The sequence below is a fragment of the Amphibalanus amphitrite genome, unplaced genomic scaffold (genome assembly GCF_019059575.1).
Source record: "Amphibalanus amphitrite isolate SeventyFive unplaced genomic scaffold, NRLGWU_Aamphi_draft 001135F_arrow, whole genome shotgun sequence".
Classification (NCBI taxonomy): Eukaryota; Metazoa; Arthropoda; class Thecostraca; order Balanomorpha; family Balanidae; genus Amphibalanus; species Amphibalanus amphitrite.
The window spans coordinates 77,284-209,407 of NW_024882629.1; the positions used below are offsets into that span (position 1 = coordinate 77,284).

Consider the following 132,124-nt stretch of genomic DNA (forward strand, 5'->3'; position numbering starts at 1 on the left):
TCCACAACAATGGTGTGCCACAAAAGCTGGCACAACTACTGGAATCGTCGAGCGGCTGTCCCATTCCGGCCATATGGGACCAGGCGCACCTGATGAACCTGGCAGAGTCCGATGCACGCAAGTGCTTGAATTTCCAATTAATTATCGAGGAAAAGGTCATTTCAAATTCTAACTACAGATGATTGATATCGTCGCCTGCTAACAAGGAAGGGGAATGCTTTCCCTATCCGCTGAAGTACCAACATTCAACAACCTACACCTCACGCTCGGTCCCAGCGCAACAACTGAATATAAAAAATTGTTCACTTGTTCTGTTTTGTTGCTGTGTTTTCAGTTATTTGCCCTCATTTGGCCCTCATGAAGCGAAGTTAGAAGATGAAGCGGAGTTACAGACACTTTACTGATTCTGTGATCGAGGCAGCCAAGAACGATGTTTTGTCGGGGATGAGCCTTCGAGAGGCAGCAAGAAAGCACAATACCTATAAATGTGTCGTAACTCGTAATATTGCAGCAGTTTAGTGTAGTGACACTTCTGGCGCTAGTATTCTGATTGTGGTGGCCACGAGCACGAGCTTTGTGTCTGTTGATATTGGTTGATACAATAAAGAGTCGCGTGCTGAGACATCCAGGGAAACGGTGCGGCTGAGCGAGGCGTCCAGACGGCGAAGAGAATCATGGCTCAGCCAGACCCGTATCTCGCGCTTCTGACGTACCGGTCAACGCCACTCGACGTCACAGGATGCACGCCGTCCCAGCTGATCATGGGCCGCCAGCTTCGATCGCGACTACCGACGACTAAGGCCCATCTCGCGCCACGCTGGCCACACATGGCTCACATCGCTCGCCGGGCGGACGAAGCCAAGCGCAAGAGCGCTGCTGACTTCAACAGGATGCATGGAGTCAGGCCGCTGCCTGCTCTTCGGCCCGGTGATGTCGTCCTCACCCGCCTGCCAGGAGAGCGCTGCTGGACCGATCCCCAGCAGATCATCGGTCGAGCCGGTGAGCGGACGTATCATGTGCGTAACCGCCGACACCTGCAGCCAGTCGACGTTCCGTACGTGCCGGACACCCGCCGACCGCTCGCCCATAACGGAGATGGTCACATGACTCCAACTCCAGCGGCCACAGGGGGAACGGAAGACGAGCGGCCGCATGCCCCGCGGATCCAGAGGTCGCCCGAGCAGCCGTCGCCGCGGACCACAAAGCCAGCTCCGTTCCCGTCGCGTCAGCCCGCGCGCCCAATCCTGACACGATCGGGACGCGCCTCGGTGGCCCCCACGCGTTTGGATCTGTAGAGGGCCGCTGTGTCGTGCCGATGTTTAGTTAAGAGCCAGTGTCGTTTGCGTAGAAGGATGTGTTTCAGTAAAAAGGGGGAGATGTGTCGGAATATTGCAGCAGTTTAGTGTAGTGACACTTCTGGCGCTAGTATTCTGATTGTGGTGGCCACGAGCACGACGCTGTGTGTCTGTTGATATTGGCTGATACAATAAAGAGTCGCGTGCTGAGACAATAAACATAAAAAACACTCGCCAACAAGCTAACGAGAAGGCACGAACAAGCACCAGGCCATCCAATTGAGATATCCCAGGAAAATAAAGCTAAGTTGGCTGAACGCATCAAGCTGCTGGGAGAGTGGGGCTTCCCTGTCGTTGCTTCAGATGTTAAGCGGTTTGCTAAGCAGTACCTCGACAGGCTCGGTGTGGCAAGCAAGCGGTGGAATGACAATCTGCCAAGAGACAAATGGATCAAGGAATTCTACGAACGGAATGGGCTGACACAGCGGATGGTGACCAGCATCAGTCGGAAGCGAGCAGCTGTCGATCAGAATACAATTGAGGCCTACTTCACTGAGCTCGCTGACAGCCTCGCTGGGGTTCCTGCTGAGAATCTGATCAACTATGACGAAACGGGTCTCACTGATGATCCTGGCAGGCGAAAGTGCATCGTTCGTCGTGGAAGTCGCTACCCTGAAGCCGTGGCAAACCACAGCAAGGTGACAACAAGTGTGATGTTTGCAGGAACTGCCAGCGGCCATCTGCTCCCACCATTTGTGGTATAGAAGGCCAATAACATGTACATTGTACATGGAGTGGTTGACAGGACCTCCAGGCGCGCGCTACGCGTCCTCAAAAAGTGGGTGGATTGACGAAACGTCATTTGAAGATTGGTTCATGAACATCTGCCTGCCATATCTGCGTCGAAAGCAAGGGCCGCAAGCTATCATCGGAGACAACCTGCCAAGTCACATCAGTGAGAAGGTGATCAAAAAGTGCAACGAGCACAACATCAGATTCATATGTCTCCCACCAAACTCGACGCATCTAACACAGCCACTTGACGTCGCTTTCTTCTCGTCACTGAAGAGGAAATGGAGGCAGATCATCGCAAACTGGAAGATGACGCAGTCGGGGAAGAAGTACGATACCCTGCCGAAGCATATGTTCCCGGCGCGCCTGAAGGAGCTGATCTCCGCCCTGAACACAGACAATCTCGAGTCAGGATTCAAGACCTGTGGAATTCATCCTCTCGACAGAACACCGGTCCTGGAGAAGCTCCCGAAGAAGCACTCTGGTGACGGCGATGCTGCTGCTGCAGTCGATGCCGTTATCGTCGACCATCTCAAAGCTCTCCGTGACTCGAAGGACACAGCTGGGCCATCCCGTCGTCGCAGGACGAAACTGAACGTCCTGCCTGGCAGGTCCGTGCGCATCAGCCCATCTGACTCTGGTGGCTACCACGATGGCTAAAGTTAGACAAGATGTCCTATTCATTGCCCAATTCCAAAAGAATAGTGTGTGGCTAAAGATAGGAAGACTCGTCTGTAGTGTACGCGATCTTAACGGTTTTGAATTAGTAACACCGATCCTCCAGCCTTTGTAGCAATCGCGTCACTATTGTATCACAGCGTGCCGACGCCATGTTTTTAGTAAACAATAGACTCTCCTGCGGCTCCTCATCCGTTGTGTAGTTCTGAGATGCTCGCGCTTGAACGAACACTATACCGTCCTAACTTTAGCCAGCCACATTTTTTTTTTTTTAAGGGCCCCACGCCAAATCCTTGGGGAGGGGGCTGTTGGCAGTTCTCAAAACCCATATAGGTACCAGCAATGGTTTTAAGACCATTACCATCATTCTACGATGAACAATAGAAAAAAAATGTTTATGTTTGAAGCTGAAAAATGGCTAAAGTTAGGGCGTTTTACGGTAACTGTCCACGAAAGTGGCGCCATCCGATATGGTGTTGTAAAGAAAGGGGACACGACAAATTTACGTGAAAATTTATACTTTTTCGAGGTCTAAATGCTTCTAAGAAGCTGTTTGTTTGTTTATTGGGGCTTTAGGGCGCGTCGACTGCAAAGGTCATTTTGCGCCCATAACGTCGCGCTAGTAAAACAAGTGTTTCAAAAGAAGAAACTTTCTAGATATCAAGACTAGAAAGTAAAAGACTTTATAAAAAAAAGACGGGGTAAAATAAAACAACGCAAGAGCGTCGTAATAGACAACTGACTAGACAAGGAGACTAGAGAGGATTTGGGTCAGGTCGAGTAAATCGCTTGGAATTTGACTGCGCGGATAAAGGAAAAGATGTTGCCAGATAAAACCCAGGGTGACTCGTCACCCAGCAGGTGGCGGACAGTGGTACCCGGAGCGATGCGGCCGAGGTAGCGCGTCCGGTCTGGTTCTAAAAGTGGACAAGATAAGAGCACGTGAGCGACGGTAAGAGGCGCGGAACAACCGTTGCAAATGGCCTGCTCGTCTCCGCGGAGGAGGTGGCCATGCGTGGCATATGTATGGCCGATTCGGAGCCTGCACAAGATCACCTCGTTGGACCGGTTGTCTTGCAAGCAAGACCTCCATGGCTCCAAAGTCGGCTTCACCTCACGGAGCTTTCCGCCTCCACGTAGGCTCCACTCTGCCTGCCACTCAGAGAGAATGAAAGATCGCACAGCCGAATAAAGGTCACGCGCCGGCAATGGCAGACGTCGAGTGCAGGAGGCTGCGGCCGCGCGCCTCGCGGCCGCATCTGCCAGCTCGTTGCCGTGTATGCCGACGTGGCTGGGAATCCAGCAGAACTGAACAAATTTTCCCGATTGTTCCACTGACTGAAGTCGAGCTAAAATGTCTTGAACGATCGGGTCAACTGGATTAAAACTCCCTAACGCCAAAAGGCTACTTAGGGAGTCCGATAAAATCAAGTAAGAAAGGCCGTCCGACACCTCGATAAAACACAGAGCCTTCTCGATGGAGACTAGCTCAGATGAAAACACCGAGGCAAAAGAAGGTAGAGAGAATGAGCGGGTATCGCGACCTGCGATAAAAGCACATCCCACTCCCTCAGGTGTTTTTGATCCGTCTGTAAAAACGGTGTTAAAACCATCGTACGAGACGATGTGTTGCAAGGCCCTGACTCGCGCCTCACAAGGCAGCAAGTCATCCTTCTTAACTTCGGAGAGTGAGAGATCTACTTGAGGTTTTGCGTGTTTCCAAGGCGGAGAGGACGTACCCCAGCTACGTCGTACGACACGTAAACCTATGTTGGCTGCGGAGAAGAGACCTCTCATGCGCGCTCCAAAGCAGAGCGATTGTCGCGCTCTGTCAAGTCGAGTGTAGTAGGTGGAGAAGACGTACGGATACGTCGGATGCGTCGGGAACTGACGCAGTTTCAGCGCATAGCGCATCCCAAGCATCTGGCGGCGTAGGGATAGAGGCGGCTCGTGCGCCTCAGCAAGAAGGCTGCTGCTGGGCGAGGTGCGGAATGCTCCGGTGGCGACACGGATTGCAGCATGATGGACTGCGTCGAGGACCTTTTTGCTGGATTGGCTCGCTGAATCGTAGACAAAAGAAGCGTAATCCAGCTTCGACCGAACTATCGATCGGTACAGGAGAAGAAGGGTCCTGCGGTCCGCACCATAAGATGTGCGAGCAACACATTTTAAAACGTTCAGGGATTTAAAACACCGTTCCCGAAGCGTTCTAAAATGTTCCTTATACGTCAAGCGACTGTCAAAATAAATCCCAAGAAACTTCGCCACCGGCCGAGTGGGAATCACCTGTCCGTAGAGCTTGATTCCCAAAGCTAGGTCGTCACAACGTCGGCGGCAAAAGTGCACTGCCACGGTCTTCGCTGTGGAAAAACGAAGACCATTCTTACCGCTCCACCTCTCCAAACGTGTTACGGCGAGCTGCAGCTGTCTAGCCGCGTGTCGAGCGCTTGAAGCAGCAAACCAAATGGCAAAATCGTCGACAAAAAGCGATCTCCCGATGGAAACCGGGAGGTCGTCGACGATGTCATTGATTGCCACCGCGAACAACGCCACGCTGAGCACCCCACCCTGGGGAACTCCGTTCTCTTGAGTAAAACTGCTCGAAAGACTACTGCCAACTCGGACGTTGAACCGACGACCCGATAAAAAGTTCTTAATAAAGAGGCCCATCCGGCCGCGTATGCCGTACTTGTGTACTTTGGAAAGTATTCTGTGTCGTAACACTGTATCATAGGCCGCCTCAATATCAAAGAACAGTGCTCCAAGGTGCTTCTTTTCAGTAAAACAGGTGCGTATCTCGGTGTCGAGGGCTAAAATGTGGTCAACAGGGCTGCGGTGCTTTCTAAAACCGCACTGGGCGTTTGTAAAAACACCGTGATGTTCCAAAAACCAGCTAAGACGCACATTGACCATCTTCTCCATCAGCTTTGAAAGCGATGATGTGAGAGAGATGGGCCGATAGTGGAGAGGGTCATGTCCCGACTTGCCAGCCTTCAGGATAGGAATAATAGTGGCTTCCCGCCAGGTCTCAGGGAAAGTGCCAGTCTCCCAAAGCGAATTGAAGGTTGCTAGCAGCGCCTCGAGGGCAACCGCCGGGAGATGACGGAGCATGTCGTTGTGGACAGCATCCGGACCTTCTGAGACGCTGCGCAACGAGCTGATGGCAGACGTGAGCTCAGCCATAGAGAAAGGCTCATTGTACATCAAATTTTCAGCTGTGCTGAAGTCCACGGCGGCTGGTGCAGGTCGTGAGGACGGCTCTCCTCGGCAGCGCTGATAGAGTGCACGGCCTATCGTCTCTGCGACGTCTAAAGGGTGGGATATGTCCGTGTTGTTCACTCTTAAAACCGGAAGCGGAACAGAGCTGAACCGGCCTTCAATGCGCTTCATGCGTGCCCATATCTGGGTCGTAGGAGTAAAACGGTTTAAGGAACTCACGTACGTGCGCCATGAAACAGCCTTTGCCTCTTTTAAGACGCGACGGGCAAAAGCCCGCGCTTTCTTAACCCGCGCCCTGCTGGGGGGGGGGGGTGTTTGAACACCCCCCCTTGTGGTTTTTCGCGAATATCTCAAAAACGGCGGCGCGGAGCGCCGCCGTTTTTGGTATACCTTATCATACATCAATTCTACACATGTTGTGAAAATTTCAGATCAAGGTCATTCAAGGTCAGGTCACCAGGTCACTTGAAGTGACCTCACCTCATAAAAAGTTTCAATGTCTGTCATAGCTACACCGAGTGACCGATCGCTTTGAAACTTTCAGCGATTGATAAGAGTAGCAGTATCTATAAAATGTATATCTCGGAATTTTGATATCGGTGACCTAAGGTCAGGTCAATTTTGCGACCTCCCCATTATAAGTCAATGGGAGAAAATTGAAATGCGCCTCTTTTGGACGAAAGACATTATAAACACTCCCAAACACTGAATTACAAGTGGTTTAGACACACTGAACATGAAAATGGTGTCCGTGACCCCTGTTTATGCCCTGAGGTCATCTTAGGTCACGAATTGTATCTAATAGTTTTTCGCAAATAACTTTTGATAGAGGCATGCTAGAGCGATGAAAACGCCTTAGATGTGTTCAGCTCGACGATACGGATCGACTGATATGCAACATGACCCTTTCCGGTCAGGTCATGACCTTGACCTGAGGTCAAATTTTCAAGTTGACCTTTCAAGGTCAAGTTATAGTTCATTCGATGCGTCTTGACGAGAGGAACACGATGCCGGTGAAAGTAAGCTCGTACAAGGCTTGGGTCAAAAGTTATTGCCGAAAAACTGTTTCCGAAAAAATCGGCTATTTTTGCAGTTTTTGCCCCCTGCAGGCAAAACCGTTGACGTTAGGTCAAATCTGAGAGAATTACTCAGAAAGGGCGTTAATAGGGCTATCGAATGCGCTTTTCCGCGGCGCTGTAGCTCTATTGGTTCCCGAGTTATGCGTTGGCTTCTTGGAAATTTTCGATATTCGACCTGGAAATCGGCGAAATTTTGCCTTCAATGACCTCTGGTGACCTGACCTTTGACCTGACCAAAAAATTGACCGAAGTGATTTCGTCATTATTTTTGACGCTCTTTCGAACGCCGCCTTCCGCGTATCGCTACGTGGCCCAGGAGCCGAGTTACAAGGGGGGGGGGGTGTTCAAACACCCCCCCCCCAGCAGGGCGTGGAAATCCAGGACCCCCAGCCGGGCGCGGGTTAAAAGCGATGAGGTTCTCAGTAGTACTACTCCGGTCAAACTTTCTAAAAGCGCGCTTCCTGGCACGAATCGCATCTCCGCATTCCTTGGTCCACCACGGGACCGGAGGACGACGAGGCTGACTCGACGTCATGGGTATGCACCCATTTGCGGAGTCAATGAGTAAACATGTAAAATCATCTGTAGACATCACAGAGGCGTCGGCTCTGGATAAAACCGTGGCCTCTACGGCGGCCTGGAATTCGCCCCAGTCGGCCTTCCGAACATTCCACCTAGGTGGACGGTTGCCTGACACTGGGGACTCCTGGTGCTCCAGCCACACTGGGAAGTGGTCGCTCCCGAGTGGGTCGTCATGGACGGACCAGGTAAAAAGCTGAGCTAGCCGCGGACTGACTAAGCTCAGGTCCAGAGCCGATGTTTGACCGGAGGGTGTTGTAAAATGGGTGCGCTGTCCTGTATTTAAAATACACAGCGCCTCATCGCGGATAAAAGATTCTAAAAGTCGACCACGAGTGCCAGTCGTGTCGCATCCCCACGCCAGGCTATGGGCATTAAAATCGCCGACTACCAGGACTGGAGGTGGAAGCTCATCGACAAGTCGATGCAGCTCAACCACCGGGAGCGCTATACCTGGTGGTAGGTATAAAGAGCAAACTGTCAGTTCCCGGTGGTTGAAATCAACTCTGGCGGCCACCGCCTGCAGGGGAGTCTGCAGCGGCACCTGGCGAGCAGGTACGCTGTGGTGAACCGCCAGAAGCACACCTCCATGGGCAATGGTAGGGGTGTCCAGGTCTCTTCTAAAAACAGAGTAGCCCTTGATGGCAAAGGTAACGTTTGGCGCTAGCTTGGTCTCCTGGAGACCTAAAACAAGGGGTGTGCGCCAACGGATAAGAGACTGTAGGTCCTGGTAGTTGGCCCGGAGGCCTCTACAGTTCCACTGTAGAATAAAAGGCGTGGTTAAAAAGGCGTAAAAAGGGCGCGTATAACATGAGGCAAAGGCGCACACAGATACCTGACTGACCACAAAAAAGGTAAAAAGCACCGAGAGAAATGCACCTGGTAAAAAAGCGCAATAGCGCGAAAAAGATAAAAGGATAAAAGAGGAAATGACTAGACTGAAAGACTAGACTAGGTCCTCTAACTCCGAGGAGGCGCTCCCCCCGTAACGGATACGGGGATGCCCCGAGACCTCTCGGTGTAGCCTCCCTTCAGCAGAGGCAGATCGGGCGTGGCTCGAGCCCTGCTGGGGCTTTTTCGCCCGGGGGCGTCACCCTCCGAGGGTGACCAGCTCGGGGGCGTCTGCCGCTTGGCGAGGCGCCCTGGAGCCGCGGAGGTCTGTTGCCGCCCCGACGGGGATGTCGAGGCGGCGGCCTGTGTCCTCGACACAGGCGTCTCTGGCAGCGGCGGTGGTGGCCGCCGCTGCGGAGGTGGAGGAGGCGGCGGGGGACCCATGATGGGCCGAGTCCCCGCCTCGGGTGTCTCCGGGGTGTCAGCGGCAACAGCCGCTTTGGCACTCCCGGAGGCGGAGTCGGCAGACGAGGCTTCCTTAGCCTCGAGGGCCTTCTGGACGAGGCGAGCCCTCCTCGCCTCTCGTGCCCTCCTCTCCTCCTCCCCCCGCCGCAGCGCCTCCTGCACCGCCGTGGGCGGTCGGGGGCGGGGCGGGGTGGGTGGCGCCTTACCCTGCGCCGGGGGGCGCCGACCACCCTGTCGGCGCTGGACGACGGCCCAGCCGTCTCCATCACCGTTCGCGGCTGGAGCGGGACTGGGTGGACCCCACACTGACTCTTGAGCAGCCTGCTCTGTGTTGCTCGGCGGCGCATGAGGCGCCGTGGTGTCCGCTGAGTCACCAGTGGCTACGACGGTGAGGCCGAATCGTTTGAGAAGCTGCACGAGCTGTGCCACACTCATCTGGGAGGCATCGGTAGAGTTTGTGACTCTCACCTTCTGGGCATACGAGGTCTTCGGGTGACTCTGGTTGTACACCTCCCGGGCCTCTTTGAAAGACAAATTTCTGGTAGCCTTGATGGTCATGATCTCTTTCTCCTTGACGTATGCAGGGCAAGACCTATCATACGCGGAGTGCGGCGTCTGCCCCTCTCCGCAGTTGACGCATCGGGGGGTCTCCGAGTCACAGGTTTCGTCAGTGTGGTCCTGCGAAGCACATTTGGAGCACGTGGGTCTTCCTCGGCAGTTGTCCTTTGTGTGGCCGAAACGTTGGCAGCGGAAGCAGCGCATGGGCGCTGGGACGAAAGGCCGCACGCGAACCTTCACGTAGCCCACGCGAATCTCACTCGGCAAGTCAGTGGAGTCAAACGTCAGAATTATGTTGTTGGTCGAGACCGTGCCTCTCTTCGTCATGATGCGGCGAGCCGCTGTCACGCCGAAATCGGCGAGCCCGTCCGCAATGTCCTCGTCGCTCACTCCCCTCAGATCGAAACAGTTAATGACCCCTCGTGAGGAGTTCTTAGATCGGTGAGGTTCCACTGTAAGCGGGATGGAGACGAGCTTCCGGCCGGATGCCCGTCCCTCGGAGAACACGAAGCGAGTAGCGTCCAACGCTTTCGCCGCCTCCTCGCTTTTCCTGAACTCGACCTCCAGCGCGCCATCACGCATCCGGTCACAACGAACGATCGAACCAAACCGGTCACAGCCATCCTTCCGCTGGAAGGGCGACAGATAGCTCAGCTCCCTGTCTGCGCTCCGGAAGATAAGGATCTTAGGAGATCGTGGACCTTTGTCGAGCACCGTTCGCCTGTCGGCCGAGGCCAACGGGCGAGGATCGGCCGAGGCCGAGGGATTGGACTGGGGGGAAGGGGGATCGGTCAAGTTATCCATGTGAAAGAGTTGGTCTCCGCCAGCTCGGCCGCCGACGCTCCGCAACGGCGCCGCTACAAGGCCTGGGACGGCCGAGCTGACTGTACGGGACTTGGCGGCACCTTCCGAGGGGGAGAGAGAGGCTCACCACCCCCCACGGTCGGATACCGCCTCCTCCCTTGACGCCTCGCCGAGTCACCGCCAGGGGCAGCGACAGATCAGCCCCACCGACGGAGGACGAGCACAAGTGCCCGAACCCCGCCGGCGACACCTCTCCGACACCACCCCCGGCGGCATCACGACTGGGAATGGCTCCTCAAGTGCGGCGCCCCACTGAGTGTCCCGCCCTTACAGAACTCAGGGCCAAAGAGGCGTGTTGCCCAGCCACCGCGACTGGCTCCGCACGGTGGGGGGCTCAACCTCCAGGATCCCGTTGTCCTGGGGTACGGGTCGGCTCGCCTAGCCTAGTAAAACCGGCTGGTACCCGAGGGGACGCCACTCCCCTTACACTAGCCCAACTCGGCTGTGTTCCTGCGGGTGCAAAAACAACGAAAAGGGGAGAAAAGGAATCAGAAAGCTGTGATCGAAAGAAACACGGACATCCGGTGAGAAGCAAAGCAAAAGCAAACAAAGACCGCTCAAGAGAAACAAAACCACGGAAACCAAGAAAAGTCGGGCCGTACCATCTGTCCATCCGGCGATCAAAGCAAGTCGTAGGCAAGCATGGGTCAAGCTGGGGCCGAGGGGGCGCTACTCCCCTTGCTGGCCGAGGCCAGGGACGCCGCGGGGCGAGGGCCCAAGGAGCCCAGTCCAACAGCGACCCAGGCCACTGCCAACCCCCTGCGGGGCCAATCCTGCAGACAATCCATCCAGTAAGCAAGGCAAGTCCAGGTCAAACGCGAGTCAAGCTGGGGCCGAGGGGGCGCTACTCCCCTTACTGGCCGAAGTCACAGCCGCCGCACAGCCGGAGCCAGATGACCCCGGCTAAGCAGCAGCTCTGACCACGGTCAGCCCCCTGCGGGGCTTCTAAGAAGCTGTGAACGTTTTCATCATACAATTTTTCATTAGGTATGATGAGGTAAAAGATGACTTCAGAGTTCAGACTTCACTTTCATATGCTTGACATTAAAACCAGGGATGCGGAGCCGTGGAAATTTCAGGCGGCTTCGGCTCCGGCTCCGACTCCGGAGAAAAAAATCGGCTCCGGCTCCGGCTCCGGGCAAAATATGCCGGCTCCGGCGGCTCCGGCTCCGGCTCTGCACCCCTGATTAAAACATATGGTAGTCCACTGCTATCAGTGATTGATTGATTTCCATTTCATTGATTTGATTGGCATTTCATATGAATTTGAATGTATTCTCTTTCCATATATCCTGATAGGAAGTGCAAATACTCGGCCAATATGGTTCAATTGGTTTCACATTCATTTTCCAGTCATTTACATAATACAACATTTTATAATCAACAAAACTCAACTCCTTCGTTACTTCACAACACTGACAGCATGACAGGCTGACAGTCAACTATTAGGTGGGGGGATGCTGAAACAGGATAGCCACTTTGCTGACTGGTCCTCAGATCAGCAGATCATCTCAGATCCTCAGATCCTCAGATCTTGAGGATCTGAGTCTTCAACGGAAAAAGCAAGGCCACTTTCAAGGTCTACGCCGCCAGTCGGCAGTCACCACCAAATCCATTTTTTATAATAAATCTAGTCCGGACCTTTTGAATGGAAGGACTCACAAGGACAGAGCAACCGCTAAGCGAAGCTTGTTGCGTTGGCCCTGCCCTCTACCCTCCGATCGCGCAATTCCAGTTCAATGGCAGAATTTGGAATACAAAGTTTAACGTGCGCACATAGCCGCGCACGGCCGGTCTTCTCACTGACTTCGCCTGGCTAAGGCCTGCCACCAACGCAACCATACTTGTCAGGAGGCTCATAAACGTCAAGCGCCCGTCGCGCTTCGAAACCGGACTATTGTAACCGGGAACGCGTGCTCTCACCACGCGGAGTTCAACGCTCTACCGACTGAGCTACGGGACCGGCAAATCGATATTAAATAGGTATCAATAATCTATTAATTCATTGTTCACACTTTGAGACCATTAGGTCACTGGATCGACATCACATTTTCAGTTTCAATTTAGTTAAGGTTTTTATTTGTATGATGTGAAATATTTTCTTGAATTTAATTACACCTAAGTACCTGGTAGAGGTTTCGAATTTAATAGGTATTGCTCGTTATCGGTGTGCAGTCAGGATTTTTTTTTTTTTGACAGGTCCAGATAGGGAATCCTAAAGCAATTTTATAGCATGGTGGTCTGTTGATCCTTATAATCTCCACACATTTAATCAAAAGCATTTGCAGATAGTCAATGAAGGATTTTAACAATGTTGCACCCATTTCTTAGGTGACCTTGGCTGCATCTTTTTTTCAGTTTTTGTTGCATGACATATTAGGTATCCATTTTGTTTCACTGCATAAAAAAAATCGCTCGAAATCACTTAACAGTTTTTCTTTTTTTGACAGGAGGTCTGCACAACCAAGCGGTCGCTGGTGAGGACGTCGGCCGTCACTGTGGGTAAGGTCATCTGCTCAGCCTTTGTGGAGACCAGTGAGACGTCACCATAGATGAAGACTTCGCCGGAGCAGAAGCCGCTGACCCGTGTCCGATCGGGCAGGTCATGCTCGACGGCACGAGCCACAACTTGAACGACTTGGTGACATCAACAGCATGGTGGAGCAGGTGGATGAGTTTGGCGACGTGTGTCGTGTGGTGCGACTGCAAGAAGGGTTGGATGCGTTACTGGCCGGCGGAGCTGCGCGGTCTGTGCGCTGACGGCGAGCAGCTGGCAGTGGCGATCGCGCTCGCCCACATGCGTCGACAAGCTGTGCGGCTTCGACGGCTGGGCACGCTGGCCCGTGGCTGCCTGATGCCGCCCACTACGCGACGCCGGACGCACACTGTCCGCACGGCCACATGGAGGTGTGCCCGCGCCTTCTCCACACGCCGCTACCTCCCAGCTGGTCTGCAACCACGCCGTCGCCATGAGTAGTAAAGGAATCTTGGTCGCCATCTGTGGCCCGATAACAAAACAGCTGTCTGATAATGCCGCGTGTTCTTTGTGATGTGATATGGTTGTTACTGCTAGTAAGTATCTCATGTTTCCGCACTCAAAACTTTTTTACCACCTCCTGGAGGATTCATTTTTACCGAACCCGCAAGACAAGAGTATATTTAAAGGGTACCTCGCTGCTACCATTATGTGCATGGTAACGGTACGTGGGTAAATTGAAGTTATTCGCCAGCAAAGAGTATTATTACCATGTAAATATCAATATTACTCTCGCAATCCTGAACAGGACGAAAACTCTTTCCTCCTAGGTATTGTGACTCGTGTGCAGGTGGTCGTTCCATGCGTGGATCTTGTTTACCCTCGTGAATATAATATTTGAAAGAGTATCAATCAGCCAATCAAAAACGAGATCGGCCGTTTGAAGGTTGAAGGCCGCGCGCATCTGTCAGTTTTCCGCCGTTAGTCTCCGAGAGAGGGTGTGCGCAGCGTCGGTGTGGCGCGAGGTGGCCGTTGGTGATTGTGCTTGTGTGCTGTTCATCGCCTATAGAGCCTCTGCGGACATTTTATTGTAAGTACCGATGTGATGGAGCATTACGTGCTGTTGAGTGGTGCTAGTTTGATCTGGCTTACAGATCCCGCGCACGGCCACGTGGCAGAGTGTTGTAAGTAGGTACATAAACTTTGTTGTGATGCATTTTGTTGGTGACTTAGAAAAAGATATATACTGTAGTGATGCAGTTTTATTACCCCACGTAGACGGGCGACCACCCAGGAACGTTGCCGTTCACTTCAAATGTTGTGGGCTGTGCCTTATCCAATTTGAGGGAGCTGAATTCTTATTCATATTCAAGCATTCATTTTGAGTATTCGTATTCAAGTTGCATTCAAGTTGTATCGTGATGTTTGTTTACCGCGTGTGCATCGCTGAACGCGTATGAATAAGTGGAGTCTCACAATGTTCATGGCTGCAGTGAACCCCTCGTATTGTTTGTACGGAATGCCAAATATGATTGTTGCTCTTGAAGCATGTTTTTTAGTTGATGAGCTCCGGTTAACAGAAGCTTCGCGAAGCTTCTGAAGAGCGTCTGTGGGTCCGTTACCATCCTCTGGGGGGTTTACACTAAAGGAAAGCGTAAACATTACCATGTCACTAAGGGTAAGCCAGAAGAATATGCTCTCTGTAAGGTGGTAAATCACAGAGTAGATGGCATGCTACTCTTTAGAGGAGGGTCACGTTAAAAAGTTACCCTTCCACAGCGTGTAACTTCGAAAAAAATGTTGCCCTCTAGACGAGAGTAAATCAAAAGAGTTTACCATACAGAAGATGGTAAAAACGTCTCTGTGTCACGTTACCCCTCCCTGACGAGTTTACTCTCCATGAAAGAGTAAAATTTACCATCTGGAGGGTGGTAAAAAAACGTCTGTGTGTCAAGCTATCCGTCGAGACCGTTGTGACGCATACCGTACTTTTGACGTTTAAAGTTTTATAGTGTTTCGAGCTAGCCTGAGCTAGGCTGAGTTGTCTCACCTTTCAAGTGATCGGCTGTGATGTATCACATTAGTGTTGCAGTGTACTTGCGTTGTTGTTTCGACAATACAGAGCATACTTATGAAGACAGTGAATGTTGGTTGGTTGTATTATAGGACTGCGTAGAGAATAGGTGTTAGTGTCTGGTATCCGTGTCATTGATGTGTAATGTTGCGCTCACCTTATATTTTTCATTGATAATTTAAAAAATTAGTGGGGATACAAATCCACTTTTCCGCCTAATTTTTAAATTTTCATGTCAAATAAGGTGCCTCCACGGAGAACACGATACGAGTTTACTCTGTATGGTAGGGTAAACCATTACCCTTGCAATGACTCCTTGCAAGAGTGTAAAATTTACTCCGATGTGAAGGGTCAGTTGGATTTTTTACTATTCTCGTCGGGGTAAACACCCAAGGAGTACAATTATTTTACCCTACTGACGATATTTTAGGGGACGTGTTATTCTCGGGACGAGAGTAAATTGAAGAAGTTACCACCTGGGAAGGAGTAAATACAAAGTTTTTACCCTCTCGAGAGTGGTAAAAAACGTCTGTGGACGTCTTACTCTTTCCTGGAGGGTAAACTCCCCAGGAATGAGTATATTTACTCCATGGTGGTGAGTAAAATCAAAGTGTTACCCCTCAGCCAAGAGTAAAACAACGGATTTACCACCTGGGAAGGAGTAAATACAAAGTTTTTACCCTCTGGAGAGTGGTAAAAAACGTCTGTGGACACCTTACTCTTTCCTGGGGGTAAACTCCCCGGGAAGGAATATATTTACTCCGTGGTGGTGGGTAATACCAAAGTGTTACCCTTAAGTCAAGAGTAATGTACGGTAATTGGGCGTGGTCCATGCGACGACGCGCGTGCGCGGGGCCGCGCGATGGCTGCGCGTGCGCAGGGCGTGGTGTGCGTGCGCCTGTCTGTTAGACTGTACCGCGGTGTCATCGTCTGCGCGGGTCAGCCGGCACGCGCGGCATTCTGAAAAAAAGTGGCAGACTGAACAGCTGTGTTCCTCTACAACTGGCGACGAGGAAAACGGACAGCCAAAGGACGGGTGCTGGACAAGGCGTGGTCCCGGTCGCCGCGGACGGCTCTGGTATTGAACCCGTTGGGCACCGAGACTTCTGCTGCAGCAAAATGGGTGAGATCGAACCATTTAATCCCGCTACGGATTCATGGTGTGAGTGGGAGGAACGTTTTGTCTTCCTCTTGGAAAGTAAGCAAATCACTGATGGTACCGTCAAGAGAGCTCGTTTATTGACTGCTTGTGGGAAGAAGGCGTATACATTGTTTCGCAGTTAAGTATCGCCGGCTGCACTGCATGATAAATCGTTTGAAGAGCTGTTAGAAGTGATGAGAGCTCACAAAGACCCCAAGCCATCGAAAATATTGAGCAGATTTCGATTTAGCCAGTGCCATCGTGATCCGTCTCAACCTGTTGCAGACTTTATCGCCGAGCTCCGCAAGGCAGCAGAGCACTGCGAGTTTGGAGGCACACTGGCGCTCAACATTCAAAGCCTTAAGCCGAAGCTGCTCGAACTGACCGATGTGGTCACTGGTCAGCAGTCAAGACCTCGACGTTCTCCTACTCTCCGAGACCTGGCTGCGACCCAGCACGCCCAGTCGGCTGGTTGTGCTACCCGGGTACTCACTCAGCCGTGCGGATCGTCCCGACGGCAGTGGCTACGGTGGAGTCGCCATTGCTACCAAAAACTCTATCACCTCTGTAGCGCTAAAACTTACAGTTCCGCCGTGCCGTGAGAGTCAGCTTGAATCCCAGTGGATCCTCCTAAAACTGGAGAAAGATCGTCAGCTAATTGTCTGCTCGCTCTACCGACCGCCCCGCTACTCGGACACTGCCCTACGCGCTGATTTCAACGATCTCGAGTCGCAGCTGCAACGGATCCTGATCGACCACCCCAAGGTTCCGTTTGTCATCTGCGGCGACCTAAACTGCGATTTGCTGAAACACCGGAGTTTCCGCGCGCGTATTCACCTAAGTGACTTTTTATCGGACTACTCTCTCGATCAACTTGTAACTGCACCCACGTACAGCTCCGGCTCACTCCTTGACGTATGTATTGTCAAAACCCGTGAGCTCGTGCTCGACTGTCATGTAAAACACTGTCACTTTAGCCCACACAAGTTGGTAAACGTGCTAGTTAACGTACCTAAACAGCGTAAAACTGCAACTGTCATCACAACCCGCTCAATCAACCGTGTCGATGTCGCGTCCCTAAATCATGACTTGATGTCCATCGTGTGGGACGACGTGTTCACTGCAATGACTGTGCATGACAAATGGCAAGCTTTTCTGACCCATTTCCTACCCGTCCTAGATGACCATGCCCCTTTAAAGAACCTGACCATCAGAAACCCCACCGCTCCCCCCGTCTCAGCCTCCACCCGAGATATCATGGCCCAACGGCGCGCCGCACTACGACTGCAATCCACAGTTTATAAAGACCTGAATCGTTCAGTTCGTTCTGCCGTTCGCCGTGACCGGCGCAACGTGATTCAGCGGGAAATTAGTGAACGCGGCCCCAACAAGGTGTGGCAGGGAATCAAATCAGTCATAGCTGGTAAAAAAGAAAATAAAACAGTTCAACCCGATGTAACCGCTGACGAACTAAACTCATTTTTCGTGTCCGTCGGCCCCCGTATTGCTACCGAGATCCGAAACCAAAACACAGGTACCTATACTTACGCACGGCTCCCACGCGTCGGCGCATGCGGTTTCCAGCCCAGGCCTATCTCACTCGGTGAGCTCGAATGCACGGTTTTCAGTATGCGGAACTCAGCCGCCTGCGGAGCGGACGGTGTGTGCATCCGCATGCTAAAAACCAGTTTCTTGGCTATTGGCAGCGTTATACAGCACATCATAAACACCTGCATCTCGAAATCTGACATCCCCGAGCAATGGAAGCATTCCATAGTCCATCCCATTTTCAAATCCGGAAACCCATCTGACCCCAGCAACTTTCGACCCATTTCTCTAGTACCAGTTATCATGAAAGTTGTTGAACGTGTCATCCAGCAGCAGCTACAACACTATCTCTCTCAAAATCACCTTTTGGCACCTAGTCAGCATGGCTTCCGACCCCAACACTCAACTGAAACAGCACTTTTGTCCGTCACCGACCGCATCCTAGCTGCCACGGACAGGGGAGATATATCTTTCCTATGCCTTATCGATCTAAGCAAATGTTTCGATGTCATAGATCATAAACTCCTTCTCGACAAACTCGCACTGTACGGCATCGAAACTCCTTGGTTTAAAGCATATCTAAAAGGTCACACACAAAGCGTTTCAATGACCGATGGACTCCAGCGCAGGGTACTGTCACGACCACTCCCTAACACTATGGGCGTGTTTCAAGGCTCGGCCCTGGGTCCTCTTTTATTCACGATTTTCTCAAACGATTTGGCGCTTCACGCCGATGACGCATGCGTTTTCCAATATGCAGATGATACACAGCTTCTAGTGAGTGGCCCAAAAAACAATGTAAGTGCCCTTATCTCGCGCATGGAGGCCTCACTAGAAGCACTGAACAAATGGTTCCACTCAAACGCCCTGAAGGTCAACGCGAGCAAAACGCAACTCATGATTTTCGGCAGCCGTCAAAATCTAAAACACTTGCCCCCAGTCGTCGTATCGTTTCGTGACACGGAGCTGGAACCATGTGCGCAGGCAGGAAACCTCGGCGTGGTGTTTGACAGCTGTCTGACCTGGGAAGCCCATGTATCCGAGCTCAGCAGGAGGTGTATGGGCCTGCTCATTGGCCTTTCCCATGTGCGGCACTGTCTTCCCGATGGGGTCATCAAAACCATTGTCACATCTCTAGTCATCTCCCGAGTAAATTACTGCCTCTCAGTTTACGGAAATGGTACAAAAAAGAACCTGAATCGACTCCAAAAGATCTTGAACTTCGCTACTCGAGTTATTTTTGGCCGCCGCAAATTCGACCACGTCACTGACCTGCGCGAGAAACTCAACTGGATGCCGCCCGAATTTATGTACAAACTTCAAACCATGGCCACTGCACGTAAGGCGATACACTACGGCGAACCGGTAGCACTTGCCTCTATGTTTGCCAAAAACCGGGACTCCTCAACCAGAAATAGAAATACACGTCAGGATAACCTTCTCCAGCTCCAGCGTCCCAGACTAGAAACCGGTAAGCGGCGTTTCAGTTACCGTGCGGCCGAGCGCCTAAACGACCTACCTCCCGACCTCTCACAGCTGCCACCCTCTAAATTCGCACGCGCTGTCAAGTCTCTGTGGAAAAATGATAGACCTTCGTGATGGCCTGAATTAGGCACTCGTCTTGTATATAAGTACACGGTATGTTGGAAATCGTAGCATATAGTGTCTTCCTGTGTGTGCGTGTGTGTGTGTTGTTGTTCGACTGGTCTCTGTTCCTGCATGCTTATACCCGACTCAGACTCTGGGCAGTAATCGCCACGCCATGTGTGGATCGCCCATGATCGTAAATACAATACAATACAATACAAGCCTAGGCTGAAAGAGTGTAGGGTTCAGCTGCGAGCATATACACATCAGCCCATTCCTGTGCTCGGGGAATTTTGCACGTCTGTCGAGCACAATGGTATGACATACCCTGGTATGAAGGTGACGATGTGCCAAAATCATTTACCGGCAGGAAACTGGAGCTGTCAGTCACCGCAGGCGTCCTCATGTGGGGACACCGTGTCATCATTCCAGAGAGGGCACAAGGCGAGGTACTGACCGAGCTACATGCTGCCCACCCCGGGATGAGGCGCATGAAGGCGCTGGCACGAGGCTACGTCTGGTGGCCGGGCATCGATGCCGCCATCGAAGAAGTCGTGCGGAGCTGCCAGCCATGCCAGGAGAGCCGCCCAGCACCGGACCGCGCACCGCTGAGTATGTGGCCCTGGCCGGCCCGCCCGTGGTCCAGGATTCACATTGATTACGCTGAGCCGGTAAGAGGACGATACGTATTGGTTGTGGTGGACGCTCACTCAAAATGGGTAGAGGCTGAACTGTGTCACAGTATTGGCTCGAGGACCACCATTGTTCAATTGAGAAAAATGTTTTCACGCTGGGGTCTTCCTGATGTACTCGTGTCAGACAATGCAACAACATTTACTTCTGAGGAGTTCCAAGAGTTTTTGCGTGGGAACGGCGTAGAGCACAAAACGATAGAACCAGGACACAGTCAGGGGAACGGTTTGGCAGAGAGGATGGTGAGAGAAGTGAAGCTGGCGCTGCAGCGCTCTGGCGGGGGACAATGGGATCTGTGTCTCGCAAACTGGCTGCTTCACCAACACATTGTCCCTCAGTCAACAACTGGTGTTCCGCCCGCAGAGCTGATGCTTGGCAGGAGGCTGCGGAGTAAGCTGGACCTTCTACGGCCGAGCATCCGGGCGACGGTGGTCAAAGGTCAAGTGAGCCAAAAACAAAACCATGACGGTAAGCGTAGGGGAGAGTGGGGTAATTTGGCCGGTGGTGTAAATTGGCCGCCCCCACCTGTACGATGTCTAATAAAAGTGAGTGAAATAACTCTAGTCTCAATTCATTTGTCATGGGTATAAGTAACTGGAGGACAAATGTCAAAACTTTGCCCCTCGTAGTTTTATTCAAAATTAATAAAACGTTAATTTTATTAGAAAATGGTAACTTTTACTTCTGTTTATAAAGTTGTATAACATGTAGTATTTGGGCTAAAAACGAATTCAGACATTATAGCGCCGTTCTTGGGGGTGTTCAGCGGTTCCAAGAGCAATTTCATCTAATTCCGTAAAGCCGCGATGACTTTATAGACAAAAATTTTCAGAATGGCAATATGGGGTAATTTGGCCGGGACTAGCGGGGCAACTTGGCCGGTGCGCTGATGGTCACTATGCTGGGACGGCCGAGTTTTCATGGTCAATTGTACCATAAATGACATGATTCATGACCAACTTTGACTACTTTGATTCTTACTTCCGATTGGTCAACTGTAAGAGCATGTGACGTCATCAAAGGTTACCAAAAGTTTTTTGCTAATAAATCCTTACATAAAAATGGTACAGCCGCACAAATGGTCTCATTCGGTTCAGCTCGCCAAGGCGCATCGAATGATATGCATGATGACCTTGAAATCACGTGACCTTGAGGTCAAGCGACCGGATGCAACGTGACCTGAGGTCAACCTTTGACCTTGACTTCTCAAGGTCAACACATATATCTTTCGATGCGGACTGACGAGAGAATTACGATGGTACTCGAAGTTTTGGCATAGCTTGATTACTTCAAAAGTTATTCGTAAAAAACTGTGATCGCATCTAGAGCCGCTAATTTGGCTATTTTGACCCCTGTGACCCCTGAGCCAACCTCCAAAATGCGGCAAATGCGTCATAGGACACACGTCATTGCTGAAAGTGAAGCTGAATCGCAATATAACAGAAAATCCCGACCGCAAACTAACACCGGCCAAATTGCCCCACACCCCCGGCCAAATAACCCTGCTAGTGGGGCAATTTGGCCGCCTTGCAGACCTTTGTAATACGTCACAATTTCAATATAAGTAACTACTCTTATCATTTCAAGTTCACTGTCCAGTAAAGTAAAATGAATGCGACACCTGCCAGCGTTGAGAAAATGCAGAAATGTGTCGTCAATTTTAAGTTATATCGTTTTCTAAAAAAAGCGGCCAAATTACCCCACTCTCCCCTACGCTTCGCACTTTTGACATAGATGACGAGGTTTATGCAAGAAATTTCTCAGTGGGTCGTCCTTGGGTACCCGGCTTTATCTGTGCGATCGATGGACCGGTGTCGTATGTGGTACGATTAGAAGACGGGAGATGCTGGAGACGTCACATCGATCAACTTCGTGAAAGAGGACGAGAGCCAAAAGAGATCGATCTCCAGGTCGATGAACTGAGACGCCGACCCCTGTCCGCAGGATATCGTCAGCTACCTGACCTGAGCCGGAGCGGAGAGGTGACACCTGGCGGCGGCGCTGAGGGAGCTCACTCTGGCTGGCTACCGGCTGCCGCCGACGCTGTTCAACGGCCGCCCGCCGCCGGCACCTGGTGCTGCCGTTGGGTCGTCTGCCGAGCCGCCTGCTGGGTCGTCTGGCGAGCTGGCTGGTGTTGCTGCTGGGTCGTCAGCTGGGCCGACTCAGCGCGAGGTCTCGGGCGCTGCCGTTCCGTCATCGCCGCTATCTGGCCGGGTGCCGCTGTCGCAATCTCAGCGGACGGCGCCGGCGCCATTGTCGCGGCCCGATGACGCGTCTGTTTCTACTGGCAATCGCAGTGAGCTCGCGCGTCGCTATCCGGCTCGTGTGCGGAATAAACCAAACTTTTACGTGGGAAAGTAATGTACGGTAGTTAATTGGGCGTGGTCCATGCGACGACTGCGCGTGCGCGGGGCCGCGCGGTGGCTGCGCGTGCGCAGGGCGTGGTGTGCGTGCGCCTGTCTGTTAGACTGTACCGCGGTGTCATCGTCTGCGCGGGTCAGCCGGCCCGCGCGGCATTCTGAAATAGAGTGGCAGACTGAACAGCTGTGTTCCTCTACAAGTAAAATAACGGATTTATCCTCTGGAAGAGAATAAATTAGAAGAGTTTACCCCGCGGTACGTGGTAAAAAACGTCTGCGTGCCTCGTACTCCCTCCCAGCGGATTTACTCCCCAGGGGAGAGTAAAAAAGCTTTCAGTGCGATTCGTTCTTTACATGTTTGGGATTTGATAACGATTAGCTTAGCTCGAGCTTAGGTCGTTTATATCATTTGTTATGTAGCATGTTTTGGATCAAAGTATTACGACACTGCCTGCTTTTGTGATGTATGCTGGCAAGACGCAGGTTCTGGTCGCAGGTCACCCGGTCCCAATGTGATCGGGCTGGCATGCGGTGGTGTGATGTCGTTTCGCTCGTCTCTGTGATCCACGCCGACGCTTGATGATGTTTCTGAATTTAACCCACATTGCATAGTATTGTTGTTTGTTTGCGGCCGATGGCCTTGTAAGTTGTACCCGACCGTGGCCTGGCAATGCAAGTACTTTCCTGCTATACTTAATTCTCCAATATTCAACCGTGGGTGGACATCTTTGAGTATTCACTGCACTAGAGTATTCACTGCACTAGCCAACATAGCGTACCCAAAGCTGTTGCGAGGAAATCACCCACGACATAACGACATAGCTATATGGTGTGACCCACATAGTACCCATTCGGGCCCCATGTGGTAGCCATCTCGGGCCCATTATGTTGCTATGTGGTATGAACCATATGGTTACCGTATAGGCCCTATTTGGGTGCTGCATGCCGCATGGTAAGGCCCACGTGGTACCCACTCGGGCCACTTGTGGTTACCGTATGGTTTGGCCCATATGGAAACCACTTTCAAACACATATGGGCCTAAGTGGTCTACCCAACCGAGACCCATGTGGGGCAAATGGGGTGGCCCACCTGGGGCCCACGTGGTAGCCATATGAGCCGGATCTGGCTGCCTCCCCTGATGGCCTCTGTGACGATAGGGTGGTGGAGATCAAGTGTCCCTACAAGAGGGAGGTTCGTGAAAGTGACTGCCTCCAGAAATCTGGATACCCAGCGCTCTGTGAAGATGAGAATCGGGTGATGCCAGTCTGCGCACTAACCATCCATATACAGGGTGTCTCAAACGTTCGTTACCACGTACCAGCCTTGCTTTTTCGTCAATAATTATGAATCATCAAGGAATTCAACGTCAAAATGTTGCATGAGCATCGGTAACACCTGAACTCAAGCAATGTAATTGTTTTCAAATGTATTCGACCCTTCAAGAGCTCACAAAAAGGGTTCACCTCTGACCACGGGTCAGGCATGAAACCGGATGTCGCAAAATCGGGTAGGTTGTGAAACTCTCCGTTTTAGGAGTAATTACAATGATAATGTCGAAACTGAAACACGGCAAATTGTCGACAAAGAAGTGTCGTTAAGCCTAACTCGGACGCAGAAACTGCAGGAGATTCCCCTGCAAGAGCTCAAAACAGGAGACCTTTTATCAGCCTCCGGCAGCTGTTGGAGCGACGCTAATCGGTATGGGCACGTATCTTTGGAGCTACAGCGCAGGATTTGTTATCAAGCATTCCTAATTAGTTGTCAAAGCATGCATCTTTGTCAAGTTTACACATAGACATCAAAACTGTTGTGGCGTGAATTTAGTTCCTACGCTGTTCTTATCAGCTGCGTCAGAAGTGTGCGAGCTTGTTTTGTTATTTTTAGTGATAACCCGAGTCGCGTCAGCTGATAACTAGATATTGAACCAGCGCCAATGCTACTTATAGGGGGTTTTCAGTGACGTCACGGCTCGCCGCCCAAATATGGTCGGCCGCCATCTTGGGGGACAAGATCAAGGCGTCGTATACACGGTATACGACGCCTGTATACTATACAGTGGAGTGCGTTGAAGTGGCGAAGTTAGGTGGGTTTATTGAGGAGTTTTGTATTATCTGTGGCGTTTTTGTGAATCAGAAGTGTTTGACGAAGTCATGCTTGGGACGAAGAAAAAGAGGGTTGAAGATGAAGGTGGTATGTTATCAGGCTATTTTGAGTCTATCGCAGACGCCACTGCTCGGAAGAGGTACAAAGAAAAGCTGGATATATATCTTGGCGGAGTAGATCCGTATGAAATACCAGTAAGGAACTGGGAAGATAATGTAGATCTTTGGCCATCTGTGAGCTACATACATGTGGGGATGTACCTTCTTTGTTCAAGTAGTCCGTACACACAAGATCAACTGATGGACTACAAGAATCTCGATTGTTATCAAAAGTTTGTCAGTGGTTGGGTGAGGGAAGTGTTGGTAAGGAAAGCTCCAGGTGGAAAAGTGTTGCTGATAGCTAAGGCGAACCATTCTCAGAAGGTGTCAGAGAAGCCTCTTGTTCCGTGGGTTGTGTGCGAGGAGTCAGGTCGTGTGCACACTGCTCACTGCAACTGCATGGCAGGTTTGGGTGAAAGCTGTAGCCACATGGCATCTTTGCTGTGGGCAGCTGAAGCAGGAGTCAAGAAGAGGGACTCCCTAACAGTCACAGATTAAAAGGCATATTGGGTGATGCCAAGTGCTGTCAGTAAGGTGCAGCCAAAGCCATTGCGCTACATCCAGTTCACACCAGCTATAAGCAAACCAAAGGCAAAGCATCACATGCCTCTGGATGGCCCAAACCAGGATGAACGATAGCCTGTTTAAGGCTCTATCACAGAGTGGCTCAAAGCCAGCAGTGCTATCTCTGATCAAGCCATATGCTGAGGCCTATGTCCCTGAAAGTCTGCACAGTGATCTGCCACAGCTTGTGGGAGTTGTGCTTGACAAGGACAACATAGAACTGAGCTATGATCAGTTAGTGGATTTGGGACTAGAGCAGATGAAGATCTATGACACTACTGAAAAGGAAAGAAAAACTGTGGAGAAAAAGACAAGGAAACAAGCAAAATCAAGTGTTTGGTTAGTTTTCCAGCAGAACAGGGAGAGTGACGGTATCACAATTCAAAGCTGTGTGTACAACAAAGACGAGGACCCCTGCCATGAGCCTACTCATGAGGATATGCTATCCAGAGCTGTCAAAGTTCAAGTCACAACCAACACAGTGGGGGTGCAAGCATGAACAGAAAGGACCGTCTGCCTACAATGTCCTATACAAGAAGGGAAGCACAGAGACTGCCACTGGGAGCTGCAAGCCTGTGGGCTGTTCATCGACAAGAGCACGGCTTTCTGGCAGCCACACCAGAAAACTAACAAAGGATACTTTAAAAGAGTCCAAACAGTGTTTGAAATTTGTCGTGTCGAAGATCAAGGGACGGTGGCGCCTCCCTGCCATCAACAGGACGGCCACGACGGGCTCCGTCCTCACGCGCCGCATGGTCGAGCGCAGGTCGGACAGCATTTTCATGCAGGATGGCGCTCCAGCTCATCGGTCTGCCAGAGCGCAGAAGTGGTGCCGGGAGCACCTCCCCAACTTCTGGGCTAAGGACACGTGGCCAGGGAACAGCCCTGACCTGAATCCAATTGAAGAGCTCTGGGGGATAATGCAGCAAGAGCTGGACAAGAAAAAAACTCCCAGCAACCTTGGACAGCTCGAGAAGGCGCTCAAGAGGACGTGGGCGAACATCAGCCCACAGACTCTGAAGAACCTGGTGGCCAGCATGCCCGCACGTCTCTCACTCTGTGTCCAGTTTCGTGGAGAATACATTGACCGCTGAAATGAAACTGTTGTTTTAATTTTACGGGAGGGAGGGAATGAATGGTAAGGTATCAAAACTTTTGCCGCACCCTGTATTGGTCCCTGTTGATGGTTCAACTGAAATATATCACCTGAAAGACCTAAAAGGTCATCCGAGGTCACCTGAGGTCACCAACGGTTTTTGTGCAATAACTTGTGATTGAATTGAGATAGAGACTCCGTTCGACGTTCATTGTGTTTGTCTCGTCGATGCGCATCAAATGAGATACAACATGACCTATTTCGGTGAGGTCATGACCTTGACCTGAGGTCAAGTCTTCAACTTGACCTTTCGAGGTCATATTATATATCATTCGATGCGCCTTGACGAGCTGAGAACGATGGCGTTCGAATCGATCCGCTATCTTTTCGGGAAGATCAGTTATTGCCGAAAAACTACCGCGAAATTCCCGTTCTGAAAATCGTAACATTTTGTCTTCGGTGACCTCTGGTGACCTCGTTTTTTTTTTACCTGAGACAAAAATGACCTTAGTATTTCCTCTAGATCTTGTCCCACCCTATCCAACGCCGTTCGCCGCTTGTCGCTACGTTGCGTAGTTTTCGAGATCTCTGGGGGGCACATATGTGCCCCCCCCCCCTCCCCCGGCAGTGCGAAGGTGGCTCAGACCCCCGGTAGTGCGAGGGTTAACAAATTTTATCTTTCATTGCAGATGTCAGCAGTGGATGCAGAACTGCAGGCGACAGGATCTTCTTGACAAATCAGCAGAGTACCTGCACAAGAACATCACACTCTGTATCGATCACTTTGAGCCATCTCAGTACAACTCTGGTAGCAGGAGGCTGAAAGGAGATGCTGTGCCGACATTGTTCTCTGTGCCGAATCCACCAAAGATGAAACTTCTGAAGAGAAAGGCTCCTTGTAAGGGGGAAGAAGCCACAAAACCGAAGAGAACTGCAGGAGAAGACAAAGAAAACATCCCAGTGACTCCAGAAAATGTGACTCAAGCTGCCAGTGCCGCGAACATGTCAGCTGCCAGTGCTACCACTGTGTCAGCTGGAGATGGCAATCTCCCATCCAAGGCAGTGACTGCTGCACTGAGCAGGGAAGAAAAGAAGAGACTGCACAACAAGTTCTACTGCAGGCTTTACCGAGCACGCAAGAAGCTGCAAAAACAAGCCAAGAAAAAACCAACTGTTAAACCAGAACAGAGTCTGAGAGCAGCAGACCTCCCGGGACCGATGCGGACGTTCTTGCTCCAGCAAGTGAAAATGGCAGGTGTGAGTGGCAGGAGAAAGAATGGCAGAAGGTATACGAAGGAGGAAACAGTAATGGCTCTCAGCTCTGTACTACCAAAGTCCTAAGGCATACAGACACCTCCAGAAAGCCCTCATCCTGCCCAGTCCTCGTTTGCTGCGCAGCAAGGTCGAGAAGGTCTCGCTCAATACCGGCTTTCATGCCGCGATCATTGCCGCTCTGCGGGATAAGTTTGGAAACGGGGCCAGTCACCTCGACAAAATGGTCTTGTTTGTTGATTGGGGCTTTAGGGCGCGCCGACTGCCAAGGTCATCTTGCGCCCATAACGTCGTACTAATAAAACAAGTGTGCATTTTGTCATTTGACGAAATCACCATCAAGCCCCGACTGGTATACAACCGCCCTCAGGATATCATTGAGGGCTTCGAAGATATGGGAGGTCTGGGCCGGACCGGACGTGTTGCCACACAGGCTCTCGTCTTCATGGCGAGAGGCCTCACCAACCGGTGGAAATTGCCGATTGGCTACACTCTCCACTCCGGACCTGCTTCAGCACGGGTGATGGAGCCACTGCTGATGTCAGCTGTGCGTCAGCTGCGCAACGCCGGGCTGACTGTGGTCTCCACGGTCTGTGATATGGGGAAGCCCAACCAGGAACTGTACCGACTGCTGGGGGTGACGGAGACAAGTCCCCAGTTCGATGTTGACGGGACGCCGGTGATGGCTCTCCACGATGTTCCGCACATCTTCAAATGCGTCAGGAACGGGCTCCTCAAGCATGATGTGGAAGTTGATGGCGAGACATTGTCATGGTCACACATCAAAGCGTTCTACAACGCAGACAAAGACCGACCCATCAGAACCGCTCCAAAGCTGGGACCAGAGTATGTGCAACCAGATGCCTTCAAGAAGATGTCCGTGAGGCTGGCCGCACAGATCATGAGCGCATCAACTTCCGCTGGAATGCGCATCTACCAGTCCTTTGGTAAGTTGGTGAATCTGTTCTCGAAATAAGTGTGGTCGGCAGCGATGAACAAAGTATCGTCACGATTGTTTTTAAAGGGTACACACAATTGCTTTGTTTATTTTGTCTTACGTTGTGAGAATGATGGCAAGTAATGTCGGTCAAATAATGTCAACAACAATAATTTTTGCTATATAAACCACAGTTATTTTGAGTTAATTCGTTGTAACGGTAATGTTCTTCTTTTATTATCACAGTGACGGCCAATTATCGTTGGTACCGAGCGCAGTTTTTTTCTATTGCGATACTTTAATTAAATTTGATAAAGCGTCCTTGTTCTTCTCAGGTCATTGTATGATAGAAATATTGGTTTTCTTGCAGCTCTGAGGTAAAAGTTGCTTTACCAAAATCGGTTTTATTGATTACCCTGGGTTGATTACCCTTTTTGCATACCTGTTCTCCCATCTTGCGCACATTGTGTGAAAATTTTGACCCAATGTGACCTAAGGTCAGGTCACCAGGTCAGATTGAGTGACCCAACCTCACAAAAAGTTTGAACTTGCACCAAAGCTACAACTGTTGAGCGATCAATATGAAACTGTTCGGATAGTCTTAATGGTTATTTCCTCGCGTTGTGTTACGCTTAGCTTTTTAACTTAATGCTTTATTTATCTTAACTTCGCTTAACTTTCTTAAAACAACTTAATGGCCTCGTTCTCCTTTTTCTCTATATTTTCTTGACCCTCGTTCTCTCGTCTTGCCCGACCTCATGGATGATATAACACTGGATTGGTGTCTCGTGGAAATTAACATTGGGATCCGCGACATTGGGATCAGGCCTGCCATCTAGCGAGAGAATTATCGTAAGTTAGGAGCAAGCCGAGTGAACGCCATCTCTCAGCATTATGACACACGTGGGTGTGGTGTGTTAGTTGGCTTGAAGTGCATTTTCCCACGAGTTGGAGGTAATCTTACTGGACCTGAGACGACAAAAAATGTCTTAAATGCTTGTAAGCCAAAAACGTCAAGCAGCCTTTAGGTAATAACGAAAATAAAATGCGTAAGACGGTGTGTAATGAAGCGCCCAGTCCCATCGGCTTGTACGACCTTTTATATTGTCATTTACTCACAATGGTACAGCAGTTTGACAATATGTCACTTACATATTTGGTAGGCTTATTCCTTCTTCTCCGAATTTCGCCCTATTTTCTTCATCTAAGTTAATGTTACGGCACGTGCCACGTGCCAACTTAGGGGTGTCGAAATTGTTCCACATAAAGTAACTCCGCAATGGCTGGGCCAATTACAGTAAAACTTCGTCAATAGTTAGGCATCCAGTGGCCAATGCATTTCCATGTGTCACTATGGGGGTGCTACTGCACGTGCGGCCCGGCGCACGTGGGGGGGGGGGGGGGGTGCCGCTTCCATATCTCAAGAACGACTGGGCGGATAACACTCAAACTTGGTACACAAATGTCACATCGATGCTCGCACTGCATTGATCAGTGCTTACATTGGTGCAGAGTCGTAAGGAAAACGATGAAATGAGATTCGTGGTGTTAATGCCTTTCTGTTCCAGCAGCTGATTGATTCGCAACAGGAGATCCTTGTTTGTGAACGCTTTGTCTCCCTTTTCCACCCCTTGTTTAAAATAACATTAACAATGTACATACGAAGAAGATCACACATCAAAGTTGTTTTAGGCGGCTATCTTGGGCCAGGGCTGCGAAGTTGTAGTCAGAGCCAGCGGTTCTGTTCCGACTCGAAGTCGGTTAATTTTTAAAAGCTGTAGTCGGAGATGAGTCGAACGTCACCGAAAAGTCATCGACTCCACAGATTCACCAGGGCTGCAGAGTCGGAGTCAGAGTCGGAGTCTGTGTGAATCGACAGTTCTGCCCGGAGGAGTCGGAGTCGATATTTGGATACCGGAATCGGAGTTGGAGCCAAAGTCACTGAAATTTCATCGACTACGCAGCACTGGTTGGGTCCTTTTCATATAGCGTCTTGAATGACATATTGAACGGCAATGACGTTAGCAATTCCGTTTAAGTTTTTCATTAGACTTATAGATAGTTACTTACGTTCGCTTTGTTCTTTGATCGGACAATGTGTTTGATTTAGGCCAAGTAAAGACTCATGTGAAAAATAGCGAAAACGACACGTGCTGGCGAAGTCTCCAATAACTCCCTGTTTCACGATTTAATGAGGAAATAACATGGAACTGCTTATCTTATTACTGACCCTGCACATAAATCTATTAATTTCTTCGCTGTTACTGACATATAAAGACATAACCTTTTGAAAAATTGCACAACAAGCCTGCTACTACACCACACTCCCGTGTGTCACAATGCTAATCAGCGGCGTTCACTCGGCTTGCTCCTAACTTACGATAATTCTCCCGCTAGATGGCAGGCCTGAGCTCAATGTCGCCAAAAACTGCGAAGACACCAATCCATTATTATCTCATCCATGCCGACCTCAATACGATAATCATCACAAAACATATGTGCACGCGACATGTGTGATAAAAGAACCTCTGTAACACCCCCCTCGACTTTGAATTGACACGAATTCAACCAATTCTACATAGAGGTATCACTTTCACATTTCCACTACTTTGACTACTGGCTACTACTTCACTGGAGCACATCGATGTGAATCAGCTTCACGACTGGTCTCGTCACGACCTTATTGTGCAGTTTCACTGTAGCCACACGCACGTGGCCATCTTTCCCCGGTAACACTTCCTCGATTCGCCCCAGTGGCCACTGACTCCTCGGGGTATTTGCGTCGATCACCAGGACCAAATCGCCTGATTTCAAGTCGGTCTGAGGCTTCAACCACTTTGACTTCGCCTGGAGAGCTGGTACATATTCTCGAAGCCAACGCTTCCAAAACTCTATGGATAGTTGCTGGAGCCGTTTCCAGCGCTGCCGAAGAGTTGTAGCGTCATCCTGTGATGCCGGTGAGGTCTCGATGCTAGCCGTCCCCAAGATGAAGTCTGCTGGCGTCAGTGGCTTCTCATCGTTGGCGTCAGCTGAGACGACTGTGATTGGTCTGGTGTTCAGCAGTGCCTCGGCTCGGCAGAAGGCAGTTTGAAGCTCCTCATCGGTAAGATCGGCCCTCTCGAGTGTTCTTTTCAGAGCCCGCTTGGCGCACTTGATCATTGCCTCGCACGCGCCGTTGAAGTGGGGAGCTCCTGGTGGGGTGAATTGCCACCTGATACAATGCTTTGACAGCTCTTCCTGCACTTTGCTTGAGTCAATGCTTCTTACCAAGCACTTCAGTTCCTTCGTGGCTCCGACAAAGTTCCTGCCGTTATCGGATGTGATCTCAGACGGTTTGCCTCTTCTGGATACAAATCTCATGAGAGCTCTGATGAAGCTGTCCGTGTCTAGCCCATAGGCCATCTCGAGATGAACAGCTCTTGTTTGTAGACAGCTGAACAGGCACAAGTATCGTTTCTGTCGTGTCTTGCCTCTTCCTTGTCTGGTTTCGAATGGACCTGCATAGTCTACTGCGCATTTGTCAAACGCTCGAAACGATGGACAAACTTGACTGCCGATCTTAGGAGCCATCAGCTGTGCTTCCGGTTTCTTGCGGCCCTTTTGACAGACGATGCAGTTTCTCACCACTGACTTGATGAGTTGACGGGCTCCTAGTATCCAGATGTGACGTCTGACTTCGGACAGAGTGTGCTCCGTCCCCATTGCATGGTCTGCGTCCTCATGGTGCTGTCGAATGATCAGCTTGCTGATGTGATGTCTCCTTGGTAAGATAGCCGGATGCTTTGAATCAAACGCCAACTCAGACTTCTGAAGCCGGCCTCCGACTCGCAAAATTCCATCTTCATCCAGGAAAGGGGTAAGTTGTTTGATCGAGCTCTGCTTACGTGACTTCTTGCTTGAGATTCCCCCTGTTACTTCGCTCTCTCTTCGTAGTTCTTTGATTTCAGAACCGTACGCCTCCTCTTGTACTTGACGTATCCAGAACTTCTCGGCTCTCAGCAGTTCGTCTGGGTCTAGCTCTACTCTCTGAGCTTCTTGGACTTCATGTTCTTCACTTGCTGGTTCTACTCTACACCTCACCGCCTGGATGAATCGCCACACCCAAGCGGTTACACGCACTAGTCTGCGCCATGTAGAGAAGTTCTCTGGTCGAAGACGGAATTCGTCTGGCATGTCTGGAACAGAAATTGCCAGCACTGTTTTCTGAGGTGCTTGTTTCTTGAACTCCGTTTGATCATGCTCTTCTTTGTTGAACTCTTTCTTCAGAGGCCACTGATCTTTTCCTTTCAACAGGTAGGCCGGCCCATGCCACCAAAGTTCATTGACGCGCAGCTGCTCTATCGTCAGACCTCTCGTTGGCAGGTCGGCTGGGTTTTCGACACCAGGTACGTGTTGCCACTGGTCAGGCTTGGTCATCTCTCTGATCTCAGAGATACGATGGGCCACGAATGCTTGGAAGCGGCGAACTTCATTTCGGAGCCAACACAAGACGTCCATGGAGTCGGACCAGAAGTGAACGTCATCAACTGGTATCTTGAGGACTTCACAAACTTTCTTCACAAGACGTACTCCGAGAAGTGCCCCCATCAGTTCCAAGCGTGGAATGGTGTGCTGCTTTGCCCGTGGTGTGACTCTAGCACGTGAAAGAACTAGATGTGAGGAGCGCTCGCCACCATACTCAGACACTACGTAAATTGCTGCTGCGTAAGCCTGTTCTGATGCGTCGCAAAAGACGTGTATTTCTTGCTTTGGTGTTCCTTCATATGGATGCAGGCATCTTGGGACTGAAAGACTGCCGAGGTCACCGAGCTCAGAGAGCCACTCTTTCCACTTGCCTTCTAGGTCTTCTGTTAGTGGATCATCCCAGTCCACGCCTGCGGCCCATGTGTCTTGGAACAGCATCTTCGATCGTACTACAAATGGTGAGAACAAGCAGAGCGGGTCGAAGACTGCTGCCATCTCCTTCAAGCAGCTTCTCTTGGTGAGAATCTCAGTCGAGCGTTGTCTTGAAGAATCGACGGACAAGCGGTCTTCTTTTGTCGACCAGACAACGCCCAGCGTTTTGGTGGAGGCTGAACTCCTTTCTTCAATGATATGTTCAGCTTCATTCGCACGGTCTTCTTCAGGAATGGTGCTCATCACCTCTTCACGGTTTGACATCCACTTTCTTATCTTCATTCCAGCTTCTTGCAGTACCCTAGCTACTTGTCTTCTTGCCTCCGCGGCTACTGTGCTGGATTCATAGGAGGCAATGCAGTCATCCATGTAGAACATGCTGGTGAGGGCCTCAGCTCCAAGTGGATATTCGTCCGCCCGTCTTAGAGCGTGCTCCCTTAACACGTACTGAGCAACAAAAGGAGCGGCAGCATTTCCGAATATCCAGCGATTTGCTTCATATATTGTTGGGTTTTCATCTGTTCTCATGTTTCTCCAGAGTATTCTGTGATATCGTCTGTCTTCCGGCGCCAGCTCCACCTGGAGAAACATTTCAGATACGTCTCCGATCAAGGCGACTGGATGTCGACGAAATCCGACGAGTGTCTCCGTCAGGTCACTGTAGAGAGATGGACCGGGGAGCAGTTGTGAGTTCAGGCTGATGTCTCCACACTTGGCAGCTGCGTCGTAAACGACTCTGACCTTCGTCGTCGATCTGTCGTTTCTAACGACTGGGAAGTGTGGTAGATACCACACTTTACTTTCGAGTTGTCCGTGCTCCTCGTCTGTGATTGCTGTTAGATATCCTTTGTGGACGTACTGTTCAATTACATCATTGTACTTCTTTGGAAGATCTTCGTCGTACCGCCTTAAAAGAGATCGTTCTGTATTCACGAGTCGACTCATCGCCATGCCGTAGTTGTTCTCGAGTGACGGTTCTTCATTGCGCCATGGCACTGCTGCTTCGTACCGACTACCCGTGTACTTCAGAGACTTCTTAACCTTCTCAACTGCAGTCTGTTCTTCACGTGAGAGAAGATGCTCTTCGCTTGACTTCACCTGCATCAGTTCCAAGTCAGTCATTGACTGCATGATCTGGACCTCATCTTCAAACACTCTTTTCTTCACATGTGTTCGCAGGGTTTTTGCAAAGTTTGACATGTTTTTCAGGCATGACACATCTTCACTGGTGTTTTCAGCTGCTCTTTCGATACAGCCGAACGCTGTCCAACCGAGCGGTGTGAGCACTGCCACTGGCTCTCCGGTCGTGCCAAGAACAGTATCCAGTGGCACGAAGAGGGGCATCGTATCGGCGCTGATTCCTATCAGCAGATCGACCCCACGACTTCTTGACATCTCCGGGAATTGGATGTGTCGCAGATGCGCCCACTTCTTCTTAGCGTCGTTCCAGTTTATGCCCACAGATGCTCCGTCTAAACTGGGTATGACGAACACGTTCAGAGCGGCTTCATAACTGCTGTGCAGGCTGGATAACTTCACAGAACCTGCTTTCATAGTGACGTCTTGTGTGCCGGTCACCGTTCCCAGCTCAAACTTTTGGCTCGTTCCATTGAATTCGATCTCGGATGCAGCTGCTTTACTGATGAATGATGCGTCAGAACATGGGTCCAGTAGCGCGTTGAGGGTAACCGAACGGCCGTTGTGGTGCACGCGCACTGGAACTGTCTGGAATGCGGTCGCTCCTTTTCCTGGTGGTGATCTGGAGGCTGCCGTATTGTAGCTTATTCCGGAGCTTTGTGTGTTCCCGCTACTGCTACTGCTGGTGGTGTTTGGCGTGTTGCGCGATGGCTGACATCCACTGCTGTGAGCTCCTTCTTGGCGGTATTGTGACCAGCTCAACTGTCCGCTCTGTTCTAGTTGACCTTGCTGAGGTAGATGGCTCGTAGTCTGACGGTTCTGACTTGTGTTCTCCGTCTGTCGGTGCTGCTCTTTCAGCCGTCCTCTCTGTTCCAGTTGCTTATCTTGTCGCAGACTGGCATGCAGTAAGGTGTGGTGGCTTCCTCCACACCCCTCTAACTGACATCCAGGAAACCGGTGGCATCTTATTCCACGATGTTGTCCGGCGAGACATCTAAAACAGATTCTTGTCTGCTTACAGAACTCGTATCTTTTGCCCACTGTCCAGCTCTGAAAAACAGCACAGCTCTCCAAGGCGTGATCAGCTTGACAAACCATGCAGTTTGTATCTGACGGCGGACTGAAGGACTGCCGCACTGCTGGCTGATGTTGATTCTGGGTCTTCACTCGGAATGTCTTCCTTTGCTGATGTCGAGTGTTTGGCATGCTGCTCGTGGTTTGTGTCATTTGCTTTGCTCTTTTCTCGAATAGCGCTTCATCTGTCAGCCACTCGGCGAATGACTCGAAGTTGTCTTCTCTGTGCTCAGTGCTTAGCCATCTGTTGTAGTTCTTCACGTAGAAATGATGGAGCTTCTCTACAACAAGTAAGTAGTATGCAGACGTGTTTGTGAGATCTGACACGCATCCACCTTCCTTTAAGTTTGTCACTAAACTTGTCACTCTGTCAGAGAATTCTTCTAGCCGCTTGGTTTCATCCACTTGAATCGGCCGCGTGCGTCTTATTGAATCAAGCTCGTTTCGGATTTTGAACATTTTTCCACCGTATTTCTTGTCTAACTCTTCTTTCGCCTTTGCATATCCCGTTTCTGTGGGTCTGTACCTTTCTACAATTCTCAGAGGCTCTCCCGCGATATAGTTTTTCATGTAAATCATCTTGAACTTAGCCGGTATTTTCTCGCTGTCGACGAATGCATTAAACATCTCCGACCAGTCACTAAACTGCATCTGATCCCCACTGAAGACTGGCAGCTCAGGCTTTTTCAAACCAGGAATCGTGCACGCTTCTACTTTCTCAACTTCTTTCACTGAGCCACTGGAGCTGTGCGAATCTGAACGATCTGTGTTCTGATATCTTTTGGCGAATGTATTTATTTGCTAGCGAGACCGAATCAGCGATGTCATTCTCTAGAGCTTCATAATTCTTCCACAGAGGTCCTGATCGCACAGATGAGCCGTCTTCTGAGTTATCTTCATCTTGCATAGTTTCTACTATGTCCAACAACTGTGTCGTTAGCTCTCCCAGCTTGGCAATCAGTGCTTGTATGACTGAGATTGATGCGCTTCCCTCTATGAGCATAGCATGTAATTCACACTCGTCGTTACGTATCTGCGTCACTAACTTTTGCTTTCGCCTATACAAACTATGAGGCACACTGGCTTCCATCATTGATTCCTCAGGGTTTACAGAAGTGTTGCTGGTATTGTTCATTTCTTCACCTCCGGTCTTCTTACTTCTCTGTCTTTTTCCCGGCATTGCTTCATCCGTGTTCACTGGCACCAAATGTTCGGATAGTCTTAATGGTTATTTCCTCGCGTTGTGTTACGCTTAGCTTTTTAACTTAATGCTTTATTTATCTTAACTTCGCTTAACTTTCTTAAAACCAGTATAACGCCTTATGGGCGACTAACGGAGCGAGCGAGAGGGTGAGCCTTGCACGTGCGAAATTTCGAGGGGGTACCTCCAGCTGACTTGTGCACGGCACCCTACTAACCGGTCTCTAGCGATGTGCTAAATTTGAGCACAATCGGCCCAGCCGTTCTCGAGATCTGAAATCGGCACCCTGCACGTGCGCACGTGCAAAATGGGTCCCAACTAACTTTTGCACGGCACCCTACTAACCGGCCCCTAACCATGTGCCAAATTTGAACGCCATCGGTCCAGCCGTTCTCGAGATTTGGAATCGACCCCTGCACGTGCGCACGTGCAGCAGCACCCCAACTTTGGCACATGGATATGTATTGCCTAGTGGGTGCCTACCTACATGCCAACTTTCAGCGCAATCGGCCAAGTAGTTACCGAGATATTGCAACAATTACAAAAGTGACACCTCTTCGTTTTGCACGTGGCACGTGCATAAGGGGTCACCCACATGCATCGGCAATAGTCCAATACTTGGTAGAAGGAATGAAGCTACCCTACAAAAATTACCGCGTGTAAATCGGTCAAGTGGTTGCTGAGATATAAGCCTCGCAAAAGCGTGACCACGGCCGGCCGGCCGGCCGGCCGCTCATACTCAGAAATTTCCGTTAATTACGGAGCGAGCGAAGCGAGCGTAGTCTTTCCTTAGATTAACGGAAATTTCTGAGTATGAGCGGCCGGCCGGCCGGCCGGCCGGCCGTGGTCACGCTTTTGGGAGGCTTATATCTCAGCAACCACTTGACCGATTTACACGCGGTAATTTTTGTAGGGTAGCTTCATTCCTTCTACCAAGTATTGGACTATTCCTGATGCATGTGGGTGACCCCTTATGCACGTGCCACGTGCAAAACGAAGAGGTGTCCGTTTTGTAATTGTTGCAATATCTCGGTAACTACTTGGCCGATTGCGCTGAAAGTTGGCATGTAGGTAGGCACCCACTAGGCACTGCATATCCATGTGCCACAGTTGGGGTGCTGCTGCACGTGCGCACGTGCAGGGGTCGTTTCCAGATCTCGAGAACGGCTCGACCGATTGCGCTCAAATTTGGTACACAGTTAAGGACCAGTTAGTAGGGTGCCGTGCACAAGTCAGTTGGGACCCATTTTGCACGTGCGCACGTGCAGGGTGCCGCTTCCAGATCTCGAGAACGGCTGGGCCAATTGTGCCCAAATTTGGCACATCGCTAGAGACCGGTTAGTAGGGTGCCGTGCACAAATCAGTTGGAGGTGTTGCGTCGTCGCGTCACTCACACACACAGCGAAGACGGCACTGCGTTCGGAGCTGTATTGACGGTCCGCTCTGTGACACGTCCGGGGAGCGACTACCCCGTCCTCCCCGCCCGGCCGGCTGGCCCCGGCACGCCGACCGGTCACCGCCGGAGGCGCCGAGCGGCACCGGTACGATACCTGACAAGGGCGGCAGAGACTGTACACTACATCCCTCCCCAACTTATCTTTAAGTACATCACAAAGGAAATGACAATTAAACGAATAGTTCATGCTCCTCGTTCAGTGGCTTACAACGTTCCCGAACCACTGGGGTTTCACACTGAGTCGACCACTGCGCGTGCGGAGTCCTACACATTGGTCAGCCGCCTCGTCAGGAGGTCGGTCTGCCCGGGCGCTCGGCGTAGCGGCGCACGCCGGACCCTCGCGGCGTGGAAGAGAGAACGGCTCAACGAAATCACGCGGTTCAACATACTGTTTAACATAACTGCTGTTTCGCTTAAACAACTTTCCATCAGGCCTTCTCACCGTCACCTGAGAGCCGCTCACCGACACGACTCTATACGGCTCTGAGAAGAAAGCTCCTGACAGTTTAGTGAGTCTGTTCGGAATTTTCACCAGCACTCTGTCACCGACACTGATGTTGGCTGGCATTGTGTGTCGTTGTCGATCAGCGTAGCGTTTCCCCGCCTCACGGTAGCGCGCGTTCCTCTGCTGTACGACCGGCCGGTCGGGTGCCGGTGCGGGACCAGAGGCGGCCGGCATCTTGGTGCGCAGCCGCCGACCGCAAAGCAGCTCGGCGGGACTGACCCCCGTGGCGGGGTGAGGCGTGGTGCGGTACGCCAGCAGGAACGTCGGCAGGCTGGACGGCCAGCTCCGCCCCTCCGCCACGGCGGTCCGGATGGCCTTCAGCAGCGTCCGGTTCTGACGCTCGACAGAACCATTAGCCTGTGGCCAGAGAGGTGTCACCGTCAGATGTCGGATCCCACGCACCTTACAGAAGTCATCAAACTCGGCCGAGGTGAGGTTGCGAGCGTTATCGGTTGTTAACGTCAGCGGAAAACCATGGCTAGCAAACATCTTATCGAGACGAATAATGATTTCCTGGGTTGTGGTTTGAAACACTGTTTCGACTTCCACCCACTTCGAGTACTTGTCGATTACCACAAGAAGGCTCTCACCACCAGGAAACGGTCCACACAGATCAAGGTTTAAGTCTTCCCAGGGCCCTGATGGAAGTTCTGTGGTGCATATAGGCTCAGGCGGGTTCCCTGCAGACACGACCTGGCACGCATGGCACGACCTTACCAGTCTCTCAACGTCTACGTCCACTCCTGGCCACCATACGCAGCTTCTGAGCCTCTGCTTTGTACGGACGACACCCTGGTGCCCCTCATGTGCCAGGTTTAGGACCTTCCCGCGAAGTCGATCTGGAATAACGAGGCGATTTCCCCGTAACAACATGTTGTCGCATACAGATAGCTCCTGCCACAACATTCGGTACGGCCTTGGGCAGTCCTGCTTCTTACCGGTTGGCAGACTTCGCATCACCAGCTGTAACTGGTCGTCTCGGGCCGTCTCCTTTTGAATGTCACTCTTCTGTAGCGCGGACGGGACGGCGTGACTGGTCACAAAACGTGCGTAGTGGTCGCCGCCGTTGCCGCCAGCAGGAGCCGGTGTCTGTGTCAGTCGGCTGAAACAGTCAGCGATGTTAAGCCGTCCCGAGACATGCTTCACACGGTAGCGATACGGTTGCAGACGCAGCACCCACCGTTCAATCCTGGCTGGTGGCTTAGAGCCAGGTGAGAAAATCGCCAGGAGTGCTTTGTGGTCAGTGAGGAGGTCAAAATCAATGCCGTACAGGTACAAATGGAACCGCTCACAGCCCCAAACCACCGCCAGAGCCTCCCGCTCTGTCTGGGAATACCGCCTCTCGACATCACTCAAACTTCGGCTGGCATACTCAACTGGCTTGAGCACACCTGAGCGCTGTCTCTGAAGCAGGACTGCGCCGAGGCCCACCGGGGAAGCGTCCACGACAAGTTGGGTCTCTGCTGTCAGGGAGAAATAAGCGAGAACGTTCCTGTTGGCCAGCCTCCGCTTCAACTCGTTGAAGGCGTCGTTCTCCGGCTTCTCCCATTTCCACGCCACCCCAGACCTCGTCAGGTCACGGAGAGGTGCCGAAACTGTTGACAGATCGGGGATAAAACGACCCAGAAATGTCACAAGACCCAGGAAAGACCGCACTTCGGAAGCATCCTGCGGTTCTCTGGCGTTCAAGACAGCCGCCACCTTCTCGCCGGTCGCAGTGACTCCGGCTTTCCCCAGACGGTGCCCCATGAACGTCAGCTCAGTCATGCCAAACTGACACTTCTCACCGTTCAGTTTCAGGCCGGCATCCTGTAAACGGCGGAGGACTACGTCCAGACGACGATCATGCTGCGCGACTGTCGCGGCATACACGATGATGTCGTCGGCAATGTTGCGGACGCCGTCACACCCCTCCAGCACCTGCTGAATCACCCGCTGGTGCATCTCTGGGGCACACGAGATACCGAACATCAAACGTTTGTACCTATATAAGCCCTTGTGTGTGACGAAAGTGGTAATGCTCCGTGATGACTCATCCAGCTCGATCTGGTGGAATGATTGTGCCAAATCTAGTTTGGAAAACACCGTAGACCCTGTCATTTCATGCAACACATCATCCAGTGTGGGCATTGGATGCCTCTCTCGAATCACAGCTGCATTAGCCCGGCTCATATCCACACACAGTCTGATATCCCCGTTCTTCTTCGGCGCACATACAATGGGTGACACCCACGGGGTCGGGCCACTAACCTGTTCAATAATATCCTGGTCCAGCAGCTCCTTCAGCTTCTGCTCCACGGGACCATGCAGAGAGAACGGAATTCTCCTGACCTTCTGCGCCACCGGGGTGACGCCTGGATCGATCGGCACCGTCAGCTGGAAGTCCTTCAGCTTGCCAAGTCCTCTGAAGAGAGCAGGGTATTTGTGAGCGGGATGACTGCTCTCGGAGACGCATCTGACCTGGGGTCCCACACGGAGCAGGCCCAGCCTCTCAGACGTCGCCCTCCCCAGCAGAGACTGATGTGACCCAGGGATGACATGAAACACTGTTTGGGCTGTGCGACCCTGAAATGTGACACTGGTCTTGAACTGGCCCATGACTCTCATTGGTTTTCCAGATCCATACGCGTACAGTCTGTCACTATTTGGTAGCAACTGTTTACTCCCAAACTTTTCCTTGAACAAAGCCTCACACATGACGTTGCACGTAGCACCCGAATCAACAAGAAGGTCACAAGACTGGCCACTTACTTGGACAGGGTACGTCACGTCGCGGCCGTCATCGGCGAGCCGGAAGACGTGATCTTCGTGCTCCGTCGTCACCAGACGAACCTGTCTCCGGCCCGGTCGAGACTGGCCACCCCCACGACACATTCTCTGGTAATGACCACCTCGACCACAGCTATGACACTTTTTGTTTTTAGCGAAACAGTCCTCGGGGTCGTGAGTACCCTTGCCACAGCGAAAACATTTCGTCCTACCGTCTGTCTGATCCGAAGCTCCTCCAGGCATCCTCCGATCAGGGCGGCGCGTGTGCACAGCGCGTGCAGCGAGCTCCTCTGCTGCGCGGTCCTCCATCAGCTCAGCTTGTCTGTCGGCATCTTCCATAGACCTCGCAATCGTCAGCGCCGACTGCAGCGTCAGGCATTGTTCCCTGAGCAGATGGCATCGTAAGCGATGGCTCAGGCACTTGTCAACAATCTGATCTCTGACCATTTCATCCTGAAGGGATCCATACTCGCAAGTCCGTACAAGGCCCCGCAGCCTGGTTGCAAAAACATCGATCGTCTCCCCTGGCCTTTGAGCTTCCTTACGGAACACATGTCTCTCGTAAATTACGTTTCGCTTCGGCAAAAACTGTTGATCAAAAACTTCATAAAGCTGCTGCAGAGTCTCAACCTTGACACTCGCGTCAACAACAGAATGGAACACTTCTTGGAGATCTACTCCTCCGACATGTAACAAAAGCGCTATTTTCCGAGACTCTGAGGTGATGCCCGATGCCTGAATGTAATATTCAAAAGAGCGCTTCCAACTGTCCCACTTACTTGGCTCCGCGCAACTGAACGGCGCGAGCGGCGCCAGCTCCCGCTCCATGACCACGTACCGTGTGGGCCGACGACTATACCTCGCTGACACGCACCGGGGCAGCAGATCTCATCCTCGTCGCCAATGTTGCGTCGTCGCGTCACTCACACACACAGCGAAGACGGCACTGCGTTCGGAGCTGTATTGACGGTCCGCTCTGTGACACGTCCGGGGAGCGACTACCCCGTCCTCCCCGCCCGGCCGGCTGGCCCCGGCACGCCGACCGGTCACCGCCGGAGGCGCCGAGCGGCACCGGTACGATACCTGACAAGGGCGGCAGAGACTGTACACTACAGGAGGTACCCCCTCGCAATTTCGCACGTGCAAGGCCCACCCTCTCGCTCGCTCCGTTAATCGCCCCAAAAGGCGTTATACTGGTCTAAGGAAAGACTACGCTCGCTTCGCTCGCTCCGTAACAACTTAATGGCCTCGTTCTCCTTTTTCTCTATATTTTCTTGACCCTCGTTCTCTCGTCTTGCCCGACTTCAATACGATAATCATCACAAAACATATGTGCACGCGACATGTGTGATAAAAGAACCTCTGTAACAGAAACTTTCAGTAGTTAGTGAGGCACGGTTCGTCGGAAGGTCATCTCAGGCTCAAAAGAAACGGTATATACCATTCGAAAGCCGACGGTGAGCTGAATCCAAAAATGTAATTTTTATCAAAATCGATCGATGGCCTTTTTTGAAAATTGCGTTTTTGTAAAAACTTATTAATCTTTTATGTAACGGGCTGTCCCGGACATTCTTGAAAACATAGGTAAACATGTATTTTTGAGTTCCAGTGAAAGCTAAACGCCAAAAGAACAATATTTAGCGAAGCAATGTTTCCAAACATTAATATGCGCCTCCCACAGCCGACAATAAGGCGCAATCACACAGCTCAGTGTCACGATGGACCAAAGTCAGCCACACAGAAGCGTGAAATGACCCTTATCGACTCGCAGACCGGGCGCTCTCGGCCCGCCTGACCAGCCACGGAAAGAACGCTCGGCTCTCGTTCTACTAAACAAATGTCATAGTTGTCAGTTTAACTGTCCACATCGCTATTAAAGTTATTCAGGATACATGTGAAGAAAATTCATTGTTCTGCTTGATTTACAACATGCTTTAATTTACATTTTTCTTATACATGTTTTGCTCCATCCAGCTGCGATCAGTGCCCGCGCAGGGGAAGTGAGCGGGGTTTCACTGTCAGAGGCTGTACTGGTGACAGCTGCTCGGCCGTGCGACCGGTCAAAGGTCTCGTCTTCATTATCCAATCTGTCATGGGTAATCAATATTGTGATGAACAGTAATTGAACAGTAGCCCACGGCAAGAATAGTTGTATTGTATTGTGATGTACATTCAAGATGCTTTCAACATTCTCAAATTGCGTGGCAATTACTGCTCAGCCTTTTAATTGTAATCTACATCAATCTCGGGAGTAATTTAAGTTTATTTTGTTTCAGTGGAGACCGTCTGCCAGATGGGGAGGCTGATGGGGCGGACCCAGTGCTGGCAGACGGATATAATGGGGGGCCCCGACTCACGCCAAGCGGAGACATCGAAGTAGATGGCAAACTCCTAGTGAAGCCGAAGGGCTACATAGAGGCAATCTTGTGCCTCGTGGCTTCGTACTCGGTGCTGAACATCAGCTTCCCTCGGAAGTCGAGCGCCTTCCTCACTTATGTTCAGCTGTATTGGCTGGGAGTGGATGATGGATGTCGCGTGCCCGCCAAGACGATGGCGTTTAGGCAGCAGATTGCTGCCATGCTGCAGGACTAATCGTCTGCGAGGACAGACGAAAGAAGGCAAAGTTTCCTCGCGCCCAAGCAGTGTAGCGCCCTCCCCCCCCCGCCCCTGACGCCGCCGTTCGGCGCACCTGTACACAGAGAACCACGTAGTTTGCCGTTTTTAAGTACTTTTTTCGCTTTCGTCGCTTGCATTATTGACCTTTGTAAGTGCGTGCGTTTGTACCTTTTGTAAGTGCCCGCCGAAAACGGCCTTGTCGGCGAGTCGCCGGTTGTTACTTGGCGACTCGCCAACAAGGCAGTTTTCGACAGGCACAGTTATCTTGAAGATGATGTTAAAGTTGCCACCCGGCGGGCCCGCGGCCTCACGGCGCCATCCCGGTGCACCGTCCGCTGCCGCCCGGCCAGCCGACCATGGGCGTGCCGGCGCACGGCACGGCACCATGCGGGTGCCAGCCGAACGGCGAGCGCAAAGTGTCGACTCTTACGCAACTAAGTTGATTCTTAGGTGTTGTTTTTATCCGCTGGGACTGAGAGCGTGAGATGATGTTTTTCGTACTCCAGCGTAAATGGGTAGCCATACGGCTTCCACGGTTGACAGTGATGACATCAGTCATCTTTTGCAAACTCGTTAAAGATTTGGGCTGTACGGGGACTCGAACCCCGGGCCTTTGGATTAGCGCTCCAATGCTCTACCTCTGAGCTATACAGACCAAGTACTTTTACGAGCTTTCTGCCAAGTTTTATGCGGATCATTCTTAGGTGTTGTTTTTATGGTCTGTATAGCTCAGAGGTAGAGCATTGGAGCGCTAATCCAAAGGCCCGGGGTTCGAGTCCCCGTACAGCCCAAATCTTTAACGAGTTTGCAAAAGATGACTGATGTCATCACTGTCAACCGTGGAAGCCGTATGGCTACCCATTTACGCTGGAGTACGAAAAACATCATCTCACGCTCTCAGTCCCAGCGGATAAAAACAACACCTAAGAATGATCCGCATAAAACTTGGCAGAAAGCTCGTAAAAGTACTTGGTCTGTATAGCTCAGAGGTAGAGCATTGGGGCGCTAATCCAAAGGCCCGGGGTTCGAGTCCCCGTACAGCCCAAATCTTTAACGAGTTTGCAAAAGATGACTGATGTCATCACTGTCAACCGTGGAAGCCGTATGGCTACCCATTTACGCTGGAGTACGAAAAACATCATCTCAACTAAGTTGAGTTGTACTGTTCGTATCGTTTAACGCGTCGGTAAACGGTTTCTAATAAAAACACGAAAATCTAGTTTTGCGTTTTATGTCCATGTATTCACTCATTTGATATCATTCTGAATAAATCAGACGAGTGACTATTGATTACACTGGCTCCTGCGTGTGCGAACCACTGCAGCTGTGAAAGGCGGCAATATTGTAGCCATGGAGTGCTGGCAGACGGATATAATTTTGCACCCCTTACTATTGTACAAAGCTGTCTCTTTTTCAATAGTCTTGTGATTGTCCTGTCGTGCGCTTTTCCCTCGACTGTCTTTAAGGATTTCCAGCCTTTTCAGATCTCGTTTAACCAATTGCTGTCCTTGCCCGGCTTCCGCCAGCTGCAGCCCTATAACTGCGGCTACCGCAGCCGCCGCATCTCCAAATGGCTACGGCTGCCACCCCGCCCGCCCGCGGGTCAGGCGATCTATCTGCTAAAGGGGTGCTATTGCATGGTTTTATTGTGGTGCTATTTCCCTGCTATTCGTGTGCTATTTGGGTACTACCAAAGAATAGCACCCGAATAGTAGCAGGTTTAGTACTGTTAAGGTGCTGGTTTTTGGCACCGACCCATAGGGGAGTAGCGTGGATACTAAGTAGTACCCATAAGGTGCTTAACATTAGAACCTTATTAGCATGCTGGTAGCATCTGTACCCTGCTAACTGAATACTAGCTTTAAGTAGCTTTAGGGTGCTAGGTTGCTAGTAGTCGTTTAGCACCCGTTTAGCACCTCAAATTAGCAGCTTGTAGGTGCTTGTTTTTGGCACGGGATTTAGCACCTCAGGCATGCTATTTTTTTTTTTTTTTTACAGTGTACAAGCAGGCCGGAACGTCGACTCCTACCGAGGACAGTCAGGTACTGTTTACCTCCCTCGTACTGCTGCAGCTGACGGAAGGCAATAGCATCATCTGGCATAACCGCACTCCATCTTCTAGTCGGTTCGCGCGGCCGCTGAAGCTAGAGTATTGCCGGGAGACGGCACAGCGAAGCAGGGCAGAGGCGGCCTATTGGGGTGGCACAAGGTCAGACTGGGAAACCTGACGGTCAACGTGACGTTCCGACTTCTGCTCACCATGATTGACGGCAAGGTGCAAGCAGCCATAACAGAAACCAGCTCAACAGCAGTATGTACAGTGTGCCAAGCCAAGCCAAGTCAATTCAATCAGCTGAGGCAGGTAAGACAGAGGCCCGTCTCACAGTCGGCCTTGATGCTCGCACTGAGCACCATGCACGCCTGGATCAGGTTTTTTGAGTTCGTTGTACATCTTTCGTACAAAGCGGATGAAGGTGTGAAACAGTGGACCATACCATGACCATACCCAGTGCGGAACAGAAGAAAATCGTGGACGCAAAGAAGGAGAGAGTGAAGAGCATGTTTTGGGAAAGGATGGGACTGCATGTGGATCAGGCAAGACCGGGGGAGCGGGTCGTCAAATGACGGTAACACTGCCCGAGGAGCGTTCAGAGATGAGCGAACCTACTCTGCCCATATACTACTTGTACCTACTCTAGATGGCCAGCTTTGCGCGATAACGCATTGCGATATTCCGAGTAACGCAATACGCATATATCCGTGAGGATCGGTATATTGAACTGAGACTAAGAATGACCTGTTGGATATTGCAATATTTCTCTTGCCATATACATGGTTTGAAATACCTAAGTCTTCATTGACCTGGGTTTTATGAGCAAAGTTGGTAAATGCATATTTCAAACTGAGTACAGTGGTGAGCGAGTAGGAAAATCCTTTCCTGATGCATAGTTACTTGCTAATGTGGCCCAGGTAATTGACTCAAGAAAATGATCAAATAATGTATCTATCTTTCAGGTTCAGTTATATGCGCAACTCACAAGTGCTCAAAAAGGCTGCAAGATGCCTAGCTAGCAACTGCTGCAACCAGTTTGAAGGAAGAAAGGGTGTATTTCTCCACAGGTAAATGGAGGATATCTTTTTTCAGTTAAGTCTGAGAGGATGTTTTAGAAATGGATATAAATTGCAGTTAGTATTGTTCTTATTATGTGTTTTGTGAGATAGTCTCTGTTCATGTTGTAATGTGGATACATCACAATCCATAACAACAGTTGGCCATAAGGACAATTTATTAAACAATGGTCTGTGAAAAGCTGAGTAGCATCAAGATGCAGTGAATATAAATGTATAGTTACAAAGGATATTTCATTTGAACAAGCCCCTTGTTACCAGTTATTCAACACATTAACCCGCGACCTGGTGGGGGGGGGGGGCTATTTTTTGCCCCCCCCCCCAGACTTTTCGATATATCTCCAGAACCGCTGCGCCGATCGTCACCAAACTTTCAGTACCCTCCCGGACATCAATTTTACACATTATGACCAAAATTTTTTCCAAAGGCTATGATAGTTTGGCCGGAAATGACGTCAGAGTGACGTCATGTTCTGCCGTTTTCGACCCAAAAAAGGGTTTTGCGGGAAGAGCTGTCAGGCCTATAGCTTTGCAAATACAGAAAAATGATAAAAACATAAAAGCTGGAGATTGGACAGGGCTACAAAACTGCTATCTCGGATTTTTAAAATTTTTGGATTTTGACCCCCAAAAATCAAAAAATAGATTTTTTGGGTACAATAATCGAAAAATCCAGAAAGTTTTTTGAATTTCGCAAAAACCGGAATATATGTGATAGTCCTTACCGCCTTCCATCTACATCCCAAATTTGAGATTGATACCTCTTTTTTTTGGCGAAGTTATAGCGAAAAAACTGTTCAAAAAATTGATGACGTCAAATTTTCAAACTCAATTTTTAGCAATTCTAGACCCCGTAGCGCAAAACAAAGACCACCATTAGACTTCCCGTGACGAGCTGCATCGAATCAATACCCATTTTATGCAAAACTATCAACTTTAAAATTTGACCTTTTTTGGCCTGACCTTGACCTGACCTTGACCTGAACTTCACCAGAAAGTGACCTAAGCCGTACCTGATAGTCTTATAACCAACACCATTGAGTTGGAAATGAAAAATTGGCCATAAAACATGTATCACACACAACCTTAGTAAAGTTGGGCTCATGTGACCTGACCTGTGACCCTTGGTGACCTGACCTGTGACCTGACCTGGTATTGCCAGTGACCTCTAATAGCAACATATCTACTAGGCAACTGACGCCCTACCGCTGATTCTCGACAAAATGCGTTTTCCTCGGTGTTATAGCGCATTCCCTAGAAGACCCGTAAACGGTGAAGCATTTCATCTTTGACCTGACCTGTGACGTCATCGGTGACCCCGAGGTCAATGAAATTTGGTTTCCTTCGGCAAATTTGACAGGCCTTTCGAACGCCGTTTGAATTTTGCGGATCCGTCCAGTAGTTTCGGAGATACGAGGGGGGGGGGGGGGGGCAAAAAATAGCCCCCCTCCCCCCACCAGGTCGCGTTATAAACAGACCCCACCAGGGCGCGGGTTAACAGATGCCTGTCATTTTTTTCACTTTCTAGGTTTCCTCAAGACCCAGATGTGTACAGCGAAAGGACTGGCGCATTCAGGTGAAGATGGACTGGTGGCAACATGTGTCAGAAGGGGGCAAGCTTGGTCATGCGGCACACTTCATGATGAGGGCTCCTTCGATTGCACAGACCAGTTTGGCTGTGCTACGGTGCAGTCCCATCAGGCCTTTCTTCCCTGCTCACCTGCAGGTGAGTGGCATGTAGTTGTGCAAGGTGAGCAGAGTCCACTGCTGTGTCATTGCTAACATGTGAAAGCAGCCTATGGTCTGTTTATACTATTACAACATACCATACCAACTTTGAGCACAATCATTCCAGATGTTTGTGAGAAATAGATACATGCTCTGCACATGTACAATTGTGCACATATACAATAGTATGCCTCAAGTGATTGCTTAAACTTCCAGACTGGCATGAGGATCCAGAGGATCCAGACGGACTCGCCCTCAGCTATCCTGGCAGGGTGCCCCGTCGCAGAAACGAAGCCGAACGCGGAGTCAGATCCGCAGCCCTGCACGCCGTCTTCACCTGACGCTGTGAGTGCTCCGGAGGTTCCGGAGGAGGACTGCACGGGAGGAGGCTCACCCCGAGGGGATCCTGTAGAGTTTCAGCGAAACATCCGCAAGGAAGACGGCGGCATTGTTCCCTGACGTTCGGGCCGTACTCGTCACGCTCCGATTAAGTTGGACCTGTGAATAGGGAAAGTAGACATTCTAGCGGGGGAGTGTGATGACGTCAGGCTACCAACTGTACTTGAGTGCTACCAAATTGAACCTCTGGGATGTGTCCTTGAAATAAACAGTTCTCGGATCGGTGCTGAATGCCACGTGTGTATCCGGAAAAGTACAGCGTAGAGAAACGTTGTTACACTTTCAGACGTGGGATGGATTAGAAAGTCCCTTCACTCCAGAAGAGTGCACTGAAAGGGCATACGGAAGTACGTCGTGGCTGCACAGAAACCGGAACCGAGAGCGAATCACAGTGCTGCGACAGACCCGACGTGGGCCGATCAGCTGAACCGCCACTTGGCGTCCGTGGGACCGCACACGGCGGCGGACTGGACGCGGCGGCCGCTGAAGGAGAGACTGCCATCCCGCCCCCTCGCGTGTGTGCAGGTTCTTTCAGAGTGCACCCTGTGACACTACCTGAACTGTCAGCAGCGTTGAAACAGATGGGTGCATCCAAATCCAGCGGTGTGGACGGTATCACAGTGAATGTGCTTAAAATAGCTTTCCTTGTAGTTGGTCCCCACCTCCTACATATCTGGGAAGCACCATAAGCCTGCGAAAGGTTGTCATGCTCTTTGAACTTGGAAGAACCACAGCACTGGCATTTATCAATTAAGTCACATCAGCCCTGGTGACCATGCACCAGCAGTAAGTACATCTATCAAGATGTCAGAGACAGACAGACAAGATGATGTCAGTGCAGGCTTTGAGGCCCCTCGTCGATTGAAAGGTGTGGTTGGCTCACTGAATGGTTGCCACTTGCCATATCCCTATGAACAAGCGTGTTAATACCCAATATCCGGAAGCATACATCAACAGAAAGCGGTTCCATTCCATCAGCTTACTTGCTATGTGATGCATGTGCCAAGTTCTTGGAAGCATGTGTTGGGTGGCCAGGATCTGTACATGATTCAAGGATTTTCAGAAATAAAAGTATGCGTAGAAGGCTGACGGGCAAGAACTCCATCCAACCAGGGAAGTATATCATTGGTGATACTGCTTTACAGCTGAAGTCATGGCTGATGACCTCCTTTCGCGAAAACAAACATTATCAAGAGCTCAGTCCAGCTGATAATGAAAGGAAGAAAAGTCTGTACCACAGTGTCCTGTGACCTGTCAAGCACAAGAGTGAAGGTTGCGCACACCTTTGGAATCCTGAAAGCAGTGTTCCGACGCCTGACCTTTGTGGAGTTGAAGTCAGTTGAGTAGGGTATGCAGGTCGTAGTGGCATGGTGTGTTCTTGATACCATTAGTATGCAGAGGTGATGAAGGGAAAGATACAGAAGCTGACGGTCCTACAGGTGCACAGGCACTTCAAGATGGCACCGGTATGCCGACAGGTGAGGCAGGATGCGCCACCTGAGGCAGCGCTCGAGCCCCTCAGCCGACAGAGCGGAGCGGACAAACGGAAGACCCTTACCGGAGATCGAAGGTCGCCTCGCCTTCGACGCTGTCCACAAATAAATGACAGGAAGTCAGCATACAATTGGACAAAACAAAAGTACGTAAAACGTCAGGCACGTCCATTCGCCAACCGTCAGCCGAGCAAAAAAATACATAGCCGGGCACCAAACGGCCCACACCAGGTCGACGCTATACCAGTGTACATATTCGTGTTGACATGATAAATGTGTTGAGCGTGGAATCTTTGCGTTGGTGCATTTTTTCCATCACACTGTGCTGTGTTTCAGACACATCAGCGCCCTGCCCGGAGCAACCCCAGCCAAGGGCGAGGGGATCAGCAGACAAAGGCCGAGCAGGAACGGCTAAAGGGCATTGTTGGGGGCCCGGCACCGGCCCTGCCGGGCTTCACCAGCGCCACCTATCACCGCTGCGACGGTGACAGCTTGTATATGCTCCGCGAGGTGGCGCCAGATTTAACGTTGATCAGTTTTCAGTATCGTGAACTAGAAAATAATTATTTTAACCGTATATCACATACATTGCTGCTCACTTCACAATTATTCACAGTAAGTGATTTCATATGTAAATTATCAACATAACCGACAATCTGTTCTCAAACCGTACAGGGTGCGTACAAAGTTTTGGCCCTTTTACGGTAAGCTTTCTTACGTGCGCTGTGGCTGGTTGCCAGGCGGGAAATAGCCGTAGGCGTGACCTTGGTGACCCGGTCACGCAATGGGGGTAGCAACAGGGCCGTCCAATGCCTCTCAGTCATGTATAAACAAGCGAAGCGTCACCATGTCGCTGGATGCCTGCGCGCCGCGGCCGAAACCGGTATGACTGACAGGCAGGTTTCTGAACAATGTGATGTCCCACTGCGAACTGTGAAGAGGATCAAGGCCAGGATACGAGCAGGGGTGTCTCTGGAAGATGCCCCCAGGTCAGGCCGACCGCGATCTGTCAGGACTCCACAGAATGTGACTGCTGTGTCTCTGGAAGTTGAGAACAACCCACGACAGTCCATCAGGAAACTCGCCAAGAAGTTCGGATGCCACGAGTCGTCCATGCGGAAGCTGGTCCATGAAGACCTGAAGATGACGTCGCGGTCAATCCACGACCGACCACGTCTGACCGAAACCATCCGTCTGCGGCGATTGGAGAGATGCCAGCACCTTCTCAACTTCATGAAGAGCCGCAGGACCGGCAACTTCATCAGAATCTTCTCCGATGAGAAGCTGTTTCATGTGGACGCGCAACTCAACAGGAGGAACTCACGATACCTCTCCGACAAGCCTGTCGAAGAAGTTGATCCGAAGATCAAGTTTAACCCAGTCAACAAGCACCCACAGAAAGTGATGGTTCTCGGCGTGGTCGGTTCCGATGGACAACGGTGTCCAATCATCTTCGTTGACGCGAATGAAAAGATAAGCAAGGCGGTGTACGAGCGTCTGCTGGACAGGCACGTCATCCCCTGGATCCTGCGGACCTATCCTGATGGGCAATTCGTGTTCCAGCAGGACGGCGCGCCCGCGCACACTGCGGGTTCTATCCAGCGGAAGTTGACGGAGGAACTCGGCGGAGCGCCGCATTTCTGGCGCAAAGAGATGTGGCCTCCCCAGTCGCCGGACCTCAATCCGCTCGACTATAGCATCTGGAGCGTTCTGCAGGACAAGGTTCAGGGATCATCCCATCCCAATCTGGAAGCCCTGAAGGCGCACATCACGGAGGTATGGGAGGCGATGGAGCCTTCCTACATCGTCAAGACATGCCAGTCTTTCCGCCGCCGTGTGGAGGGCGTCATCAGGGCTAACGGTGGCTACATCGAGTGAGAGACGTGTGAAAGTGTGTAGCTAGTCGTAGCCACCTACCGCTTGATGTTGATGTTGAATACATTCGCTCCAATTGTATTTGTTTGTGAAAATGCTTAAAAGGGCCACAACTTTGTACGCACCCTGTATTTACCTATTGACATATTTTCTGTAGCCCCAACTCGCGACGCGACTCGCTCTTCCGCTTCTGTTTATGTCCCACGACGCGCGTGTTTATCGAATCTCAAATACATCAACATTGCTATCACCATTCCGAACGCGTATCATATGAAGTAGCGGCCAAGGACAATATTAACACGCTACATTGGTGACCCCAAAGTGATTTTTAGTGCGTGATTAGTGACTGAAAGTGTTTAAGTGCGCCGCCACCGTCTCAAACATGTCTACCAACGGCGAGACCGGCGGTGCTGGAGCGCCCCCCTCGGCGCCTACAGTTAGCGCCGCCCCTCCGGGTGCTACTACAATGACCCCGCCCCTAGCCTCGTAACCCCGCCTGTCGCCTTCCTGCGGCTGCCCCCGTTCTCCACGGAGGAGACTGAACTGGAGCTGTCGCAGGTAGAGTGCGCGCTGGGGGTGGCTGACATCACCGACGACCTCACCCGCTACCAGGTGCTGGTGGTCAACCTGCCCACGGAGGTCGCCGTCCAAGTTTGGGACGTGATAAGTAGCCCAGCGCCGTCTTACGCCTCCCTGACCGCAGCCCTTCGAGAAAGACTGGCTCAGTCTCGTGCCTGGAGGCTCTACTGCGGCACCAGCAGCTTGGCGACCAGAGGCCCTCTGAACTCCTGCGCCGCATGCAGGGGGAGCTGGCCATGGCGGGCGTCCTGCCGGCAGACAATGGCCTGCTGAGGACGCTGTACAAGCAGTGTCTCCCCCAATCTGCCAGAGCCGCCCTCTCCCTGCTGCCAGAGGACATCCCACTGCCAGAGCTAGCTGCAGCAGCCGATCGCTTCATGGAGGCCAACACTCAAGCACTGTCCGTCAGTGCAGTACACCAAGCGCCACAGCCGCCCCACCAGTCTGCACTGGACCAGCTGACCGCCTCCGTCGCTGCCCTCACGGCTGCCATCGGCCAGATGCAGGCCGACCTGACCAGCCTGCGCCAGGGCAACTACGGCCGGCAGGACCAGCAGCGCCGCTACAGAGGTCGATCAAACAGCCGCCACTCCAGGGCCCCCGCTCACCATCCCAGGGGCGGGGGCAGCAGCAGCAGCAGCAGCTCTGTTTTTACCATCACAAGTTCGGAGCAGCTGCTCGAAAGTGCTCGGAGCCTTGCTCCTGGACCCCGTCCCCGCAGGGAAACGGCCAGGCCTGCTGGGACCAGCACCTGATCCCTCGGGCCTGCAGTAACTGGGGCGCCTACTTCATGTGGGCGACGGGTCGCTCGCCCTGATGGTGGTAACAGGAGACTTTCCACCCTAATCTTCACCTGCGAAGACTTTGGACGCAGAGAAGCGAACGAGGACATAGAGAAGAATATTGTGCGGCTTCTCAATGCGAGAATTCTTAACTTGAGCCTGACGACGTCCGACATCCACGCAGTGCACCGACTGCAGCGGGACGACAAGGTGATTGTGAAATTCGCCAAGCGGAGCGTGAGGGACTTCCTCTACAATGCCCGCATCAGCATGTTCTCGCGCCGGCCTGGCGGACGCCGCTGTACATCACCGAATCCCTCTCCGCTCACAACCAGCGGCTCTACAACCAGCTTCTATAAGACGAACGAGCGGCGACACCAAGGTGGCGTCTGAATTTTCACCCGGCGCGGACTGGTGTTCTGTCGTACAACAGTCAAGAACGGGCCCAACATCCGAGTACCAGACGAGCACGCCCTACACCGCATCATCGGGACCGCTGGAGCGTCTCCCGTGACGGGTGCTGGGCTATCTTCTGCGACCTCTGACAAGGCCACCCACATTCAGCCCGAGACGGAGGAGACCGGCGAACAGACACGCCGGACTCTGAAGTGGACGACGGCTATGGTACGTTCCTCGTGATTCGGCCGTTCCGCCGCGCTCCACCGGCTCGTACCGGTCGCTACCGGTTTCCACCAGCTGGCTGGCCGGCGAGATGCGCGGCGCAATCGGGCGCCAGCGGCCGGACTGAGTGGTTGTGCGCGGTGTGATTATTCTGCGGTCTGACAATATAGAAAAGGAATAAGCGCGACGCGTTTGTTCTGCGGTCAGAACAATTGACCAGTTGCAGGTTACAAAAAAAAGATAGTTTTATTTTCCAGAAAGATAGTATAAGACGCGCCGATTCCGAATCTGTTTTTTATTTAGTCATGCGATAAGCATAAATGCATTTATTTTTATCCTGAAGTCGCCGAAAACAGCCCGATCCTAAAACGGTCGGTGATTGGTCGGTAGCGCGTAACGTCACAACCTCGTGGCGGCCGGCCGGTGGCGGCGCGGCGGCGGCAGCGGCGTGCAGTGGCCCGGGTATATTTTGAGACTGCAACGGCCTTGAGCGGTGTGGACTTCCCCAGTGGTGAGTGCTGTTGTTGGGAAATTTTAGATACTGGTTGATATTCTGCGTACATCACCATATTTTTATGCAATACCTATCTTGCAAGCGAGAATATGTATAAGGCTGTTATCCACACCATCGCACACCCCTTGAAACTTGACCTGAAATGGCTTCCAATATCTTTTTGTTTCGAAGATAGTGATTGTTGGCATTATTATCCATATTACATTCGCTTTGTCATAGCATACAAAGTGCTAGGTACCTGACCTGACCAAGACATTACCTGGCTTTATCAATAAAGGATACCTATCTATCTATGCCAGGGGAAATGCCAATCTCCAGACAATAACTGTCCAGAGATTGGGCCCATGAATAAGTGACAGGAAAAATAAATATGTTTGAATCTGCAAAAACATGCGTTAACTACCTACATTCAACGGACATTTATCTACCCGCACATATCAAGAAAATATACTCGCACATATCAATAATTTGCAGAATCATAATCGATGTTCGATATAGGGGAGAGTGGGGTAAGATGCCCAGGGTGGGAAAGACGCCCCACCCCCTCTAGCGGCGAAACAAAGAATCGAACCTGGAAATTAATGTTCTTAGCGTAAAGCGGAAGCCTGCCTTGTTAACTGCACACAAATTTGCGAGGCTCAGTTGGGCAACGGCTGGCTGGTGATTGCATGTTTTTTATTTGCTGCTTTCAAAAAATATTTTGGTGTCAAAACATTGTAAATATCAAAGAAGGTAGATAATTTTTGCGTCACTTGCTATAGTCGTGATAAATTGACATGCGTGTACTGTGTCCCAAACAGTTTGTTTCAGGGCGTAGTTTTATGGCTAACAAATTGTACTTATTTAATGTTACCGCGGTACCTTGGGGTAAGATGCCCCCTGTCCTGATGGGGAAAGACGCCCCCCTAAATCCGTAGGCTGTCCTTCAAGCAGCCCGTCAAATCATTTGTTACATACCTGTGATGAGAGACAAAAGCCGATCTGGGACTATTGAGAGTCAAGTACGGTCGGGTGCTCCCCATGCCGGTCTCTCGGCCCACACAGCGACTTTTTGGGCGGCATCTGACTCTGGAGCCCTTACGACGGCCTCTGTGGGCCACATTATTGGCTCCAGGGCCCCTCACGACATCCTTTGAGGGCTCCCACGTTGGCTCCACGGGCCGCGCTGGCATCTGAGGTCCCCACGATTGGCTCGAGGTCCCTCAAGCATCATGAAGACCTATAAGGGCCCCACAGTGGTCTCCGAACGCCACCACGGAGGCTTGTTTGGCCGCGCTGGACTATGATGGCCCTAACGATGACCTCTGAAGCCCCTTACGACTACTTTTGAGGGCCCTTACGATGACGTTTGGTGTCTACTGCAGGCCCGAAGGGACTACTGATTCGTTCAGGCGATTCACGTGCCCATTTATGTCACTTATAGTGCAGGGGGCATCTTACCCAACGCCAGGGGGCGTCTTTCCCACCCTGTGGGGTAAGATGCCCCCTTTCACTTCTTCAGGAAAATGCTTAGTAGCAAAAAAAGTTATCATATTTCAAGCACGAAAGTGTGATATTTTTGGAGAAAAATGATGTCGGCTTCCGCTGAAACTAAAAGTTATTGCTTTACGATTGTCATTTTCGAATAATATGTGATATAGTAAAACCCTGGGCATCTTTCCCCACTCTCCCCTATCAGAAACTCTTTGCCCCAGGTGAGGCTCTGATGTCAGAAAGCTTTCAGAGGGCAGCCAAATTTAGCTGAATCACTAATACTATTTCTGATGCCTCCAGGTATCTTAATTACCATGGCAGTAACGTTGGTTAAATTTTGCAGGTGTTCATTAGGTATGGCTTGTCGACCCAGAGCTGGAGAGCTGGCGGTAGGCTTCGCTAAGGCGGATGCACGAAACCTTCCAAGGGTCGACATCATGATGATTGCGAATTTCTTCCAACAAGACAGACATCCAGCGATGAAGCATTCGAAAATGCAAAGGTTAGTGGGGGTGAGGGTGGGGGTGCGGGTGCTTCGGTCCGCATCCATGAATGTTTTTTATCCATTGTTCATGAAGTGGCCAGAAGTGAAAGATTTTTACAAGTCCGCGCGCAAACACCCGGCAAACCGGGGGGGGGGGGGGGGCAGATAGCTTTTAGGGTTGGTTCAGTGTATGAAAAGTAAATCTTTTAATTGTACGTATGTGCTTACAAAAGTGCGGGTGTGAGCTTATGCACGCTTAAGACTGACTTTTTGTCACCGCGTCTTTATGACGTAAGGCAGTATCCTAAGTCCTTACCCTTCTATCTGGACAAATGTTGCAGTTACACTAAAACAAAATCCATGGTGGTACACAGGTTATGATAGTTTTTGTGTGTTTTTGTATTAGTGATGTGGTGTATGGCATGTGTTGGTTGTGTGTATTTTTATATACCTAATAGTTCGCGCTTGTTCTCAGGTCTGTCGTAGACGACTACGGTGACGATGCCGTTGGATACGTGCAGTTACGGCGGAGTGGCGACCTGTGCGAGCTTCATGCCAGGGTGACCCCTAAGCACAGGGTGACCGCCAAGCCCTACCGCGTGGAGGTTGTCATCGACGAAAAGCGGAAGGAAATTGAGCGCGCGGAATGTAGGGATTGTGCCGCCGCCGCAGGCTGCTATAAGCATGCCGTTGCTCTCCTGGGGTGGTTGGAGAGGCGGAGCGCGGAGAAATCCGTAACGTCCACGGAGTCCTACTGGCGCAAGGCCCGGCTGTCAGACGTGCCCAGTGAACTTAACCCGCGCCCTGCTGGGGGGGGGGGGGTGTGTTTGAACACCCCCCTTGTGGTTTTTCGCGAATAGCTCACGAACTTTGAACGTTCGGTGAACTATCTTTGAACGTGAATGATTCCCCAATTATTAACCGCTGTGAAAACGCCAATACGGATGAGGGTTTAGCTAAGTCATAACCACACATGTTTGATACATCTCTCAGGTACCTAAGCATTTAGTAGGCTGCAAGGGAGCATCAGGCAAATGAGGCTGCTCCGTCAGCTGCTCGCAGCAGATGAGCAGCACAGCAATGCTGCAGGTGGCAGCTCAGGCCGGCACTGACCGGGCAGACACAAGGGAAGTACCTACATGGTGGACTTTGAGAAATACATCTCGAGGAATGCGTCTTGGAACATATTTCGCATACGCTCAATTGCGCCATCACAATTATGTATAATATGTATACCACACTTCAAAATTACTGGGGTGTCCCGATGATTTCCAGCTGCCACTAGGCACTACAGACTACCAGGAGCCATAGCATATCTAAGAAACCATTAGCAGCCACCGGAGACCACATGTGAGGCGCCGGGCTGGATCGCCCGTAACTAGCCTCCGCCAGCCTGGATAGCGCAGTTTGGTAAACCGGGCCGGGGCGGGACTACCGGCCCCGTATGCATCTGGTCCTCGGGAACTCGATCGCCCGCCGAGCCACCATATCGTCCCGGCTCCCGGACGACCGGATTCTGAACCGCGCCAAATGAGGCGAAACCTGGCAGTCCCTGCTGGGGCGACTCGAAACTGAGGTGGTAGCGTGGCAGACGGCGGCCACCGCGGCGAACCTGCTTCCAGGGATCGTCGTCCTCTGGCTGACGGGGAATGAACCGTACAGCCGGCTTTCCCTGTTGGCCAACTTCGACAAGGCGCTGCTGACTGTTGTGGGACGCACTGCCGGAGTCGCAATCGCCAGACTCAGGAGCGCGGACCAAGTCATCGTCCTCGGGCCGCTCCCTCGTCTGGCCGGTGAAAGGCACGGTGTCACGTGGGAATACACCGCAGCGTAACTACCATATTGAGCGCACGTTGAAGATGGACACGGACGCGAAGATCGTCCCTCTGGGGCGCGCGCTCACCCGCAAGATCAGCAAGAATCGGCATGGCCTCAAGGGATGCGAGGGGTGGTACCTACCAGAGGGTATCCACCTTTCCCCTGAGGGGTACCAGAAAGTGGCAGACGAGGAAAAAGTGGCAGAAGTTGATATTCTGGAAGAGGAGGTTGGCGATTTCGACGTTGCCGACGTTGTACTTTGTCTACCAGAGGATAAGGCAGAGGCTCAGTCCGACTGTAATTCCAACGACAGTGATGAACCGACTGCGCTATTTGATTACCTCCCAAGACGACTTCTCGCATCCGAATCTGAGGCCACTTTGCGGCGTTCCGCACGAGCTGATGCAATGAATATCGGTCATGTTTCTGCTGATGCTCATGCTGTGGCATGAGCATCACATCACATCTCCGGATCAAGCATCCGGAGATGTGGAGCAGAGCATGAAACGCAAGGTGACGCACAGTTGACAAAATCTCAGAAAACAGTCCCTAACATTCCTGAGTTCCAAGCAAAACACGGTCCCTCAACAGACGCCTGGATAGCAAGTCATTGCTCTTCGGCATACGAATTCCTCAGGCTTTTCCTGTCGGACGACTTCCTAGACATCGTCTCCACGCAGACAAAGACGTACGCCACACAGCAAGGACTGAACCAACCGAACGCTTCCCATGACTCGCTTCTCTGTTCTTTGGGGCCCTTATTATTCCAGGATATAAAAATCTCCCCTATCGAAGGCTGTACTGGCACGAAGATCCAGATGTCTTCAAAGAGCTCGTCTCCAGGTCCGTGCACAGAGACGTCTCAGAGTCGCTTCTGCGCTCACACTGCACGGGCAGGTCGTGAGCCTGTAAACAAAAACGTCCCTAAGCAAGCAAGGTTCTTCTCAGCAAAGCGAAAGCGACAGAAGAAAAATGAAGCAAAAACTTTCACGAAGCCATCCAAGGCCGCCAAGACAGCGCACAAGGGAGCCAAGCTAAATGGAGCATATGACAGCTCAGATGATGACTTCGTTGTCAGTCTCCCGACGATCAGTTTTGCAGATCCGTAATCACCACGCCATATGTGTAAGGCTTTTGGTGTCAATACATACATACATACATACATACATACATACATACATACATACAACATACATACATACGTACATACATACATACATACATACATACATACATACATACATACATACATACAGATTCAAATGTAGACCATATTTACATTTGAATCGTCGGGAGACTGACAACGATGACTTCGTCGAAAGAAAAGCTTCAAAGAAAAGCTTCAAGCTACTGAGAAGAAAGCCAAGGCGTCAAAGGCAAGCGCCGAGAAGACCCAAGGCCTGGCCACTCTGCTCAGCGATCCATCGTTCTGGGATTCAATCGCAGGAACGACAGTGGTGACCCACGAACTGAGTGCCTTCTACGGCCTCGATTGTTTTCACTGCACGGATTCTCTGAGAAAATTGGAACCCGCGATGACGACACCGGACCCCTCCGGCTCGTCGATATGGGGATACTGAACGCGAGGCGCGAACAGCAACAGCGTTACTGGCTGAACGAGCGAGTGGTTGCCCAGGAAGACATAGGCACCATGAACATCTCGCTGCCACTCTCTCTATCGGCACGGCACAAGTTGCTGGCCGCTGCAGGCACATGTACGAACGACACGACCCGCGTGGTGGAAGTCGGGATCGACATCAAGACTCAAGAAGTCCGCGACGCTGTGTTCCGAGCTGATCATGGCCCACTCACTGGTCATCTGGGTGTGTACCTCACCCTTGTACCAGATACCATGTTGTTGGGCTACATCCTCGCTAACTGGACTGACGTCCTGGCGAGTAAGCCGGCCACCGTCCGCGTAATTCTCAGTCGTATGAAGCAGATGACAGGCGAAGTTCGCGTCATTAGGCACTGTGCTTTCGAGCGTGCCCTGCTCTACTTCCTGGGAATGTCGCCCACTTTCAGGACCAAAGCCACATACATCATGCTGGACAACATCGCCCGCCCTGGCGGTGTCTGGCCTGATCGGCTGTCCCCCACCCTGCCAGAGCTGGTGGACATGAGCGATGCAACTGCTCGCACCCGAAGCGACATACACTGCTACACCTACTCTGAGCTCTTCATCACAGGCCCATCGCGAGAAGCGTACTCGTACGTACGTGAGACAGATAAGAACGCAGAAACGCGTTTCGAGCACGCCATAGCTGACAGTGTCTTGGTCTCGGCCCTTAACTGGGAGAATGTGGCCATAGCCGGGCGAGCTGGACCAACCATCGGCACAGCGGAGACGTTCTCCTGTGAGAACTCCATCCTGTCGATGAAGTACAGCGCATCGTACACGGCGAACGACGAGATCACGTGGTCAGAGTTGTGGCTACCGCGAACCCGAGGAGGAGTACCGGTCCGAGTGGCACGCCAACTCGTGTACCAAGATGTGAAGACACAGATTGGTAAGCGCAACGAATAGCTCTCTGTCACCGCTCCAGGACAAGGAGCCCGTCCATCTAGGGCATTCCCGACGTCGCAAGACCGGGGGAGTTTATATATACCGTGTAGTTAACGATGACTTCGTTGTCAGTCTCCCGACGATCAGTTCTGCAGATTCAAATGTATACCATATTTACATTTGAATCGTCGGGGGGAGACTGACAAATAAGTCATCGCCTGAGCTGCCGAAAGCTCCATTTAGCACGGCTTCCTTGTACGCTGTCCATCCACTCGCAGTGGATGTGTATTATGTAAATATTGTAGAAATGTTGGACAGCGGTCTCGGTGGGGTAGCGGTGACATTTGGCTGTTCTCGCAGTCTTTGGAATACTTTGGAATTGTAAGGATATTGTTGGTAGGGGTAATGCCGGGTCGGCGCGGACGGCGCGGTGCAGGCCGGCTGCGAGCCGGCGGCCCGGCGCTGGCGTGTGGTGCTAATCGGCCGGGAACGTTCTTTTAAGTAAAATTCGGCTGAACAACGTTTTTCTCCCGGTAGGTCAGGCACGCCATTATGTAAATCTTAAACTGTGTTAAAGGGACTATCCCACCTTTAACATGGGATTTGAGTTGAGATAGCCAAGTTTGCGGCGAGGTTCAGAAACCACTATCTATCTAGGTTGCAACCCCCGCGGCCTCTTGGTGTTGAAGAAATTCGTTCCCTTCATTTGAAAATGGGCCTTGTACAAGGCCCTATCTTCAACATGGAGCGACCGTTAGTGTGACGTCACCTCGTTTAGTCATTCTGATTTAAATGGGTTTGTTCGTTGAAAAATCGCTTAAAACTTGGTCTGAACTTTGTTGTGGTGCCTACAGAGTAAAAAGAATCAGCTTAATGACAGTAATGTGGCCTGGGGAAGGAGGTAATTTTGGGCTGTGACGTCACATATTTGAAAGTTTGTGTTTGGAATATGGGAAGCCTAAGATGTTTAATGAAAAATAAATGCCAGAACCGTGTTCCTGGTCATCCAATCTATAAAGTCGGGCACAATTTAACTGGTTTTAACAACATTTTAGAAGGTGGGATAGTCCCTTTAATGAAACGCCCTGCCGTAAAGTCCGGAATCGCTTGTTAGTACGTGGTTTTGTAAATCTTAAACTGTGTAAACAAACGGCTAACAGTAAGTCGTAAAAACGTTTTTCATTATTGCTGGTATGAGGATACGACGCTAACGCCAGCACGCCACAGCGAGACGGGCGACGACGAACCGACTCCGCTGCGCCTGTCTGACCACCCGTTCGCCGACGGTAGCGCCATCGTGGAGCACAACCCTCTGGGCTACTCCTGCCATCTGGTGTGACGGTCAGGGGCGCTACCTGGATCGCATACATCTACGCGGCGGCAGCCAGCAGACATGCAGACCTGCCACTGCGTACGACGGCGCGAGGCGCTGAGGCGACGCGACTGAGGTCACGCCCCCGCAGTCTGACTCTGCACACCGGCCCGCCATGAACCTCTGCGGCGCTGCGACAGCGGAATGGCGCCGAACAACATCGGGGTGGCTTATTCAGCGGCTGGTGGGTTCTGCGCCAACCGGCACGTCATCTGGGTCGGTAGCAGCACCATCGCTACGCCCCGCGACGGTCGCCCGAGCGCTCTGACGCGGTATAGTCCCGGCGCTGGCGCTGTGGCATCAACCGGCACGTCATCTAAGCCGGTAGCAGCGCCGTCTCTACGCCCCGCGATGGACGCCGCGAGCGCTCTGATGCAGCTTTGTCCCGGCGCTGGCGCCGTTGCATCGACCAGCGCGCCATCCCCACCGGCGGGCAGCGCAGCCGGAGCCCCAGCTGGCGCAGCGGGGGCAGAGCGCAACTATCATTCCAAAGCCAAGCTGCAGTCCTAAAGGGATGACGACCGCGTCCAAGGCACTAACATCGTCGAATGCCCAGCGACGACGCGTGGCCGCCGATCACGACGGAGTCTCACCTGCTGCGCTGGAGCTTAACCTACCACGCCAAAGGTACGAAACGCCGAACCCCAGCAGAAGCCCCAGCTGCTGCACCAAAGGTCCCATCTGTTGCACTGCAATGCAAATGGTCCCGCTGCGGAAGTGGCTGCGCGAGCAAGGACACCCCGGAAGCAGCCGCCGCGAAACGGGATGCCGCCGCGATAGAAAAATGAAGAGACGTAGATAACCGCCGCGGTAGAAAGAGGACGAGACATAGATCGACGCCACGGTAGCAAGGACATGAGAGGTGGCTCGATGCACTGCGGAAAGATGCTGCGGAAGCTGCTGTCGTCGCGGAGACGATGACGCTGCGGTAGAACATGCCGCCGCGGAAAGATGCTGCGGAAGCTGCTGTCGCCGCGGAGACGATGACGCTGGGGTGAAGATGCCGCCGCGGAGAAATGCTACGGAAGCTGCTGTCGCCGCAAAGACGATGACGGAAGATGCCGCCGCCCACTGCTGCGACCAGGGCGATGCCACTAGCCGTGGCTGATCCCCCCAAAGTAAGGGAATTTTTCCCCAGTACCAAAGAAGGGGGTATTATGTCAGGATATTGTTGGTAGGGGTAATGCCGGGTCGGCGCGGACGGCGCGGTGCAGGCCGGCGGCCCGGCGCTGGCGTGTGGTGTATTCGGCGCGGTGTTTTTGTGCGGGTAAGGGTGGCGCTTAGGAGGCCAGCGAGGCCGGAACCGTGCGCCACCGTCAACCGATTGGTCTAGCCTCGACCGGCTGACGGGGGCGTATCCGCCTTGAGCTGGTATGTAAGCGCAGCGTGACAGCAAAGGGGGGCTTAGTGTCTGCTACCCAAGGTGGTGGCAACGCTGAGCACCCGACCGCTCTTCACGCTGCTGGCATCTGGCTCGAGGTAGTTTCCGACCACGCAGGGATTGTCGCGGGCTCACGGACATCCCCTAGCTAGGTAGGAACAACCGGGAGGAGGGTTAGGTTGATTCGCGTGGCGCAGGGTAGTGTTAGGGTAGAGTCATGCTTTGTGTGTAATACGATTACAATATTTCATTCGGCAGTCCCGTTATACTGATTTCGGCAATTTGATCAATGTGAATAAATGGGGGGGATGAATCGACAACGTCTTTTGGTAATGAGATGAGTCGAAGGAGAACGGAGTTTGAGCGGAGTCTTATTCAGTCGGTGCCTAGTTAGTCATTATGGCTCAGGAGCTTAGCTCCAAACTCAGGGTTCGCTACCAACCGCGTGTGCCTCAAAATGGCGGAGTTATTCACCTGAACCACGATGCATAGCTTAGTACATTTAGTTTAGAGGACAGTGGCCCGGGTGGCAGACGGGTAAAAGGCTGGGAGACGTCCCGGCCGACCACTATTCCTGTAGAGTAGAGTAGAGATCCGGAGGGCAGGTAACGAAGGGCCCACAGGACCGGCCTAAGCCCTCCTCACAGAATACGGGCCCTTCTTTTTCGATAGCACCGTGAACAAGGGGCGCCACCTGCAGATGCTTCAGGAGCTCTGGCCGGTGGTGGAGGAGGAGGGGAGGGCCAACGAGATCCTGCTTATGCAGGACGGCGCGCCACTATGGTTGGCGAGTGACTGAGCGAGCAGCGATGGATGGGGCTCGCTTCGCCTAATCTGCCCTGTCCACCACACTCGCCCGACCTCACCCCGTGTGACACATGTGGAGGTTTGTGAAGTCGAAGGTATACGTGACGCGGCCGGCGAATATCCCGGAGCTGAAAAGTCGGATGAAAGCCGCCTTCACAAAGATCACCGTCGAGATGCGCATTTACGCCAGAAAGTCGCGCTGGCGTACAGCGAGCAACTCGAGAAAGTGATCCAAAACGATAGAGGCCACGTAAAGGTAAACAACTGAGCAAAAAACGAATGGGAAACGGTGGGGGTCACGTCGAGATGCAGAGCTGAGCAGAGAGTGAATGGGCAACGATAACGATCACGTCGATGTACACAACTGAGCTGAAAATTATTGGATGGTCTGAAACTTGGATAAATATATTCCCAAACGTGTGCCTACATTGTGCGAAAATATCGTTCAATATGTTTAAGAATGAAGGAAGCTATTCCAGTTTCAAACCGAGAATTTTACGAGCGCCACTCTGCATTGAGTTGTGTAGCGCACGCTACATCCGCCTCCCTGTGCTGAAGTGGACGCCTAATAGCAGTGCCATTCGTAACTTTTTTCGACAGGTCGCCAAGCTCGCCCGCCACTGCTCGATCCCCAAGGAACATTTCGAGTTTCTCGGGAGAAGGCGCGACAAGGCCGGATCAACCAAAAACACGTCGAACGGCGTCATAACCGACCACACAGCCCACAGGTGACATTTGTACCATCGCCGACTCCCGCTGTCGAGCACACCTGTGCCAGCCCTCACTCGCCAGATGTGGGACGCTGGCCAAAGGCTAGCTTCGCGAAAGTTCGTCCCGCGCGCTATAGAGCCAGAAAAAGGCGAGATCCAGCCTTAAAAACGCTACCAATGGATATGTCTGATTATTCCGCGTCGACTGATATGCATTATGACATGTCGGGTGATCAAGCGCACAACATAGAGTTCATTTTGTCAACACACCATGTCCACCTCGGCGGCGACGACTCACTACCCCTACCGTTTTTCAACACGTGGGAGAGTCGCCCAATTGACCTTGAAATAAGCAGCATCAAGCACATACCATATCCCCGGCCACTGCGTGCGAACAGGACGCGGCGGCGCCCTGGAGCTGAACATTAAAAACATGGACGTCATTGACGCCAGCCTGAAGCTGTCCAGTGTCTGAGGCTTCTAGAATATCCAGTTTTCCAATGCTGAAGACTCACAACACTTTATGCAGCAGTCTTCCTCTACAGTTTTTACCATCACTACAGGTGGCGACGCCAGCGCCTCTGCCGGACACTTGGTCGCCCAATCAGCGCTTGCGTTCCCTCCTCGGAGCCGGCCCGCGAATCGTCACCCACCTTTGCCCTTCCGGACCCCGCGGCGGGCAAGAGCCGCGGCAGTTGGGGTGGGCGGCGGCGCTCGGCCGTCCACTTCGACGCGCAGTCCGCCAGCCGCCCCAGCGGACTCCGCGGCGCTGACAGGAATTGCGTCCTAGAAACCGCCAGCGACAGGAGCCTCGGCGGCTACAGGTCCGCTGGGACGCACACCCGTATTGTTACGGGCGGCTGTAACCGCCCGGCGCCCGTCGTGGCGCGCCTGGCGCCGCCCGTGGCGCCTACCGACTAGCCGTGCCCGGCGCCGCCCCTGCCGCGTTGCCCCGGGGCGGGGTCAGTGGCTGGCCCTGGCGGGACGGGCAGTGGTCCGGCAGAGTCCGGCACAAGGCCCTATGTATATACCGTGTCGCATGCCTGCATGCATGGGCCTGCATAGACTGGCAGACGATCGCAGTGAGCGGGTCGCTCTTGTGTTTTCGTGTTTCCTTAATAAGTCTGCCAACATAGTGAAGCCTCATTTTGGTGTGTTTTGGCTCCCGCTAATATGAGTAGTCCTGGGTATTCAGTACGTATGTGTGCGCGCTGACGGTACGGCGGTGTGCTTCTCCTGATATGCATATTGTGGCGAACAAATGCTTACTGTTTATGGACCGCGGTTGCTCTTTGTTTGGGTAGGTATCTTGTTTGGAGACATCCGCCCACCTCATACCATTCGGGCGAACGCCTTCGGAAAGATGTTGTGTTACGGGCCAAGCGCCCTGGCATGGCCGGCAGGGTCGGGCAGCGGGGCAGTTTGTTTGTTTGTTTTGTTGGGTTAGGCCCTTTCGGTCGACAAGACCATTGCAGAGCCGGAAGGATGATAGGAATTAGGGGGAGACATTGGTCTGGGCAGGCACCCTAGTGAGTCGCCGGGGCTGAGCCCGTCCAGAGGACAGGCCACCCAGCCCCAAGGCACTCACTGCACCCGGCTACGGGGTGCGCTCCCTCAGGAGCAGCGGTGCCGCTCCAAGGGAGCAGCCCGCATGAGATAAAGTTGCCTGTCCAGCCCGGAGGGGGTTGCGGCTTGGAGGAGAAGGATTTCAGTATCCTGAGGATAGAAGCACGGATAGGTGAGCGGGGCAGCGAGTGGCCAACGGGTCAGTGTTGTCTGAGAGGTGCTCGTGTACACAATATAGATGTGGTGTCGCCGAGCGGTGAGTTGCCCGAGGCGGTTCGGGCGCGGTGCAGCAAGGCAACCACTGTCGCTGCTGCACACGCGCCGCGCTGTGCCATGCCACCAACAATAAGACGTTTCAGTGACAGGTCATTACTCATTACCACACTGCGAAATCACACCGGTACAAACGTCTTTGCCAGGCGCTGCAACTGCAACACCACGCAATACACTCACGCCAAAGCAATGCTTTGCAAACTCGCTGTAACCGCACAGACGCCAGCCTGTCTGTGAGTAACTGAAGGCTAGCCGCCTCGGCGACCGGTTTAAACCAAAGCCGCCACTTCGGGTGGCTGATAAGCTGAAGAAACTGATCGCAACTGGAAAAGAAACTCGGGAGAACACTGTCGACTGTGGCAAAGATGGAGCGGGCAGAGGACTGCCGCATAGATTCACAACAAACGACCTGGCTCCTACAGGCCACAGGCATTCAAAAAGAGCCTATGCGACCTTGATGATGCCTCAGACTGGCCATCTAGCTGACACTGCCATCTGGGCGGCTCCGCCTTCACGATGTAAACGGTGTGGGCCAGTCCCCGCCCCGCCAAGTGTCGGGGCAATCAAAAGGGAGGCTGCATCACGCCTTCGAAGAGGTCCCAGTGGCAGACGGGTCACCTCGTCGTCCTGGTGGTTAGCCCGAACTGCCAGCCCACCTACCACCCCCTCCCTCCCCCGCCTAAAAAAAAAACGGGGGAGGGGGAGACGAACTTCCGCGACGGCGGGACTGGGGTAAACGCAGCAACCGAGCGGAGAAACGCCACTACAGGATGAACCGACAGACACGAAATCGCCTGGTTATCGTAGCATGGAACGCCTAGGGACTCGTAACAAGGTCCAGAACTTTTCATGCTATCAGCATTATAAGTGCAGTAAAGGTAGATGTGGTGGTGATACATAAAAAGGAAGCCGGCGAGCAAGATTCCGGCCAGTCCGGATTTCGTCATTTGAACCCGCTTGGGCTATAAGCAAAGAAAGATAAATATGGCGTGCAGTTTGCATCGTAAACTGACCAGTGGTTGATTGCTACGCGGGGAAGCTCCCGCTTATCAATATACCTTAGTGTTCTCCTAAGTGACAATAAAGAAAATTTCCGACCGTTAGATTAATGACGTGGATTGTGAAAGCGAGTCTGAAGAAACGATAGAGCATACGATTGTTACAACATGGTTGAAGATATTGGAAGACTTCATACATATAATCTCATTCACGATTACACTATCACACAGCAGAAGTTAATTTCTAAGATATTGCTGATTACCACAGTTCTACCAGCGGTGCCACGGACGCACCCGTCGTTCCCACCTTCCTCTGGGGCGGCCCTCCCGCGCGAGCTACGGCCCACCAGCCCTCCAACCGACCGGTGTGTTCGGCTACTGCGGCGCGTCCTTCTTCTCCAGCCAGGCGCTCAGGCACTGCTCGATGCCCTCCGCAAACGGCGTGTGGGTGCCGATGCCGAGCTCGGCGAGCCGGCCCGTGTCCAGCCGGCTGTCGAGCGGCCGCCGCGTGCCGGCCGGCGGCGGCGCGCGCGTCGGCGTCACGTGCTCGGCCGACAGACCGAACACGGCGGCCATGGCGCGCACCATGCCGTACTTGGTGAGCGTCTCCGAGCCGCTCCACTGGTACACGCCGCGCACGGCCGCCCGGTCCTGCCGCACAGTCAGCGCAAACGTCAGCTGAGATGGCTGGGGAGCGCTGAGGGTATGGTGGGCCGCAAAAAAGCAACAACAACACGGTGGGGTCAGCTGAGTTTGGTTGCCATGTGAAAAGGTGGTGCCAGCTGACGAAGCGGAAGCAATCAGCTGAGGGGCAGTTGGGGTCATTTGGGCTAGTGGTGGGCGAGTGGGGTTAGCTCGGTCATCACATACCACACGGCTCCAGCCCAGGCGCTGTGAGCGGCTCTGGGATCAGAGGAGAGACGCTCCAATTCACAGACGTCATCCGAGCCATGCCTATACATGTTCTTAACCCGCGCCCTGGTGGGGTCTGATTAATATGACGTGACCTGGTGGCCGGGGTGGGGGTCTATTTTTTGCCCGCCCCCCAGCTCCGAAACTACTGGACGGATTCGCAAAACTCGAGCGGCGTTCGATAGCCTTGTAAACACTGTCACGGGAAAATTAATTTCATTGACCTCGAGGTCACCGATGACATCACAGGTCACGTCAAATCTAAAACGTTTCACCGTTCACGGGCCTTCTAGAAAATACGTTATAGCATCGAGTAAAACAAATTTTATCGAAAATCATCCATAGAGCGTCGGTTGTCTAGTACATTTGTTGCCAAAAGAGGTCACTGATGCCAGGTCACCTAGGGTCAACACATGTCATAAACCAAACTTTATTAGGACCGTGTGATGCATGTTTTGTGGCCATTTTTTCATTTCCAGCTTAACGATGTCGGTTAGACGACCATCAGAGACGGTGAGGGTTACGTTCTGGTGGAGGTCAGGTTGAGGTTAGTTAAAAAAAGGTCAAATTTCAAAGTTAATATTTTGCATAAAAAGGATATCTATTCAATGCAGTTCATCAGGGTGAGTCAAATGGTGGCCTTACTTTACTTCTACGTGGCCTATAAGAGCTAAAAATTGAGTTTAAATATTTGACGTCATCATTTTTAGCAGTTTTTTTCGCCAAAACTTCGCCCAAAATAGAGTTACGCAGCTCAAATTCGGCATGTTGATAGCTGACTAATAGGTCTATAGCAAATATTCCGGCTCTTTTCGAAATTTTGAATATGTTTGGTATACTCAGGGTATTATTTAAAAAGAAAAAAAACTTTTTTGAACTTTTTTGAAAAAGTCAAGCTAAAAAAATCCGAGATAGCAGTTGTGTAGCCCTGTTCATTTTACATCTTTTTGATTTTGAAAATTTTGTTCTATCTGCAAGACTGTAGGCATGATAACTCTTCCCACAAAACCTTTTTTAGCCCGAAAATGGCTAAATATGACGTCCCTGACGTCATTTATGGACAACCTGTCAAAGGCTCTGGAACAAAACTACCACAATGTGGTAGTTGTGTGGTAACAGAACTACCACATTTTCCAACGCACATACATGATGCTCACTACATTAGCATGTTTGGTTACAGCACAGTACCATATTAATATCTCGTACTCTAATTTCCCTTTCATTCTTGTCATGGGCGTACATAAATTCAGCTTGTGTCAGAATTTTCATTTTTTGTAACAAGTTCACAAACCTTGGCTTTTCTTTTCTAACCTTACAACTACATATATATGTACCATTTTCCTATCAAAATGAGTCGCTGGATCGCTGTTGCGGTTTCCCTAGGGCATTCGTACAAAGCTGGATCAAATCCCAATATGATTTCCTGAGGATTCAATTCCAGCGTAATCTTCAATCGGTCACGTATCATATCTTTCACCGATTGCCACATCGCACCCACCTCTTCGCAAGCTACCATTAGGTGTTGTATCGTCTCTCTTTCCCTACCACAAAAGGTGCATAAGTCGCTGACGTCCATGAATTTCGATGCAAAGGTATTTGTTGTCAAAATTCGGTGAACAATTCTGTCCTGGAACCATATCAAAGTTGTATTCTTTGAACACCCTTTGTATCGATAATATATATGCCCCCAAAATATGTTAGAACTGAAAATAGAGTTCCATTTAATTTGACTAGGTAATGGTGAATCTGTTTTCTTATATCTCACATTCAGTAAGGCATCATAATATTGTCTGCAATCGGCGTTCAATATTTGCAGTAGAGCCGGGTGGATGAACGGTCCTATTGGCTTTTTGCCTCCGAATTCACTTGGTATGGAAATTCTCTGTACCAAGCATCGCAATGTCTCAAAAGTCAAAGCGTTCAAACACCCAGGATAAGTTCTCCTAAATTCTTCAAAGGACATAAGTTCTCCTTGAGAATTGTAAATATCATTTATTGACCTACATCCAGCGTCGAAAAGTTTACGTTTCCCAAAGGGCTTCCGCCCTATCACTATTTTGGAAGATAAAAAGATGGGAATCTGCCAAACATCGCTTGCTTCAACTACAGGGTGTCTCAAAAGTTCGTTTACACATTTCCCATGTCAATAAAGCATATAAGAACCGGCCATAAATCTAAGGTTTTGGTGTCCGTGTGTACACTAGACAAATATGCATGCTTTGACAACTGATTCGGAAGGCTGGAAACCAAACCCTTTGCTGTATCTCCAAAAATATTTGCCCATACCAATTTTCGTCACTCCGTCAGCTGCCGGAGGCTGATAAAAGGTTACCAGCTTTCAAGCTCTTGTAGGGGAATCCCCCGCAGTTTCTGCGTCGGATTTAGGTTTGACGAGCTCCCCGGCAACATCCGCTTCTCCCTGAAAGCCGATAGCTTGCATCGACACCATCCGTGAGTATTTTGTAGGTCTTCTCTGGCGCTAGCTCCTTCATGAATGACTGGCGCCGACCTCCCAAGCACCATTTTCCTTTTCAAAACAACCCCATTCCTGAACAAATGGGAAGCGCCAGGGGCAAATTTTTCGCAGCATATCGTAGCAGAATGTGTCGGCCATCTGTTTCTTAGACACATTTTGCAAAATTTGCAAATCCCGAACGCTCGTCATTCCCAATGCCAAGACCTTCGCTGGGTTCCGGAGTGTTTTCCTCAGGAGAGGTTCTGCTTTGTAAACGGCCAAAACCTGTCCATCGTGCGGTTTTGTCCGGATTTTGTGTGTAAAAGAAAGCTATTTGCTCCAGATCTGCCTCTTGAAACTTCGTTAGATAAAACTTTACATTAATTGACACTTTTGGAGGGTCACTTGTCCTCGGCATTGACGATTTTCGCATTATTTTCCCTCAAAATTTAGCGTTATAGATATTATAAACAATTTTAAATGATATTTTGTCTTTATTTTATGATGACCTGCAGTTTTTGAAACTGGGTAACCTCTGTCTGTGAGCTTCTAGTCAGTTTTCAATAGTTAGGACTGCATTTTCAGCTGCTTTCCGGAGCACGAGTCTGCTGCGGTACAAGGGTCGTTCAAAGCGCTGTTAGTCTCGCATGGTTTTGTCCTTCAAAAATTTTAGCCACCGTTTTTATTAGATGACCATCATGTTGTACTCATCCTCGCCGACACTTTGCCATGTGTCATTTCCGACCTAACCATTCCCATTACTCGTGAAGCAGGGAGTTTCTCAGCCGACCCGAGTATGCGACCTCCATTTTCATGCCTGATCCATGGTCAGAGGTGAACCCTTTTTGTGAGCTCATGAAGGGTCGAATGCGCTTGAAAACAATGAAGCTGCTTGAGGAAGGTTGTTACCAATGCCCATGCAAAATTTCGACTGTTAATTTCATGTTGATTCAGAATTATTGACAAAAAAAGCATGGCTGGTACCTGTAAGCGAACTTTTGAGACACCCTGTACGAGCTCGTGCTTGAATTCATCATATGCAGAAAATACATCACTCCAAAAAGGATTCATATTCGAGCCAAACTTGTTCATATAACGGTCACCGCTACTTAGTAGCCTATCCAATTCCACTTGCGGTCCCACAATATTTTTTACGGTCAAAACGCGTCGCACCCAAGCAAGTTTCATAGCTTTACCATACGTTCCCACGCAGGGTATGCCATAATGCGTTATCAAATGGGACCGACGTATTTTGTCTGGCTTGTTGTCCCACAAAAATCGGAAAAACTGCTTCTGCAGTGCATCAGTCATCGCAGTTGGAGGATTAGGCAGTACCGTCAAGACGTACGTCAGCTTGGACAAAGCAAGTGACTTTAAAACCGTCCGCTTCCCGTATTAAGTTAATCGCCGTCGCAGCCAGCCCTTGAGCATATTTGTTATTGACTCGACTTTTCTTTTAAAGTTGACTGCTACCATTTCATGCATGTCCTTGGTGAAAATGATTCCCAAGTAACGAAAACTGTCCTGCACACATGAGAACTCTGACTGTGTGATAAAGGATGGCGGCTCACCTGGACCTGAATATAAAAGCTCCGACTTCTGTGGATTTAGGGACAGCCCTGAAACCGCTCCAAATTCAGCAATGCAAGCCGCCCTGAAGCCCTGCAAGCCGCATCTGAAGCCCTTCAATGAAGCAAGCCCTGAAACTACTCTGGCTCCCATCAAGTATGAATGTGCTGTCATCACCATACTGTTCCAGTTTAATCTCTTGATGATTAAAGATATAAAAAGTACTGAAAGTTCCGAGACGATCGGCGATCGGCGCCGTAGTTTTAGAGATAATACGAAAAGACTGGAGGGGGCAAAAACAGCCCCTCCTCCTCCCCACCAGGGCGCGGGTTAACAGCGTCATCCCAGCATCACCCTTCATCACCGTACAATAAGACTCATGAGGTAAATTAATAAAAGCAACTGCAGTGTGGAGTCAACGCGGCCACTAGTACGATACGCCACCTTACAGCCCTTGTAAGACGACAACAGTATCAGCCGCAAAACCAGCCGCCCAGCCCCCAGACTGTACATGGCACTGGCTGGGACCACGGGCGCTCACCTCACGCTGCTTCTCCAGCAGCCGGTGGCAGATGTCGGCCACGTCGCGCACGTGCGCCGGGTAGCGCTTCTCGAGGTCGGAGACGGCGCAGCCGGCCGCCGGCGGCTCCAGCAGACAGCGTAGCAGCACGGTCACAGCCGACTCGTCCAGCCGCTCGACGGGTCCGTACAGAACCGGCACGCGCAGCACCAGAGCCCCTGCCGATACGGAGCCGGCGTCACATGACAGCGGAGCGGCCGGGTGGTGGGGCCGGCGTCACACAATACAGACAGCGGCGGGGTGGTGGGGCCGGCGTCACACAATACAGACAGCGGCGGGGTGGTGGGGCCGGCGTCACACAATACAGACAGCGGCGGGGGGAGGGGCCGGCGTCACACAATACAGACAGCGGCGGGGTGGTGGGGCCGGCGTCACACAATACAGACAGCGGCGGGGTGGTGGGGCCGGCGTCACACAATACAGACAGCGGCGGGGTGGTACACTGGTACAGCCGGCGTCACACAATACAGACAGCGGCGGGGTGATGGAGCCGGCGTCACACAATATAGACAGCGGCGGGGTGGTGGGGCCGGCGTCACACAATACAGACAGCGGCGGGGTGGTGGAGCCAGCGTCACACAATATAGACAGCGGCGGGGTGGTGGGGCCGGCGTCACACAATACAGACAGCGCACAGTGGCCCTTTTTCAGAATTAGCACGCATAAATTCAAAATATTTTTTTCTCTTCTTTTGAGTAAAAAGCAGTCTAATCGTGTGCAAAACATTCCAAACTATCCGATGGTGCCATTTTTACCTCCTAGAAAATAATTATCTTTGGTAAAACTGACCGCAAAATCGAAGTTTGTCTAGAGGCGCGCGGACACCACTGGCGGACCCTAAAAAGTAGGGTGAGATGAACATCAATTTGTAAGGCTTTCGGTGAGAAAATATCAAAAATTAGTGGCATGGCTGTGAAGCTTAGTTTACGTAGAAACCCTAGAAACCAGTATAACGCCTTTTGGGGCGACTAACGGAGCGAGCGAGATGGTGGGCCTTGCACGTGCGAAATTGCGAGGGGGTACTTCCAACTGACTTGTGCACGGCACCCTACTAACCGGTCTCTAGCGATGTGCCAAATTTGGGCACAATCGGCCCAGCCGTTCTCGAGATCTGGAAGCGGCACCCTGCACGTGCGCACGTGCAAAATGGGTCCCAACTGACTTGTGCACGGCACCCTACTAACCGGTCCCTACAGTGTGACCAAATTGGTTTAGCGTTAGGGGGAGGATGTATAAAAAAGTCGTACGAGGATGTCACTATTTAAAAAAAAAAACTCGTCTTCAGCCTCATTTTAGGTGCAGTTTTTACAGACAATGTGGGGAAAAAACTATACCTGACGTCAAGTTCTGACTGAAAGTAAAAAAAAAAATTGTCATTAAATATGTAAAAAAACGACATTGCAAGCGCGATAGTACGAGTATGACGGTGCGAATCGTACATTGGAACATTTTCAGTCTTTATTCCTACCCTAGGTAGGTATGCTTTCATGACAAAAACGTCGTGATGATGTAATTTTAAAATTTCTGAGGATGTCATTATACTTTTCATTGGGGGTGACTTTCCCCGCAACATCACCAATTTGGCCACACTGGGTCCCTAACTGTGTACCAAATTTGAGCGCAATCGGTCGAGCCGTTCTCGAGATCTGGAAACGACCCCTGCACGTGCGCACGTGCAGCGGCACCCCAACTCTGGCACATGTATATGCAGTGCCTAGTGGGTGCCTACCTACATGCCAACTTTCAGCGCAATCGGCCAAGTAGTTACCGAGATATTGCAACAATTACAAAACTGACACCTCTTCGTTTTGCACGTGGCACGTGCATAAGGGGTCACCCACATGCATCGGGAATAGTCCAATACTTGGTAGAAGGAATGAAGCTACCCTACAAAAATTACCGCATGTAAATCGGTCAAGTGGTTGCTGAGATATAAGCCTCGCAAAAGCGTCCGCACGGCCGGCCGGCCGGCCGGCCGCTCATACTCAGAAATTTCCGTTATTCTACGTAAGACTCCGCTCGCTTCGCTCGCTCCGTAACCACAATTTTCATTGTATAAACTTAAATAGACCACTTTTGCCGAATATTGTGGACACAATAACAGGACAATTATTAACTGGAGATGGCGGCATACATATGAAGCTTTATGTTAAGTAGCACACTCTGGAACATGTCGTATTATACATCGTTCGAATCGCCGATCTCTTCTGACCATGTCCACCAAAGGGCATCGCGCCATTTTGCGCCATTTTGCTTCTACGGTGGATAACGTGAGCCAGTTCAGTCCGCGAGCGGCTGTGGCCCTGTCCGATACGCTAAGCTCATTGACCTGGCTCGAAGCTGGTGTCACCTGGTGTGCGCCTAAATGTGGCTTGACTTTTGCCATAAGATGTGCTTATTGAAATGTCATGTAGGCATAACGCTGTGCTCAAGAAAAACTGTCCGATTTATTGTCGCGTTTGATGTCCAAGCCGCACAAGTCCCGTGGTCGGCTTAAGATCTAACGTCAAAAGCGCCTATGTGTTTGTATTGTTCGCGTCGCGCTGACCTTAGTTGCTGCCCGGCCGGGGCCGACTAACGGTGGCTGGCAACAGCTGTAGATGCGGTCACGTGACGCCCTGGGGCGTCCTGGCGGTCAGTGCAGCGCGGTCGGCTGGCGGGCTCGCCACACTTGCGTTCGGAGCGGCCTGGGCCGGCGGGCGAGCCGTGCGAACGTGCGCCAAATCTTGGGCCGAGCGGCCTGTCGCTGTTGGGCCGAATCTCCTTGGGCAGTTCGTTTCTTTTCTTCTCTTTGCATTGGCAGGGAATACGTCCTCGATCACGTGGTGATGTCTTGCACCACTTTCAGGTTATGTGGGAATTAATGCGTGCTAATTCTGAAAAAGGGCCACTGTGCAGCGGCGAGGTGGTGGGGGCGGCGTCACACAGTGGAGCGGCGGGGTGGTGGCGCCGGCGTCACACAATACAGACAGCGGCGGGGTGGTGGAGCCGGCGTCACACAATACAGACAGCGGCGGGGTGGTGGAGCCGGCGTCACACAATACAGACAGCGGCCGGGTGGTGGGGCCAACGTCACACAGTGGAGCGGCGGGGTGGTGGTAGTGGCCAGAGTGTGGCAGAGAGAATAAAAAGGTTACGAGCGCACACCCACAGCAAATTATAACTGACAGTCGACGATCATACCACACGCCTAAAACCAAGTCCACCTAGACAAAGTCCTATCCCAACTATCCCCCGCTGGGTTACCGCCAGCTCACCGGGACAGGCGTGCAGGGTGGCCCGCTCCCCCTCCAGCTTGGTCTGGCCGTACAGGTTGACGGGGTTGGGAGGGTCGTCGGCCTTGTAGGGCGGCGAGCAGCCGTCGAACACGTAGTCGGTGCTGATGTAAAGCAGTTGCGCGCCCAGCTCGGCTGTCGGCGGGGGGAGGCCGTGGGAGGCGCGTGAGGAGCGCGGCCGGCGGAACGGCGCAGCGATACGATGCTGGCAGCGGCATGCGGTGGTGGTACCTATGCACTTTTGATTGGTGCCAGCGACCAGTAGCTGCTGCATCGTGGCAACGGAATAAAAAAGCAGCTGAATAATATGGGTCCAGTATGGACTCAACCCAAAAGTGAGCCACGAAATGAAGAAATTTGTTCCCACACGATAATATCACTAACAGACACATTAAAATTAGGCTTAACAACACTAATCTTAGTTTAGTGAATGGTTCTAACGACCTGAGAGGATCCACAAAACCTTTCCCTGGACGCTATACGAAACAAAAATGACGCGGATAAAATATTGTTTTGTCTGTATATCAATAGAAAGGTGAAAAGATCACAAAGCATGAATTTTACGTCGGCAAGATCAATTTTACGTCATAAGAGCAGGTACCGTTCATCCTACCGCTTCGTCTCGCGGGCACTCACCGGCCACCTCGGCGATCACCTGCGAGGCGTGCACGTTCATCCGGCGCGCGGCCGCCGCGTCCGCCTCCACCTGGTCCGGCGAGCGGTAGGCGGCCGAGTGAACGATCACCTGCGGCGCCAGCTGCCGCAGCCGCGCGCGCAGCTCATCACTGTCCAGCAGGTCCACCGAGAGCAGGCCGGCAGACACCCTGCGCCACAGCCACGAGTCAAACTAGGGGACTCAGGGGCAGGCCGGCAGACACCCTGCGCCACAGCCACGAGTCAAACTAGGGGAGTCAAACAGCGACGAGTCAACTCAGGGGCAGGCCGGCAGACACCCTGCGCCACAGCCACGAGTCAAACTAGGGGACTCAGGGGCAGGCCGGCAGACACCCTGCGCCACAGCCACGAGTCAAACTAGGGGAGTCAAACAGCGACCAGTCAACTCAGGGACAGGCCGGCAGACACCCTGCGCCACAGCCACGAGTCAAACTAGGGGAGTCAAACAGCGACCAGTCAACTCAGGGACAGGCCGGCAGACACCCTGCGCCACAGCCACGAGTCAAACTAGGGGAGTCAGGAGCAGGCCGGCAGACACCCTGCGCCACAGCCACGAGTCAAACTAGGGGAGTCAAACAGCGACCAGTCAACTCAGGGGCAGGCCGACAGACACCCTGCGCCACAGCGACGAGTCAAACTAGGGGACTCAGGGGCAGGCCAGCAGACACCCTGCGCGACAGAGAAACTCCAGAGAGAACTCACAAGAAGGGCAAGGGTCTGATCTCACACTGGCATGGGCTTCAGACGAGTCCAATAGAAAGTTTGGGACAATCTGTGACTTCAAGTAGTGGGACATGTGAATCTCACCTTGATTTTGCGAAGCCGATGACAGTAAATCCTTCTTCTTTGAATGTCTGATACAGAGCTCTTCCAAGGAGGCCTGATGCTCCAGTGACCACCACCTTAGCCATGCTCTGGAAAAGAGGATGTTATTGTACAGGAATATCTCAGACAGCAGCACTTTCAGACCAAGGTCTTCAAGGTCAGGTCAGAAGGTCACATCAAGTGGCCTAAAAAGTTGCAATGCCTGCCATAGCCACTCAGTGCACGATTAACTGGCACTTCTAAATCACTATGTTACAATTCAAGGTCAATCTTACTTTGGCAGCAATTGCTGATTGAAACAGATGTGCCAGAAAAAGTGAGTAACATTGATTTTAAAATGACACTATTTTTACTTTTTTCTTAATGATGTTGCCATCTAAGACAAAATTATCATTCAAAATTCACTCTTTTGTTTTGATTGCAATGACCTTTGATGTTTAAAACAGGGCTGCGGAGTCGGAGTCGGAGTCGGAGTCGGTCGGAGTCGACAGTTGTGACCGGAGTCGGAGTCGGAGTCGGAGTCGATTTTAGAAACCCGAGCCGGAGTCGGAGTCGGAGTCACCGAAAGTCTGTCGACTCCGCAGCCCTGCTAGGTCTGCGGAGTCAGTGTCGGGAGTTGGAGTCGGTCGGAGTCGACAATTCTGCCCGGGGTCGGAGTCGGAGCTGGTTTTTGAAAGGCGGAGTCGGAGTCGGAGTCGCCGAAAATCCATCGACTCCGCAGCCCTGGTTTAACCTGCGCGGGGCTGGGGTCTCCAGCCGAACGCGCAGGACTGGGGGTGGGTAAATTTTACCCCCCCCCCTGTTATCTCCCGAACTAATGGTCCGATTTGGAAAATTCAAACGCCAATCGAAAGATCTCATCACGAACAACTAAAAACATGTACTTAATTTAAAGTTTGAGCCTTGAGGTCAAGGTCAAGGTCAGGTCAAGGCAAGTTTCTACAGTATCTGCCTCAGTGTTCTAAAATTGGATATTGGTTGGGTGTGCCGATGAAGAAAAAGAAATCCTAGGATGAGAAAAAAGGAAGTAAATAACTGAAGTATTTTTGCAAAATGGTGTAAATGCCAATTTTTATGCCAACTGATAAACCAGGATTTCATGTCAGGATCTTGACAAGGTGTGAAACAAAAGGATGTGGGTGCATCAACTGTCAAGTGACATGTTAACTGGCTGTTGGGAATACATGAAACTTTTTCAGAGATGAAGTAAAGTTGGTCATTCATATTTTAGGGATGAAAATATTTTCCCCATTAGGTGTGATTTGCCAAGTCTGAAAAAAATGGAACACTGATCTGCCTTGCACCGTAGTTGCCGAAGAATGGACTGAGACTGATTGCCCAAAACGTGTTCTTAGGCTACCAAGACAATATTCGCTGCATACAATATCATTCAGAGGTCAAGGTCAAGGTCACGTCAGGTCAGGTCACCAAAAACAAAATATAGAAAAGGGCATGTGCGACACATGTTTTATGGGTCATTTTATTCATAGAATTCAATAGGCACACTCAATAGGTGATATGGACCACATCTGGATGAATTTCAGGTCGAGGTCAGGTCAAGGTCAGGTGAAGTGAGGTCAAATTTTGAAGTTGGTTCTTAAGGCCTAAAAAGGTGTCTATCTGATGCAGTTTTTCACGGCGAATCGAATGGTGCTATTTTTGTTTCCGTACGAGATCTAGAACTTAAAAAATTCATTTTTCAAAAATTTTGTGTGTCGTGACGTCATGAAATTTTTAATAACTCCCACATTTTTTAACCGATTCTTCTAAAAATTGGTATGTAGGTGCACATAGACGACATCTATGACATATATTCCGGTTTTTTCGATACACTCAAAATTTTGGATTTATAATTATTTTCCCGAAAAAGTCAGTTTTTTTAAAAACTTTTGGCCAAAATCCAAAATTTCCAAAAAAAAGAGATAGCCATTTGATGTACAAAGTAGAGCTACGTAAAACCTTTTTTGTTACGTCTTGATTCCTTTAAAAATGAAGATGTTAGCGACGTTTGAAATTTTGCCGTTTTTAAGGTGAAAATGGCGAACATGACGTCACTAAAACGTCAATTTCTCAAAAAATTCCGGACGGATTTCGCTCAAATTTTCAGGGAACGTGTCAAATTGAATATTGATGTAAGAAAGGATACTGAAAGTTTGGCGGCGCTGCGCCCCGCCGTTTTTGAGTTATTGCAAAAATTCGCGAGGGTGGGTAAAATTTACCCCCCCCCAGCCCCGCGCGGGTTAAAACAATGTTCTTTCATAGCACTGATCAAGTTCAGTCCCACGCACAAGGGGGAAAAGCTCAAATTATTGAGCGCTCAAAATATTGAGCGTGTGACGTCAGAGGCTCCCATAGGCGTAATGCTGAGGGCTCAAAAAATTGAGCCGTTTCAGGAACACGTTTTGTAAAAGCAACTCGCAACACCTAGGGAGAAATGGCAACACCCTAGGAGAATCACTAATGATGCAAAACAGATTAGGCTTTCATATTTTTCACTGCTCAAGCTTCAATGATTGGGGGAACACCAATTTCTAGGTCGAAATCTTACGGCATACCAGGATGCCTTAAAAACAGGCCAATATTTATGTCGAAATAAAAGTTATTTTTTGTCCATTCACGTTTTTTACTAGGGTTCTGTTGGAAAGAGCATTTTTCATACTACCCAAAATGATTGCGACTCAATTTCACATCACCCATATCGGAGAATATTTTTCATTTGGCGGCGCCGTTTGTTTATTTCGTCGCGACGTCTCCGGTCGCGTGGTTGCCGTCGTCCTTGTGTTGAAGGTAAGTTTTTATCGTTTTAGTTATATTTAGATGTTAAAAGGTACACTGAAAAGTTTGAATATGCTGTGATTTTAAATTTGGAAACACGTAAACGTCAATCAATTCACGTTTTCCTCGATTTGCGTGCAGATAAGTAACTGTCGACGAAAGTGGCGCCATCCGATATGATGTTTTGAGGGAAAGAGACACAACATATTTACGTGAAAATTTTTGTTTTTTAGTGGTCTAAGTGCTTCAAAGAGGCTGTGAATGTTTTCTTCACACAATTTTTCATTAGGTATGATGAAGTAAAAGGTAGTTTCAGTCTTAACTTTCATATAATTGACATTAAAACATATGATAGTCCACTGCTATCAGTGATTGAGTACCTTGATATTTGGCATTTCTTATTAATTTGAATGTATTCTCTATCCATATGTCCTGATAGTAAGTGACAATACTCTGCCAATATGTTTCCATAGTTTTCACATTCATTTTCCAGTCCTTTACATAACATAACAATTTATAATCAACAAAACTCAACTCCTTCGTTACTTCACAACACTGACAGCATGACAGACTGACAGTCAACTATTGTGTGTGTGAATGCTGAAACAGGATAGCCACTTTGCTGACTAGCTCATTTGAAATAAGATAAAAATGATCCTTTATATCATTTCCATCTGGAGGATCGGAGTCAACGGAAAAGGAAGGCCACTTTCAAGCCTCAAGGTCTAGGCTGCCAGACGCCAGTTGGCAGTCACCACCAAATTTATAATAGATTAATTCATTATTATACTTTGAGACCCTTAGGTCACTGGATCGGCATCACATTTTCAGTTTCAATATAGTAAAGGTTTTTATTTGTATGATGTGAAATATTTTCCTGAATCAGAATTTAATTATCCCTAGGTACCTGGTAGAGGTTTCGGATTTAATGCTCATTGTTGGTGTGCAGTCAGGATTTTTTGACAGGTCCAGATAGGGAATCCTGAGCAATTTTATAGTAAAGTGGTCTCCTTATAATCACCACACATTTTATCAAAAGCATTTGTAGAATTCATTCAAGGAAGAATTTTATCAATGTTGCACCCATTTCTTAGACGACCTAGGCTGCATCTTTTTTTAGTTCCTGTTGTATGACATATTTTCCATTTTGTTCCACTGCGTAAAGAAAAAAAAATCGTTTGAGATCACCAAACAACTTTTCTTTTTCTGGCAGGTCTGCACAACCAAGCGGTCGCTGGCGAGGACGTCGGCCGTCCCTGTGGGTAAGGTCATCTGCTCAGCCTTTGTGGAGATCAGCAAGACGTCACCAAGATGAAGACTTCGCTGGAGCAGAAGCCGCTGACCCGTGTCCGATCGGGCAGGTCATGCTCGACGGCACGAGCCACAACTTGAACGACTCGGTGACATCAACAACACGGTGGAGCAGGTGAATGAGTTTGGCGACGTGTTGTGCGACTGCAAGAAGGGTTGTCTGCGTGTTCTGGCCGGCGGAGCGGCGACGCTGCGCGGTCTGTGCGCTGGCGGTGAGCAGCTGGCCGTGGTGACCGCGCGCGCCCACATGCGCCGACAACCTGTGCGGCTTCGACGGCCCCGGGACAGCCCGATGCCGCCCACTATGCGACGCCGACCGCGCACTGTCCGCACGGCCACATGGAGGTGTGCCCGCGCCTTTTGCCCGCACGCCGCTACCTCGCAGCTGGTCTGCAACCACGCCGTCGCCGCCTGTAGCCCGATAACAAAACGGCTGTCTGATAATGCCGCGTGTTCTTTGTGATGTTGCTACTGTGATGGTTGCTACTGCTGGTCTGAGACTCGATGTTTCCATTCGTCTTTTACATGTTAAGGATTTGATAATGATAAGCTTAGTCCGAGCTTAGGTCGTTTATATCATTTGTTATATGGCATATTTTGGATCAAAGCAGTACGACACTGCCTCCTGCTTTTGTGATGTATGCTGGCAAGACGCAGGTTCCGGTCGCAGGTCACCCGGTTCCAATGTGGTCGGGCTGGCATGCGATAATGTGTTGTTTTGCTCGTCTCTGTGTTCCACACTTGATGATGTTTGTGAATCTAACCCACATTGTATAGTATTTTTGTTTGTTTGCGGCCGATGGCCTTGTAAGTTGTAACCGTGGCAATACAGTTTTTCCTGTATAATTCTCCAATATTCAAGCGTGGGTGGATATCTTTCTGTAATCACGCATTCCCTTCTCCCAGTACAGTCAGAAAATATCAATACAGTATTCATACGGATTATTCAAGCCCTGTATAATTATTTGAGGTGTGCCGAATCCGAAAGGCGACCGATAAAACTACTAGCGGAAAATGTGACATGATGCCATGGGTTTGTGAAAAGTTTAGGTACCACGTAGCATTCAACTTCCTGCATTTCTGTTTCAACTCAGTTTAACGTATTTCAACGAACATAACATCAAAAATGGCAGCCAGTACCGGCTTCACCTGTCACGGAGAAGGCTCAATAAATTGAGTGTAGATGCTGGCCGGCACTCAATTTTTTGAGCGCCAGCTGACTGTCGTCTGTCGTGGCGCTCAATTTATTGAGTATCGCGGTCCCGAACGACAAGTGGCGCTCAAAAAGTTGAGCGTCTTTAGGGCATTTTCTTTCCAAAAACACCGATATAAATTATCACGGCGAGTGTTCGAGAAGAAACCTTGTTGCTCTCTCTTGCCATCGATACCTTATTTGGATACGATATTTGCCGTAGTGTGACGCTAGAGGCATTGTAAAATATCATCGTTTCGCCTATTCCTTCATAATGGGGCCCGCTCAATTTTTTGAGCGCTCAATAATTTGAGCTTTTCCCCCTTGTGCGTGGGACATATAATAGGCAGCTGATTGTAGTGCTCAGAACCTACAAAAAAAAAACATTTTTAGTCATTTCTGAGTGATTTCACAGAATTTCCTCAAGTATTCACAAAAAGCATTCATTCTAAGTTGAAATGGGAAATGGAAGCTTTTCTCTCAAAAGGGTGGACCGGATGCCACAAGTATTGGTTTGTTACTCTGTTAATTACTTGATAAAGCAAAGCAAGGGCAGCATGTATCCCCATATTTGATCATAAAAATCCATTTATTTATTTTAAAAAAATGGAATTCTGCCTTGTAGATTCCCCAGCTTCTTCATCAAATTATCTGAACCAGTAAAAGTAAAAAATCATAAAAACAGTATTCAAATAAAAATTAAAGTAAATTTTTGATAAAAATGGTAGTAGTAAAGCATCATACTTCAAGTGGTAGATTGTAGGTTGTAACTTATAGGTAAGGTTAGTTCAGGCTTGGTTAGGTTTGGTTTGATTAGAAAACATCCCTGGGTGTTGTAACGGATCCATGACAGATGTAGAATGACATAATAACTCAAGTTTATTGTAAAAAGACAAAGCTTTTGATACATACAGTATCTTGATCACTGTCAATTGCAATGGGCTGAAGAATATTTGACAGATATTCTTCATATATAGACAAAAAATATTCATAGACAAACATTCTTCATCTCATTGACAGTGATCAAGATACTGTATGATGTATTATCAAAAAAGCTTTGTCTTTAAAAATAAACTTGAGTCATTATTGTCATTCTACATCCCTGGGTATGGGCGCGCCTCTCCTTGATTGCAAAAAAAAAAAAACAAGTGTGGCGCCTGCTTTACGACTACCGATGAGAGGCAGCATCACAAGCTTTCCTGTTCCCTTATCCTCTCCTTCTAACCTCTAGGTAAGAACTTCTGGGTAACAACTTCTAGGTACCTAAGTAAAATTGATCTAACCTGACCTAACACTTACCTAATGACCCACAACCTACCAACCCACAGCTGGAGCATAACAACAGACCTACCAACCTCAACCAGCATCCTACAACCCAACTACAACCTACAACCCAACCAAGGCCGTATAGAGAAGGTAAAACCGTCCCGGGGTTTTTGCCGCCCGAAAACTTTAGCATTACGTGACGTCACTGGAGACTTCGGCGCTCCGACGGTCGGCGGCGCTGCATAGTTATGTATGAGGGTTAGGCATCCCGGCGAGGCGTCGTAAATGAAGGAGTTTCGAGTACCTATTACACATTCATTGTGTTTAATGGATTTACAGGAACGGCTACCCCTCTGCCAGCCCTAACTGTAATGTAGCTCGCGGCCTCGGACCGGTAGCCTGCTCCTCCCCAAACGCCATTCCTTCAGCCCTGGCGTGTTACGACCCCCCCCCCCCCCTCGCGTTTGGCCCCTGATTGAGCTAGAGCTTCGCGGAAAAAAAACGAGCGTGTTGCCCGTAAAGAGAGCAAGCCGATGATGCCCAAGTTTAAGGTGCTAGGTCATCGGATGACCTTCCAGGTCAGGTCAATGACTCAAAAGTCGGGAAAATCGGGACCTGTTAGAACGTCGTACAGGGTGGCTGCTATGGGGTTTTTCGGGGCGCTGATCACGAATATCACGTTAGTTTTTATCACAGATGATGTCTATGCATTTAGACCAGGTCGGGTCAGGTCAAGTCAGGTCAACCAGTACCTAGGGGTCCTGCCGAGCCGGGCACTAGAGGTGCTGTGGGATCTGAGTGCCAGCGGTCGGCCTATAGGCCGCACTACACTGAAAAAAACTTACACCTAGAGAGTTATTTTTGGAGTTTTTCCACTCCAGTTTGGCGAATAATCACGCACCAATGGCATATAATGATTATGTTTTGTAGCGTATTCTTACTCTCTGCATTGCATTAAGGGCGTTTTTGAAAGTTATTCTTAAACCTGGTACTATAATCATCTCTTTTGTGTTTTAGCAAGTGGTAATTTTATCTTCTAATTTTATCACGTGTCCTTTTTATTATTTCGGGTTATAAATTTATATCAGTCTCAAAGAGGCATGGGGTAATTTTAGCTTATTTCACAGTGATAAACAAGGTCATTGGAATATATTTGTGCTGAACTCCCATTAGATGGTAATAAAATTGACAGCTAGAGTACTTTTATCAAAACTGCATAAAAATAAACCGCTGTGGAGTAATTAGGGTAATTTTTATACTCCATTACGGCTGATAAATTGACGCGACAGAATAAAACTATTCTCATGTAGGTGTAAAAATTACTTCCTTCGTGATAAAACTATCATGTCCGGACAATAATTTTATAACCATGGAGTAATATTATGTGGTAGCATTACTAACATTATTCTTCGGGAGTATTCGGGAGCGTATTTCAAGCAATACTGTATCACTTTCTTGATAATCCTATTCCGTTGTGACATAACTAATCTAAAAGTGATTAATCTATTCGTCCAGCGCAGTATTATTCCAAGAATAATATTTTCGGAACGTCTCTTCAGTTCGCGACCATTCGCGACCGCCATTGTGCTCAAGTCGTTAGAACCAAGGCCTTCTGTCAGAGAACCGAGCAAGCGTCCCAGTCCTCGAAGGTAAGCTGAAATTACTGTATACTTTGTGTTTTGTTAGTATGACTTAACAGTAATCCGTAGTATGACCATACAATCCAAGAAATGCGTTGACGTAGATTTGCGGATGAAGATTTCCGCTATGATGAAATTCTGGAAGACAAATTGTCAAAACAAATTGACAAATTGTTGTTACAAACAAACAAAACAAATTGTTAAAACGGTCATATCCGGACATCTACTTTTTGTTGTTTCTATCCTCCCAATAATATCACGATAGAAGAAAACACGTTTAATGAACGTATTTATATCTTGTTCAGTGTTCACTGCCTGATAAAGCTGTCCATGAACTTAAAAAAACGGTTCTTTTCTTTCTCAAAGGTGACTCTGCGGAAGAACAGCTTCCGACAGAAACTTCGGAACAGATTCAAGAACTGTCGAAAGCCATTGAGCATTGAGCAACGCCGTCATCGACACGGAAAGACGAGCCAGGGGCATCGTTGTGAAAAAGCGTGCGGCAGCTGAAGAGGGGATGCCGGGGTCGGGGATGTTTCCCAAAACGAAGAAGTCGCAGCTAGACATCTGCACCGAAACCGCCAAGTTCAGTGCCAAGCTAAAGCACGCCGATGTCACTCACAAGACATCTGTTCTCAAAGATTCCTTCGAGGTTCGGCGGATATGCCTCACGAGCAACCGAAACCGGAAGACTGGCGAGGAGATGAAGGAGATATTCCCGGATATGTACAGCGAAGCTGCCGTAAGTGTTGCTTTATTCGGTATTTAAAAGTCTTGTCTAATGTTATGTGTGATTGAACTCGAGATTCCTTTACCAACAGGATAGTTCAGTAGGAAAATTTGACCGCCACGGTGACGTCACAGTAGCTATGCGTAAGCGTGGTGTAGTTAAAATGTCACATTTGACATCGGTGCCTTTTAACCCTCGCATGTGTAGGGGGGGGTCGGATGGACCCCCCAAGTTTTTTCGCGAATAACTCGCGTAAAAAGCGGCCGATCGCGACGAAACTTTCAGTACCCTCGCATTGATCGATTTTACACCTACCCTGAAAATTTCATGACCCTGACCCTAATGACCTTTGACCTGTGACCTCTTTTCCGAGACCATGTTTGGCCGGAATCGCGGTTTCGCGTATGTCGGCTCGCACTAGCCGCGTGTTTGCAAGCTTTTCGTGGTTTCAAACGTTCAAACATGTGATTTGATGTTACTCCCGTGTGTGTCAAGGTCACCTGAGGGTCAGGTCAGGTCATTGACCTTTGGTGACCTCGGGTGACTTCGGGTCACTTTTTCGAGTTTTACATGTTTCTAGGCTAGTTTTTTTAGCTGAATTCGAATTTAGCAACCATTTGAACATTTACGAAGTAGTTTTGGTGACTTCGTAACATGTTACGAAGCTGTCAGAGGCGGTTGACACGTACTACGAATACCCGTCACGACGCCTACTGGTACTGGTTGACCTGACCTGACCTGACCCGACCTGGTCTAAATGCTTCAAGACATCATCTGTGATCAAAACTAACACGATATTCGTGATCAGCACCCCGAAAAACCCCTTAGCAGCCACACTTTACGACTTTCTAACAGGTCCCGATTTTCCCGACTTTGGGTCATTGACCTGACCTGGAAGGTCAACCAATGACCTAGGACCTTAAAATTGGGTATCATCGGCTTCCTCTCGTGACGGGCAACACGCTTGTTTTTCCGCGAAGCTCTAGCTCGATCAGGGGCCAAACGGCAAGGGGGGGGGTCCAACCGACCCCCCCCCCCCCTACACATTAGAAGCTGGCAAACGCCGCACACATGCGAGGGTTAAGGGTGGATTATCGAGAAACGGGGCTTCAAACATTCATGTAAACGTGTTTTTTTATAAACCTCCCAATTATAAGCTCGCCAGTTGACCCAGATGATCACCATCTTCCTATGTATTATGAATGCGTGGGAACTTTTTTCCCGCCAGCGCGGCAGCGTGATGTAACGGTAAAGGAATTTTGAAACTCTTTAACGGGGTATGGTTGAACTGAACTAACTATATAATTAGTGGCACCATTTTATATCCGCGCTATCAGGGAACAACATTGGATAGGAAAACATCTGGAAAATTTGTATAATTTTTAACCCACTCCCTCTGGTTTTTCTACCGCCTGCTGGGAAGTCCCCCCCCCCCCTCCCATCTAACTTGGCGGGTCCTAAGCAACGTAACCGTAACGAAACGCTCAAGGCGGAGTTGGGAATCTTGTCACAAACCATGACGAAAGCATTCCAGTCATTTTTATCAGGTAAAAGATCACCAGAGGTTGACACTTGACGTGGCGCGCTTTCAAACTTTTTGTGAGCTGGAGTAACTTACCTGACCTGACCTTCCACAATGATATAATGTTCACTTGATGTTGCTTGATGTTAATTCCATTCATTAATGTGATTTTGCGATGTTTCCAGGTGTGGACTGACTTGGGAATGATCATGGGGCTCGAGGAGGACGTGAAGGAGCATGTCCTGCACAAAATCAGACATACCGCGAAGAAGTGTGCCCAGACGATGATAAACGTGGAGCCGGCCGACAAAGACGGTGAGTTTTGAACGGGCACAAGCACACCTTTTCGGATGAGGTGTTCCGCTAGCAACAATCGTGCCGGGGGGGGGGGGGATACTCTTCTTCTATATAACTGGGCTCGAGCCGATCATCGTAGACAATATATTCCTGGCCAGGGCTGGAATAATGTTTAGATCTGACTGATTTTTTTTTTAGCGAATGCAAAGTTAGGCCCGAGGTATTTTCGATAAATACGAGGTCAGGCCAAAACATTAGACAAGACCAAGTGTAGGAAGGTATTTCCCACGCATGCTTCTTCCTGCACGATGGAGAAATGACGTTTCACATATCCCAATGGCGTAATGCATTAATAGCAGAGGGCAGGACAACTGTTTAATTTCTTGATGATTTTTTTTTGGCTTAAAGGAAGACTGCCACCTTTTTTACACAAAACGGTTTTCACTAGACCTAACCCACCTATGACCTACCCTGAAGTCTGTTTCCCGAAATTCGGCCTAGTTTTCAAGATATCCGCAATTGGACTTCAGATTGAAGCCATCACAAATGTGTGGAATATGGGAATGTAACATTACCATGTTAAAATCCCATCTCCCACACTTTTTGTGATGGCATCAATGTGAAGTTCGAATGCGGATATCTCGAAAACTAGGACGAATTTCGGGAAACGGACTTCAGGGTAGGTCATAGGTGGGTCAGGTCTACTGAAAACCGTTTTGAACCGAAAACCGTAAAAAGGTGGCACTTTAACGACGGGCGGGACAACATGTTGTACCTCACCTTTGGACAGCCAATCGTCGTTGGTTTTGCTATTAGTCAAAAAGTGTTGTTTAACTCTAGTGATATTGAAAAGTCATGGTTGTCGCCATTCATGGTTGTCTTCATTGTCTCCAAATATACCACAGTTACATGCAGTTTGATACCTACTTGCACTCCATACTTAACCATGACAGCGGAACATCGGGTACTAATTTCTTATTTCACTGAAATATTTTAACGACGTATAATTATTTTGTAATTATGCACCACGTTTAGTTGTAAGAGTGTATCGTACTACGCAAACGTACTACGCATCGTACTACGATTTTGAGAGTGAAAAGAAATCAGGAAGAAGCGAAGAATCGTCTCCAGATACTGTAGATGGCATTGCCAGCTACTGTACGAACGCGGTTCCTTGTTTCTCTCCTAGGTTTCCTTTACGTTTATTTGTACGATATGCATTGATGCCAACTGACTGCAATATTCTTTTTCACGGCAGACGACGAGCTGCTAGCTCTACTTGCCTATGGTTGTGGAACAACCATTGGCACCTTGGCGGATCCGAGAAACGGGGTTCGTCAGGCAGGTGAGGAACTATCGGTGGACGGTGTGGTGGTCTGCCAACTGCCGGCCACCAGGTTGGAGGCCGTGGCCCTAATGACGGCCGCCCACGCTGTCTTCTACACAAAGTTCACGGGGCCCTGCAGGGCCCTGTTCGAGATTCTTTACCGGAGTGTGGGATTCGATGTAAACCTATCTGGCTTATCACAGAAGGTGTGGGAGGTTACCCAGGTAGTGTAGAACCAGCATCGGAGATGCTCACTTCGAATGACTGGCGACCTGTGGCTCACCTGTGGTTCAAGTGACTCGTGACTTGTGGCTCACCTGTGGCTCAAGTGACTCGCAACGTGTGGCTCACACTACTGGAGCCTCTGTATTATGACTAATTCAGCTGCGGCGGTCTCAGTACGCCAATGAGTCTCAGTACGTCTTTCATAGCCCAGATCACGCTCGTTTTATATGCCATCCGTGGCGGTGGTTCTGTGCGCAGATGTTATTCGTTAGCCTCAGTGTTAACCATACACGCTCGTTTTATCTGCCATCCGTGGCGGTGGTTCTGTGCGAAGATGTTATTCGTTAGCCTCAGTGTTAACCATAACGCCCTTGTGAGTTTTGACCTTGAACGTCCTTCCAGTGATTTCGCATTGCGGCCGGCAGAGACGAAGTTTTGCCTCCCAGTTGAGACGCCGCTTCTCAACTAGGAAGCAAAATTACGTCCCTGTCGGCCGCAATGCGCCATCACTGGAAGTGCGTCCAAATTAAGATGTACCTGCTGATGCTCAGGTACCATTCGTTAATCAATTGTTGGTGTTTCAATACATTGTTTAAATGCATTCCTTATTTTACACTTGGTCATAATATTATCACATCATCCCGCATTATCAGGGGTGGTACTTATACACCGGGGCTTGATTTTACCGGGGAGTTACTCCGGGGTAAAATTATCGAAAAAAGGAGTGCTTTTTGGCATGGCAATATTATTCCCCGAATGGGAGTAATTTTAGTATTAAGTTAATAAAATTATCATCTGGTGTAATTTTATCCAAAGATAGCATACTTTTATCCTCCGTCATAAAATTATTCCCTAGCGCGAATAATATAAGCGTTCGGATACTAAATATATTCTATATGCTAGTTTTATTCCCCAAAACTCCCCATTTTAGGCACTTATGCCAGGTCATAAAATTATTCGATTGCAGGAGTGCTTTTTGGCATTCTAAAATTAGAAAATGGGGAGTAAGTTTTTTTCAGTGTACATATAGTGCGGCAGCTACTAATAGGTCGGGCCGTTTTTCATGCCTATATACACCGTCCGCGCCGAGGGTGGAGGCATGTAAAGCACCTGTCTGTTTAACACTGATAGTTGACGAGCACAAGTAAGTATCCAAAAATGGGAACGCTGAAATGTTTCACTCTCAAAACACCTAGTCCCAATAAAAATCTACTTTTTTCCTTTCTTAAAGGAAAAGGGCCACCTTCGTGAAATATGAAGATATCGTTGTTTTTCATTTTGACATTATTATTTTTCATTTTCTTTTTAAAACTGGTGCCAGAAGTGCACAATTCGCGAAAAAGTATTTAAAACTATTTAACATATTGGTACTATGTTGATACTCTCTACGGCACCTACTGTATGATGGCATAGCGATGACGTCACACTCAAGCCAATCAGCGTTCAGAAGACAGACTCGTCGGATTGTGTCAGATAAGCTGATTGGTTAAAGCTGAGCTGGTTGGAGCTGATTGGTAAAAAACCAAAGCCTCGCCGCGGGTGGCTGTATTGTCGGATAAGAACGCATTCCTTGGATAAGAACGCATTCCTGGCGTATTTTCTTTTAAAATTGCCGATATCTACGAATGGAGGCCGAAATCGGCCGTAAGGAGGTAGACAGAGTGGTTTTCGGACACGGGCTACAAGATGGCTATCTCAGTTTCAATCCCCATGTTAAAGGTGGCCCTTTTCCTTTAATGAGTGTAAGTGGCAAAAAGCCTGGTAGGATGGGCATGAGAAATGATCAAAATCAGCATAAAAATTATAAATAAGCCACACAGGGCGACCTGCATAAAAGAAATTCCCCCAAAACGATCGTACCCCCAAAATACCGAAGGCAAAAACCACGCTCATGACGCTCCTTAAAACAGGGCCTCCTCTAACATATACCCACTGGGTGGGCAAATGCCCACCCAGTCGCCACAATTGCCCACCCAGTGGCGTCGATTTGCCCACCCAGAAGCAAATGCAAAAATAAAGGTCCGGCCGGACGTCCGGTACTACCTTTCCGGTCTTAAGGGTGCGTTTCACGCGTAACGCTATGAGAAACGTTTTTCGTAAATATCTAGAGCATCGTTGCTTCGATTGCCTTCGTTTTTGGATATGTTATGAAGGACGTTAACCTCGTCATCACAGAGTGGTTACCGTTGTTCTGCAATCCACATATACTGAGCAATTGAGACAAACATATTGCAAAATCAAAATTTCAAACGAATAGAACTCAACAACGGATTGTCGTACGACTGTGATGTTTGCAGTTTTGGACTGACGAAGTCAAGGAAAACATTTCCTAGCAAGCCTTTTTTCAAATTTTGTACTATGTTTTGCATGATACAATTTTCATCTTGCAGTGCATTGCATGAAAGCCATGACAACAATTTCAAAAATCTGGCTGCTAGGAATCATAAAGACATCGATTCTCTACACAGTCCTGTAGAGTGAGTCATCATTGCATGCATCACTATGCAGTTCTATTCATTTGAAAGTCATTGCACAGCTGGTTCATAAAATCGCCGAGAGATGTCTCTGGCTGTATGGCCCGCGCGTTTCGACGGTCCCCTCGGCTCGTCACTCAGCGGCGTTTGTTGACACAGTGTCACATCCATTAGTTACGGCGCTCCGCTGGCGCTCGGCCGCCGTCGAGGTGCCCTGAGCCCTCCCTGCTAAGCTTCGCCGTGACCAGACGAGTCGGAGACTCATCCCACGATCTATCCATGAGCGGCGCCCAGCCAGGCGTCTCCTATCGTGCGCTTCTCACTCTTGATCGGGAGTACGCCGGGAAGAGCTTGTGAGAAACTGACAACTTTGAAAGAAGTCACAAGTTTGTGTGAGTGGTATTACGAACAGCGAACAGGTATATTATGACTAGGTATTTGACCTGACCTCGGCATTCGGAGCTTTATGAAAATAACCAGCAATACCTACAAATTCCATGGAGACATAGACCCAAGTGACGTGAGACCAAATATCAGTTCGACTGTTATGTCAAAACCCTCGCCGTGGCAGGGTATTTTTCATACCCCTCCCCGGGCGTTCCGAAACTAAGCGTCGTTGAGCTCGCTTCGCAACAAAGAGCAGTCGATTGCTCTCAACGAGTACATTCTCGCGATTGGTGGTATATTTTTTACCCTAATTTAATATTTGACCCGGCAGGTCAAAGGTCAAATTTCGGGGAAAGCTGCAATTATCCAAATTACTTAGCCAATATTGGTGAATCTATGAGAGATAGCGACATAAAACCTTCTTGGCCGTGTTTCTCAACGAATTAGCAACAAAATGATATATAATTCATTGCATTTCAGTCAAAATAGCGTCTCTAGAGATCGTTTTTCACGTATCACTTTTGAAGTAATAAAGCTACGCAAAAACTGCATAATAGCTATTGGCAGCATCTTAGTCCTCTCGTAATTTCGCCTCGTAGCATATATGTGTTGACTTCGAAAGAGGTCAAAGATTGACCTCGGATCACATAACCTTAAAAGCCTCACACTGGTGGGGGCTAATTTTTGCCCCTCCCCCCGTATCTCCGAAACTATTGGACGGAATCGCAAAACTCAAACGGCGTTCGATAGCCCTGTTGCATTGAGAAAATTAATTTAATTAATTGACCTCAGGGTCACTGATGGCGTCACAGGTCAGGTCAAAGTTAAAATGTTTCACCGTTCACGGGCCTTCTAGAAATTGCGTTATAACATTGATTAAAAGGCATTTTATCGAAAATCATCGATAAAGCGTCGGTTGCCTAGTACAGATGTTGCCAAAAGACGTCACTGATACCAGGTCAGGTCACAGAGGTCAGGTCACCAAGGGTCAACACATGAACACAACTTTATTTGGGCCGTGTGGATCATGTTTTGTGACCAATTTTTCATTTCCAACTCAATGGTTTTGGTTAGACGACCATGAGGGACGATTTAGGTTACCTTCTGGTGGAGGTTAGGTCAAGGTCTGGTAAAAAGGTCAAATTTCGAAGTTGATACTTTTGCATAAAAAGGGTACCTATTTCGATGTACCTCATCACGGGGAATCCAATCGGTCGCAAAACGTCAATTTTGCGAACGATACCCCCGAACCCGATTACGACACGCTGACGAAGTTTTGTGATAAAATTCGAAAGCTCCGACCCGAACGATTTCTTGGGGGGATTTCCTTGGACTTGGGGGAGTCCGGATGAACTTAAATCATAATTACATTATAAGTAATCATAATTACATTATAAGTAATCATAATTACATTATAAGTAATCATAATTACATTATAAGTAATCATAATTACATTATAAGATTCCGAGACATACAAGTTGTAGCTACCAATGGCCTTATTAGGGGAAGCGGGGGGAGCACCGCCACCTTAAGCATTTCTGCTCACCGAGCTGATATGCGTAGTAAAAACGAAGCTCTTTTGCATTCATGTGAAAGGAGGAATGTTTTCCTACATGTTGGCATAGTTTCCAGCGCTCCATTATAAAATTTCGCTACTTTACAGACATTGAAAACAAGTCCTGCATTTTCTGTCCTCAAAAAAAATGTGCGGATAGCACCGCCACTGATGGCGATCAGGCGATGTTATCCACAGATCGGCCTTACGGCGACAGCCACCCTTGGAAGCGTTACTGCTGTCTGAAATAGTAACTCAAACTCATATAAGACACACAAGAGTTGGTTGCTAGTTTGTCACAGATCAGACTGTTTGTTGCGGACAATATGCATACAAAGCATGACAAATTCACGTTTATTTCGAAACATCCAGTGAAGTCAAACGTGAGGTTAAAAAACAGACGACGTTTGCGGCCTAACTAAAGCTCTTCTCTAGCTGAGTGAATCTCATCATTGCGGCTTTATCCATTTTGCCACCCCTTGGGGTAGCACCGCCGAGCATGGCGGTGTTACCCCACTCACAGTCATGGACCGACAACGCCCCGACAGCAAAACAAGCCGGGACGCGATTCTTCTGTAATTCCTTTCTAAACGAAGAGCACTTCATGCCCTCAAATTTAACGTAAAAATCAAGGCATTTTGACTTGAAATGACCATTTACTTGCTGCTAAAACATGCCAAATGATTACAACGATGGTTTGAAATTCACAAAATGGGCAATTGCGATCTCAAAATCAAATAAATCTTAGCGAAACCTACCTCACGCGGCGTCCCGTTTCCGTTCGGACACCGAAATGGCGGGTGTTTACATTTACAATTCGGAGTTTTGCCGATAGAGAGGATGGCGGTGTTTCCCACATGGCGGTGCTACCCCCGCTTCCCCTACATCGTGCATTGCAACTTTCAAAGGACTCAGGCATCTACTGTAGCTCTGAAGAGGTGACAAAATTGCAAAAAAGTGTTTTATAAAGCATATTCTTCTGTGCCTTCTGATGCGATAGTCCGGCACTATACAGTGTAGCTCATGCTGATAGCTCATGCAATAACCCGAGTTTCGAACATCTAGGATATACCTGAACTTGGTGACCTAAACTTCTGAGACCGGCGTTCCATCACCGTTCCGTGCTTCTATCCTCAGGATTCTGAAATCCTTCTCCTCCACGCCGCAACCCCCTTCCGGGCTGGACAGGCAATTTTATCTCATGCGGGCTGCTCCCTTGGAGCGGCACCGCTGCTCCCGAGGGAGCGCACCCCGTAGCCGGGTGCAGTGAGTGCCTTGGGGCTGGGTGGCCTGTCCTCTGGACGGGCTCAGCCCCGGCGACTCACTAGGGTGCCTGCCCAGACCAATGTCTCCCCCTATATCCTATTATCCTCCCGGCTCTGAAATGGTCTAATTGGACCGAAAGGGCCTAACCCAACAAAACAAACAAAAACCGGCGTTCCACAATTTCACACACGATGAGAAATTAGTGCATGATGATGATAAGCTATGCCAAGTTTCGCGGTGCTTATACGGGCAAACAAAAACTTGCAAGTTTGACAAAAAAAACGCCCCACTTCCCCAAGCGAGGATTAATGAAGCTTAACCCGCGCCCCACTGGGGGGGCTATTTATAGCCCCCCCTCCCGTTTTTCTGCAATAACTTCCAAACCGCTTGACATATCGACGCCAAACTATCAGTACCTTCGGCTGCATCAAAATGACACCTTGTGTCAAAATTTTAACTTCGTAGCTACCATAGGTCGGCCGGAAATGACGTCAGAGTGACGTCATGTTCGGCCGATTTCGACGTAAAATATTGAACCACATCAATCGCTCCCAAGAGCTCAGTTTTTAAGCTAGATCCAATTTCCTTGCATGAGAGGACTCAGAATAGACTGCGCTAACAAACTGCTATCTCGGATTTTCGAAATTTTGAAAATTTCGAAAATGTGATATAATAAAATCCAAAGTTTATATTTTTACATTTTTTTCAAAAAATTTTTGACTTTTCAAAAAAAACCGGAATATATGTGATAGAACGCATTATTATGACTAACTCTAGCAAGTTTTAGCTAAATATCTTCAAAAATGGCCAAGTTTTACGCATTATTGCAAAAAATTCACAATTATTAATTTTTCAAATCAATTTTTCAGCACGTATTTGACATCGTACGCCAATATAAATAGCATCGTCGTGTTCCTGAGCTCAAACTGCATCCAATAGACACCTTTTTTGTTGAAAAATTTTAACTTCAAAATTTGACCTTTTTTGACCTGAAAGTGACCTGACCTAAGCTAAATTCGACTCAAAATGACCTCGAATGACACAGACGACATCACATTCGAAATCTCTGGCCTAAATGGACCATAAAACATGTGTCACGTGACCGACGCATGATAGGTATAATATTTTCGTGACCTGTGATGAACTGACCTTGACCTGAAAATCAAAGTACAAGTTTGGTACCCTCAGGGTATCTAGAGCATCTGTTCACGAGTGTGTGATCCAAAAATGAGCCTGATCTGACTTGTAAGCCGGCGGCCAGAGCCCAAAACGTGAACAAGCAAAATGCTAATAAATTTTACTTTGACCTGACCTGTGACGTCATCGATGACCTCGAGGTCAATGAAATTAGGTTTCGCTCGACAGTTTTTCCGGGGCTATCAGACGCCGTTTGAATTTTGACGATCGGCCCAGTAGTTTCGGAGTTAGGAGGGGGGGCTATGAATAGCCCCCCCCCCCCCCAGTAGGGCGTGTTATACGCAGACCCCAGTGGGGCGCGGGTTAAAGCAAACACTGTGTTTTATAAAGTGTGGATCTATATGTTACAGGCCGTATGAAAACTCAGGCCGTTTGCAAACGGCCTGGCCCGATTCAGGCCGTTTGCAAACGGCCTGGACAGCCCAGTCAGTATGCAAACGGACTGAAAAGTCAGGCCGTTTGAATACGGGCTGAAATTCCAGGCTGTATGCAAACCGCCTGAAATTTCAGGCCGTTTGCAAACCGTCTAGGCCGTATGACAACTTTCCAGACACCAGGCCGTTTGCAAACGGTCTAGGCATTTTGAAAACAATCTGGTCTGCATAAAGTTACAGCTGGACAATGTTGAGTTTGTTGAAGCACGACCGTTTCATGACATTACATAGCATCATGAAATCCTGAGGTGCATTCGGCATCCGGAAAAATATTGTCACTCGGATATTCTCCGTCGGAAAATGGTTGTTGAGCGCCTATCTTCAGCATGCCTCGTTATCGCGATACCGTTCGTGATCCCCGATGATTCTCGCTAGTTCCGGAAAATTCTCCCTGATTTTCCCGATGACGAATGCAGGCCTGGTCAGGAAGAGATTAGCAGAACTGAGACCCGGCCCGTATAGCGCCCGGTCGACCCGGGCTTCCCCCGGACTTCAAAGTTTCGCCTTCCACCGCAATGGTCAAGTATTGCCGGCGTACGCCACCGGCCAGCCGCCGCGCCGGCGCGGCGGTCGACCGGGCGCGGTGAGGACTCTAATGTGAACCAGTGGCGCGGGAACTTCTTCCAGACTGGGTGGGGGGGGGGGGGGGGCTGAACCATAATGTAGATCAACATTCAACCTAGGGTACTCCCAAATCTAGTTTTTTCACCGGTTTTAGGCCACTTATTTTTAGACTTTGGCCTTTTCAACAAAAAAAGAAAATATTTGCAAAAAAGTCAGGAACCTATTCCGTCTCAGCTGAGTAAAGAAACTACCGTTTTGGCAGCCTGGAATAAAGGTTTTAATCTGCCAAATGAGTTGCTGAGCCAGTGAAAGAGGTGGATTTTTCACTTACATGCTTTGTTCCTTTGTGACCCACAACCCCTAATTTGGGGAGGACAAGCTGCCCCAACGGTTCCTGACCTCATGAAAAGTTGTGGGGCACCGCCCCCACGGCCCCAGAGCTGTGGGAGCAAGCTTCCCCCACTGCCCCCTCCCCCGGTTCCCGCGCCTATGTATGAATCTATGAAATTATGTTGGTAGATTTCCGATTTCGATTTCTCCAGCTGGGGGGGGGGGGCTCAAATACATTACGAGCCCCCCCCCCCAGCCCGAAAAGTTGGAGGGGCTCAGCCCCCGCTAGCTCCCCCCCCCCCGGCTACCGCGCCACTGCTGTGAACTCTGATGTCCATTGCGCGCTCCCGTGTTTTATGCCGCAAAATAATTGGTGAGTCTTGTAGTGATACGTTTCACCAGACCTCACCAGTAGTGCCTTCACCAGGCTCCATCAACTGGATGGCCGTACACAGGCGGACCGTGAACTTGTATAATTACCTAGTAATATTGTCGAAATAGGGTCGGGCCCAGCATCAACACAGTAAGAAAATGTTCGACGTATGTAGACGAGTCATTCGGCATGGAATGCGCAAGCATTCACATGGATGCAACCTGATCATCGACCAACCTGGATCCATTAAGTTCAATCTTCAGAGGCTGTTGTGCTTCGCCAGACCGTTTGAAAACTGACTAGGCCGTTTTCAAACTGTCTAGGCCGTTTCAAACTGCCTAGGCCGTTTTCATACGGCCTGATATTTCAGGCGGTTTGCAAACGGCCGGCTTTTTCAGGCCGTTTTCAAACGGCCTGACTGGGCCAGGCCGTTTGCAAACGGACTGAGTTTTCATACGGTCTGTAACATATACACGGCTCGGAATGAAGTCACACTATGAATGTGACTGAAACTGCTTTCCTGTACCTCATTCTGTTAGCCCTTTCATTATTCCGGTCTTTCCCTATCCGTGTGTGTCGGCGCGGGTTCGGCCCAATGTGGTTCGACTGAGTGCCTGACATCTGGTCCTTTCCGCCCGGCCTGACCGGCGCGGCGGACCCGTGCCACTCCTCCCCGAACTCGCGGGGCGCGGATGGGGAGGGGCGGCCCAGCAGTCGAACCCCTCTGCGCTAACAGATGGATGGACAGGGGAAATGTGATACTTGTCCTATGACAACAAATCGGCGTTCAGCGCTAGGGCCATCTACTGGTCTAGAAACGTATCTCTATGTCGGCAAGATCCTCGCCAGGTGGTGTAAAGGTCGCGTGAAACGCACCCTTAAGCAAACTGGATGCTGTTTGAAGGTCAAAAAAAGTTTTCTGGTTGCTCGATATTCAGGAGCGTAGCCAGGATTTCCTCAAGGAGGGGGCTAAACGCACAAGGGCGCAAGATAACCCCCTCAAAATCCAAAAAGCCATCGGGTTGCATCCAATATTTTTTTGGATGGGGCCCAAATAAATGGAAAAAATATTCATTAACAAACAATGTTAGAACTGAGGGGGTAAGCAGTATATGGGCCCCTGTTAGACAGGCCCACGAATAGCTTCATAGAGTCGCCAGCCGGTTCTGATGGCGGTCTGAGGACCCGTAGGTCGGATGAGGGTTCTTCAGACCGTCACAGGCCCCTATAGCCCATGAGAGTCTCGTAAGCCGTCTGAGGGTCATATAAGCCGTCTAGGGCCACTCAGACCGACAAAAGGCCCCTTGCACTTGCAGAGGCCCAGTCAGGCCGACGTAGGGCCCTCTCAGACAAACTAAGGGCCCGTTCAGGTCATTTGAGGGCCTCCTCAAACCGATAAGGGCCCCTCAGATCGACAGTGGATCCGATCCGAGCTCCCTCAAACCGATATAGGGTCAGACCAACAGTCGGAACGCATTGATTCTGTTTACACACCGTTGGACCCAAGTTGGACCCATCCCATCCAACTGGCCCCCTGGTTTCAATAGGGCCCCAAGGCTCTAAAATTGGGTCTCTCTTGGCCAAAGAATAACTACTCAGCTGTGTCAAAGGATCTGCCGCAGGGCCTTTGCGTCGCCAAGGGCCCACTGTGTCAGTCAGGGGCCTCTATGGAATAAGGACCCCTGGCTTCCAGGAGGGGCCATGGTCCCCATGGTTCCCCCCTCCTTGGCTATGCCACTGCAGGTGACAAACGTTCTTTCAGACGACCAGGGGGCAGGGGCCCAGGCGACCAGAACCCCAGGTGAGTGGTGACCAGGGGCCCCCAGGCGACTAGCTCCCCCCAAGCGACCAGGGGCCCCCTGGGCGACCAGAGGCCCCAGGAAACCGGGGGTCCTCGGATGAGTGCAGGGGCCCATTGGGTTATCAGGGGCACCTCGGGTAACCAGGGCCACAGAAATGAAACTTGAATTGATATAAATTTGCTTCCGAGTAAAATACGTTTTATCCAGTGTTAGAAAAAAATATCCCGGGGCCTGTGGGGCCCCCATGGCGCCTTCTGCGCTCAAGGAAGGGGGCCATTGCCCCCGTGGCCCCTCCCCTTGGCCACGCCCCTGCCGATATTGGAGTTATCAAGTAATTGTCTCGTAAGTGAAAAGGCACGTACAATAAAGGTACAACCCTCTGCAAGCTGCGTGGTAGGTATCTTTTTTCGACAAAACCGAGAATAACGCGAATACGCTAACGGTCATTCGGAAATCGTAACAGCAAGACGCGCGAGACTCCGCACCTTAGATTGGGCTTATTTTGGTATACATTTTCCATCTAGTTTGACAACAACACACAAAAGTTTATATTTCCCCCAAAACAAACTTTTGCTTTTTTGCTACGGTAAGAGTACACATTGTTCAGTGACTGAATTAATCGAAGGGGTGGAGCATGGCGCATCTATATGCAATGTGTTCCGACCGACTGATTATCATAACCTTTGAGATATTAGGTATCGGTTTTGTCGAAATAAGAATACCTACCACGCAGTTTTTGCGGAGGGCTGCAAGTACAGCCCTCTGCAGACTGCGTGGTAGGTATCCTTTTTTTCGACAAAACCGAGAATAACGCGAATACTATGCTATCGGGCACTCGGAAATCGTAACAGAAAGATGTGCGAGACTCCGCAGCTTAGATTGGCATTATCATCGTATGCATTTTCCATCCAGTTTGGCAACAAAACCCAAAAGTTTATATTTGCCCCCAAAACGAACTTAAACATTTTGTTGCCACACAAGGCGTAGGTATGCTTTGTTTATTGATAGGCCCTATCGAAGGAGTGGAGCATGGCGCATCTATTTGCAGTGAGCTTCGACCGACTGATAACATGACTTTTGAATTATAATCAGTTTTGTCGGAAAAAGAATACCTACCACGCAGTCTGCTGAGGGCTGTACATGTAATCTGGAACGAATCGCTCGAGCATCGCTAACCATAAAACATACGACAAACGTTAACTATCATTTTATTTCCAATAATGGCATTATGGCACAGCTTATTTCGTCTCATCCCCGCACCCCCCCCCCCCCCGGTAACAGGTTTTGAAATTGGTTGAACCCCAAAACAAGTGGCTGGATCCGCCCTTGGGCGGGGAAGTGGCGAAAATTTTGCCCACCCAGTGAAAAATCCTTAGAGGAGGCCCTGCCTTAAAAGCAACGCTAAACAAGTAGCATCCAAATAAAATATGTCTTTCAGGGTTGATAAAATACAGCTGAATAATTTTAAACCACTTAAACTGAGTTTGTAACAGTAGTTCGGTAAATTCACTCGCGTTCCACGCGGTCGTCCGCCCCGACACCAAAAGTCAACAATATTACCTCGGGGCCGTCCGCGTCTCCGCTTGCATTTGTCAGCATCTGGTGTCGATAGTATGAAAGTTCATAACCAGGCGAAAATTATTATAGTTGACCTCAAACTAAAAAATGCTTCATTTCCCTTAAAATTGCATGCTAAATGTCGTATAACCCATATTTCCACCATTCTGTCATTTTTAAAAAAATCATTAAAAATATCATTCCACGGTCAATTTCCTTGTTCCACGGTCAGATTAAAGATAACTTTATGGAGATTTAGTAGATACGTTAATTAGCATGCACTTTTTTGAGACGTGATGCACTAATGAGTTTTAGTGCGCGAACGGCCGAAAAATTGCCTTCCGTTGTCATAAATGGGAACGCCCGTTCCCATATTTGGGAACTCCGTTCCCAAAAATGGGAACGTTCCTATATTTGGGTACTCATGGCCATAGTTCCGCCTACTGGATTAGCCATTAGGCTTGCTCTACTCGAACGCTTTCCAACGCGGCCTTGCAAGCCTGACTCCGATAAGGCGTTCCCGGGAAACAAGTTATCCCTTGCCCCCCGCCCCCCTCAGAAAAAAAACTGACTCCGTTTTTGAAATCACCGATGTGTACCCAGCCAGCAATTCGCTTGGGCTGAACTGTGGCAAGCGTCGGGCAGCTTGGGCTTAGCTTGGGTTTGCCCACTTTGATCAAAACCAATGTATTTTTTACTAGGGCTGAGCTGGGGCATGCCGCAGCTATGCCCACGTGCGGATAGCAGTAGCTCAGCCCGACATCTGCCCGCGCATCCAAAACAGGCTTAACTTGGGCGGAGCGCGGGCTGATCAAGCTGGCTGTGTCCTTCGGCTAACTGGAGTAAAGCCGGAGCTTAGCCATACTTGTTCGGCTGTTCGCGCATGCGCAGTTCTGCGCCAATCATGTGCAGCGTTTGTGACAGTCTGTGCGCTGTGCGACGAAACGACACACCGGTGTTGGGGCATTTGGTGGTTGATGTTTAGGCGCGTGTGACAGCGCGAAGAAGGGATCGTGCTCACTGCTCTTATCAAGTGGACTGGCATGGAGTTTTACGGTAGGTAAGTGTATTGAATGGTGCGCTTGATCGTATGTAAACGTCATGATTTTGACTGAGTTTGATGCCATCAAACATGAAGCTGAATAACTGTTCAGCCTGGCGACTTATACCCTCGCTCAGAAAAGCTGCATCCCGTGCCTTTATATCTTTGTGAAATACCAGCACTTCTGACCCAGGAAAATGAAATACAAAACACAAAATATATTTATCTACTTATCACCGAGCACGCTCATTCTCTGTCTGCATTTAAAATCAAATGAACATTTTATACGGATCAATGAGAAGTGTTTTTACAGTATTAATGCATCAATAAGTTATTTTTCAAGCAAACATGCAATGTATATTAAACCAAATTAATCTCTTTTTCAGGTACGTACCATTAGAGCAAATGGTTCCAAAAAATGGAATAGTTATACAAACCAGGACCGGGTGGACGCCGCAGTCGCCCTCGCCAAGTGGTTTAGCGGAAACTGCCTGCTTATAATTAAGTAGGTATACCTACATATACGGAAACTGCGCCGAAAGCCCGAAAGCTGGCCGACCACCTACTGCAAATGTGTGTGTGTGGAGGAGCCAGACGCCTCCAAAGCTCCCATTCACCAGAGTGAAGTTCCTTATAAACGATTGTTTGCTTATTGCTTTATGTCTTATGAGCGATTACTTGCTGTCCTTACTTTATGCTTTCAGTTGAGTGTTTAACCAAGTATTATGAACGGGGAGGGAGGCTAGCGGGCCTTGTGATTGTTTTATTGATTTGATGGCGTTTTTCATGACTCATGCCATATTACTGCTGCAGTTTACAGTCCACTGTTTCATGTATTTGTGTTTCATTTGACGTGTCTGTAGTCGTTTGAAATATACATTCAATCAAAGTCAGCCACTACTTTCCTTTTGCAATGCTCGAGCCTCGATGACCGGTTAACAGAGCATATGAGTGACCGTAACAATTTTAAATATGCATTGAAACCGCACAACCTGCTGAAAGTGCATTGGCTGCTACTTGCTACTTGATCCAGTGTGAAGCAAAAGCAAGATGAAGTCAAGTCGAGACTTGAGAAAACAGGAGCCATCACTCGAGCCGAACCCGAGCAAAGCCACAGCAGTTTGCAATGTATAAACCCCATTCACTTCTATGGCTTAAGTCGGGATAGACAGGGCACACAGAGTGGGCTTGCCGGAGTTCAGCCCGCTCGGGCCCAGAGTAATCTCCATTATATAAATGGATTCACTGCTCGGGCTTAAATCGGGCTAACGCCAATCGTCGCTCAACTAGGGCTAAACTACGGCTGTCCGGAGCTCGCAGAGCGGGCATACCTCCGGCAGAGCATGGGCTTTAGTCGGCGTATTTGTGTCATACGCCGACTTTAGCCCAAGCCCTAGCCGACTTTAGCCCGACTAAAAATCTCGGGCAATCCGCACTTGAGCCTGCTTGGGCCCGGAGCAAAATTGCTGGCTGGGATATAGCGAATTGGTAGAAATATCTCTAGATCTGACGAATCTAGCGACTTTTCCCAAACCAGTGGCAGCATGTGAGACGCCTGCTATAAGAATACCGAAAATACAGCAAATAACGATAACGATTCAATCTCAATTTCAAATCAAACCAAAACAAATTCACTTAGGTGGCCTTGAAACGAATAAGCAGAAGCTCTTTTCAAACCATACTGTTAATTTGCAGCCTAATGGCCGTTGCAGCGTTTTAAGCACCAACCAATCAGAGCCGTTAGACTCAAGAGACCAGGTCTCCAGACCTGGTCCAGACCAGACCCCCTGCAACCCAACTACAATATTTAGTCTTACCCAACTACACAATAGCCTTGTCGGCTATTGTGCACGTGTATTGTGATTTACATGATTGATGTTGATTCAGTGTTCCAAAAAATACTTAGAATCTGATAATGCCTTAGCGGCGTGTAGTGTTTGCATGTTGAGTTCATGGTGCTGCCAAATAAAGGTATTTCCCTATGTGGCAGCAATGGCACATTGGTGGCGCACACGTGACAATTGTAGTACGGTTTTGGCGCCAAGAGTTGACCTCTGGTGACCGGTGACCTGAGGTCAACAGACTGGTCTGGAGTGTGGCTGAAGAAGCATTGATACTGTTGCCATTTATCTGAAGAAGCATTGATACTGTTGCTATTTATCTTGTTATTAATATACCATGTAATTGTCAAGACTTGATTGTGTCAAGACACTACATAAATTGGCGACGAGGATGTCAAACTAACTCTGATAATTGAGCCAAGGAAGAAGACGGACTACAAGTAGACTGTAGAGTACAAGTGAGGCAAGTGGCTGCAGCTGTTATCGAGGAAGGGAGGTGCGGTAAGATGGACGGGATCCAACCACCACCTGCCTTCCTGCCGGCGGCTGGTAAGCCAAAGGTACCCTGGTCTGGGTGGTATGCTGATTTCGAGGTGTATGCTCTTGCTATTGGGTGGTGTGAGTGGTCAGAAGAACGCCAGCAGGCCTTGCTGCTTCATTGTGTGGGTGCAGAAGCTCGTAGGCTGTACAGGACTAAGCTGCCAACAGGAGGACTTGTGAAGCAGCCCAAAGTTGAAGGTGAGAATGAATCACAGCACAGGTCACTGGCCATGCAGTCATGTAGCATTTTTGAGGAACTATTTGCAGCCAAAAATGACTATATTACTGAGCGTGTGCAATTCAGAAGGTGCGTGCAGGACAGGAACACGACAGTCCAGACGTACCTAGCTAACCTTAGGGAGAAGAGTCAGCGATGTGGATTTGGGGAATTAGAAGATGAGATGATACGGGACCAGTTTCTTGAGGGATGTTCATCAAGTCGCCTGAGGGAGCGTCTTTGTTCAGAGCAGTGCCTAACCTTGACCCGTCTCGAGGAGATTGCAGCAGCAGCAGAAATCACTGCAGAGCGACATACCACAGTCTGTGGCGCCGTAGGGCCAGTTCAAGATGCATTTGAGGATGCCAGTCAAGAGGTGGCAGCGACATCCGGTAAGTTTGGCAAACCGAGATCCCCAGACAATGGCCGTCGGTCGAAGACTTGCTTTGCATGTGGCTTCAGTGGTCACAGGTCGGGCGATAGCCGATGCCCAGCCAGGGAGAGGGAATGCCACATTTGTCATGAAGTGGGTCACTTCGCCAGAGTATGCAGGGCCAGATCACAGAGACCGGACACCACGAGAGCCCCACCCGGAGTTTCAACTGTAGAAGTCTCATCAGTTCATGACTTGCTGAGCTTGTCTGGTCCAATGCTTGATGTGGATGTTGATGGCACTCTGCTGGAGATGATGGTAGACACTGGTTCGCCTGTTAGCCTCCTGCCTTTGCATCTGCACCAGGCGAGACTCCCTCAACTGCCACTGCATGCATGTGATGTTGCATTACGAGGATATGGGGGACACAGCCTTGACGTTGTTGGTGTTGTTTGGACGTGCCTGTCGGACGTTTTTGCCTACTCCCAGGTCAAACTTGCTTCCCGCGTACCCGACTCCTCTCCCGCGTGTTCTCGCTGACAATAAACTGCGCCAGGCGAAATATTACAATCGTCGGACGCAGCCCCTGGCCCCTCTGGTCGTGGGTCAGCCCATTCGGATGCGCCTCCCTGGACAGCGCACATGGACCCCTGGCGTCTGTACAGGAATAGCTGGGCCGCGATCTTACTGGGTGCGCGTGAATGAAGTGACCTATCGTCGCAACCGCCGCCAGCTGTTAGCCACCAATGACCCTCTGCCTGTACAGAGTGATCACTCGGACCCAGACGTGCTCGGTCCGCCACGGGAACCCACCGCGTTACCAGAGCCGCCTCAGACTCCTCCCGTCGCCACCGGCACGGGCGTGCGCCCGCTCGTCGTCCCGCCCGTGCCTCCTGGCGAACCGTGGATGGATGTGCCGTCATCTCCTCCGCTCCCGCCGTCCCCCGTCCATGCGCCTTTCGCGCTGGGGACGGCGATTTATGACCGGCGGTGAGCCTGCCCCGGTCAGTGGTGCGTAAGGCGCATGGACGGGGGACGGCGGGAGCGGAGGAGATGACGGCACATCCATCCACGGTTCGCCAGGAGGCACGGGCGGGACGACGAGCGGGCGCACGCCCGTGCCGGTGGCGACGGGAGGAGTCTGAGGCGGCTCTGGTAACGCGGTGGGTTCCCGTGGCGGACCGAGCACGTCTGGGTCCGAGTGATCACTCTGTACAGGCAGAGGGTCATTGGTGGCTAACAGCTGGCGGCGGTTGCGACGATAGGTCACTTCATTCACGCGCACCCAGTAAGATCGCGGCCCAGCTATTCCTGTACAGACGCCAGGGGTCCATGTGCGCTGTCCAGGGAGGCGCATCCGAATGGGCTGACCCACGACCAGAGGGGCCAGGGGCTGCGTCCGACGATTGTAATATTTCGCCTGGCGCAGTTTATTGTCAGCGAGAACACGCGGGAGAGGAGTCGGGTACGCGGGAAGCAAGTTTGACCTGGGAGTAGGCAAAAACGTCCGACAGGCACGTCCAAACAAATTCGCCCAGTGAAGGGTCAGACATGTCGCCGGCACAGAAAATGTTTGGACGTGCCTGTCGGACGTTTTTGCCTACTCCCAGGTCAAACTTGCTTCCCGCGTACCCGACTCCTCTCCCGCGTGTTCTCGCTGACAATAAACTGCGCCAGGCGAAATATTACAATCGTCGGACGCAGCCCCTGGCCCCTCTGGTCGTGGGTCAGCCCATTCGGATGCGCCTCCCTGGACAGCGCACATGGACCCCTGGCGTCTGTACAGGAATAGCTGGGCCGCGATCTTACTGGGTGCGCGTGAATGAAGTGACCTATCGTCGCAACCGCCGCCAGCTGTTAGCCACCAATGACCCTCTGCCTGTACAGAGTGATCACTCGGACCCAGACGTGCTCGGTCCGCCACGGGAACCCACCGCGTTACCAGAGCCGCCTCAGACTCCTCCCGTCGCCACCGGCACGGGCGTGCGCCCGCTCGTCGTCCCGCCCGTGCCTCCTGGCGAACCGTGGATGGATGTGCCGTCATCTCCTCCGCTCCCGCCGTCCCCCGTCCATGCGCCTTACGCACCACTGACCGGGGCAGGCTCACCGCCGGTCATAAATCGCCGTCCCCAGCGCGAAAGGCGCCCGCCCGCCTATCTGTCCGATTACGTTAGATGAATCACTGTTCGTGTCAGTTCAGTTCGTGTTCACTGTTCTTGTCAGTTCGTGTCATTGTATGCTGAATGTGGCTGCGTACTTATCAGCAGACGGTAGAATGACCAAGCGTCATGAGAGGTATGCAATGTAAATATTTTGGCGTGTTTTATACTGTTTTGCGATTACCAGTACCTAGTGTTACAGTGCTCAGTCCTTCAGTGCCGCGGTATAGCTTCGTCGCACAGTAGCTTTGCGTAGCATTTGATGTGGTGCATTGCACATGTGTGTTCGTGTACGGACACCAGCATGTCCGTGATCTCGATATCTCATTGTCGCAGGAGAAGGGATGTGACGTATTGTAATTTGTAGTGTCCTGAGACGTGCTGTCATCTAACGGCAGAAAAGCGAACTCGTGGTTGACGGCAAGTGAGGGCGCGGCAGCCGGAGGGTTGTAGAGTTAGACACCCGAGCTATGGTTGGTCAGTGCTGTATAATATCTGACATTACTGAATACATATCATCGTCTTACGTTATCTGATATCTTAAGAACGTTACAGGTGTAATCCGTGCCACAGTGACCAGTAACGGTAAGTCAGCTGACGCTGACTTGTATGTGATGAGAGGCGGTACTGTACCTTTGTTGGGGCGTGACTTACAGCTCAGTCTGCAGATCACAGTCAAGAACGGCAATGCTGTGTGTGCCGTGTCACCTGGGAGTCAACCGGAGCCAAGCCAGCCCGGTCTCCCTCCCCTTCGTGGGTTTGTTCACAGGGTAAAGGTGAGGGACGGTGTTTCCCCTGTCCAGCAGAAGATGCGGCCTCTGCCGTACTCAGTCAGGGAGGAAGTGAAGGCACACCTGGCAGACCTGGAGGCAAAGGGTGTCATCGAGAAGGTGGACTCGTCACCTTGGATATCTCCGATGGTGGTCACCAGGCGCCGCACCGGCGGAATCCGGGTATGTCTCGACCTGAAAAAGGTAAATCAAGCGGTCATGCCCAGCAAGTATCCGCTACCTGACATGATGGATATGCTCGATAAGCTTAAGGGGGCTGCAGTGTTCTCGAGCTTGGATATGAAGTCTGCCTTCAATCAGCTTCCACTGCATGAAGAGTCCAGAAATTTGACGGCCTTTATGACACCTGATGGGCTGAGAAGGTACACCCGATGCTGTTTTGGTTTGTCCTCTATCCCGGCAGCTTTCCAGAAGGTGATGGACAACATCTTGGCTGGACTGTCGGGGGTCCAAGTCTACGTCGATGACATCATCATCTTTGGTGAGAACCAGGACCAGCATGATGCTCGTCTTCAGCAAGTGTTGGCCAGGCTAAAGGAGTACCAGGTAACCTTGAACGAGGAGAAGTGCACCTTCAGCACCACATCTCTAGAGTTCCTGGGCTTCACTGTCACGAAGAACGGCTTCAAGGTGAGCGAGAACCGCGTCAAGGGTATGCGGGACATGAAGTCGCCCAGCACGGCTAAACAGCTACAGTCGGCCTTGGGACTGTTCGGCTTCTACGCCAGGTTTGTGAGCGACTTTTCCACACTGGTGGATCCACTTCGGGCCACCCTGAAAGCAGAGCGTTTCCAGTGGACGCAGGAGCTGGAGACTTGTTTCAGGGAAGTTATCTCCAAGATCATCAACAGCTCAGCGCTCACGATGTACGACCCAGATCGACCGACTGTCGTGACATCAGACGCTTCGGATGTAGGCCTCGGAGCAGTGCTGAGTCAGATCTACCCCGAAGGTGAGAGAGTTGTTTCTTTCGCATCAGCCACTCTATCAGACACGCAGAGGAAGTATAGCGTTACTGAGCGGGAGGCCCTTGCGGCCAAGTGGTCAGTTGAGCACTGGCATAAGTATCTTTTCGGAACCCACTTCACCTTGCGGACGGACCACCAAGCCCTACAGTCGCTCTTATCATCAAAGGGGATTGGTAGGGCAGGAATGAGGCTGTCTCGATGGGCAATAAGACTCATGGCGTATTCGTTCAGTGTGGAGCATGTTGGTGGCTCCAGAAATGTTGCAGATGGCCTCTCCAGACTGCCAGCCTCGACACACACCCCAGAGGATGACGACCAGCTGATGGTGGCGGCGATCACTGACAGGATCGCGCGTAAATCTGCGGTAACCAGAGACAGCATACGAGCGGCGGGCGCTGAGGACGAGGAATTGACCAGACTGTGCAGGCAGATCGTGTCTGGCTGGCCAGCTCGCTCGAAGGACTGCCCAACAGACCTGCAGCCGTACTACAGGTTCAGAGAGGAGCTTACGGTTGTCGAAGGCCTCATACTCCGTGGCGAGAGAATCGTCGTCCCGTCCGTACTCCGGCAACACCTTCTGGAACAGGCCCACGAAAGCCATCCAGGCATCGTCAGGACTAAACAACGTCTACGGGAACTCTTCTGGTGGCCAGGTATGGACGCGGCAGTGGAGAACATAGTGAAGTCCTGTACAGTATGTGACGCGGTTGATAAGAGTGCGAAGCCGCGCAACATCCTGCTTCAACCGGTTCCCTTCCCGGAGAAACCCTGGTCTAAGTTGGGAATCGATTTCATCGGACCGCTAGAAGGAGGGGGAATAGGTAGAAGATTCGCCATTGTCATGACAGACTATCACTCAAAGTGGCCGGAGGTGGCATTCTGTCCGCACCCCTCATCCCGCGCAGTCATCAACTTCATGGAGACAGTGGCTACGAGAGAAGGGTATCCAGAGGAGCTGGTATCTGATAACGGCACAGCGTTTACATCTCATGAGTTTACAGAGTATCTGAGTGAAGTTGGAGTCAAACATATTCGGGTCACCCCATACCACCCAAGAGGGGCAGGAGCAGTGGAACGATTTAACCGTGTGCTTAAAGGTGTCCTACAGACAGCTACTCTTGAAGGACAGGACTGGATGGTAGCTGTGAGGCAGTTTCTGCTTCAATACCGGGTGACATCGCATGCCACAACCGGCCGGAGTCCCGCAGAGTTGCTCCGTGGTCGACAGCTACGCACGCCTCTGCGAGCAGCAGCAGATGGTCAGCACTGGTTTGTGACCAATGAACAGGTGAGAGCCAAAGTTGAAAGACAACAGGCTAAGCAAAAGTTATACTGGGACACAAAGTTCAGCGCTAAAGAGAACTGTTTCAAAGTTGGAGACTATGTACGCTACAAACTGATGCCTAAGCCCAGGAAGGGATGCTCCAAGTTCTCAAAGTCATTGGAGATTGTGGAGGCTAGAGGTTGTCATTCCTTCTTGCTGAGTGATGGTACCCTGGTGCATGGAGAACGGCTAGTTCGCTCAAGTGCCTTGTCTGAAAGTGCAACCCCTCTGGCAGGAGCGGACATGGTGGAAGGTGTCGAAGCAGTCTGCAAGGATGGTTCATCTACCGCGGACCAGCCATCGAGGATGATGGCAGGAGCCTCACAAGAGAGGATGATGCGACCTCCAGCAGCAGAAGTAACCCCGTCGGGCGGCAGGATCGAGGAAGTCCCTTCAACAGGGGACGTGTCAAACAGGAGTGCAGCATCGGAGGTGTCGGGTGATCAGCAGAGTGATAACCCTGCGCCTGAGCGTAGATCGGGTAGAGAAAGGAAACGGCCCAAGAGGCTCATTGAGGAGTGTGGTTGATGCGTGATACTGTGATTGATGCATAAGGTGATGGGCACATTGTAATGGTGTTTTCTGTTGGCATCCATTACTAGTTTCTTGCTTTATTTCTAAGGGAAGGGGAATGTAGTGTTTGCATGTTGAGTTCATGGTGCTGCCAAATAAAGGTATTTCCCTATGTGGCAGCAATGGCACATTGGTGGCGCACACGTGACAATTGTAGTACGGTTTTGGCGCCAAGAGTTGACCTCTGGTGACCGGTGACCTGAGGTCAACAGACTGGTCTGGAGTGTGGCTGAAGAAGCATTGATACTGTTGCCATTTATCTGAAGAAGCATTGATACTGTTGCTATTTATCTTGTTATTAATATACCATGTAATTGTCAAGACTTGATTGTGTCAAGACACTACACGGCGAAAGCTCATTCTGTATTTCGGTCTTTTCAATTGCTAAAATAATACATTTGTGCCATGTTAATGATCAATTTCTTTCCCATCTTACTTACAATATTTAGTGTCTCAGCACGCGACTCTTTATTGTATCAACCCTAACCGTATCAACCAATATCAACAAACACTATTGACAGACACACAGCGTGCATATGGCCTTCGCGTGCACCCGTGGGCGTGCACCAAGGCCGTATATAGCAAATATAGGGCGTGCACTGGCGTGCACAGCGTCGTGCTCGTGGCCACCACAATCAGAACACTAGCGCCAGAACTGTCACTACACTAAACTGCTGCAATATTCCGATTCCGGTGGAGAATGGTTTCAAAAGTTGGTGTCAGTGTGGCGAGGAACATCTCGGTGTGGCCTAGCATCATCTATGTTGTGGTCTGGGTCATGCCACACGACCCAGACCACATTTTGGGGGTACGATCGTTTTGGGGAATTTCTTTTATGCAGGTCGCCCTGTGTGGCTTATTTATAATTTTTATGCTGATTTTGATCATTTCTCATGCCCATCCTAGCAGGCTTTTTGCCACTCACACTCATTAACCCTTGCCGGCCGAGGGGGGGGGCGGGTGCCGCCCCCCCCCCCATAGGGTTTTTTCGCGATAGCTCCGAACACGCTGGCGATAGAGAGCTGAAACTTGGCATACCTGACCTTTGATCCAAGCCGCATCTTTTGACACCAACCGCATTTTTGGGTCAGGTCAGGTCACTGACCTATGACGTCATAAGTGAACCTCTGCACGGTCTTCAGATGTCGCAACTTCGCAACGCCCTCACTGCCAGAGGAGATGTCACAGGGAAATGAAATTTGCAGGATCTAGTATCCATTATGAGTCTCACAACTTGTATATCTCGGATTTTTCCTAAAGGTCATATGAGGTCAGGTCATTTTCGTGACCTCACCATTATAAGTCAATGGGGAAAAATTCAAACTGCTATTCTGGCGCCGGGAACGATCTCCAACTATCTCAAGCACACAGAATCGTGATTTGATGCACTCCTTGCAAGGTTAGATGCGTCTCTTTTGCAATGTTGACCTTGCGTGACGTCATTTATGACGTCATCAAGGTCATATTAGTTTTTCGTCAATAACTCCCGACCAAATTGAGCTAGCGAGTCGAGAAAGCCACCAATGGACTCAGGAGGACCTGCCGAATCGAATGATATGCGACATGACCTCTTTCGACCAACTTCGTGACCTGGGGGTGCTGACCTGACCTTGACCTGAGGTCAACACCCCAAGTTGACCTGACCCGGACAAAAATCATATCATTCGACGCGCCTGAGCGAGGCGAACACGATGCTGCCAAAATCGCGGCTCTGCGGCCGTTTTTTGCGAAGTTATTCACCAAAAACTGAACCGTACCCTGGGGCACTTGACCTGACCTCAGAGGTCACCGGTTGACCTAGGACCTTAAAATCGGGTACCAATCTCTGCGTCTCGTAACGGCGCACACGCTCGTTTTTTCCGCGACGCGCTAGCTCCACCAGGGGCGAAACGGCGAGGGGGGGGGGGTCGTACCCGCCCCCCCCTCGGCCGGCGCGTATGTAGAAAACCAATAGGTCCGGCGAGGGTTAAGAAAGGAAAAAAGTAGATTTTTATTGGGACTAGGTGTTTTGAGAGTGAAACATTTCAGCGTTCCCATTTTTGGATACTTACTTGTGCTCGTCAACTATAGACAGGTGCTTTACATGCCTCCACCGTCGGCGCGGACGGTGTATATAGGCATGAAAAACCTTGTTGAACATCGCTGAGCGTTGTGAATTACGTAATCCTGCAGAGGGGGGCGTGCCCGCTGCGGGATCGACGGGACATAAGACGCAGAAGACCCGGCGAAACATGCGGTGGTCTTGCCGGAAAGGTCATCTTATGATTGTTGCGTTAACAATAACTTGCGGCGTTGGACGTGATGCTTGTTAATGAAAAGAGCCCGTGAAAGTCGTCGGTGAAATCGTTCCCAATTTTGGGTACGCCGTTCCTAGTTTAGATGTCGCGGGTCGATACACAATCTGATGTCACCTGAGGGTTTGTCGACTATCACCGGGTGCGATACCCACACGGTCGGTTCTACTATGGGAGATATCACATTCACACCCTGGTCTTCTAGCTCGTCCAGTTTCTTTTTTAGCTTATCCCTGACATGGATTCGGACCCGACGGGGTGGTTCTACGACGGGCACGACTGTTGGGTCTGTGACGATATAATCGTCCACAATCAGGCCCACCCTCTTTTTGTCGAACACGTCCCGATACTGTTCGATGATGTGGGACCGCCCGTCTCGAGGCTGAGCATTCGGGGACGCGGATGCAGCTGACGAGGGTGGGGCCAGAGGGTCACCCGGTCAGGTGGGCACGGCGGTGTGGGCGTGACATTGGTCAGATTCCTATCAGCAGTACTCTGGTATACAAAGTCCAGCGAGTCACAGTCTTTGACGTCGATCCGATCAGCCCTAGACGAAGCGATGTCTTTAGGATAGCCGCTTTTACCACTCTACATTGTAGCGTACATACAGTTGTGCTCTGTCACGGGGTTACTAAGCTCAAGATTCACTTTCCCATCCGTGTACACGGGTCCCCCGTCATACATGCGGAGTGCCGTTGAGCAGTGAGCAGTGAGCACGGCCTCAGCCGCTCACCCTGCTCGTCACCCGTCAGCCGCAGATAGTCAGCACGTGTAATGACGTCACATTCAGCACCGGAGTCGATTAAAAATGTCACCGGCACTCCATCCGCAGTGATAAGAGTTGTGTGAGTCCTACTTGGAAAGCCTTCGGTCGTCATGATGTCGAATTCCGCCTCCGGGCTGCTGCTGGAGTTGGCTGGCGGAACTTCTATGGCCTTGGCTAATGGCTAGCGGTGGCTAGCGGCGATACCTCCGGCTGCACTGCCGCCGCGCCGGCCGCCGTTGCGTGGCGCCTGCAGAAGGCCGCCAGTCAGCTGATCGGCGCGCAGCTGACTTCCCGCAAAAAACTTTTTTTTTTGGTCGAAAATGGCAGAAGCCAGAAATGACGTCACTCCGACGTCATTAGCGGCCAACCTATCATAGCCTTTGGATTTTTTTTTTTTTTTGGCCACAATGTGCAATAGCTATTTGAGTATTCACGGGAGGGTACTGAATGTTTGGTGACGATCGGCGCAGCGGTTCTGGAGATACCTATATCGAAAAAGCTAAAGGGGGCAAAAAAATGCCCCCCCCCCCCCCCACCGCCTGGAAGGTTAACACTGTCTCAGATTTAGGTACCTACCATTCGCCACAACTATTTTCATTCTAAAACATCATTGATGTTTTGCATAACATAAGCCTATCAGCATGTTTAATTTCGGAGCATCTGTATTATAGGTTCTTTTAAATATTTGTGCATGGGCTTCTGTGGTCCGGTCCGGCGAACATTTTCGCTCAGTTTAGGGCCTCAGCAGTACGGTAATGGCCTGTATCATAAGATGCACGCTGGTCGCTGTAGCAAAATTCTACACAAGCGCGGCATGAGTAAAACTGCTGTATGACGGAGGCACCGGTGTCTGACAACTGGGTGGAAACTGGAAACAGTCTGGAGGCTGGCCAGAGGTCATGCTCGTATCACTCACCCTTGACCCCGTCCATCGCCTCTGGCGGGTAGGTACTCAACAGGGCGCTCATTGGCTCATTGGTCTACTCACTTCAGTGAGCGCCAATCACAGTCAGCTCAGTGAGCGTGCCGCGTATGAAATCACAAGAAGCATGATTCCGCTATAGCATTTTACTTGGAAGAGGCCATCTTGATCTGTGTAGACGGCATTGCCACTGCCAGTTAATGGGAGAGGGAGGGGGGGGGGATTCGGCACCTCAACTAGTTTTTTGATCAAATGGACAGTGGATGACACAACATATTTTTTCACCGTTCGTTCGGATTCATTAAAATAAAGAAGAAAGAACGTTGAAGCATATAACTATAAGGCCAAGAAGCCAATAATTTTCATAAGGTGTACTGTAATGCAACTGCAGCCACACTTTCATTTCACTTTAATTGTTGCAATCGGTCATCAGCCACATACCTACGGTCACAGCGTATTCGGATTCAAAATGAAAAACCTGAATGAATTGCACCACTCATGTTCTGATGAGTTTGCCGTTTTGCAATTAAAAAAAAAAATCATAAGATCCTCTGCGGGTAGGACGGCTTTCCTTGGCTACACGTCTATTGTCATCGCAAAGGACGGCGACCGTCTCCCCGCATCTCCTCGACCTCTCCCCTGAGTGCTGTTCGGGCAGCGCATCCTTTTGTAAAATTTTGCACCACGCATGCACAGTTGGGGTCCCTCGGGTGCCAAGCTCCGCCCTTCGGCGTATGACGCCACACGTGTGACGGGCTCGCGCAAAAATTTTCAGTTTTGCGCAAGAAGAAAATAGTAGCTGCAGGAGGCGAAAGTGGCGCGGATTCAAGTTCCTATATTTATCACCCTCCTTTATATCATATTGTAAGTGGTTAGTAGGTATGGTGTTTTTTTTTGTATCATTATCTTTCTTTTCAATGGCATACCAAATCTGCACCTAATATCTTTTACAGCAAATATCTTTGTTTTAATAATTTATTTCAGTGTATTAATCGATGATACTCTCTGATGATATGACAAAGCAGGCATATGAGCAATTAGTACAACCCTAGCTGATAGCTACTAAGAGACACACTGAACCTAATTTGACCAAATCTGCACCTAATTTGCACCAGATGTGCACCAAATGTGTACCAGATGGCCATCGTAAAAACGGCTATTATGGCTACACTACTAGCTGAGTACGTACCTATGACTTGCTCTCTACGAATAAAGTCGTGCTAGATCGGAAAAATCCTCACTGTGCACTGCAGTCATGCTCTGGCGCCTGGCTCCATGTCGCTGATCGAGCGCAACTGACTGTGCCTAATGGACCGCGCTGCTAAACCTATAATTTGTCACCGCGACAAAATGGTCAAAGGTACAAGTGCACAAACGGGCTTTGATAAATGACGGGAGGAAATGAGGAAATGAGGTCACTGCTTGCACCGTTGCACTTGCTTCTTGGGCTTCCATTAAATAAAAACTTCCGTTAAAAGCGGAGTATCGCGACGAAACTTTTAGTAACCTCATGGAAATTAATTTTACAATTACCACTGCCCATGCCCCTGACCATGGGCGTCGAAAGCGGGGGAACGAGGGGGATGCGTTCCCCCCCCCCCTTCGAAAAATCCGGGAGGACTCCGCGCCGAAAAAAAAACACCCAAGATTGCCCTTAAAATTATTAATTGCAAAGGTCATTCGCAATGCAGCCATGTTAAAAAGGGACTATCCCACCCTCAAAAAAGTACCATTTAGGATTCGGAAATATTACTCATGATATTGTGACGAATTCTGCAAGCTTTTACGCGTTTTCATTTTATATTTTTTGAGATACCTATTGCGACTTTTATATTTCATAATTCATCGTGACGTCATTTAGATCGGATCTGTGACGTAATGAAGGATTGACTTCATGTCAATGTGGGGGAAATTTGGCAGCAAATATAGGTATTTGCTCTCAAATATGACGCGGCTCATACCATTACAAGTGTCTCTGATTAGCTTATTCGTAAATCAAGTGAAACTTCACATGCGTGACAGGCGTTCAAAATGCAAATGACGTCATCAAATAGCCGTTAATAGTTAAGAGATAGGGCCTTAGCTAAGGCCCACTTTTCAAATGAAGGGAACAAATTTCTTTAACACCACGAAACTGAGGATATTGCGACCAGGATGTATAGTGGTTTCTGAACCTGGCCGCCAACTTGGCTATCTCAACTCAGAACTAATGCAAAGGTGGGACAGTCCCTTTAAAGGTAGTGTGCCAGCTTTCCTGGACCGTATGGAGTTAATGGCCCAGATAAGGAGAACCGGATTTTTTAGAACTTATCCATACCTTCAAAACTCATGGAAACGTCTTAAATTCTTCAAATTTTGAGTACCTCAGTGCGAAATTCGCCCCGACGGGTTGTCGGTCGTACCCCAACCACATTTCACACCACTATGCACAATAAATGCACACACCATAAAATTAAAAGAAAAAACACCAATAAATTACCGGGGCCCTGGCTTTGGGCGCGGCTTCTGCTCATACTTTGTGGTGCGGTGGTGGGTGCGTCGGGCCGCGCGCTCTGACTTCGGCCAAGAAAAATGCTTCAGCTGATCATTGTCATTTCTGCCACTTGCGTGTGGTGAAATGGGGTCATAACTTAAGAGACGGCTTTTTCATATCAATTATTTCACATAAAATCATATTTCAAACCATAAATAATGTTCGACAGCCAAATAAAAGAAACAATACCAATACAGGCTTACAGTTTAAGGTTCGACATTGTGTTGTCTACGATTAGACAGCTGATAACTCATTCCCGTACGTAGTAACTCTATAATGACCTTTGCTTATTGCCACATGTGCGCTGCATTCGCGATTGTTGCCGACGCCTGTTTGCAGGTCAGCCCACTACAGTTGTTATACATATCGAAAAACCGATAAACTTTTAGGCGAAAAAGGCACTATTCCAGGCCCATTTTTGATTTTTTTTTTGCGATATTAGGTAAAAACAGGAGCTTCTTATCCTAGTAGGAAAAATAAAATGGGAAATCATTGGAAGGTGGCACACTACCTTTAACAGAAATAAACCTTCAAAAGAACGCTGATGCTGGACAGCTCGACCGTACACAAGTAAGACCTCATGTGCAGGGGCGGATCCAGGAAACCTCCAAGGGGAGGGTCATGAATCGAAGTGGTGCCCCTACCTATACCCAAAATTAAAAACTCAACGGATTTCGTCCACTTCATTTTGGTGGTGCCCCCATTTTCAGTTTTTTTTTCTTTTTATTTTTATTTTTAGTCAGTATCTTAACTCTTAGCCACAACCACATTTACCAATTGTAAGCAAGTATATATGAATGTGCAATGTGTATATATGTTGTGAAAGCTGAGTAGTGAGTACTTACCAGGAACGTTATCAGGTAAGATAATCGTTGTCAGTCCGACGAACTTGACCCTGGCATCTAAAGGGTCTGTCCTTGACACTTCAGGCTTGTCAGGGGCACCAAAGTCCTTCCAGGGACCGATCAGCAAGAGTGTAGCCCGGAAAGGACGGAGGGATTTCCGATATATGCACAAAGATAACCTCAAGAAACGTCTTCTTGAGAGAGAATATCCTCAAACAGTAGTAGATAGGGAGTTTAAAAAGCTCGATTCAGTAAATAGGGAACAGCTTCTTTCTTACCGACCGTCCAACAAAACTGAGGGGAGAGTACCTATTAGGGCGGGTCGAATGCATGTCCAAAATGTAAATTTCGTTTTTTTTATATCGGCACACTGTTTTTCCTATGTAAAAAACAATTTTAAAGACATTTTATTATGTGCACTTTTTCGATTTGAGCACTCCTTCAATACTTCAATCGCACTTTTTCTAAGCGATTTCTCTCTACCGAGTTATATGCGGCGGCGCTACTGTTGAGGCAACTAACACAGGAAGTCACCCACAAATGACAGTGTTGAGACACGCTCCCTCCTCTCCCCAGCTGTTTCTCAACACGCCATGCTCTTTCAACTTTTCTCACATAGAAAACGAGATAGATATTCCATGGTTATCGACTCTGGGAAACGGGATGGGGGGGGGGGGGGGGTAACGAGGCATGTTCCCGCACCCGTGATTGATTGTGTGCGATATAATTTTGTTGCGCTGTTCTCAATGTTTTATTTGACGAATCTGGCGCTCCGCGCCGGGCATACTGACGGAGTGGCTGCGCCGGGGTCAGTGATGTGATAAGTGGTGGAGGGAAGATAACAAGGGTAGGGATTTTTTTAGGGTAGGGAACAAGGGATTTTTAATGTTTGCATGGGCTTATCCTTTATATCCCTTGGTCCCGTTAGTACCAACCTATATAATCAAACATACTAAAGCGGAGAAAGCTGTTAATTCTTGTGTCCCTGCCGGTTTTCTGTCCTATCAATCCTTACCAGTTTCCTGTGATTTGCAGATGGCGAACCCAGCGGCTTCATCGTCTCGGCCAAAGACTAGGCGTCATGTTGCCAGTAAACTAAGTGATTTTGTCGGTGGAGGGAAAGAGTTTGATCCAAGCGAACTGCCGACTTTGAGAGCAGTTATACAGAAAGGCATCCTCGTCAAGCAGAAGCTAATGATAGAGGAAGAGACAGCAAAGCAGAAGATTGAGAGAGGTGAATTTTGAAGACGGTGGTCCCTTTAATTCTGGGGCAGTGGCACAAGGCGAATGCAAAATTCTGCCCTCCTGTGATCATTAAGGAGAAAAGCTTGGCCGTGAGGATTGAAAGGCTCTGGAAAAGTGTTGAAGATGTGGCGTGGGGGAGGGTGAAAAATAAGAAGGAGAAGGAGGCGGTGGAGAAGCTGTTGGACGAGCTACTGGACATCACCACCTGTCACCACCGCGTCATGCTATGCCAAGACCCGGAGTCAGGCTGTGTTGACCAGGATAAGTGCAAGTTCAAGGCTCATGTCAGGTGCTGTTGCCCCCTGGAAAGCAAAATCCCAAAGATGGAGCTCAGATGGCTCTATAGCCAAAGGCACAAGAGACAAGAAAAGTCAGACATGGCGATTGGTGGCGACGACAGGCCAGAATCAAGGCGACAGAGATCAGCAGCGAAGAGGAAAGCAGATGCCACCGATGCTGGACAGAAGAGAAGAAGGAAGCAACAGGAAGAGGAGAACAGGCTGTTGGAAATGCAGGAACAGTCGAAGCTACAGGAAGAGGAGGAAGGAAAGGAGAGCGAGGATACAGAAGAAGAGTTTGTTCCTCCCGTCCAGGGGAAGAATAGAGATCGAGAGGAGGCACAAAAGCTGGTGGACAGGCTGCTGAAGGATCGGCTGGGCCACCTAGCGTCTTCTTGACGATCTCTTAGCGATCTTAATGACTTCCGACATCAAGATCTTCGCCGACAGTCCCTACAGGCCTCCCAAATTCTGCAGTCACACACAGTCCACCGAGAGGTGCGTAAAGCTCGTCACCGAGGCGGCCGCCGAGGTCTGCGGGCAAGAGGCCAGAGACGGCTACATCCGTGCCAGGGTCCGTCACAGGGAGGCGATGTCCGCCTTCGATAGCAAGAAGGACATACTTGCGACCTTCTAGTATGCATGTGGTCGTATGAGGTGATGTCCACCTTCGCTTGCAGCATTCTAGTCCGTATGTGATCGTGGAACCGATGTTTATTCCAGTCTAGCCGATGTCTAGTCCACCGTTTATGTCTAGTCCAGTCCAGTCCAGCCATGTGGACTCCAGTCCAGAGCCGATGTTATGTCTAGTCCAGAGTCGATGTCTAGTCCACCGTTAGAAAGGACTGTGATGCACTTAACGTGTTCTGATGTCTGCAATTTATGGAGAGGTGTACAAAGTACCTTGAAATACACTCTTCTGTGGTGTTTTCATTGTCATTTCTCTTGGCTGGTCAGCATTTCGTCCAAAAGTACGCTGATATGTCTTTGAGAGCCGCCAGGATCTTTCGGGCCAATTATGCATATACGCCACAAGTCATGGAGGATTAAAATTGAACATTAGGACAAAATGGTCCAATGTATGCGTAAAAAAATGACAAAATTATGATTCTAAGACCATAGAAACCCATGAAAACATGCCCCTAACAGTTACAAAAGACACCATCGCATTGCTCTGACACCATAATTTTTGCATTAAACTCGCCTGCTGATTTCGCCATTAGCCGCTATATAACAAGCCCAGCAAATACAAAAGTGCGATTGAAGTATTGAAGATGCGATTTAATCGAAAAAATATCTTATACAAAGTCGCTTTAGAATTCAATTTTACATAAGAAAAACAGTGTGCCGAAGCAAAAATAGAAAACTCGATTATTCGACCCGCCCTAGTACCTATGGCGGTCACGTACACCAAATTCCTACCGAATATCAGGTCGGTACTCACAAAGAAGCAGCACCTACTCCACAGATCGCATAGGCTACGCGAAGTCTTTCCAGGTCAGCCTATGGTAGCATACAAACGAGGTAGGAACCTACGTGACATTTTAGTACATGCGAAAACTAGGCGTATTGTTTCTAAGAAGGGCGATGGCAAACCAGAGAGCTGCGGCAAACAGTGTGTCATTTGCAGACGGATGTACTCAAGCAGTGATCGCGTGAGGGGACCGGGGGAGGGGCGCGTGACGACGTACGATAGGACGATAGGGTGTAAAAGTGTAAATGTTATTTACGGAATATGGTGTAATGTATGTGAGTGCGTGTGCTACGTGGGAGAGACAGGTGGAAATATGTACGGCCGTATACAGAACCACCTATCATCCGTACGGGTGAGCAACCCGACCGTGGCGCTTCCGGTGAGGCACCACTTCTGCACTCCGGACCACAGTGTGGACGATTTACGCGTGGTGGGACTGGAAAGAGTGTGGATGCAGAACGTGGACTACAGGCGTGTAAGAGAGAAGATATGGATGCATCTTCTAGGCACGTATGATGGAACGGCCGGTCTTAACAAAAGATTCGGCTAGATGGGGTGCACATGCCCCCCCCCCCCCTGGAGCGCGGACTCGTAACTGTGGCCCAAATCAGTGTATCGATGTACGAGTATACTGTGCAATCACCTGGGTGGTAGGCTGTGCCGCACGGCTCCAATGCCAGTATGCCTGTGTGGTAGGCTGCACCGCACAACTCGAGTGCATATGCCTAAATCTTTAGTATGTTGCTGTATGTAAAAATGTTAGTTTAATTATTTTCAGTGCTTCGGCTAGAGATTTTATTTAGGTAGGAAGTGGAGTGGAATTAGAGCACGTACTTTTTTATCTTCTGGTGATTTTTATGTTTATATGTCGTATTATTCGGCGCAGCGGAGAGGCCTGTATTTTCTGATGAAGCCATGAATACACATGGTGAAACGTAAAGTTGCTTTAATTTCTATTTAAATGGCCAATTGCTGATCTACTATATATATATATATATATATATATATATATATATATATATATATATATATATATATATATATATATATATATATATATATATATATATATATATATATATATATATATATATATATATATATATATATATATATATATATGAGAATCAGCAGGTGGCCATTAAAATTACAAAAGAAAAAGCTTCAGACGTTTCGATAAGTATTATTATCTTCGTCAGAATAAATGGCCTCATCGTTTCGCCGCACAACACAACACATACGTGGCGCACATATCAACATGAGCGTGATAAACATATTCGTGCACGTCCAATAAAATGTACGCATTAAAACAGAACAGGAAATTCAGACAATATACGTACTACGCGGTCTCCTACCAAACGAAAACGACTCAAATTTACACACGATGACATACACGCCTATTCCATAATCACCAGATCCCTCCGGCCGCGTTGCTGTTCCAAATTTTGTGAAGACATTTTAATTTAAGATTTTGTGGTAGGCTGTGCCGCCTGACGGCTGTGCCCTGCGGGTCAGTCTAACTCGTCGCCAGCCGACACCCGTTCATCCGTAGCGCTTGTTCATTCCCTCCTTTCCGCCTTGCGTTCCCAGCAGATTCATCCACCGGTTCTCTCTTGACCGCCTGTACTCGACATCTTGGCTCCACACTCTTTCTAGCCCGACGACCCACACATCATCTATACTGTGTCCCGGGGCAAGAAAGTGGAGCCGAACCGGGAGGGACACAGCAGGATTACTGGCCCTTATCGACGACAGGTGGTTCTGGATGCGAGTGTACAGACAGCCGCCCGTCTCACCCACATAGCACACACATCGACACACATTGCACCATATCCCATATATCACATTTACACTCCTACACCCAATCGTTCGGTCATAAGTGGTGACACACCCATGTCTCGGTCCCTGCACTAACTCCCCACTCGCATATGTCCGCTTACAAATGACACAACTCTTACCACAGTTTTGGACTTTGCGCTCGCCTTCGCCAGATATCACCCGCCTAGTCTTACCATGCACCAGTATGTCTGCTAGATTTTTGCCTCGTTTGTACGCTACCATTGGGTCAGAGGGAAAAATGCTAGCCATCCTCTCAGAGCGGTGCAGGAGATGCCGCTTGCTTTTAAGAATGGCTGTCATGTTGATCCCAACAGACGCCATTCCCACAGCTCAGGGGCGTCGCCACGGATTTTTGAGTGGGGGGGTCGGGTTTCTAGTCTTCACCCGATGGGTAGGGGTGTGTTTTTTTTTGCCACACTTCCCAGTTTTGTGCGTGCGTATGTGCATGTGTGCGCGTGTAACAAAGCGGCGCGCAGCGCCGCGAAATTTGGTACAACCTATTAGGTAGGTATACCTACCTACATCACTTGCGTAAAAATTATCACTGGTCACTTAAGGTCAGGTCGCCATGTCAAGTTCAGTTATACGGTATACCTCTATCAAACTTTCCCCTCTCGCCATTCTTGTAGCTTTTCTCCCATAACTTCGAAATTTGGTACACTGTATACCTAATGTATGGGGTTATACGTGTCAGCAATTCATGATTCTGAGGATTTACATCTATGATCTGGGGGCAGGTCAAATGCGTGACCTCATCATTAGAAAATAATGAGAAATTATTAAAAGCACGAATGCCTCCTGCTTTGAAAAAGTTCGTCAGAAACGCAAAATATCTTTGGAGCCATGACAAATCAGCTCATCATTGCCAGGGACAGGGTGCAACTTATGGCGAGTGATGACTCGAAAGGTCATTAGTGGAAACGGTCCATCGATGGCCACCAGCATTTTTTTCCTACAACTTTTGACGAAGACGCGGTAGAGCGATGACAGCACCTGGAAGGTGTTCATAGTTCAGCTCAACAACACGGATCCATTCATATGCAGCAGGACGTCCTTTTTCGATCAGGACATAACGTTGACCTGAGGTCGTTTTAACGTTAATTCTGAATGGTCAAATTTTAACTCATGTGACGCGTCTCAAAGAGATAAACACAGTGGTGACAAGACAACATATGTAAATACCATACAAACTCACGGAATCTAAAAGTATTGCAAAGCAAATGTTTCGGCAGAATCTGTCCAGTTAGCTGTTTGCCTTCTATGGGCAAAACATAGACCTGAGATGAAATCTGACCCGAAGCTAGCGAAAGAGCGTTGAAAGAGCTATCAAATATGTTTTCTGCTTCACTGTAGCCCTTCTATTGGTGGGCTCCCAGTCGCTAACTTATAACGTATACTAAAGTAACGCTGATGTATGCTTTCGACCCCTGATCGATCTAGAGGTTTGCGGAAAAAAGAGCATGCTGCCCGTGACGAGAGAAAGCCGATGATACCCATTTACAAGGTTTCGGGTCATCTCAGGACTCAGGTCATCGCCAATACGTAGGGAAACTCGGGACCTGCTAGAACTTTGCGAATGTAAGTTGTGATGGTTTTCGAGGTTCTGATTACGAATGTTATCTTAGTTTTGAACGAAGATGATGACTCCATGCATTTGGGGTAGATCAGGTCAGGTCAGGTCAGATCGACCAGAACCTAATAGTGGATACCACCGATTGCTTCCTAACATGTTATACATATGTATAAGCAACACAACTACTTCTTAAATGTTAAGATGGGCGCTAAGTTCAAAATCAGCTCCAAAAACTATCCTATACCTAAATTAAAAGCATGTTATGAAAAAGTGAACCAAGGTCATCTTTATTTGAATCAGGGATATCGATTTATTTTTAAGTAGGTGATTAACACGAGCGCACCGGAAGTTTCGTTGCAATCGGCTCCTTTTGCGCGACTTCTTTGCGAAAGCCCGAGACGGTTTCATCTGACTCCCTTTCCCCTACATGTGCACTGTACAGCTAGTTGTGACGATAGCCATGGGGCTGAGGCTAGTTTGTAGTTTTGTAGTTAGGTACTGATCCCGGATCCGACGAATCGACTGCGACCATTTTTTTTTTTTTTAAACGATCAGACGAACGCTCGGGGCAGTTTTGGCGCGTCCAATCCTTTGAGGGATAAAAAGGTACTAGAATGGTGGCTACTTAAAAATATTGTTGTGCTGGTGTTCCCCGCCCACAGCTAATTGAACTTTAGGTAATTGGCTAATTGGCTTTAGGGAGCTCTTGAAGCGATTCTGAATCTGATGTATTTGTTGGTGTTGCTGACGCCTGCTTCACTGACATAAAAGCTAAAAAGCATACTCAGCATCGCAAAAAGTGGGGGGGTCGACACCCCCAGTTTTCAAGAGTGGGGGGGTCACGACCCCCCCGACCCCCCCGTCGGCGACGCCCCTGCCACAGCTTCTTATATATATATATATATATATATATATATATATATATATATATATATATATATATATATATATATATATATATATATATATATATATATATATATATATATATATATATATATATATATATATATATATATATATATATATATATATGTATGTATATGCTGCACGCTGTCAAAAGCTTTAGAGGTGTCAGCCGTCGTGAGACAGCCGACCATCCCCTGGTCAATACCGTTGGTCAGGTAACTGACAGCGTCCAGCACCGCCGACTCCGTGGACCGGCCCGGCCTAAAACCGTGCTGCTGATCACAGAGGACGTCATGGGCTATCAGGTAATCGAGCATCTGCGTACAGACAACATGCTCTGCGAGTTTTGCCACTGTAGGTAAGATCGAAATTGGCCGGTAATTAGAAGTGTCATCTGCGCAACCTGATTTAAAGATAGGCAAGACAGTAGCGCTTTTCCAACAGACAGAGATTACTCCGGACGTAATAGACGCGTTTATAACATTTAAAAGGTGCGACCCTATCACAGAAAACGTCATGCGCATCCGATTCCCACAGTGATGCCGTCGTCCCCAGACGCCTTAGAAGAGGACATAGATTTTAGACAGTTAGACAGCTCAGGTAAAGTGACCGGGTGGACCCGTTTCTCGATATGTGACAGTTTTCGCATGATCCCGTGTCAGCAGTCAGCAGCAGGCTACTGCCGGTCAGCAGGTGGCGCGCTGCGGTCACATTGTGCAGCGTTGTTCTGGCGGTCAGCCGGAACCGTGACCGGCGCCGTGCCGCTCTGCCGGTCAGCAGGTCGCGCGCTCTCCGCCGCTCGCCGGATCTCCTCTCTACAGCGCGCACTATCCGCCGTGGGCCGATAAACGGCACCGTGTTTGCCGGCGGCCAAGGTCCGTGTAAACAGAGCCGACACCTGGCCGCCGCGGTGCGTCGCCGCCGCCGCCGCCGCCACTGGCTGGCCGGCGCGCCAGCGACCGACAACTCGCGCGCGCCCGCCCGTCGCTCCAGTGGTGCACGCGCGCGGCGCGCAGGCAGTGCGTCGCGGCACGTGCGCGGGGGTATGGTGATGGCCTGTGTACGGCTGCCGGGGCGAGGCGGCGGTCCGGTGCCGGTGGTACCGCCACCGGCGGCGCTCCTCCTCCTGCTGCTGCTCCTGCTGCTGGTTAGGCCAGGTGAGTGGAAGTCGGACAGGTCACGGTGTCCGGCAGCGCGTTCGTGAGATGCCATCCCAACAGACGTCATTTGCATTATGCAGGTGTGCCATTGGGGTGTGTCTGGTATCTGCCTCGGCACGTGCTTATGGCGGTGTTTATTTTGATGAGTCGCATTTAACTGTCGCTTATTTGCTTATGGTGGCAACGCCGTGAAAAGGCTGTCACTGACTGGAAACGGTGCCGATGCGGGACAACAAACTCAGCAGGCTCGCACACGTTGGCACCAGTTCCGACAAAAGGTCGGCGTCAGGGGCGCGTCGGACTCATTGTTCAAGTGCTCTACAGTCTACACCCTGCTCTACACCTGTCTCCAGTTTTGCCCGCCGAGCCTGGACTGGGGACTCAATCTTATCGAGGGCCCCGAAAATAGCACTGGGCGCTGAGCAGCGCTGGAATTTCAGTCCATATGAAAGTGGCGTTTGCAGGGTTATTTCATGTACACATTTGACAATACCGCAATCATTGCATGTGGATGTTGCATCAAATAAAGTACATAGGAAGGCTCTTACGGCATTATATTACTACACCTAAACGCCTTTTGGGCGAAGAACGAGCAAGCGAGGTAGTGAGCCCTGCACGTGCGGAAGGGCGAGAGGGTACTTCGAACGGACTTGTGCAAAGCACCCTTCTAACCGGTCGCTAGCGGTGTGCCAAATTTGAGCGCAATCGGCCCAGCCGTTCCTGAGATCTGGAAGCGGCATTCTGCACGTGCGCACGTGCAAGCGGGGTCCAAACTGACTTTTGCACGGCACCCTACTAACTGGTCCCCAACCGTATACCAAATTTGAGCGCAATCGGCCCAGCCGTTCTCGAGATCTGGGAGCGCCCCCTGCACGTGCGCACGTGCAGTAGCACCCTAACCGCAACGCATGGGAATGCATTGCCTGGTGGGTGCCTACCTGTATGCCAAGTTTCAGCGAAATCGCTCCAGTAATTACCGAGTTATTGAAATGGGAACAAATTTGGCACCTCTTCTTTTTTGCATTTTGCACGTGCAGTGGGGGTCACTCACATAGATCAAGAGTATGAGAGTATCAAGAGTATCAAGAGTATCAAGAGTATATCAAGTGCATCCCTTCTACCTTTTGGTAGAAGGGATGCAGCTACCCTACAAAAATTACCGCAAGACAATCGCCCAAGCGGCTGCTGAGATATGGGCCTCTCAAAATCACTACTTTTGCAAAACAGCTTGAACACCCTTGCCTTTTCACGTGGCACGTGCCACGACGGTCACTGAGATGTATCAAAAGTAGTCAATTACGGGGTGGAAGGGATGGGGCTACCCAGAAAAAAAGACCGCAGGCCAATCGGTCCAGCGGTTGCTGAGATGTAAGCCTCTCAAAAGCGTTACAGGCCGGGCCGGGCCGCTCATACTGAGATTTTCCCCTTACATTGAAAAGACTCGCTTCGCTCGCTGCGCTCGCTCGGTCGTAATTATCATCTTTTAAGAGACGTTTCCCTTCTGTGGCTGGATTACAGATTCTTCCCAAGTTTAAAAATTTGACAACGATAGGTCCGACAATTTAAATCGGCTTCTAATTATTGGTTTTCTACTAAATTGTACCCCGGTTCCCGACTAAGGGTATGAAGGTTGGAATATGCATACGATCCCCTCGGCAATTCGCTCCTGATTGAGCTAAACCCGCGCACCGACGGGGGCGGATGTTCGCCCCCTGAGGTTTTTTCGCCAATAGCGGTAAATCCACGGCACGTAGTGCCGCGAAATTTGGCATGATTATATCCCGATCAATTTCACACAGTGTGCAAGGCTGAACCTCCTACCTTTCAAGGTCAATTTACCAGGTCACTTCGAATGACCCGACCTCAACTCACTTTTTTGCAAATTTGTCACCATGTCAGAGCTACAGTAGATAACGGAGTCCTTTGAAAGTTGCAGGATGTAATGAAGTCATAACTCATAAGTATATATAACTCATAAGTATATTATATATATAATTATAGCTACAATTTTTATGTCACGGAATTTTGATATCGATAAGGTCAGGTCAATTTCTTGGCCTTCCCATTATAAGTCAATGGGGGAAAATCAACTGCCTGATTTCTTCGCTTAAACGCGTCGGAATAGCTTAACCCTCGCCCGTATTGGTGTTTTTCCAGCCGCAAACGTATAAGGGGGGTCCGTTGGACCCCCCCTGCCGTTTCGCCCCTGATCGAGTTAGAGCTTCGCGGAAAAAACGACCGTGTGGCCCGTGACGAGAGGAAGCCGATGATACCCAATTTTAAGGTCCTAGGTCATCGGTTGACCTTCCAGGTCAGGTCAATGACCCAAAGGTCGGGAAAATCGGGACCTGTTAGAAAGTCGTAAAGCGTGGCTGCTACGGTTTTTTTCGGGGCGCTGATCACGAATATCATGTTAGTTTTGATCACAGATGATGTCTTCATGCATTTAGACCAGGTCGGGTCAGGTCAGGTCAGGTCAACCAGCAAGGGTATTCGTAGTAGGTGGCAACCACAGCTAGCTCTGACAACTTCGTAACATGTTACGAAGGCACCAAAACTACATCGTAAATGTTCAAATGGTTGCTTAATTCGAATTAGCTCCAAAAACCAGCCTAGAAACATGTAAAACTCGAAAAAGTGAACCGAGGTCATCAAAGGTAAATGACCTGACCTGACCTTCCGGTGACCTTGACACCCATCCTAATGCATGGAAGCAACATCATATCCCATGTTTGAACGCTTAAAACCACGAAAAGACTGCAAACGCGCGGCTAATGCGAGCCGACATACACCGAATCGCGATTCCGGCCAAACATGGTCTAAAAAGTAGGTCACAGGTCAAAGGTCATTAAAGTCAGGGTCATGAAATATTCAGGGTATGTGTAAAATTAATTAACGCGAGGCTACTGAAAGTTTCATCGCGATCGGCCGCTGTTTAAGCGAGTTATTCGCGAAAAACCGAGGGGGGTAGGTCCGTTCAACCCCTCCCCCTATACGGGCGAGGGTTAATATACCATTAATGACTTAATATACGATCAACCTTGACTACCTTGAGGCCTTTTTTGCTCTTGGGCAACTGTAAGGTTATGTGACGTCATCAAATGTCACCGAAGGTTTTTTTTGCCAATAACTCCTTACAGGAACAAGATACAGCTGCGAGGATGGTCTCATTGTGTTCAGTCAAAGCGCATCGAATGATATACATGGAAAAATTGAGGTCACGTGACCTGAGGTCAACCTTAGACCTTAACCTTTCGAGGTTAAGGTCTAAGGTTGACATGTTTCGATCACAGGCATGTTTCGATGCGGATCGACAAGAGGGTCACGATGGTGCTATTAGTTTGTTCCAAGCTTGACTACTCCGAAAGTTATTCGAGAAAAAAAAGACTGCATACCATATACTCTGTGTACATAGACCATCTGGTGTACAGAGGTCTATGTGCATACCTATCTAGCGCCGCTTTTTAACTA

The 132,124-nt window shown here is 49.8% G+C and overlaps 2 protein-coding genes and 1 long non-coding RNA gene across 4 annotated transcripts; 1 reads left to right on the top strand and 2 right to left on the bottom strand.

Moving 5' to 3' along the window:
• Positions 1 to 28,906: 28,906 nt before the first annotated feature.
• LOC122370478 lies at positions 28,907 to 35,745 on the bottom strand. Of its 2 annotated transcripts, none has more exons than XM_043346138.1 (2): positions 30,780 to 31,978; positions 28,907 to 29,065 (listed from the first exon to the last, which is right to left on the bottom strand). In XM_043346138.1, exon 1 carries the CDS (start codon positions 31,878 to 31,880, stop codon positions 30,939 to 30,941), a length of 942 nt encoding a protein of 313 aa, XP_043202073.1. In that variant the 5' UTR covers positions 31,881 to 31,978; the 3' UTR covers positions 28,907 to 29,065; positions 30,780 to 30,938. The 2 variants fall into 2 exon arrangements, with proteins under 2 accessions (XP_043202073.1, XP_043202072.1); XM_043346137.1 differs by lacking the exon at positions 28,907 to 29,065 and adding an exon at positions 34,939 to 35,745 and having other exon boundaries at positions 30,776 to 31,515.
• Positions 35,746 to 68,574: 32,829 nt separating this feature from the next.
• On the bottom strand, positions 68,575 to 113,332 carry LOC122370481 (methionine adenosyltransferase 2 subunit beta-like). The gene is made up of 6 exons (XM_043346140.1): positions 113,256 to 113,332; positions 78,746 to 78,852; positions 77,900 to 78,087; positions 77,246 to 77,398; positions 73,950 to 74,146; positions 68,575 to 69,123 (listed from the first exon to the last, which is right to left on the bottom strand). Exons 2-6 carry the CDS (start codon positions 78,847 to 78,849, stop codon positions 68,848 to 68,850), a joined length of 918 nt encoding a protein of 305 aa, XP_043202075.1. The 5' UTR covers positions 78,850 to 78,852; positions 113,256 to 113,332; the 3' UTR covers positions 68,575 to 68,847.
• LOC122370482 lies at positions 86,907 to 89,445 on the top strand. The gene is made up of 3 exons (XR_006254567.1): positions 86,907 to 86,956; positions 87,314 to 87,689; positions 89,385 to 89,445. It is a non-coding gene; the product is annotated as an uncharacterized LOC122370482 (long non-coding RNA).
• Positions 113,333 to 132,124: the final 18,792 nt, after the last annotated feature.

Coding starts and splice junctions, on each gene's coding strand:
- LOC122370481 (XM_043346140.1), bottom strand. CDS start 78,849: ATGGCTAAGGTGGTGGTCACTGGAGCATCAGGCCTCCTTGGAAGAGCT. Junction 78,088..78,745: donor ATCGGCTTCGCAAAATCAAG/GTGAGATTCACA, acceptor GCTGTGGCGCAG/GGTGTCTGCCGGCCTGCTCT. Junction 69,124..73,949: donor TGCTGGAGAAGCAGCGTGAG/GTGAGCGCCCGT, acceptor ACTGTGCGGCAG/GACCGGGCGGCCGTGCGCGG.
- LOC122370478 (XM_043346137.1), bottom strand. CDS start 35,570: ATGACACAAACCACGAGCAGCATGCCAAACACTCGACATCAGCAAAGG. Junction 31,516..34,938: donor CCAGGAAAAGGAGCGACCGC/ATTCCAGACAGT, acceptor TATCAGGTGGCA/ATTCACCCCACCAGGAGCTC.